The sequence below is a fragment of the Populus nigra genome, chromosome 7, assembly GCF_951802175.1.
Source record: "Populus nigra chromosome 7, ddPopNigr1.1, whole genome shotgun sequence".
NCBI lineage: Eukaryota > Viridiplantae > Streptophyta > Magnoliopsida > Malpighiales > Salicaceae > Populus > Populus nigra.
In genome coordinates, this window is record NC_084858.1 from 18,401,163 (window position 1) to 18,543,289 (window position 142,127).

Sequence of the window (142,127 nt, forward strand, 5' to 3'; positions counted from 1 at the left end):
AATATAAGGCATTGTTCTTTAGTTAGACTCTAATGACAAACTGCTTCAGGGCACCTATAACCAAGTGAATTCCCTAAAGTGAGAGATTCTTCAGTCGAAGACCATATAATATGGTCTTAGGATTGAGCTTTTTGCTATCATGAAAGAAGCCCAAAGTTCTTAGGCTTAATTTGAGGTTTTGAGGGACTCCTCTAAGGATTTTCAGGAATTTTTTGAGGGATCTGCAGTTTTGAGGGAGACAATTAGAGATAACATAATCCTTGCAATGTCTAATTTGTATTTCTTCAATTAATCAAAAGGAATACATGTGGATTTTAGTATCGCCTTTCATCCAGTCCTAGTGCCTAACTTTGTGGATGTGTTCCTAGTTAGGGCTATTGTTGCCCAACGTGGGGGGGAATAACTAGCCGAGGAGCCCAAACTAGATATTTAAGCCTTCTTTCCCCCTTTCCCATTATTAATGTACACACCCATAGTTTTGAGGGGTTTATTTATGTGGCATTTTTATTTTATAACATTTTGATTCTTATTTATTTCTTTGTTTACTCTTGTGTATGGATCTCATGCCCATAGTAAACATCCCATGCACAGTTCAAGTCCTTTAGAATAGATTTGAATTTTTGTATGGATCCAACACATGCATATAGAAAATTTTTTATCAAGTTTGAACTTGTATGGATCCAATATCCACATTAAAAATCTCATATAGGGTCCATAAACCCTTAATAAATTGTTAAAAAGTTGTATAGGTCCAACACTCATACATAGAAAAACATTTATCAAACTTGAACTTGTATGGGTCCAACACCTATATTAAAAATTGCATACAAGGTCCATAAACCCTTAAGAAATTGTTAAAATTTTATATCGATCCAACACCTGTATATAAGAAAGTATTTATTAAATTTGAACTTTGAACTGTTTAACCTTAATCAAGATTTAGAATGGATTTTCTTGATGGTGATTGTGGACGTTGATAGACAAGTTCTTGAAGACTATTGATGGCCTTTTCTATCAGATTCCCATAAACAACGCCAATGATGTTGTCCCAAAAAATCAAGTAGCTTGAGGACAAGGTTTACGTATTGGATAATCAGTTAATTTCTTGATTATGACAATTTGATCCATTCTCCTATCCAAGGTGGTTGGTGTCTGATACCTATAAAAAGTTCTCTTTGGTGAATTTGAAAACTCTTCGATGCTTAAGTATCTATTGAAAAGAAAGCACAATATTATTTTAGAGAGAGACTAAAAATAAATATGTAGTAGAGAATAGAAATTGAGAATCCATTTTTTAAGGATAAAATCTTTATAGTCCATTATCTCCTTTTCTTTATCGCATTCCCCCCTCCCCTCTATCGAAGAGAAAACATATCTCTAACTTGATCAAAGGGAAAATATCTCTACATGCTTGGGCTCAGTGCTTAGCTGAGCCTAGAAGAGCTAAGTCTGGCAGATTGCCAGATCCATACATGATTGGGCTTAGAACTTAGCTGAATCTAGGAGATGTTGAGTCTGGTTGTCAGATCCATTCATGCCTAGGTTTGACATTTAGTTGAACCTAAAAGAGTTAGGTCTTGCAAATCACCATACTCATACATGATTAGGTTCAACGCTTAGCGTAGGTCAAGAGATGTTGGGTCTGGCATGGGCTTGGCGCTTATGGTAAAGCCTAAAAATTTAGGTTTGACAGATCACCAGACCCATTCATGTTTGGGCTTACGTATTTGTTTAAGTCAGAAGAGGTTGGTTTGGCAACCAAACTCATACATAATTGGGCTTAGCGTTTGGCTAAGCCTAAGAGATGTTGAGTTTGATAGATCACCATATCTGCTCAAGTTTAGGTTCAATGCTTGGTTGAGTTTAGAAAAGCTAGGTCTCGTGTATGACCAGATTTATACACAATTAGGCTCAGTACTTGGCTGAACCTAGAAGATATTGTGTTTAACATATCACAAAACCGATTCATGCTGGGTTAAGAATTTGGCTGAGCCCAGGATAACTCGGTTTGACAGCTTACCGTAGCCATATATAACTCGACTATGCTTGATTAAGCCCAAAAATATTAAATTATAACTTAATCTCTTGAACCCAAAATAAAAACAAAAAATACTGATCCATCATCCTAACTGACAAGACTATTAACTAAAGGCCAGTAATTAAGCAACAATTTATTATATTTTATTTTCAAGACAATCAATTTATTAAACCACAAAAAACAATGAATATAGTTAGAACATATGTTTTTTTTTCCTCCCTTCCCCTGATTCACCAGATGAGAACCACAACTGAGAGCAAACTCACATAAATGTCAAAGGAGACTAATTGTGGCTTATTCTTCATCTCCCTTTTGGACACCAAGGACTTTGACTGGGTAAATATATAGATTAAACCACTAATCCATTCTGGAAATCTCCCATCTCAATTTTGTGTGCAAAAAGGAAATGGCACCTATAAGAATAATGACCAACCTTGCTCAACTGAAAATCATGCATTGGCAAGGAAACGGGCCTTCCCAATACCAGGATATAAGACTTTCCTTTTGTCTATTGAGAGTTGAGCAGGACACATAATCCTTGAGAACGTAAATGAATCAGGCAGCTGTAGATCACACTCGATAACTTGAAGGGAGTTCCTTGGGTACTTTCGTGAACTTCTCAGGAGTAAACCCCAATTCTTGACTTCTATGGTTATATGACTTCTCAAAAATTCATCAGTGTCTGTACCTCAATTCAAAGCTCCGAAGTTGTAATAGTAAAATCAATTTCATGATTGAGAATGTAAATTAGTCTAGTGTATCTTGCAAGCTTCAATGGCAGCAATACGAGCAAAGTGCAACAAAATTGGATATATTTTTCAAAAATGCCCTTAGATAAATGACTCGTGTGAACAATGATGTAGAAATAAATTCAAACAGATAGCCCTTCTCATTTAATATGCAACTTCACATCTTTTGCGCAACTCGAAACCTTATAAATCAACTTCAGTCCCAACCCAACTGCAAGCAGTATCTTTTGATATCCCTCTCAACTTCATCATCTCCCTAAGCTCACTCACACTATCCCATCTCTCAGCAGCAGCCAAGGTATTCGATAAAGCAACATACGCACCAGGTCGACCTATAGCATTTATCTTAAAAAGTTTATTGGCAGCTATACGTGCCATTTCTACGTCGCCATGCATATTACAAGAACTAAGCAGAGCTGCCCAAACATCAGAATTTGGCTTCTCAGGCATTCCTTTAACAAGCTCCCATGCCTGCTGTAAATTTCCAGCACGGCCTAACAAATCAACCATGCAAGCATAATGCTCCATCCTTGGTTTCGTGGAATAATCTCTCTCCATACTATCAAAGATCTCACGGCCTTTAGTGACCAAGCCAGCGTGTCCACAGGCTGACAGAGCACCAAGGAAAGTAACGTAATTGGGCTCAATATTACACTGTTGCATCCTATGAAATAGCTCAAGCGCTTCCCAGGGTTCTCCATTCTTCCCATATCCATCAATCATTGAAGTCCAGGAAAACACATTTCTCACTGGCATGTAGTTGAAAACTCTTCTTGCATCCTCAATTCTACCACATTTTGAATACATGTCTATAAGAGCACTTCCCATTTTTACACCGTTGAAAAACCCACTCTTCATAAGCTGGCACTGAACTTGCTGACCAATCTCAAATCCTGCCAACACAGAGCAAGCCCCAGTGACACTTGCAAAAGTGGATCCATTAGGCCTAAAGCCAAACCGTTGCATATCAACATAAAACTCAAGAGCTTTCATAGCTGTTTCAACAGACTTGCTATAACCTTCAATCATTGCATTAAAAACTACGATGTCTTTTTCAATTGTCTTCCCAAAAATATCTTCAGCATCTTCCACAAAACCTTGATTCATGTACCCAGAAATCATCGATGTCGAACAAATCACATTCTTTTCCAACATCAGATCAAAAACTTTCCTTGCATAGCCAACCTTCCCACTCTTCACATACGAATCAACAAGCGCTGTATATAGAACATCATCGGCCTTAACATCTAGTTTCAATATCTGGGCATGCACTAAACCCCCTGTATTACGGGGCAACATAACATTAGCACCACTAGTAGAAGCCTTTAAAATCATCGAAAAGGTAAACCCATCAGGCCTTTCACCATCAAGATCCAACCTACGAACCATACTAATCGACTCTTCAAATAACCCTTGTCTCAAGTACCCACCAATCATATAATTGTAAGCTGAAAGAGTTCGTTGAGGCAATTCATCAAACAGCTGGTGCGCATACTTCAGACACCGACATTTTAAATGGAGGATCAGAAGTTTGATAGAGATATTAATATTGGGTCGAAACCCAGTTTTCAAAATATGGGTATGGATCTTTTGGCCATGAAAAGGGGTATCTGAGTTGATGTAGTGTTGAAGAGCTGAGGACAGAATGGTGGGAGTTTGGTGGGTAATGTAGTGTTCTTGATTTGGCGGGAATACATTTGATGGGCGATGAGGTGTGTAGTTACGGGTTGATGAGAAAATGTACGGTCTGATTGTGGCTAGTTTGACCTTTTTCATGTTGCCATTTGATTTGTTCAGTTGCCTGTGATGAAGAATCGTTTTTGACAGAGCTGATAGAAGCTTGGGAGAAATGTGGTCGTTTTGAGGAAAAAGCAATGGCATAGGCATTGGTTAGGAACAAGCACCCACCAATCATAGAACAAGAACTTCTTTGAATCATAGCATTATTCCAGAAAAAAAAAACTCATGTGGCAAGTAATGAATTTATTATTTTTGCTATCAAGATTCTTATGTATAACAATTCTGTTACTCCTCGACAAAAAAAGAAAAAGAAAGATATAAGGTTACATATTCCAAATAGTTGGGAAAAAATAATGTTTGCCTATAACCATATTGCAAAAATTAAATCAGGATCCATTTAGTATTTTTTTATTCATTTAATTTTTATATTTTAAAATGATTAAATGGTATTTTAAAATTTAGAATGGATATATCTAGATTTTTATAATATTTTTAAGATGTTTATAAGAGAAAACTAATTGAAAAATAAATGTTTGAGATTCAAAAACTTAAACTCTAATTTTTTATTACCATAAAATAGTCCAACAAAGCAACAAGTTGTTTGTTATAAGAGGCAACCTATCACCTATTTAGAACAAAATTGGATTACATTCATGCAAAAAAAGATAAATATAAAAAAATAGCCAATCACTCAAACTTAGGCTTCCAAGCCGAGGCTCATGGAGACTCTAAACCCAATAAACGTATGGTTTTTTTTAATTGATTCTTTCTTTTTAAATATTGCTTAATTTCCTTTCTTTTGTTTTTTTTTGAAATTTTCTTAAAATGATGGTTGATCTTTTGAAATATTTTTTTAATTTCATAATATTTTGAAAAGATTACTATAATTTTTTGTACTTTTTTTCTCTGATATTTTATTTGAATGAGTTATATTTTCATGAAGAATTTTTAAAAATAAAAACAATTTATTATTAGCAACGGAAATTAACTTTTAACATAAAACAAATGAGAATGTGTAAAATAAAATGGATAGATTATGTCAAATATTTATATTCCTATCTATCTTTTATGCAAATAAGTTTTATTTTAATTTTATTCTAAAACTTCTTGGAATTTTTATTAGAAGATTTCATCCATTTTAAGGCTTTTCATTGATATTTTCAACTAAATGTATCATTGTTTTATATAAAAAACGACAGAGATACCTTAACATTTTTCATTAAGTGAGAAATAAAAATAATTTAAAGTTAAAATTAATGGGATAAATAGTTTGGATATAAAATTGATACTAGGTTAGCCCTTAATTTTTTATTACCAATCATAATTGTTCTAATTTTTTAAAGCGATGATTTTCAAAACAAAAACTTCCCACACACTTTATTAGTTGTCTAGTAGTTTACATGCATGTGATACACCACTAGTAAGATAAAAAAAAAATTAAATATAAAAAAATTAAATGAAATTATTATTTAGTTTAGCTTAGTATGTTAACCTTAAAATCTTTTAATACTCTTTATCTAATTTAGATTTAAAATTAAATTATATAGAAATTGACATGACATGACCCAGTCTACTTGGCTAATTCAAAGACAACTCGATCGACTAATAAAAACATTATGAGGATGAAATTAAAAAAAAAATTAAAAAAAAACCAAATAACATTTTGACTCACCTTCTTGCTAAGCTTGAGTTTAAAATTATACATTGAGAGTTGATTTAACCTACTTGGCTAGTCCAACAATAACTTGATCAATTAAAAAAAAAAATCTAAGAATAAAATTAAAAAAAAAATGATATAAAAAAATATCTTGATGCAACTTCTTATCTAATTTGAATTTAAAACTAAATCATGTGAGAGTTTTTTAATGTAATCCAGTTGATTTGATTGTTCATAAGCTATTCAGAATATCTTTTTCAAAAACCAGCCTTTTGATTCTATAATAGGTGAGAGAGCCAAAAGTAAGAAAAAAAAGTCAAAGGAAGTAATGAAGAGATGCAAACCAACTATATTGGGTGGTTGAGTTAGTAAATAAAGTTATTGTTTGTTTTTATAATTTAAAAATAATTTTTAAAAAATTTAAATATTTTTATTTATTTACTTCAATTTAATATGTTTATGGTATTTTTATATTATTTTAATATATTTATAAATAAAATACATTTTAAAAATCAATTATAATTATATTTAAATATTTTAAATAGTATGAAGAATGACAAGAGGTACATGCATTTTTTATATAATATCCAGTTGGATTCCTTTTATTTATTAATATTATCGGTCACGATTCACAAGGTGTAGATTTTGTTTTACTAGTCTTGTTTGGAGTTTAACAACCTAGTTAGGTGCGTCTAAGCCCATCTATATAATAAAAGAAGGCAAAACGAAAGTTCAGAATTTTGTTTCTTGATTGCTTGTTCAACTAGTGTTTTTGAGGCATAACCAAACATCACTTTGAAGAAACAGTGCATCCTGCATCTACAGATTTGTTAAAGATCGATGAGACCAAAGATTTATCTTTTTGGCGACTCTATCACTGAAGTTTCCTTTGGTGATGGTGGCTGGGCTGCCTCTCTCAGCCACCATTTCTCTCGCACGGTAGCTAGTAACTCACTTCTTTCTTCCATACTTTGCTAAATTTTCTTATTAACAAGCTGCTAATTAAGGAGTTCCGAATACATTTCTTGTCTTTGTGTTTCTTAATTGTGTATTTGGTTCTTGAGTTTAATTTTCAGGTTGATGTGGTGCTGAAAGGGCATAGCGGGTACAATACCAGGTGGGCTCTTAAGGTGGCAGAGAGGATATTTCCGCCGGTGGGAAGTGGTGGTGCACCGACTTTGGCTGTTACGGTGTTCTTTGGTGCTAACGATGCTTGCCTTCCCGATGGATACGCTGCCTTTCAACACGTGCCTCTCCATGAATACAAGCAGAACCTTCACTCTCTCATCTCATTTTTCAAGGTATATACATTAATCTCCATTTTTTTTTTTTTATGTTATCTGTATGTAAATTATTATAGTAATTGATCGTTTTTATTGGGTCATGGTCTAGATACTGCTAGTTGAAAGGTTAATTTAATAAAATTCAAAAATTATATATTTTTTCTAGATTAGTTTTAAAAACGCAATGCTCATCCTTTCATTTTCCATGTGGACATGTGTAGTCCAGTCATGCCCTTGTAATGCAGAAATTAAATTAATGCTTTATTTCTCCAAACTTACTATCACCCACTATTATTATTATTGTAACGTTCGATATTCTAATATTGTAATAATAGTTGTTTCTCAGACTATTATTTATTTAAAAATATATTAAAATAATTTTTTTATATTTTTAAAATTAATACATACAATCTAAAACTATATAAAAAAAATTTAAATTTTTTCAAAATATATTTATATAGAACAAAAACTAACAGTAATGTGTGGCCAAGAAGTCTTCTCCCGAGACTTTCTAAGTTTGAATTTTAAGGATTTTTTTTAGTGCCTCGGACAGTATACATTTTTACTATCCTTTATATAAGAGGTTTAAGTCGTGTTTGGAACGTGATTCTCTTAATTTTTTTTTATATTTTTAAATTAATTTGATATACTAATCTTAAAAATAATTTTTTAAAAATAAAAAATATTATTTTAATATATTTCTAATAAAAATAAGTATTTTAAACCGCAAATTCCACTAAAAAATGTGATTAAAAATAATCTCTCTCTCTCTCTCTCTCTCTCTCTCTCTCTCTCTCACACACACACACACACACACACACACACACACACACACACACACAATGACTTTCTCTGTTTTTTCTAGATTAAAAATCTGTACGTAGCCACAGATCAGCCATGAAAATTAGATGGTGTTCGGGAGGTTTTGCATATAATTCTCTTAAATATTAATTAGGAAATATCGAACCTATCTCAAGGTAGGTTGATAGGCTCACGCACAAAAAACAATGACTTTCTCTGTTAGGTAGCTTGATGTCATATCAAGGACCGTACATGAAGTTGATGAAACTTATTAATTCAACGATTAAATATTAGGTTTGAAGTTGGGCAATAGAGTATTTATTATATGTTATTTAGCTATTTGGAAGGGTAATAAAAATGATTTTGTATTTAAAATTATATTAAAATAATATTTCTCTTAAATAAAAAAATTAATAGAAAGATGATGCTAAAACTTGCTGTGGTGGGTGAGCCCAGGTGTCGCTGTTATTGTTGGCCATTGTGCTATTATGACTTCCTATAATATATATTATGCGAAAAATAATAATGGCTCAGCGTAACATGCAAAAGTGTGCTTGGAGTGGGTACGCGTGTAGCCAATGCCTGTCTTTCTTATTTCTTTTATTTATTTTTTATTTTTTATTTAACATCTAGTTGATAAGCTGTTGGTTTATTTTATTTTATTTTTTGCTCGTCATGATTCTTAATGAGTAATGGTCATTGATTGGATTCTAGTGGATTTCGTCATCACAAGTTTTATTGGGCTTTTTGTTGTCTTTTTCTCTTGTTTGTATAGTATAGTAGTTGTTAAAATTATTTTTATTTAAGAATATATTAAAACTATGCTTTTAATTTTTTTAATTTAAATATTAATATATTAAAATTATACAAAAACATTATAAAAATATTAATTTAATATTTTCTTAAAATAAATAATATTTTTTAAAATAAATATAATTTTGTCAATCTTGGAACTTTTGACTTGGGCTTCATTTGAGATTTTGAAAGGCGAAATAAATCTTGCATATTATCATTTTCATAAACTTGTTGAATTAATATTATACGTTTTTGTGTGTTTTTATGGCAATATCTTTTTTGTTTTTTTAAATCCATGCTATGAGAAGAAATCATATATTTGAACAAGTATTTTCTACTCTTTCACTTGGCACATTGTTTTAAGCTAAAAAACTTTTTGGGCGCTAGAATATGTAATTTTTATTTTGGTATAGCATTTTATAAAAATATTCTAAATTATTTAAGATTATAATAAAAATTATTTTTCAAAGTGGTTTTTTGCTTGGAAGTATATTAAAATAATAATTTGTTTATTATTTTTTAAGATTTATTTTTGATATTAACACATCAAAACAATCAAAATTATAAAAAAAAATTAATTCAAGACAAAAAGAATTTAAAACTTTTTAAAAACATTTTTTAAATGTATAAGGAATCACGTAAACAAGTTTTTCACCAAATAGCAAATAACATGTATTTTTGGCTTCTATTCTTGGAAGATTTCTTTTTACCTTGAAAGTATCTATCTAGACCACTTGTATATATGGAGACTGGTGAAGGCATTTTACAAAGGCTAAAATGATTAAGATGCTCCATTTTAACAGAGATGATCCTCTCGAATTAGAGGTTAATGGACACAAAATCACTTGTGATTTGGACCACCCCAACCCTTTTTCTCGTTCGGAAGTGTTGTTAGATCCCAATTTGCATATAGATTATAAACAAAAGATCATGCTAATGATAGATCCCAATCAATATATATTAGTAAGCTACTGCATCACACTCGGTAAGCAAAATTTAGCAAAAAGATTTAGTACCTCTATAGCGTTGTCCACTGTCAGCCGTAATTTTTTGAAAGAACCTGCTATATGATCGACGAATGCTTAATTTTTTATAGAATAAATGTTTTTATATCGAGTAGTTTGGATTCGTACCCATCAAACCTCTACCAATTAATTTAATTTAAATGATTTGAAGTTAAAGCTAACATCTTTATGTTTATGTTTAATATCAGAAGCGTTGGGCAGAGACTGTCATTCTCCTCGTCACTCCTCCTCCAATTGACGAAGATGCACGCCTCCGGTAGGAATACGGATGCCCTTAATTAACAGCTTTATGCATGTCTTATGTATAATTATTATGCTTATGCCATTGGTATTAGCTAGAATAGATGCCAAAGCATATTCTTGCAGCCTTACAGGGTTTATGCTCTTGACAGCATTAAAATTTTGCAGACATCCATACATGGAGAACCCATCAGGTCTACCTGAGAGGACAAATGAAGCTGCTGGTGCTTATGCTCAGACATGCATTTCTGTTGCCAAAGAATGTGGATGCCCAGTGGTAGATCTCTGGACCAAAATACAAGAGTTTCCTGACTGGAAGGAAGCTTGTCTATGGTATTTTAGATTTTATCTTTCTTGTCTATATACAATACATAGTATGCTGCAGGGGGTGAACATGATGGATTTTCTAAATAACTGATAACTGATCCTCTATTGCTAATAAATTCATTTAACGAATTCTTTGAATTTCTTCCAAAATAACACAGTACAAATTAAAAGTAGCACAGCTTAGAGAATTTACGACTCTTTTAAATTCTAAAACTGGCTGACATATTTTACTGTAGAAAACGGAGAAGAGAGTAGAGATAAAAGAGGAAGGAAAATAAGAAAAGAAGCTATGAGACATATCAAAACTTCAATGATAACATTATCATTACTGTTGAAAAGATATTAACGGTACAAATCCATCAATATGAAAAAAAGTCACAAATTGTGACCGGAGTAGACCATACGAGCCGTCCAAATATCGAGGCTTATTTGCTTTCGGACGGCTCGTGTGGCATCCTCCGTTCACCATTGATGACTTTTTTTAATGTTGTTAGATTTATTTTGATGAGATTTTTTCAACAGTACCGGTAATGTCGTCACCAGAGTCTTAGTGTACTTCCAAGATTTTATGATTTTTTTACTTTTTTTTTCCCTCTCTCTTCACAAACTACAAGGAGAAAAGAGGAAAGTGAAAAAAAATAACCCCGGAGGCATACTATGTACCTCTTTCAATGAAGAATACTCTGTACGTCTTGAAACACTGAAATATGCGCTTGTTTGCTGGTCATGTTTTTTTCTATATCAATGTTACCCTAAAGTGTTCAGAGACATGTATAATTATTTGTAAATCCTATCATCTATTATTGCAAAGATGTTAATGAACTATTTGGGAATCTGAGTAATCGCTTTCTTGGTTCAAATATGTAAAATATCTGGTTGGCATCCATTTCTGCGATTTTCCACTACCGTGGATTGAATAAATTAAACTAAATTTTGCTCTATCAATGTCTGACCTGTGAAGATCATTTTCCTGAAAAAAGCAAGATTTTTTGGCTGTCCTAAAATGCAGGTTAGGCAACTCTAAACAATACTTGTTTGAATTGCAGTGATGGCTTGCATCTTACTCAGACTGGCAACAGGATTGTGTTCGAGGAAGTGGTCAAGATACTGGAAGGGCAGGGCTTAAGTCCAAAAATATTGCCAGCTGAGGCCCCGCTTTTCGCCGACATTGACCCTAAGGATCCACTCAAAGCATTTGAGGGTTATTAATGTATTGTTTATAAGTTGCACTATTCAAAGGTTGATATCATTTTGAGAAAAGCACAATTTCTAACATTCAGAATGGTGACTCACTCTCTGAATTCCAGTGAATGTAGCTCGTTATGTCATAATATTCATGTTTGTTGTTATGTTCTTCTAGATCATGAAAGCCAAGGATCATATCGCATCTCTATCTCACTCTATTATTGAATAATTTATAGTGCTCCTTATTTTGTTAAACTTTCAAATATCTTTGGAAAATTCTCTTTGATGTAGAGAATGATTCTTGAGATTGTAGCCATTACACCCCAAATATTTTTCTTTCTGAGGAGTAACACTCTTACGATTATAGGTTGAATAATACTAAGAGTCAGTTTACAGTCGAGGGAGTAAAGTGAGGTTCTCTTTAGTGTTTTTGATTTTCTTTCCTCTAACATGGCTCCCTTTTTCTTTTTCTTTCATCTTTTCTGTCATATTTGTTTTTGGTCATTTGGCCATATGTCTACAATTTGAGCTTCTGTAGACAGCTTTGATTAGATCATTAGTTGAATGAGGCTTGGCTGAAGTGGTCCAACTAAGAACTTTAGAAAGCAGTGCAGGATTTGAAACATTAGGAGCACTATTTGATCATGTCATTTGTCCTGTATTCTGATCTTCAGACACTTGAGCACTTGGATAGTTTGAAGAGGATTAACAATGATATGTACGCAAGGTGTATTACTTTTTACAGAAATTCTCCTTCAGTTCACAGCACAAATCTAGTTTGCGAAATAGAATGGTTGATGCTTTGAGTAGGCATACAGATTTTCTAGTTACCTGGAGTATATTGAAATTGTAGGGTTCAATGTCCTGAAAGAATTATATGCTCTTGATGAAGATTTTCAGGAGACTTGGGACAAGTTCTGATTAAAGCAGCGAACAGGGGACTGCCACATTCATGATGGTTACTCAAGAAAAAGTAACCTACGCTATGTTCCACGATCATCCCTTGGAGAGAAATTGATTCGTGACCTATATGGTGGGAGACTGGCTGGGAGTATAAGCAGAGGTAAGAATATTTTAACTGTTGCAGACATATCTATTGGCTACAGCTAAAGCAGGACGCTATAAAATTTGCACAGTTCTATTCTGTCAAGACAGTTAAGGAAAAGTCCCAGAAGACTGCTCTATAAAGGCCGTCGTCCACTCCTGTCCCAATAAACTGGTCTATACATGCCGTTTTCTATTCCTGAGCACATTTATAAGGATTTGTCTATGTTTTTGTGTTCGACATTTCTCCAGCTCAACGAGTAATGAGTTTAATTTGTTTGTGTTGTGGTTTACAAGAGTTGAGTATAATTAGAAAGCTTGACTTATTGGTTAATCAATTTTGTGTATGTGTATGTGTGTGTGTGTAGGGCAACATACAATAGTAATGATGGAGATTACAATATAAGAGTATGCCTATAATATTTCCTATATAGGTATATTCTAAAATATGCCCTCTCAAGCTGAGGGTGGAATGTCAACCCGAAGCTTGAAACGAAAAGTAGTAAACGGAACAGTAGGAAGTGGCTTAATAAAGACATTTGCAAATTGATCATGAGAGGAAATAAAACGAATATGAATCTCATTCGAACAAAATGATAATGAACCTCAACATGTTTTGTGCGAGCATGAAAAACAGGATTCACATACAAATAAGTGGCACCAAGGTTATCATACCAAATGATAGGAGAAACAAATGGAATCTGAAGATCTGTTAAAAAATACTAAAGCCAGATAACCTCAATAGTGCCATCGGCTAATGCTTTGTACTCAGCTTCAGTAGAAGAGCAAGCAACTATATGTTGCTTACTTGATTTCCATGAAATCAGTGTCTGACCAAAGAACACAAGATTTTCTATCATCAACACTACCTACCCAATCTGCATCGTGTAAAGCCATGTAAGGAAAAGGAAGAACTACGAGTAATATGGAGGCCATGTGTTGCCGTACCTTTAAGATAACACTAGATGCGTTTAACGACAGCTCAATGAGAATATGTAGGAGCATGCATAAACTGACAGCCTCTGTTGACAGCAAAACAAATATTTGGTCTCATAAAAGTGAGATATTGAAGAGCACCCATAATTTGACGAAAGCATGTAGCATCAGAAAATAAAGGATCTGGCAGTATGGTAGCTTTAAATGTCGAGATAGGAGTATCAATAGGTTTGCAAGATAACATACCAGCCCGAGTGAGGATGTCAAGTGTATATTTAAGCTATCGGAGCATAAGACCCATACTAGTAGGCATAACCTCAATACCCAAAAAATAATGAACAGTACCCAAGTCGCGAAGCTTAAATTCTGAGCTCAGTAGCTGTATGAGGTGTTGAAGCAGATGAGAGTTATTACCCGTAAGCAGAATATCATCAAAATAGACTAGAAGATAACAAATATCAGCACCAACAGAGAAAATAAATAATGAGGTATCCACCGTAGAGGCACAAAAATCAATAGATAGCAGAAAGTGATTCAGATGAGTGTACCAAGTCCGCGAAGCCTGTTTTAAACCATATAGAGACTTATGCAATTAACACACATAAGAGGGGAGAGCAGAGTCAACAAAACTTGGATTTTGTTTCATGTAGACCTCTTCATCAAGAATACTATTAAGAAAGGCGTTATGAATATCAAGTTAATGAATTTTCCAATTACACGAAACGACAATGGTGAAGACTAATCTGATGGTCGCCTGTTTGATAACAGGACTAAAGGTTTCAGAGTAATCAATACCTTCCTGCTGAATGAAACCTTTAGCAACTAGACGCGTCGTATACCTCTCAATGCTGCCATTAAATCGGCGTTTAATCATGTACACCCACTGACTACCAATAACATTCATCGAAGGGTAAAATGACACTAAGGTCGAAGTTCTGTTGGCGCGTAAGGCCTAAATTTTCTCACACATAGCACTATGCCACACCTCATACCTATTAGCATCATTAAAAAGAAGTGGCTCATGAGTAGAAAGGGAAACTACCCGACTGAAGGAGGTAGCAGAGGCGGTGGGAATTGCCGTTGACAATGTTGTCTTGGGTTGTCTAGGATGGAGAACTATGGGATGTTGGTGAGCACTTGGGCATGGAAAAGAAGAAACTGTACCAAGCAGACACCTAAAAGCACGCATAAAATAAAAATCAAGAGTACGACGAAACAAACATTCAAACAAAGATTTATTTTAGAGAACAAGAGCAAGCATGCGATTAATAAGATATATCGATAATTCAAAAATCATAGTTCCAAAATCACAATGGTGCACTATATTGGCCTAAAATGGTTAGGCCAGTTTCGACAATATGTCGATGACGATGCTCAACGGTGTCATTTTATTCATGAGTATGAGGACAGATAAACCGATGATAAATACCAATGGCCTGAAAGAATTTATTTAACTTACAATATCCACCTCCCCAATAAGTTTGAACATATTTAATTTTAAGTGACAACCGATGCTCAACAAGTGTTTGAAAACGTTGAAAAATAGAAAACTCATCAGATTTGACAACAAGCGAATAACACCATATATGTTTGGTATGCGCATCGACAAATATAACAAAGTAACGGAAGCCATTAGAAGAAAACATAGGGGTAGGACCCTAAACATCACTAAATATTAAATCAAGTGGGGCAGTAATTTTGTGACTCGTAGGTCGCAACGACAGACGTGACAACTTGCCTAAATGACCAGCTTGACATTGAGCAAGAGAACGTCTAGAAGTACATACGATTTTATTGCCGGAAACTAACAAATTTAAAATGTGAGGGGTTGGATGACCCAAACAATGATGCCACATGTCGACAGTCGTGGAGATGCAAAGAGACCAAAAAGCTTGAGGAATTGACGTGGTAGAAGACTTGGAGAGGACATAAAGACCATCATTACTCTGACCGGAAAGGAGAACTTCCTTGGTGATGAGATCCTTGACATAAAACATAGAAGCTTGAAATTCAAAATAAACATGATTATCACGACATAATTTCTGAACAGATAACAACCGTTTGGTAATATGAGGCACATGAAGAATATTAGATAATGTAAAAATACATTTTGGGGAATGTAACGTAGTATGTCCAATGTGTGATATGTCAAGGCCCTTATCGTCACCAATATGCAAATGATCATTACCAAGACAGGGTGCAGAATCGGTTAGAGTTACAAGATCAGGTGTGACGTGTTGATTCGCACCGGTGTTTGGGAACCAAGTCGCAAAACTTGTACGTTATGGAATTTTATTTGGATGTTTTAAGAGTTTTCGTCTAATGCATTAATGTATTTTAAAATGCCTGAAAAAACATCGTAGAAGGTACCAAATTTAAAGAAATGGGTGGTTTTATCCATCTTGTGCTGGGCTATTTGTGCTTCTTCCTCTAAGGCATTTCTGACATTGGTTGGGACAGGTGATGTTTAGGATCTGACCCTCTAGGTGAAAGTCTTGAAGGTCATCGGTCACATTCCTTTTTGACATATCATAGCCTAATTTCTGTAAGAGAGAGCTGCTAGCAATCCTTTTATGTAAGACCCAGACTTTTGGCCCAAACCTAAGCCCAAGTTAGCCCAAACCCAACCTAAGTTAACCTAGGTATTTAAGGAAGAGTTGCAAGAGAATTTCTTTCCTCTCTTCTAATTCTTGTAGCCGCCTTGACCCTCCCCTCCTCAAACCAAAGAGTTTAGTTTTTGATCTTGAGTTTTTGGTTCAAGAAAGGTGGAAGTAGCAAGTAAGTGATTCTCTTTCATATTACTTTCGATTATAGTTTGTTTATGGAATGATTAAAGAAGAGATTAGGGTTTATAAGGATTGGAGGTTTATATTATTAAGATTGATTTATGATTATTAAGGGTTTAATATTAGGTGATTAATTAGTATGTTGTTGAAAATAAGGATTTATGAGTTGAATTGTTTAAATTAATTTTTATGGGTTAAGAAATTCAATTTTACCTTGCTGTAAAATCTGGACAGAATGGTCTTGAGGTTGAAGATGACCAAATTTTATTTTGGTCTTTGATTTATGAAAATTACAGTTTAGTCCCTAAACTTTGAGAAAATAATAATTTGACCCCTAAATGTATTTTGAGATTCTGTATAGTGTTATTATGAGATTAAGGATGATGAATCTCAGTTTGATAATTGATTTGGAATATTTTCAGTTTGGTCCCTCAATTTTGGGAATTTACATTTTAGTCCCTAAACTTTATGAAAATTGCAATTCGGTCCCTGGTTCATTCTAGACAGAATTGAGGATGTTTTATGGGTGAAATTTCAGTATGGTTATGTATTTATAGTTTGGTCCAGTTTTGGTAAAATTACGTTTTGGTCCCTGTTTTGGATAATTGTTGTATTAGTCCCTAAACCTAGGAGACTAAACCTGGTTTTCTTTTATGCATTGGAATATTTTATTTGTGTTTTTTTGAGTTGCTTTTGAGTATATTTCATATATTTATTGTAGGTTCCCCTAACGATCCTTAATAGTTTTTCGGGTCTTTCATCTGATATTCCTTTTAATCTATATTCTTCCGAGTGAGTGGAATAATCTTTAATATGCATATATTATAAATAAATATGTATGTTGATTATACAATGAGTACTAGTTAATTTCTTGAATACTTATATATGTTGCTTATTTTCCGAGTACTCATTTATTCTTGAATTTGCACTCGCAATCTGTCAAACTAAATTCTATTTGATATGATATACGTTTCTTTGATGATTCTGTGAATATCTATTATGTCTTGATATGGGACTTGTTAGTAACTCCATGCTAATGAAGAGTAGTTAGCCTATGTGCACATAGTATTCTGTATACCTAGCTGGTGAGAGAGGCACCAGCCTGTGGCGACTGATCATCCCACAGTGGTCACCTTCGGGTGTCATCTGGTCACTTTTGAGTGTCATCTGGTCACCCTCGGGTGTCATCTAGTCACCTTCGGGTGTCATCTGATCTCTGACATGTATTCCACTACGTTATGATAATATGTTTAGTACATATATGTATATATATATTAAGATAAATCATCTTGCAAACTATTAATATCTAAAATGTATATTAAATATTATTCCCTCACTGAGTTGGTTGAACTCACCCCTCATTCTTAATATTATTTCAGGTTCTTAGTTTCTGATAGCAGTTGGACTTTGTTGAGTGTTCTTGCTTCTTCAGTTTTGGTCGGTATGCCTTGCTTGTTTTGCGAGGCTTTCCTTTTAGTTTTGATTCGATATCTTAGACGCTCTACTATTACCTTGTTTTAATTAAGTTTGGATTTTGACAATGTAATGAGTATTATGGATTATTGTTTTTGTTTTAATTACTGATGAGGAGTTTTAAACTATCTTTTGGTTTCATCAGTTTTGAATAATATAATATTTCTGAAGATTATGAAATGCTGCGTATTTTTGAATAAATTGTTCTTTTGATATGTCCGTTTTGAGGCTTAGCGTAGGTGGGGTGTCCTTTCGACACCTTTCCTGCGTTGCCGGTCACGGACCTGGAATTCGGTTCGTGACATTTTAGGCATAGAATCGAGCCCACGATAACTTGTTGCTTCCAAATTAATCATATTTGCAGATAAAATGACCAGGATCAGCATTGAAACTCGCAAGACAGTTGAATTAGCCATGTATTATTCCCTAAGAAAATGTTTGAGAGTGACCACTGAAGCATTCAAACTTAAAGAGTGATTGTTTGCTTAAGGTACTAGGATTAGTGAAGTAGTGTAGAAATCAATAGGAGCATGCATGGATTTATAATGCAAATGCGTAAGAAATACCCAATGTAGATTAAACAATAACAAATATGACTTATATCCCCTGTGTATTGCTGCCTTTTTTCTTCAATGGAGGTCTGCACATGTAACCCGCCGTCACCTTAAATTACTCGAATCCTTTGTCTATACTCCCCATTAAAAATCACCCATGAATAATAATCAGGTGCTGCTAATATCTTAGATTGGCCAACTAGAACTTGTTGGCCTACTCATCATCTGTTCTTTTATATCTGAAAATTTGGACAGTTCTTGAAGAAACTATCAAGAAATGCGAGGAGTACGGAAGCCTTTGAACAATAAAACAAAGAAGTGCACATTTTTTTAAATTTATTCAATAACATTTCAATCGCCACATACAAAAGCGTTCCAACTTTTGATGTTGGCTAATGTCTTTCCACCTGGTCATTGCAAATATAAAATTGCCTCCTTTGATGCCTCATTTGGTTAGCAGTTAATGCTGTTTGCTTTAACTAATGATTTTGGCTCTTGCACAGTCCTATTAGAAATCTTTTCTAAAGCAATACAGGACACGACAAGAAAAGACAACCTGAGAGAGGGAGAATGTTTTTCTGTTTTGTTTTTTTGAATAAAGATCGCAAACTTTTGAAGCTGAAGATAGTCAAGGATTGAATATTTTCAACTTGGCATTGCCCATGATTGAAAAAAACGAATGATTATGTCATTATCCATTCAAAAAGTTATAGCTAGTAGATATACAGATCCCACTTAAATCATATATTGATCATGAACATGGGTCGCTCATGATATGCACTCAAATGCAACTTTTGCCACAGAGGCAGAGAAGGTTTTCCACCTACTGATAGTCTCTTGGTGTGTGAATTAGAAACTCGGGAAAGCAGAGCACATCAAGTAAATGCACGGAGGTGCTAAAAAAATAGTAGACTCTCAGGACTTGGAAAATGTTATTTGATCAGCAAGAAGGATTGCAATTTTAGGTTTCTCATTGAAACTCATGACTTGACTAATTCCTTGACTACGTAGATGACAAAGAAATTTGGCACTAAAATTAACATATTTATCCAATATTTTTGTTGCTGCTGCTGCTTCTAATTAGTTAGCTAGGGATCAGCTATAATTGAGCTACATGGATAACTTTGAAGAGATGTTTTGTGTAGGGTAATTTGCCTATAACTTTTGTTTCGACACTTGGAGTATGCTCAAACTTTTCTAGAAAATTCTAAAAGTTCAGTTATATAGAAACAAAATTTGACTGATTGAGGTTCAAAATGTTAAAATAATTCAGGTCAAATAAAAAAAAAAAGAGGCTAGAATTCTCAATAATCAGTTTATTATGAGTGCTTGGAGTTAACTTAAATACAAAGAAATTATATATATAGGTTAAACTAAAAATTATTCTACCCTTGATAAATAAGACTAAATAAATATTATTTAATATCCCCACTCAAACTCATGATGTAGCAGCTACAAGTATTGAGAGTTTGCCAACTAGAAAACAAAAACGAGAAATTGAATGCGCCTTCGTAAAGAAATCTGCAATCTGCAAGGAAGAAGAAACAAAAGGCAAAATAATGGTGTCATGCTTGAGATGATGACGAGTAAGATGACAATCGATCTCAATGTGCTTAGTTCGCTCATGAAAAACCGAGTTGTGAGCAATCTGAATAGAACTTTGGTTGTCACAATACATAGGAGTAGGATAAGAAAAGAAAACTTTCATACCAGCAAGTAACCAATATAACCAAACAATCTCTTTGGTAGTAGATGTCATGGCACGATATTCTATTTCGGTGGATGATTGAGAAACAATAGATTGTTTCTTGCTTTTCCAAGAAATAAGAGAATCATCTAAAAAGATATAGAACCCAATAACAGACTTGCGATCTGTGGGATCATTAAACTCTAGGCGAGTAAGCTACCTCAATACCCAGAAAATATCGAAGAGAGCCCAAATCCTTCATTTCAACTGTCTAGCCAGCTCTGTCTTCAAAACTGAGATACCATCAATGTCATCAACATATAAAGACAGAATAATACATTTGGCATCAGTGCACTTAATAAAAAGAGTAGAATCATGACTACTAGAAACAAATCCAATAGATGAGATCACAACAGAAAATTTCTCAAACCAAGCACAAGGTGCTAGTTTGAGACCATATAATGCTTTCTTAAGCTTACAAACATACCCAGAGTCATGTGAAACACCAGGAGGAGGCATCATATAAACTTCTTTTTGAAGATCTCCATTCAAGAAGGTATTTGTAACATCAAGTTATGAGATATGTCATTGACGAACCGAAGATACAACAATAAGAGTACCAATAGTAGTCATTTTTGCAACAGGAGCAAATGTCTCCTCATAATCCATACCATACTGTTAAGAGTATCCTTTTGCAATCAACCTAGCTTTGTATCACATAATAGACCCATCAGAATTAGTCTTGATCTTATACACCCAACGACAATCAACAACATTCTTACCAGGAGGTAGAGGAACCAAGTCCCAAGTATCTGTCTTATACAAAGCAGAAAGTTCCTCATCCATAGCTTGTTGCCGAAGAGGATTAAGAATTGCCTCTTCATAGGAAGAGGGCTCAGAGAGACAATGAATAGAAGCTAAAAAGGAAGTAAATGATGAAGAATAACAAAAGTAAGCAAAATCTGGTAGTTTTATGGACTTACAAATGTTCATGGATTGACGTAGAGGTGGATCCACAATCTTAGATGAAGCTTGGGGGTTGTAGATGAGAATGGAGCTTCAGGTGTGCCAGAGAGCAGTGGATGTAATAGAAAAGAAAGGTACAAATTGGTCGAACATGGAAAAGGTATCTGAGGTACTAACCTGTGATGATATATTATTAGAATCCTTAAAAAAGGGATCTATATGAATAATATCATGTCTAGTCAAGTTATAAGTAGTGAATGAAATAGAAAAGAAAAGTATATGCTCGAGAAAGATAACATGACGAGACACATAAAGTTTTTGAGTTATGGATCAAAACAACGATACCCCTCTTTACTTTCACCATAACCCAGAAAGACACAAATAGTAGAACGAGAGGACAACTTACTACATTCTGCATAAGAACAAAGAACGAAACAAGTATAACCAAAAACTCTAAAGGAGAAATAATCAGGGACATGCCCATATAACTTTTCAAAAGGAGACAAACCTGAACTATGAGAAAATGGGATTGTATTAATCAATCTTAAAACAGTAAGGACAACTTCTCCCCAAAACTCACTAGGAATAAAAGCAGACAACAAGAGAGAACGAGCAGTTTCGACAATATGCCTATGTTTTCTTTAAGCAACACCATTTTGCTTAGGAGTATCTGTACATGAAGTTTGGTGAATGGTTCCATCTAAAGCAAACAACTGATAAAATTTATTAAAAGTATATTCTGCACCCAAATCACACCTAAAGTATTTGATTACAGCAGAATGTTGAGTTTTCACAACAGCTCGAAAGGCTGTATATATCTCATAGAATTCATAACGATGTTTCATTAAATAAAGCCTACAATAACAAGTATGATCATCAATAAATAAAATATAATATCGAGACCCTTCTTTTATGGCAATAGAAGAAGGTTCCCATGCATCAGAATGAATCAAATCAAATGGTGAAGAAGAAATAGAAATACTTCGATTAAAAGATAAAGCAAAAAATTTTGCTAGTTTACATCCACTATAATAAGAAATATCATAAGTTTTCAAATTTCCTAAAGCTCCTGTGGATGCCAAAAATCTTAAATGAGAAGACGAAACATGACCTAGATGAGAATGCCATAAATAAAAACTAGAAGATGAAGGACTCAAACGAAAGGAAGACAAATCAACAGTAGTAATAGCAGTAGCGACGACAACTGACACTTTTAACTCATCCAAAATATACATTCCATTCTCCTTATAGCCTGTCCCAATCAGCTTCTGAGACTGCAGATCCTGTACATAACAAAAAGAACCAGAAAACATAATTAAATAATCACCAGAATCACATATTTGACCAATAGAAGCAAGATTCAATTTAAGTTTCGGAATAAGATAAACATTAGGTAGAGACAAGTGAGATGTGACAACAGAACCAACACTTGTTAAGGGCATATGAATGTCATCAACAGTCATAATAGGAATGGAGGATGAAGGGGACATAGAGGTAAAAGATGAAGAATCTGGAGACATGTGATGGGAAGCACCAGAATCCAAGACCCATTTAGAATGTGGCATACCTGAGGAACTATGTGGTAACTGGCCTATGGAAGAAGAAGTAGACATTGATTTTGGCTGTAAGGAGAGAAACTTCTGAAATTGCTCAGCCATAATACTAGGATCGGTGATAGAGCTTGAGGAAGCTACTACTGCAGTATTGTAGTGTGGTGGTTTATAACCCTAAGGTGGTCTATGAGCATTAGATTGTGACTGACTGTCATGCTTTCAAGCTTGATTATGTTATCTCAACTTGGGACACTAACCCTTCCAATGACCTTTCTGCTTACAGAAACTGCACTCATCAAAGCCAACCCTTGTGTAAGGCTTATTCTGATGATTAGAGAATGACTTAGAGGGTACTGCTAATACAGAAGGATTTGAAGCAGAAAGAATTTCCTTTTCAGAATAAGACTGAAGATTATTTCTTCAGCCAATAACTCACTAACAACAGAGTCAACAGAAGGTAGTGGAGAACGATGCAGAATTGAACCTTTAAGTCCTTTGAAATCACTATGAAGTGCTGTTAAAAACTGTATCAATCATTGCTGCTCTTTATGCTCAATATAGGCACCACGTGCCTTTAATTCTGTCGATTCTGTAAGAGCCAATTGATCCCAAAGATTTGTCATAGCAGAATAAAACTCTTGAATACTCATATTCTTCCGATGAAGAGCTCGTATGTCATTCTCTAATTGATATTGTTTTGCAAAATTTGATTGCGTGAATAACCTTTGCAGATGATCCCAAACCTCCTTTGTTGTCTCATACTTCGTCAACTGCGTACCTATCGAATGCTCAACAGAATTGTTGATCCAAGTAATGATCTTTGCATTGTTTGCTTCCCATGTATCTATCAAAATAGCATCTCCCTCCTCAGTAATCTTAGGTATCATATAAGTTCCACTTACCCCTATATCTTTTTACCCTTAAAAAAATTTCTCATTACATAACTCCAATACAAATAATTCTATCCATCCACCTCACACTCATAGACTGAAGTGAATCATCTCTTTTGGTAGCCATAATTAACAAACAAGAACCAGAATGTAAAAGCAACAAAAGACAAAGTACCAGATTGTAGAAACTGAACAGATATCATAGATACTCAACAAATATCTTCTCAAAATTATACGATTACTCCAAAACAACACAAATTACAGAAATTGAATAAAAACACCAAATTGTAGAAGATAAAATACCAAAACAATTGCAAAGATAGAACAGAAATACCAAATTGCAGAAGCTGAAGGAAAGATGAAATACCAGATTTTGCAAAAGCGGAAGATAAAACATTACTCCAAATAGTTGGATCCGCGAAAGCTGTGTTTAAGTTAAGCCTTGTTCCATAAAACCAGCTTTGATACCATGTTAAAATAATTCAGATCAAACAAAAAAAAGGAGGCTAGAATTCTCAATAATCAGTTTATTTGAGTGCTTGGAGTTAACCTAAATACAAAGAAATTATATATAGGTTAAACTGAAAATATTATTTTACCCTTAATAAATAAGACTAAATAAATATTATTTAACACAAAAGATCTTTGAATTAGGCATAAAAAGTATTGTTCATGTTAATTTTGTTATTTTTCATTTTTATTTTTAGATTTTATAGTTTGTTTAGGATTTTAATTACTTTTTTCTTTATTTTCAGTTTTTTAATTTGTTTAGGTTGGTTTTTAGGTTCATATAATTAGTTGTTAATCTCTTAAAGAGGCAACCCACTTGAAGATAAAATATTCAGTAATAAAATTTTGAATTATAGTTTTTGTATAGTAATCTTATTTGGCAAAATTATATATTACTTGTTCTTATTGTTTTTCTAGTGTTATTTCCATTTTTGTGTTAATATTCCTGTTTACGAAATTACCCATGCAGGCAATAAAATGCATCGATTATAGCAAACTTGACAAAAGAAAAACAAACATTATATTATGAGATTCTCGTATAAGCAATGTTAGTAAAAATGAACAAGTTAGATCATGTGTACTTTTTACTAGGAGGTAAGATAAATTAACAGTACATGATGCAGATATGTAATTAATGACAAATCAAATGGATTAATCACATAAAGTAAAGAAAACTAATTAACCGAATCGTAGAACTGCATCCAAAAGTCCAATTTAAATGGTTAAGCTTCAAAGAAATGCCCATGGACACGGATAATTTATTACAAGGATGATGAAGATCACAATTTTAGTTACACTAAAAATGATGTATTGCATTTCTTAATTAGGTATGAAATTGGAATCCATGTTATTGTCTAGTCTAATTCAGCAGCTTGTGAGGCAAGAAGTTGCTTTAATTGCAAGTAGGGATTTCATTTGGTTGTTGCCATTCTCCAGTCCTTGAGATTTCACAAACTCTGATTTAACTTGAGATTACATTACAAATAAAAAAGTAGAAATCAAGTATGTAAATATCCAAGATCAAGTCCCAGGTATAGGTATTTTCACTAGACAACATGATGTATTTGTCAATCTGTAAAATATGTTAGAAGTTATTATAAATCAAGTTTAAGAGGAGATATTAAAAATAAACTAGAATTCTAGTTTTTCTAAAAATATAAGTAATCGGTCTATTAATTAAGAATCATTTGATTGGTTGGAATAGAAAAATCATTCTACCAGTTGAGAACTGGTTGACCAATTAATTTGACAGAATTACTTTTTCTAATTAGATTAGATTCTTTTTTATGTAGTTTAATTATTTATTTGTCTAGAAATGCAGGCCTAAATAGATAAGCTTATAATTAGATGGTGTGTATAAAAAAGAAAACTCAGATAAAAATACTTAAAAAGTATATCTTCCTCTTAAGTTTTCTCTTGTTTTTTAGCTCTCTGCAATTAAGCATTACTATCCATAATAAGGCACTACACTAATTTTCTTCCAATAAATCCCCGTTATCCAAAGAGAAAACGAACAAGAACCAAGATCCACACATTGATAAATAAGAGTAACATGATGATATAATCATTCTCATAAAAACAAATACTACAACGATTGAGATTACATGAATATATAACTCTCATGAATGCAGTATCCTTTCTTGGTTGATTTTAAACAAGTTAATGATGATGTGGATCAGGTCCCCCAGGGCATAACCTATCAGGCCGCTTGTACCTGGTTTGGTTTGCTGCACTGGCAAGTTTATGCAATGCCTCGAACATTTGGCTTACATTCCTCCTCTTTACCCTTAAATTGAAAGCGCGACTATTGACCCTTGAAGACAAAAGCAACAGTACCAAGACTAGGCACAATAAACATCTTAAGTTAGCCATTGGACTTATGGTGCATAAAACAGCCTTGTGCAGTGCTATAATTTAGGAGATAATCTCTGTGCCGGCTATATATCGACTTTAACCCTAGCTTTTCACTTTACCTGAGAATTAGTGGACAGGGTGTAAGTCCACCAATAAAACCATAATTCGTCAGGTAGGTTGGAGTCGGTTTTCGATTAGTTCTGATAAGCCAACTTTCTTATTAAAACATCCTTGGACCTATCACACAATGGCCTATAAAAGTTGAACTTGTGATGCATCCTACTATGCTTTACCAATCACATAATATATATGGCTGGCAGCACCATCCTTTTGATTCATCTTATTAAATTTTTTTCTGTCTTAATCCATATCTGATCCTGCATGGCAGATAATTCATGAATGATAAATCAGATTCTGTCGTTGGCGAGATATATGAGGCATATAAAATATAAACCTACCAAAGACAGCTGATAACACAAACCAGAAGCTTTATGCAAGCCTGAGTAATGCTGAGGTTAGTAGAAACACCATTGACGAAGCACCCTGTTTTATACTGGCCAGTTGGTCAACTATCAGTTCTATATATGGTTCTCATTAAATTAGAAAATGACCTCACGGAGATAAGCCATGAACCTGAATGGAGAAGCCCTTTTTATTTGGATAAATTTTAGAGCTTTAACCGCCTTTTTCCACGCCGAATAGTGCTGTCAGATAAGCATAACGTCGCTGCCATGCTTTACAAATATTGCTATTGACGGTGGATCATTCGAACACAACCTTATTGTAGTATATCAAATTGTTCAATTTAATCTCAGACCTTATCCATTAAAATTTTGCCAAACTCTGCCCTCGGAAAGCAGCAACCTAGATGACTGCACAGAGGAAGAAAGAAACAATAGGGAGACAGATCATTATGAAGGAAAAAAAAAATAATAGTTTCAGTAACAGATGTCATGTCGATCAAGTTAATCTAGACAAGTTGTAATATGGGACTACTATACTTGTGAATGATACTTCAAATATATAGGAGGAAAAACGCGCAAAATATTTAAGCATACGTGTCTTCCATGTGCGCACGCAAAAAATTCAAGCATATACGTCTTCAGTGAGAGCATGTATTCAATCACCAAAATCAAGCAATTTGGACATACATGCTACTCCGATCTAGAGCTGGCAGGCTAATAGAAAATCGGTTATTTATTTTACATGATTTGAAAATGTGCTTGTTTGATCTTTTTAGTGATCCATGACTAGTGCTTTACGTAATCTTTGACTGTATGCAATTAAAACTTCAATAACTCTTAATTTGTATAGTTTGAAGGCATAATTCCATGATCTTAAAGTAAAGGTGACGCAAAATGGTAGTTTTCGTCGAAATTTTGGTCTATAACCAGTCCAATCAAACATAATGTGGGGTAGGTGTATGATAAAGTTGAGTTTAACCAACAATAGTTTAAAGATTAGTTTGATACAATGTGATCTAACTTAAACATTAAATTACCTAGATGCGTTTTAGCATAAACAGAAAATTACTATATTTTTGTATAATTTATAAGAAAAAACATGACAACTTTAAGAACGAAGCATACAAAAAACAAAACACAAACAATATATTTCAGAATTGAAGTGAATACGGAATCTTAAATAGAATGTTTAGTATAGTTGTGGATTAACTTAGGATGAATAACATAGATTTAAAACTAGTCATTGTCCATAAGTATATCCTTTATCCTAATAGTTTTATTGTTTGTCACTTGGTGTAAGCGAATTGTAAACAATAAACCTTGAAAAATTCCAACATCATCACCTTGATTGGTTAAATTACTGATCAAGGTCTATAAATTTAGAAAAGCTAACTCAAAATCTCTTTACAAAATATAAGAACCTAAGCTCTATAATAATAGAAGAAACTAAACAAAGTTGAGAATAATTAGGAGACTTAACTTATTAGTTAACCAACCTTTTCTATTTATATGTGTAGGGCAATATACAATAGTAAAAGTAGAGATTACAACACTAGAGTAAGCCTATAATATTTTCTATGTAGGTACATTCTATAATATGCCCCCTCAAGCCAAGGGTGGAAAATCGATCTAAAGCTTGAATCGAAAAGCAGTAAAAAAAGCAGTAAGAAATTGCCTAGTAAAAACATTTGCAAATTGATCCTAAGAGGAGATAAAAACAACTTTGAATCTCTTTCTTCACAACCCTATCTCGTACAAAATGATAGTCAACATCAATATGTTTAGTACAAGCATGAATGATAGGATTTGTAGATAAATAAGTAGCACCAAGATTATTACACCAAATGGTAGGAGCAGAGGCAAAAAGAATCTACAGATCTCTTAATAAATATTGAAGCTAGATAAACTCAGCAATGCCATCTGCTAACGCTTATACTCAGTCTCGGTGGAGGAGTGAGCAACTATGCGTTGCTTGCTTGATTTTCATGAAATCAGCGTTTGACCAAAGAAAACAAGGTAACCTCCTGTAGACTTGTGATCATCAATACTACTTGCCCAATCTGCATTTGTAAAGCCATGTAGAGCAAATGAGGAACTACGAGTGATATGTAAGCCATAGGATGTCGTACCCTATAGATAACGCAAAATGCGTTTAATGGCACCCCAATGAGAATCTGTAGGAGCATGTATAAACTAACAGACTCTATTAACAGCAAAACAGATATCTAGTCTCATAAAAGTGAGATATTAAAGAGCACCCACGACTTGATGAAACCGTGTAGGATCAGAAAATAAGGGATTTGGTAGTATTGTGACTTTGGAGGTAGAGATAAGAGTATTAATAGGTTTGCAAAAAGTCATACCAACTTGAGTGAGGAACTGACCCACATGAGAGGGAAGAGCAGAGTCAACAAAACCTGAAGGTTGTTTCATATAGACCTTTTTTATAAGGATGTCATTGAGGAAGGCATTATGAATATCAAGTTGATGGATCTTCCAATTATGCGAGACCACAATTGAGAAGATTAATTTGATGGTCTCTTGCTTAATAACAGGACTGGAAGTTTCAGAGTAATCAATGCCTTCTTGTTGAGTAAGACCTTTAACAACCAGGCGTGCCTTATATCGCTCAACATTGTCATCCACACGACGCTTTATCTTGTACACTCAATGACTACCAACAACATTCATCAAAGGATGAAAAGGAACTGAGGACCAAGTGTCGTTAGAGCGTAAGGCCTGAATTTCATCACGCATAGCACCATGCCAAGCCTTATACATGTCAGCACCGAAGAATGCAATGGGTTCATAGTTAGGAGAAGACATTACCTAACAGATAAGAGCAGCAGAGGTGGCTGTAGACGGTGTTAGAAGGGTAGTTTTTGGCAGCCAAGGACAAAGAACCATATGATGTTGACAAGCGATAAAATGATGGGGAGAAGAATATGAATCGGGCAGCTGCTAGAAAGGATAAGAGGAGAGATAAACAAAGAGTTACAAACCGGCTAGAGAACTTGTCGAGGGGCTTGAGTTCACAGCAGCAGAGATAGGAGAACCTATCGCAGAACTAGTGTTGTCTACAGTGATAGACCTGGAAACATGCAACTTTAAAGGAGGAGAACCTATTCCTACATAATGATCATTAGAGAAAAAGCAGATGGTGACATAGGGGTAGAGCTGGGTTGCATTGGGATGGTGGCAGACATGATTGGGGAATGAGGGCTCTGGTTGTGTTAGGCAGGAGATGGGGCAGAGCTGCTGGTGTTAGTGATTAGTGGGGTAGTAGGGTGAAAATTTGGGGAGGTAGACAAGGTGGGCAAGTGTGTAGGCTAGAAGAAAGTGGCTGATTGGTGTGCTATCTGTTCAGATTTTGCAAAATGAAACACATCTTCATGAAAACAAACATAACAAGAGACATAAATACATTGAGATGCTAAATCAAGACAGCGATAACCAAGATGAGAGGAACTATATGCTAAGAAAAAACATGGAGATGAATGGAAATCCAACTTATGAGCATGGTATGGATGCAAGAAAAGAAAAACAAAGACAATCGAAAGTACGTAGAAAATCATAATCAGGAGTACGATTAAACAAACACTCAAATGAAGATTCATTTTGAAGGACAAGAGTAGGCATGCAATTAATGAGATATACTAATGATTCAAATGCCTAATTCCAAAATCATAACGGAGCGCTATATTGGCCTAGAAGGGTAAGGCCAGTTTCGACAATATGTCGATGGTGACACTCAACGGTGCTATTTTGCTCATGTGTATGAGGACAAATTAACCTGTGATGAATACTAGTAGTTTGGAAGAAATTGTGTAACTTACGATATTCACCACCCCAATCAGTTTGAATAGATTTAATTTTGCGTGAAAACTAACGCTCAACAAGTACTTAAAAATGATGGAATGTAGAAAACACATCTCATTTTACAACAAAAGGATAATACCATATATGTTTTGTATGTGCATCGATAAAGATAACAAAGTAACGAAAACCATAAGAGAAAAACATAGGAGCAGGGCCCTAAACATCACTAAATATTAAATCAAATGGGGTAGTAGGTTTGTGACCCATAGGTCTCAACGACAGACACAACGACTTGCCTAGCGAAAAAGTTTGAGATTGAACAAGAAAGCATCTAGAAGTACAAGCTATTTTATTTTTAGAAACTAACAAATTAAAAATACAGGAAGTAGGATGACTCAATCAACGATGCCACAGATTAACAGTCGCAGAGATGCAAGGAGACCAATAAGCTTGAGGGATAGACGTGGAAGAAGACTCAAATAAAACATAGAGACCATCATATATGTAAGATTAGCAAGGAGATGGCATGGGCAGTAGAGGTGGATTTCCATCCACAGATTAAATGGAGGTCTTATGCAGAAACTCATGGGTAAGAAAATGGTTATGAAGGCCAGCATATGAAAGTGATTCTACCTTGGTTACGAGACTAGTTACTAAGTCTTTAAACTCACCATGAAGACCAAGAAATACATAGAGGTTGAAGTCTTCAAGAAATATAGGCCGACCAACAGTAACCAATTCATCAAATAATGACTTTGCTTGCTGCATTTACATAGCAACTGAAGCATCTCCTTGTTAAAGATCTTGAAAGACCCATGAAGTTGCATAATGTGAGAATTTGACAGAGAGGCGAGTGCTTTCTCAAAAGTACGCCAAACACAATAAGAGGTCTGACAATCTACCATAAGATACAGTACATCCATGGAAAGAGAGGAGAGTAACGCGTTTAAAATAAGTTGATCTTATTGCTTCCAATGAAGAAAAGAGGGGTTGATTGTCGAAGAAGAACCATCAGGACTATCAGAAATATAAGAGGGAGGACACGACACTAAGCCATCAACAAAGTGGAAGACACCCTGACCAATAAGATATGGCTTCATCTACATTCGCCAATAGAGATAATTGGTGTTTATAAGCTTTAATGAAACAACTTGGTTGAGTGTTAGACAAAGCAACTATAGTTGGAGTTGATGTCCCCATGATGTAAAGAAGGACGATAGAAACATGGGACGAAGAATTATAGATTGAACACATCACGAAGGATAATTGGGATCAGTTTTAATAATTTGTGGTATTAGATGGATTTATAAGGCGCTCATGATTCGGTTCTCGAAAAAAAAAACTTATGGTTTAGTAAGCAAGCACATTAAGACAGTGCTTCCCTTTGTTAACCATGTAAAGTGCCCGTAAGAGCTTGTTGTTATATATTTATTTATTTTTCAATTTTTAATTTTACCTTTATTTATGAGACTTTTTTACATGCTATTTATTTTGCAAGAAAAACAACTTTGACACAAACCAACTCCATTGGAGTTATATGAAATAACTTATATGAGAAAGGGGATAGAGAGAAAGGGGTGAAAAACTTTGTTGACTGAAAAACGGAAGCCTCGTTGCAAGTCTTTTTGTAATTATTTTAATTAAAATTCATATTTTTTCTCAATTTTAATATAAATTTGGGATTTTGACTTTTTTTTCTTGTAAGAGACATATAACTTTAGTGTGGTTGCTAAACATGACTAAGATGCTTCCACTCATTCTCCTTGTGATCTTCAATTGTGGTTGAATGCTAGAGCAATTGATGGACTTGATAGGAATTTAGTTTATGGTATTGACTTGAGATATAAGGGCATATCATTATATTTCAGTGATAGGCACACAACATTCTGGCCTAAGCCTAACATCATTGGTCATTGATGAGATGGTCCGAGATAGGGTTCGGTAATAAATGACTGAAATGAAAGCACAACTAAAAGAAGAAATAAGAGAGAAGTCAAACAAGAAAGTAATAGAAAATAGAAGAAAATACATGCATATTTGGCTTTATATTTTTCTCCCACTCCTGAGGCTTTTAGATATTTTAATTTGTTTGGATATTTTTGTATTGAATTCATTTTAATATAATTTTTGTTTATTGAATATAATTTTTGTTCATAGAATTCATTTTAATATAATTATTGTCACACAAGATTTTTATTATTATTGTTATTGTTATGAGTTTCTAGAATTATAATCTCAAATGCATCATGGGATTATAACAACCAAACAACACAAAAAAAAAAAAGGTGTGACACTCCAATGAAAATATCGAAATGTTAGGTCTCCACATAATTAACTATTTCATCGGCAACGTTAGGTCACATTATGTCGAAATGTTACATAAGGTTTTGAAATTTCTGACAGAAGATTCCATTAGAAATGGTCGCTCACATTCTGATAGAATATTTTTGACGGAGTAGGAAATGAAATATTTTATCAGCAATTAATGTGCATTTCTGACAGATTATATGATGGAATATTTTTTCAATTAATAAGGTTGCCGATAGAGTTATCGATGGAAAATAAGAGGCAAAATCTAATTTTTGGGGGTGAATAATTCATCAGTGACTCCGTCAAAAAATAAAGTTGTGGACAAAATCAATAATGCAAATCCCCGACAAGCATATTATAGACGACATGCTTCCATTAGCAATTCCTTCCATTAGCAATTCCATCAATATAGTAATTGCCAAAATAAGTTTTTCCTTAACATCGATGGAATATTCCATCGACATTTTATAATTTTCAGGTGGTGTATTAACCCAAAATATGAATATACCTCATATTTATTTTGGACTCAAATATACTCATTAACCATAATTTTTTAAATTCAAATTCTAACGCATAATTCTTGAAATAATTTTAGTAGAAGTAAACAACAATCTATGTTTGAACTTTTTCTACTTTTCCTGCTTGTCATATTATAGTTGTGGCTATAGTAACATTTTTGTGAACTTTTGTTTTCTTCTGGTATGATGCATTAACAAGACGACTGGACGAATCTATGATCAAGTATGAGGAGTCCATTACGCCTATTAATTATAGCACCAAGTTAAGAATCGGAGAGATCATTTCCAATTCCTCGTATAATCCACTCTGGAGTTGAACTTTTTAGCCATAGATGCGTCTGAAGTGTGATCATCTAGTCAGGTCGAACACCTGTGTTAAAGGGCTATGAGCAGATATCGCAATTTGGCAGTTAAAAAGCTCACTCCTTAAAAGGCATTCCTCCTTTTTGCATAGGGCATGAAAGCGACTTGCGCATTTAAGCTTCCTTGGCAAATCTCCCTAGCCACTTGCCCTAGTCCCAAGCTGATGCTCAAAACAAAATTTTAGATTCGTAAGCTTAGATTTGTCATAATAGCTTCCAAACAAATTCGATCTTTTTTGTTTGTCTTGCGTTCTAATTGATATGAATCCATGCAATCTCCATTGACTAGACTTGCAGGCATGAATCATGAATGTTCAGATGCTTTAGCCAAACCAATGACAATTCTCAAACCATGTCAGAATTCACTTGTTAACTCCCCGTGCTCATGCAGCGTTAATGACAATTTTCACCATGTCAGAATTCACTTGTTAACTTCCCATGCTCTTGCAGCGTCACTTTTTCTCCATAGCGAATATGATATATTGAGAACTGCTATGATCCTTATTTGTGGAATTCTGTGTTGACTCCACGTAGTGATAACAATTCATTTCATACTTTTGAGGGCTGGGGCTAGTGATTAAAATTTTCTCTAGCTTTTCTTGATTTTTTTTTTAAAGAAGCTGATAGAATTAAATAAGGCATAATTGTGTTATGCAACCACATTACACAGAATAGAAATTTGCTGAACTAACTAGCTAAATATAAAAACATAATCTTTCCACTATTTGTTCCCTGCATAGTAACCAAAACGTTGCCCCAAAATATCATAAGCTGTAGAGGCTAAACATAGTAACGACAGATTATGTAGGGGGTCATAGCCAAGCAACAAAATCAGATATTCTGTGCACTCCTTGTTTAGCGAGGTGATTTGTCATGTGATTACTTTTCCGGTAAAAATGAGTGTAGCTGATTGAATCAAAACATGAAGCTAGCCTCTGAGTTGAAGAGAAGAGTTTATGATGAATCCAAGGCCTATTATGAGGATTATTCATCCAGCTAATGACACTGGCAGAATCAGATTCAATAATAATATGTTTATGATGTAGGAAGCAATTAGAGGCTGATAATTCGATAGCTTTGACTACCGCTCTCAGCTCAGCTACATTGGAGTCCAAGATCCCAACCGACAAAGAAAAAATATCTAAAAGTATTCCATCGTGATTCTGCAAAACACCACCTATTCCGGAGGGGCCAGGTTTTCTGATAAAGGATCCGTCAACATTCCATTTGAATCTATGGGAGACCACATAACACCAGTCCTCAAAGTTTGAGAATTAGTCTATCGAATCAGCCCTTCGGCGGATCTTAGCAAATCTGAAAAGGAGTAGGGAAAATCTGGTTCTATAGCCTTTAACCATAAACAAAGCCGAGTATCAATAAGGAAGAATAGAGTATCATAGTTTGGGATCTTCTGCTTAAATATCACATCATTGCGGAGAAGCCACATAGATCATGCCATAGAGAAGAACAACATCACCCATTCTTTTTTCTGAAATTTGCCATAAACCAAAGAGTCCTACTGAGAGAAGAGATTTCACAAGTTCCTTGGACAACACCAAGCTAAGCCCCACTAGTTGATGATTTTGGACCAAATGAGCCAATGCTTGTAGCAATGGATAAAAAGGTGGTCGACCATTTCTTCCTCAACTAGGCAGATAGGACAGTTTGCAGCTGAGGTATCCAAGATGCCTCTTTTAACTAACATGCTACGGGTGTTGATTTTGTTGATGATAGCCATCCAGCAAAAAACCTCTACTTTCTAGGGGACGAGACCTCTCCAAATCCCCCTAAAGGAGAAGACAGTGTTCAATGGAGGACTGGGATTTAAAAGCCCACAGAGAGATTTAACCGAGAATCTCCCTGTGTTATTGGCTTTCCAGACAAGCCTATCCTCTGTTTCTTTGTCCAATTGCACCCTTGATAGAATAGCGTACATTTTAGCAAGAAGTCTAGTATTCCTGCCTCTCAAAACTTTGTTATAGGAGAAAACCCAGCACCATGCATGACCGTCCCACTTTCCCATCTTGTTTAGGCTGGCTTCTTTATCGTTGGATAACTGAAATAGTGTAGGAAACTACTCTGCCAAGTTGCCATTGTATGTCCAATTATCAAGCCAAAACTTAATCCTTTTCCCATTGCCAACCAGCATCACAGTGTGATTATTCACAATATTCCGCAATCTAGGATCTTTGCCACAATGATTAACAAGCCAAGACCATGTGCTTCCAGCACCTGAGATATGATCCTACGGTATAAGGCTAGAGTATTTAGTATTGTAAATGCTTTTAATCACATCCTTCCACATGCTCGACTCCTCAGAGCCATACCTCCATAGCCATTTGAACAATAGAGCTTTATTTTTATTTCGTAGAGATCCAATTCCAAGTCCACCAGCACTCTTTGGCAACGAAACAGTTGACCAGCCAACATTGCATAGAGACCTGCCTTCCTCTTTTCCGAACAATAAAAAGCATCTGAACTTCTTTTCAATTTATGTTGCTACCGCCACAGGCATAGGGAACAAAGAGAGAAAGTAGATGGGCAAGTTGCTGAGAACAGATTTAATTAAGCATAACCTCCCCCCTATCGATAAGAGCTTACCTTTCCATGCAGCCAGTCTAGAGCTGATATTGTGGATGATAGGAGTCCTCATCAAAGACCTGCAAGAATTTGCACCAATAGGGAGGCCAAGATATTTGGAAGGGAGGTGCCCTTGTTTACACAGTAGGGTCTGTGCAATGTAATCACACACGTGATCTTCTATACCCACACCAAAGATACTGCTTTTGGAGAAGTTAACTTTCAAACCCGACATGAGCTCAAAGCACAAGAGTATGCGCTTAACATTCTGCATGCTTTCTAAAGAGGCTGAACTGAAGATGAGTGTGTCGTCTACAAACTGTAGATGAGATAATGCAAGACCAGCCTGGTCGATGCTCACTTCCTTAATCAGCCCCAGGTTGCACCCTCGTTGTAGCATGCAACTCAACCCCTGCACCACAATGTTGAAGAGAAAAGGAGAAAGAGGGTCTCCTTGACGTAGCCCTTTTTCTAACTTGAATTCCTTTGTGGGGGAACCGTTTACCAGCATAGACATCTTGGCTGTTGATATACATTGCATGATCCAGCCTCGCCATCGACTCCCAAAACCCATACTAGCCATGACTTCATTAACATAGTCTCATAACACTGAGTCAAATGCTTTATGGAAGTCTAGTTTGAATAGATATCCTTTGCCCTTTTTCTTTTTCATGAAGTTAATTGCCTCGTTGGCAATCAACACACTATCAAGTATTTGCCTTCCTTTGATGAAAGCATTTTGGTGATCACTGATGACTTCTGACATAACTTGTTTCACTCTGGATGCTAGCAGTTTTGAAATAATCTTGTAGAGGCTGCCAACCAAACTGATAGGCCTAAAATTTTCTTGATGAAATTAAGTTAATTTAAAAAATAAGCGAGTTGAGATAAAGAATTGAGGCTAATATACAAGGCCCACTTCTAATTTTCATGAAGTGTAGAGGTTCTTGATGTGGGAGGCTTTGGAGGATATGGACAGTAAAAAACAAATCAATTATATTAAACCATGTAAAAAGCCTAGTAAATATATTTATAGATAAAATGGACAGTTCCAAACGTAAAAAAAGATATGGTCATGCAAACGACATGTCTACAAAAATATAAATAATTTTTTATCTAATCATTGAATTGTGTTTAAATTTTATCAAAACAATTTATCAAAAGGTTCTATAGACCATCCAAAGTTGAGAAGACTTTTAAATTAAGCCTAGAAAATGCTTTTTTTCAATTTTAGTCTTTTTCCTTTTTAATTTTGCTTGTATGATTAGGATTTCATCTTCCTTTTTATTTAAGGTTGGTTATAAAACTATTTAAATTATTGTAAGCCTTTTTTAAGACAGAGATTGGCATAATAATTTTTTTAACAAATAACAATGCAGTTAATGTTTCTATTTTGGTCTTTTTTGTAAATTATCTTTTAGTCTAGTTAGTTCAAGTTGTGTTAGTTAATATAAGAGCTCAACATTCTTGGTGATGATCATATTGTAGAGGAACATTTCCAACTAAAGAGGTTAACAAACTAGTGATTGGGGATTTGTGAAAACATGTTATAGTTTTATGGTTGAGCCATATAAGAGAAAGAGTTTGTTGTTTATGTCTTGGTTTTTGGAGGAGTTAAAGAATAAAAGGGTGGTTTTTGCTTTAATATTATAGAGTAGTTTGTTTAATATGGCTGGTGATAGTGTCACAAAGGTTCAAGGGGTATTGATTGAATTTGTAGACCTAATTCTAAAAGAGTTGCTCTAGGGCTACCTCCCATATAAGACATTTGTCAACTAGATTGATCTCATTCTGAGATCTAACCTATTGAAAATACAACACATGAAACCATCCATAATTTTAATTTCTTGATTGCATCTATTATATAGTTCATTAAAGAATGTACTTTCTAATAGATAGAAAAAACAGAAGCCAACTTTTGGTTAGGTGAATTATGATGCCTTGGATTTGGAGATTAGAGGTGTCCTTAGCTAAGAAGGTTGTCTCGTGGTGTTTTCAATAAGAAACATATGAGTTCCAAGAAGAACTACTTCATATATGACTGAAGTTCTATGCCTTGTTCAATTATTGATGCATTAGCGACACTACCTAGTATATAAGTTCATACTCATTACTAATCATAAGGATTTAAAGTATATCAATGTCCAATGAAAGTTGAGTCACTAATATGCCAAATAGGTGTCTTATCTTCAAGATTTTACCTTTTTCTTAAGACAACAATCTAGTTCTCCAAACAAGGTATTCGATGCACTAAGTAGGTGGGTCATTTTTATCGACACCAAACGCATTAAAGGTATGAGGTTTGATAATTTTTAGGAGTTATACCAAGGAAATCTATCCTTTAGACAGCTATTTTGAGTTAATTGTTGGTGGTAAGTTAGGTGATTATGTGCTTGTTAATGGTTACATGTTTTATAGTGTGAAACTGCATGTTCTTAATTATTCCCTCAGGAGTATATTATTTATGAGTTACGACAATGTGATGGTCACTTCAAGCATGACAAGCTATTGACCTTGGTATCATCTTATTATTATTGGTCTAACTTATCAAATCAAGTGTTAGGATTTGTGAAGAGGTGGATGTCAATGTTTTACTATGATATCTATCCTGATGATGGTGGGTAGGTATAACATGTTTTTTTGTTTATAAAAAGACTATGGATGCTTCTTAAATTACCTATATTTACTTTAAGAAGGTGGTTCATTTACATGGATTTCCTTAGTCTATGATCTCTGATCAAGATACTAGATTTATGAGCAACTTTTAAAAGAGTGTGTGTGATAAGTTGAGAAATAAATTAAATTTTAATAGTGTTTACCATCCTTAAATGAATGGTAGATAAAAATGATGAATCAAAGTTTAGAGAATCTTTTACGAAGTGGAAAACAAACCAAAATATTAGGACCTTGCTTGTCACAATAAAGCCCTTTTGAGATTGTGTAAGGAAAAAATACATATGGTGTACTTGAGTTGGTGCCTTTTCCTCATTTTGATTCTTTAAGTGTCCAAGCTAAAGACATGGTAGATTATCTTTATAGGTGCATGATCAAGTCAAGTAAAGGATTTCTAAAAGTAATTCTAGATACAAGACCCAAGCTAAGAATCATCATAAAAATATCACTTCTATGGTTAGTGACTTAGTAAGGGTAGTACTTACTTGTTATCGATTCTTGTTGGGAGTATAACAAGCTTCAAAAGTGGAAGATTGATCATATTAGATATCTTAGAAGATCAATAACAATGCATATAGCCTTCTACTAGTCTTTTGAAGATCTCTAATGTTTTCAATGTGAAGCATTTGTCCAAATGTTTAATGGATGTTTGAAACTCGAGGACGAGTTCTTTTCAACCCAAGGAGACTGATGTAGTAGGTTCAAAAGGACCTATAAAGTCAAAAATGGATATGTTACAATTGGACCACATGCAAAGCCTACCAGACACATTTATGTACTATATAGACAGGTCCAAGCTTAAAAAGTCATTTGATCAGGTCGAACAACCTATTTGACGAAGACATACATATCTTTTAATACAACAATTAGATCCTACTCAAGTTTTACCATGAGTTTCTATAGAATGTTGGCTAGTTGTAACCAGTTAAGATCGAGAAGGCCTTCAAATTAGTTCTACGAAGATGCTTTTTTTAAGTTTTAGTATTTTTCTCATTAATTTTGGATTTCGGCTATTAATTTTCCAATCTAATTATAATTTATTTTTATTTTTTTGATTAAGGTTGGTGATAAACATATTTAAATTATTGTTAGCCTTTTTCTAAGGCAGATATTGAAAGAATAATTTTATTAAAAAAGAACATTGTGGCTAGGATTTTTGTTTTGGGCTTTTTCATTAATTTTATCTTTTTAATTCCTTTGACTTTACCTAGTTAATTGGGGATGCATTAGTTCTAGATAGGGACTTCTGCTGGTTGTATATCTTATATATGCAGAATCCATAAAAGAGAGCAAAACAATCCAAGAGAATAAGACAAGAAAATCCATATACATAATCCTCAATGCTTTGGAAGCGTTACACACCACAAGGTCCCGAAGACGGAGTGCTCTGGTATTGTTTATTCTGCTCACTTTTTTTTAAAAAAAAAAGTGCAACAGAGAATTTGACTGCATTTTAGTATAAAGAAAATCATTCTGAAAAGTGACTTTAGCAACATTGGCAGTGTGCTCTACGGCTTCAAGAATATGTGTTGACGGTGCTTGAAGCATAAGCATTATGAATTGTTTTTGTGTTGTCAGTGGATGAAAGTTTGGCAAACTTGTTGCCTGTGGGGTAAAGAATAGAATGCAGTGAATTACATCCATCTTCATTTACAATGGACACAGGTGTTTGGTTTCTTTTAACCTTTTCTTCTTTTTTGATCTGTTCTCTTCTTCAGTAAAAATAAATCCTCCCTTGATGAAGTCTATCCAATAAACCGAAATATAGATTCTAAGCACACAAATGGCAGCCACATTTCAGAAAATGGAAAGAAAAACAGCAAAAGATGCTTCTGGGGCTGAGCAGATGCAAGAGTCCTTGCTTTCACGTAATCCTATACTCGCAAATTCATGCGTAAAAGGCACAATAAAGGTTGCAAACTTTTATACTTGTGCGATGTGTTATGGAGTAGAAGTGATCCAGCTTGTCGTTGTTGGAACATGAAATGTTATCCAGCTTATCTAAGAGATAGTTTCTAACACGGTGAGTGCCTTGTAGAGACTACAGAGTGATCACAATATTTTCTTCCGCCGGAATGAATGAACTGTTATGCATTGCAACAAAATATATATGGATTTAAGCCAAGTGGAACAGACCCACTTAAAGCGATGTTTGGGACATGGTATATTTTATTTAAAAGTGATTTTCAAAATGTATTTGAATTGTAAAGGCATAAATTTGATTTTTTTTATATTTTCGAATGATTTTTTTACGTTGTTGCTGATAAGATGATAATAATAATAATACATAAAAAAAAAAAACTCTGAAAAAGGATTGATCTGAATACATTTTCTCAAAAGCATGTGCACCATATCAGAAGAAAAGCAGGGTAACTTTATTTCTATAATATACTTAATCTTATCCATAGTAGCTTCAGTGACAAGCATTGACTCTTCTATAGCCAATTCCCCTAACTTTCATAGAAAATCTCGACTGCTGGCTTTTTAGTGGTGTTTAGCATCAGGTCCGCCAGGACTCACTCGTTTATTTGCATATTGATCACCGACAGCTTCACTCTCGCCCAGGGCTCGAATTGTCCTGATCAGGTTCCTTCGTACAACAGATGGATCAAGGGGGCGGGCCTCGGATTGTGCAAATGACAGCACTATTAGCAGTACGCACAGATAACATCTCAAGCTAGCCATTTTACTTATTCTCTAAGAAAATTTATTGAGCTTGGTTTGCAGAGAAACAAATGAGGAGGGTGTAATATATAGAGATCAGCAGCGATCCCTTTACATATAATAATCAAAGTGGGTGATAGTCATCACATTCTATTGTGTTTTTAGTGGTTATATATATATGGCTGTGATCCCTTTAAATTTTTCTGATTGCTAAAAGAATTACCGACCAGTTCGGTTCTAATAATGTGCCGGTGCCAGTCAGAATTTTTTTGTCGCGAGAGAAAACATTCTTGAACTACCAATCTCTTTGTTTCAACTCCTCAGCATCAACAAGTGATCTCTATTGCACCTACCAACTTGTGCATCATGTGGTATGAAAGAAAATGAAGGAGGTCATGACTTGGTAATTTTTTAGTATGTCTATTCTGTTCAATATACTCTATCAAGAATTAAGAATGAACCCACTCATGGCCGGCCGCCACCGCCACCATGCCTATCTTATGAATGCCTAATTTCCTTTCTGCCCACAGAAATTAAAGCTGATCAACTGCTTTACATTTGGACTCTGATGAAATTGATTGTCACCAAATGTTTCCTTGTAACATAAAGCAAATTAACTAGTACCCTGCTATGACACTAGCTTTAGTTTGATGTATATGAATCTCTGCAGCTATTAACGTGCTTACTTACCAGTGAATTCTGCGCAAAGCTTGTTAACTATTTAGATCATTCCCAGGTAAGCTGAGCTATGATTCCAACCTAGAGTATGAATAGCTTATGCTTTTGTTCCGAGTTCGCTGACACGCTCATGCATTTTCTTATATGAACCAGGCAAAAAACATTCAACAGGAAAAAAGAAATGGCTCAATTCATGTCTTCACATATGTTCATAACCAGTATATGATTTCACGTAAAAGTCAGAAGCAGCCAGATAAATTGATTGGAGTTGGTCGTTTGCATAATTAAAAAAACCCGATTTAGAGGTTAACCCATCGCAAGACTCATCAAGAACTACCGGGTTAATCTAGTCAATCATAACTTTTTTTATTAAGAAAACCCTCTTAAAATTATATCATTTCAAAGTTTTTTAAGAAAATCTAAAATCCAGCCCAAACTAAACCCCAATTTCACATGTCGATGGATCTACCTGCCAGACAGATTTCACAACTATGGTCATTTGTTATAATTTTAATCTCCCTTTTATCGGCATCCAGTTCTATGATTGTGGCAGCCGAAGCTGGCAAGAACCTCTATTCCAAAGACAATTAGAGTAAAAGGGGAAGAGAAAACAAGAATTCTCAGGTCATCTTGGGTATTGACACATAAATGAGAAAGACATGAGAACTTTCTTTTTTGGAATTAACGGGATTGTTTAGATATTAGATTTCCTATAGTAAAGAAGATTTGAAGGTGAATCCTGTTTGGCATTGAAATCCAAATCCTCCTCTTATTGTATTCTCAATACCAAGCGAATCAAACACGGCTCCAAAATAACGAAAGGTTTGATAAATCCAATGCAACAAATTGGGGAGCTTCCATTGATTGACATCAAATTTGTATATATATTTTTGCTTTTGGAATTGGGGTTCACCCATCTAATTCTTTACCACAAAAAGAAGAAACGAAAGCAAGATTCAGTGGACCATCAATCAAGCAGAATGACTGTCTAGACAGTGGGATTAATAGAGCTATCTAAAATTTTTGCTCGGATGCAGCAACTGGGTCTTCTTGCAGGACGGGTCAGCACCATCTTCAGCTCTCCTCTTTCCACATTTCAGTCTGGAAGCTGAAGGAAGTGACTGTAAAATACGGATCCTATCATCAAGAATTGACCTCAGAAGGATTTCTTGATTCAAGAGGTTGGTAATGTCCTCAAGCGGTCTCCTGACTCTTCTTTGATTGCTTGTAGGGAGTGGAGATTTAGATTTAGCAACTAATAAAGCATCTTGCTTTGGAAAGAAAGGGGGGACGTTCTCCTTGTTGTCATACTGGCTATGAAAGAGGACAGCCATTGCAAGAGATAGCGTGAGAGAGAGGGGGGGAGGAAGAGGTGGTGATGAGATGGGAGGGGCAAGAAGAGGTATATATAATGGTGGCACTTTGGAGGGGAAATGGGAGGTGAAATTTTGAAGTGGGAAAATGATAGCAGTGTTTTGATTTTGGCAAACTGTTTTCATATATATTATTTTGGTTTTCTGCTTTCATGGATGGAGGGAGAGCGGGGGCGGGAGGGGGAGGGGACTCCCTGTGAAAATTTTGAAGTAGTTTTTTATATTTAGGTTTTCCATAAATGGAGGGAGGGGGCCTTTTGGGGTGGTTTGAATTCTGAGCGTAGGCAGTGAATGAAGAGGCGCGCGGTTTTTTAATGTGTAAACTGGGAGGAGAGGGAGGGTTTCAGGGTGGCAACGCCAAAAATTTGGATTCCTCCAAAGTCAAGAGTTCGTTTTCCCTCACTAATTCAGTCAAGCTTTACTCTTTCCTTTCCCACCTACTGACTAACTGCCTTTCTCCTGTTTTTTCTTTTCTTTTCTTTTCTTTTCTTTTCTTTTTAGCTAAGGACTGCGATAATGATTATACGATAAATAAATAAAAATAGAGAGACAACTTTCGACACAACCACACCTTCATTCATCCCCGATCTTGAAGGCAAAATGTCATTCAAATTGAGTATCTATTTTAGTTTTTACTGGATAAATACCTGCATTAAAATTTAAGATTGAAGAGTATTGGGTATGATAGGAAATATGGATCTTTAAGAGTTGGGTATGACTGCAACCTTAAATTGAATAATAAAATTCATAATCTTAATAATAATATTTAACTTTTTTGTTTAATTTTTATATTTTTTTAATATTTAAAAAAAATATGGTTTTCTTCAATAATAATAATAGTTTTTAAAATTTATTAATGATGATGATGATGATGATGATTAATTTTACTCTTCAAATCAAATCTATGGTTGTTTTTCAATATTGATAATAATTTATTTTAAATTTATTAATTATTTTATTAATAATATTAATTATAATAAAAATGATAATATTTTTAATATTAATACTATTAATTATAATAAAAATAATAGTATTTATAACACAAATAATACTATCTTTAATATTAATACTTTCAATTATAATAAAAATAATAATATTTAGAATACAAATAATACTATTTTTAATATGAATACTTTTAATTATAATAAGCATAATAATATTTACAACACAAATAATAATATATTTGATATTAATACTTTTAATTATAATAAAAATAATTATATTTAGAAACCTAAGACTCAAGAACATTGGATTCTGATGAAGAACTCAAGAGAATTGAGATGTCACGTGGGATGCATTAGCCTTGGATCCTGATGCAGGACCCAAGAGCATTGGGTCCTGCATCAGGACCCATTAGCCTTAGCGCCTGATATAGGACCCCAAAGAAATATAATAAAAATAATAATATTTATAATACAAATAATATTATTTTTAATATTAATACTATTAATTATAATAAAAATAATTATATTTATAACACAAATAATTATATTAATAAACCCAAGAACCTTGGGTCCTAACAAAGAACCCAAGAGACCTTGGTCCCGACACAGGACCCAAGCGAAATGGCTCCTGACGCAGGACTCTAGAGCAGTGGGTCCTGAAGCCGAACCTAACCGAATTAGGTCATGACGTAAGACCTAAGGCTAAGGCGTCCTGAGTGGGTCTTTAGACCCGCTCGCCTGAGTCTGTAGCCATGCGCGTGAGTCTAACCCTAGTGTCCAGGATTGCCTCAATGCAATGTGTTTGTAGCCTGAGTTTGCAGCCCCACCAAAATTAGAGTTGACCATTTTCTCCCCAACTATCCCTTCAATGCCATATGCATACTAGTGAAAAGACAACCCCACCCTTCCCCCGCAGTCTTTCCAACTTTATGTGGCAAGGGCAATTTTGTTATTACACTGCTTAAAATCATAGTGTTTTGTGTCTAGGTAAACAGTAATAAGAACACTGATCCCTTTTAGTATATTATATAATATCATTAAGTAAGAAAAAGTTTTAAAAAAATTATTAAACCCAATAAAATTTACTATTCGAATTATGTGTTTAGCAGGTTATTTTGCGAAACCCAAAATGATCCAACACATTGTCATCTCAATCTTAAAATAAAAAAAAAAAATATCTTAAATTTTTTAAAAAAGCCAATCCATACATTTTAATGATTATTTAGATTGTTTTTTAGACCTATCAATTCAATTAAATCAAAATAATTTTTATGCAAATGAATTTTAAATCCATTCTAAATAAAAAGTGGGATTAAGATATTCTAAAATTGACTTTACTGTTAAGTCAGATTTAATAAAATATCAAATAATTTCTTACTAACAGAACATATTTTTTTCATGTTAAAATAAAATAAAATAAAAAGTATGCGTGCAGCCTAGTGTGGGCAGTAAACTAGTTGCTTGTAAATAAATAAAAAGAAAACAGTGTAGTCAATAGAAGTGAATGGAAAAAACTTGTTGCTCCTTAAAACGCGGGATGGATTGTTTTATCTGTCACCACCATGGTGGACAATGGTTGCTCAAAGGGTTGGCTGCTCTTAAATTACATGACCATTCGAGAAATACTGGGCTATAGCCCGAATGATTTTTAATTTAGGGCCGGCATATATTTTTCATGGATATATAGGCTGATTGGAACCAAAAAAAGAAGTAAAAAACAAATAAATTCCACCCCTTGAGAAATTAAAATTAATTACAAATGGGGATATAATTAATTTCAAGATTAAGCCACAAGGATACATGATTGTTTTCATAAACCTAGTAGTCTCAGTATCAATGGCATATATTTAATTGGATCTAGAATAAAATGCAGTCCAAATAAATCAGCCTTATATATATATATATATATATATATATATATATATATATATATATATATATATTAAAAAAAAACATGATTTGCAAATAAAATGTTATTGCTAAATTTTAATATAAACAATCATGTTTCACATGAGAGAAGATAAGTATCATGAATAAATAGATACTGATTAATTTTTTATTTAAAAAAAGATATATTCTTCAATTAATTTTCACGTCAATTAAAATTAAAACTAAAACTAAAAGAAAACTATAAACTTGAAAAGATTGATCACAGCATCGTTGTGTTTATGTAAATTAGCCACCTACCATCATTATTGACTTTTGATTTCTTAAATACAAATTCATATAAGTAGCTGTGGCCATGGCACGCTACACGTCGCCCCCTCCTACACAGCAGCATTATTCAACCCACCACTCTTGTTGATATGCATGTCCTCCTCAAAATCCAAAAGGCCATTAGCGAACAACTACTGATCCATGAATCAAAGCACCAAATAACCCACCTAAGATCTCGACAACAGCAACAACGTTAAATAGTAGCATCCGCCTAGAAACAAAACTACACTATCGACAACAATGGAAGAAATTCACATCAAAGAAACCATTCCAATTCGCCCTTCTACGCCCCCTTTCTCTCAAGACCATACACTCCCTCTCTCCCACCTTGACACCGACCGCAACCTTAACGTCACATTTCGCTACCTTCGTGTCTACGTTAACACCACCACCAGCAATGGTGGCCATCCTTTCAACGTCATCGCGGCTGCGCTTTCCACTGCACTTGTTCACTACTACCCTCTTGCAGCCACTCTCCGCCGAGGCCAGGTGGATGACCGTCTGGAGCTGTTTTGCTCTCGGGACCATTTAGGTGTGCCTCTTATCAATGCAACTGTAAACTGCACGTTGGAAAAACTAAACTACCTCGATGACTCGGACCCGGATTTTCTGGACGGGTTAGTTCCTGACCCGGATCAAGATTATGGGCTGGCTAACCCGTGTGTTCTCCAAGTCACGGTGTTTGAGTGTGGTGGATGGACATTAGGTGCTGCCATACACCATGGTTTGTGTGATGGGCTTGGGGCAACCCAGTTTTTTAATGTTATGGCAGAGTTGGCACGTGGTGTGGGTCGGATTTCAGCTAATCCAGTTTGGGACCGGGCGAGCTTGTTGGGTCCGAGAGACCCGCCCCGAGCTGAGGGAGTGGTGAGGGAGTTTTTGGGGTTGGAGAAAGGGTCTGAGCCTTACGGTCAGGTGGTTGGTAAGGTTGTGAGGGAGTGCTTTCCTGTGAAGGATGAGTGGTTGGAGAAGTTCAAGAAGGTGTTGTTTGAGAAGAGTGGCTCTAGCTTTACCACGTTTGAAGCCTTGGGTGCATTCATATGGCGGGCAAAGTAAGTCAATTAGGTAGTTTGTGCATCACCTAACATCGCCATTACTTGATGGGTGCATTTCATATTTTTGCCTCATTTGCAAAAATTAAAAACAAAAAACAAAGTAGAGGTCAATTAGCAGGTGGTATATAAGCCAATCTTGCATGTTCTTGGCTCTTACTTGGGAGAAAAAAAAAAATCATAAGGATACTCAAACTCAAGTCAAGATAAATTATTTTATTGAAACTATAGAAATTGCCAGCAATATTCAATGTGTTATGGCTTGGATCATGTTGTCCCTCTTAATTCTAATTCATTATTGACTTAACAGGGTTAAAGCCTCAGGGGTTCCAGGTGATGAGAATGTGAAGTTCGCCTATTCAATCAATATACGAAAACTAGTAAAGCCACCATTACCTGCTGGCTATTGGGGCAATGGTTGTGTTCCGATGTATGCTCAACTCTGTGCCAGAGAGCTGATGGAGCAACCAGTTTGGAAAACAGCTGAGCTGATTAAAAAGAGCAAAATCAATGCAACCGATGAGTACGTCCGCTCATTCATTGATTTTCAAGAACTACATTATGGAGATGGCATTACAGCAGGAAACAGAGTGAGTGGGTTCACAGATTGGAGGCACCTGGGACATTCAACTGTTGATTTTGGGTGGGGAGGTCCAGTCACTGTCTTGCCACTTTCAAGAAAACTACTCGGAAGTGTTGTGCCGTGCTTTTTCTTGCCTTATTCTTCTGCAAACGCAGGCAAGAAGGATGGGTTCAAGGTGCTGGTAACCTTGCAAGAAACACACATGCCTGCCTTCAAGAAAGAGATGGGGAAATTTAGCAGCCAAGATTTTGACTTGTCTTGATTTACATGCTAAATCCCTTCAGCCATTTCTATATCTGTAAGCATGCCACCCTAGAGCTAAATCTGCACTCCACAGGGATTGCTAAAATTGTGATGACTCTTGGTCAGAATAAGAGAATTGGATAATGAACAGCTGGTCGTCTAATATTGTATTGGTTCTTCAAAATTTATATGTGAGACCATATAAAATCTATGGTTTATAGTATAGTATTTTTGTTCAAAGAAAAATAAATAAATAAAGAGAAGGTAAAATGGGGAAATTGGACTATAAAAGAAGATAGTTTTAGAAGAGAAAAAAACCATATAATTATCCAATTCTATAATATCATGTTAAAAAATCAATTCAACCCAATAACTTAAACTATTAGGTGAGATCACAAAATATAATTTATATTATTTTCTAATATTTTTTAGTACAAAATAATGTGAGGGTTGATTAATATTACTAATCAATTTGGAGAGTCTAAATGTAATTCAACCAATTAGTAAAAACATAGTTATGATTAAAAAAATAATTAAGACAATATTTTATTTTAATATTAAGATGATAACATATTGTAATGTTCTAGATCAACCCGAGTTAACTTGTCATATTCACGACATGAGTCATGAGATCGAGATAACTCTATGGAGAGCAAGTCTAAACAAATTATAAAATTTAATTCTCAATTAATTAAATGTTGAATGATGAAATTGAAAAAAAGTCAATTAAAAAAAATAAAAAATTATCTGAGTCAACTCGAGTTAATTTATCAAATTTACGACCTGGAATATAAGATCAAGATAACCTCGTAGAAAGTAAATTAAAATAAATTATAAAATTTAATTCTCAATTAACTTAATATTAAAAAAAAACATGATCAACCCAAATTAATTGATAAAATTTATGATTTGAATTATAAAATCAGGATAATCTTATAAAAAATAAATCAAAATAAATTATGATATTTAATATCAAATAAATTGATGAATTATTAAAAAAAAAACAAATCAAGTGCTTTATGAAGATCTTAACCATAGATGTTCATTCTCTTTTAATGTTTGTTAATGTTAATCCTACAAATCAACAACTTTATTATTATTTATTTATAAAAAAAATATTAAATGGACTTTAATTTGATACAAGAATCTTTTTTCTTTCTATATCAATGAAAAAAACATAATATATAAGAGATCATGATGGGATGCCCTTTCCTTCTCAAATCCTCCCATCCCATCCCATCAAAGAAGAAATTGTATAATACCATATTTGTTCAATGTATTTTTTTTTCTAAACAATAAAAAGAACAAGATAAAAATGTATGTGAAAAGATTAATTATTAGTAATTAGTTGTAGTTTACTCTAACACCAATTGAGAAATCTTGAATTTCAAATTTTCGATCTAATTCATTGGATCAATCCAATGGCTAGAAATAAAATATTTACTTGAATTTATAATATAACTAGATGAAAAAAAATTAATTCAAAATTATTAATTATTATAAGTTCTAATTTTCAATTAGAAAATTTGATACTACAAGAATATCATAGATAAATGGGTATAAATGAGGAATGAAGAAATAGAAGAAGCAAATCCAAGTATATTAAAATTCTGAGGATGAAAATATTTTTTACAAATTTAGATTATTCTGATTACCTTTTATTTTTCACTTTTTTTTATACATTAGCAAATTTCAATTTTCAATTCCTTTTCTTTTATTTAACTATTTTTATTATCAGAATATATTTTTTTTTAAAAAAAAAACTAGTGACAAAGCAGAGGCCTCTAAAGAGCAAAGTAGATGCGCATGAAATCTATCATCTTATCCTAAACCTAACAGACCAGTAGAAAACCAAATGCCAAGACGCTGCAAATAAAACACAAACAATCATAGTAACACAAACCTCTTCTTCAAATTCAGTTGCAGATGGCAACCATACTTGGAACTTCTTCCTCTGCAATCTTGGCGTCTAAACCTTTCTCCATTCCTTCTCTCTCTTTAACCTCCTCAGGTACATTAAACAAGCTAAACTCCACTCCATTTTTCCTCTTCAAAATTCATACTTTTCCTTGTTTTTCAAGATTTATGTGCATTTGAGATTGACCCTCCTCTTTTTTATGCTTTATTTGTGATTAGATTCTACATTTTGTGGATTTTCTTATTTTTTAGTTAAGGTAGCTGGTGGGTTTTTGCAGGGCTAAGTTTTGGGAGGAAGTATTATGGAGGGATTGGTCTTGTGGGTAAGAAAGGGAGGCCTCAGTTTCATGTTGCAGTTGCCAGTGTTGCTACTGACATTGGCTCTGTTCAGGAGGTAAGGTTTCCTTCCCTTCTCTCTTTGCTTTCAATTTAATTGTTGTTGGCATATGCTATTTGGAGATCAAAATTTGATTTCTTTAGTACAGTGTTGCTCATTTTTAAGAGTTATGTGGTGTTTGAATAAGATTTGAGAACTTGGTTTAGTTGAGATGTTTATTTTGAAAGCCTAAATTTCGTCAATTAATTAATGTCTATGGCCACTAAACAATGCATCATTTCTAAGACTTTGTGGAAGGGAGAGAATTATACCTCTAGAAAGCATTATGTTAAAGAGAATGTGCTTTGCAAGGTTATATGAATTGCTGTATTTTCGACTTGTATAGGCCCAGAAGGCTGCTGCTAAGGAAAGCCAGAGACCAGTATATCCATTTGCTGCTATAGTAGGGCAAGATGAGATGAAGCTGTGCCTTCTGCTAAATGTGATTGATCCCAAGATTGGAGGTGTCATGATCATGGGTGATAGAGGGACCGGAAAGTCCACCACTGTTAGGTCCATGGTTGATTTACTTCCTGAAATTAAGGTGGTTGCTGGTGACCCCTATAACTCAGATCCGGAAGATCCAGAGTCGATGGGTATTGAAGTCAGGGAGAGTGTTGTGAAAGGGGAGGATCTCACTGTTGTCCTGACTAAAATTAATATGGTTGACTTGCCATTGGGAGCTACAGAGGATAGGGTGTGTGGTACAATTGACATTGAAAAGGCTCTCACCGAGGGTGTAAAGGCATTTGAGCCGGGTCTTCTTGCTAAAGCTAATAGAGGCATTCTTTATGTTGATGAGGTTAATCTTTTGGATGACCACTTGGTGGATGTTCTTTTAGATTCTGCTGCATCAGGGTGGAACACAGTGGAGAGAGAGGGTATTTCAATTTCACATCCTGCTCGATTTATTTTGATTGGTTCTGGCAATCCTGAAGAAGGAGAGCTAAGGCCACAGCTTCTTGATAGATTTGGAATGCACGCACAAGTGGGGACTGTTAGGGATGCTGAGCTCAGAGTTAAAATTGTGGAAGAGAGAGCTCAATTTGACAAAAATCCAAAGGAATTTCGCGAGGCTTACAAGTCTGAGCAAGAGAAACTCCAGCAACAAATTTCTTCAGCTAGGAGTTTTCTTTCATCTGTAAAAATAGATCATGATCTTAAGGTTAAAATCTCCAAGGTTTGTGCAGAGCTGAATGTTGATGGATTGAGAGGAGACATTGTGACGAACAGAGCTGCAAAAGCTCTTGCTGCCCTGAAGGGTAGGGATCAAGTAACTGCAGAAGATATTGCTACTGTCATCCCCAATTGTTTAAGACACCGTCTTCGGAAGGATCCCCTGGAGTCAATCGACTCAGGTTTACTTGTCAGTGAGAAATTTTATGAGGTTTTTAGCTGATGCCAGTATTTTTAGATGTCCACTTCTGTAATTTTTTGTAACAGTCCCTCGAATTACATTTTTTCTGTTTCTATCATGTTTTTATTTTTCACGCAATCTTTGTTAAAATTTCTACAAATAGAATCATGGATTGTACCTGTTATTGAGGATTTTGTATTAAACTGAAGAGAAGATGCCATGCCTGCAATATCTGCTATTACTTATTTTATCCTCTCCTTTGTCACCTGGGGCTACATGCTTTTGTACAAGAGTTGCCAAATAACACTCCAGGTTTATTTTACAGATTCTGTTATTTGAATACTTCTTGATATCAATTACAGGAAGGTCAAGCCATGTATTCCATATGTTGAGTATATTATGGTCAAACATTTCCCTTTATTTATTTTAATAGTGAGCAGAAAATTTAGGAACAGCTAATCAAATGGAGAGGAAAAAGGGCTTCAGATTATATGCTGTTTTGAAACATTTTCCATGTATCTTCAAAGAACATGGTTAAATGAATGGGTTGGCACAAATAAAAAAGCCAAGGATCTATAGCTTGGCGAGATCTTTATCAGGAATTCCATTCCACAATGTCGGCCTTCGCTCAAGAAATGCAGGCGGTCTTTGGTAGACAATTGTAGCAACTCTAATCAATATTGCAGCAGTGAAAGCCCATATAATAAAACCTTTTTCCCCTGACTGATAGTCAAAGAAATGACATAGAAACTTGTCTCCCATCCACTCATTCTCGACTTCTCTCCTGTTCTCGTTCTGCATTCACCATCAAAAGAGAGGAAGCCATAAATCTTTTTTAGGCTAATTACTATGTAAATGATAAACAGAACTAGAGTAAGACCTTAAGAAACATTTCTAGGGGAACATCGAATACTGATTCCACTTCACTAGCATCTGGAGTTGGATTGAATGCTTTCTTGTCAAACAGTATACCAATCACAGGAATAACAGTCACATGAAACTGCACACAGAATCAAGAACTAGTTTAAAAACTTTATGTGTGTTTAGTAATGTGGTGCAAGTGTTTTTGCAAGAGTGTCAAATTTTATTTTGATGCCTTTTCATGTGCTTTTTGATGTTTTTCAAGTGCTATTTGATGTTTTTGACATCGACATATCAAAATTATTCAAAAGTATATGAAAAGACACCAATTTGATGCTCTTTTCAGCTCAAACGCACTATGTAAAAGGCTTTCAAACAAAATGCGAATGCGTTACCAAACACGTTCTAATTTACAAACAAAGAGAACAAGCAAAAAATCTACTTGCAGATTCATCTAATGATCTGAAGATACTCATCGAGGATATCAGAGAGGCCTGGAAAACTTCCATTCCAGGTAAGGATGGGTAATGATACAGAATTACTAGATGAGTTATAGATGGCTTGCAAGTTGTTATAGATTATTAACTTCTTCCTGTCTTCCACCGTGCAGCAGACAATCTCCAGATTTAAGGCTACAATCTCCAGATATAAGGCTTAAGACAGCAAAAAAGTGAAGGAACCTAAATCCAAACCTCAGTTTGATGAGTGAAGACTCAAAACCCACGATGTTATTTTGTCACACTTCATTCTAAACAATGGCTTAGTTTTTCAGATTTCTATCTTCTTCTCCCTCTCCAGATTAATCAAGCAATCGACCAATTATCTTGAACCACCTCTGATTTCTGATTTGACCAGGGTCATTAAGTATGATAAACAAAATTAGATTTCAAAGCATCCATCTTAAGCTACTTTGGCAAGTGTTACTGAATTGTATGGATCAAATAAATCATCTCTTTCCCACAAAATAGCAAAATAGAAACTGAATTTGAGAAATTCAACACAAACCCTGGTCATATATGGCTCAATAACAGTAACAACATCAACAAGAGAAGGGTCCAAACCAATCTCCTCCTCAGCCTCTCTCAATGCAGTTGCTATATCATCAGCATCACCTTCCTCCCTTTTTCCACCAGGCAAGGCCACTTCACCTGCGTCGAACTCAAATAGAACATAACATAACATCATTATATTACAATGAAAAGCATGACTTGAAAGCAAACACATGACAGAAAGGTGATTATTTTCATACCTGAGTGAGAAGAGAGTTGTGAAGAGCGTTGTGTGAGGATTACACGAAGTTCTCCATCATTTCCTTCAAAGATGCAGATGAGAACTGCAGCTCTTTTGGGGTTTGCAGATTTTGGGATCCCATGTTGTCTTCTGGCCGGGTTGTTTAGATGGGGAGGAGGTTCGTAGAGGCTGAGCCGTCGAGATAATGATATGAGCTTCCGGGATTTCTCTCCCCTATTTTCAGAAGCCATTTTTTGGATTTTGACCACTACTTTCTGTCCGAAGATGTTGTTTAGTTTGTTTCAGGATCTACGGTGAAATCATGTTCTTGAAAGTCAAGACCGGAAATTATATTATAATGATAACGATAAAACAAACTAAAAAAACTTGGGTTTTGAAAGTTTGAAACTGTGAAGATCACTGTTTCCTCATTTACAAATCCTGTTTATTGTACCGTACATTTCTACGTTGATTTGGGTTGCCGTATAATACGTGTTTCATGATTTTTTTAAAAACAAAATTATTTAAAATTATTTTTTTATATTTTAAAATTATTTTAATTTGTTGATATTAAAAAAATAATTTTTTTTAAAAAATATATTATTTTAATATATTTTTAAAAAACAAACTTAAAAAAAATAAAACACTAGACTTTCAAATACTATCATCAGGTTTTGGACTACGAAAATAATTGTTTCTCCGTGTTCAGATCCTCTGTTGCAGAAGAAATTAAAAGAACTGGGGTTTTGGAAATATGAAAATTACCGTTTTCCCATACTCACTGTTCATTGTACCATTTATTTCTACTAAAGATATGTTTAGGATGCATATAGGGATTATAATTTAAAATATTTTTTTATTTAAAAATATATTAAAATGATATTTTTTAAAATTTTTAAAAATTATTTTTGATATCAACGCGTCAAAACGATTTAAAAACAATAAAAAATTATTAATTTAAAATAAAAAAATTTAAAATTTTTTAAAATACAAATTAAATCACGTTCCTAAACCTAACCTAGTAACTGAGTTTTGGAATTGGGAAAATCATTGTTCCCCGTACTCATATCCTCCTATGTTCATTTCATTTTTATAATGTTTTTTTTATTTTGATTATTTTATTTTATTTCATCATCTCAGATTATATTAATATGATGAACTCTTTTTGAAATGTAAAAAAAAATTCAATTTTAAATTGAAAATCAATGTTATAAAATAAAATTTTAAGTAAACATAAAAAATTAAAATTAAAAAATGAGGATCAAATTTTGTAAAAAAAATTCTTTTTCATTTTTAATTGTTAAAAAAGCACATTAACCTTGAATTTGGTCCCTAAAGTTTTGGTTATGTATTTTGTCCTTTTTGTTTTAACTTTTTATATTTTGATCCCACTTTATTTTTTTTTACATTTTAGTCCTTGAATATTGAGAGATGAGAGATAGTATTTGCCCAACAACATTGCGACCTATAAAACTAATCTTGGTATTAATAAATTTATTTTAAAGAAAAAGTACAATGACAATGATTTTTCTCTTAAAATATGACAAAAAATATTGATTAAAACCTTTATATTTTGGTCTGATTTATGATTTCTTAACAGATTGAATGGTGTTTTAAGCTTGAAAATGATTTTAGAGAGGTTTCCAAAGGGCCATGAAATCTTAAAACTCAAACCTTGACTTTCCTGCTACTAAAAGTCATTAGAAGGTGAAAAAAAGATTAAGTGTTGTTTGCCCAAGCAGGGACGGATAATGCGTCGTTTATTCTATTAAGAAAATACCGGCAAATAACTTTTTATTTACCACTTTTTTTTAGTAAAAGAAAGTCAAGCACACAACATTTTTCTTTAGACCCACGCATCTCTGTGCCTCTTTTTTAAGCTAGACGCGCTTGCTGTTCTGTCAGGCCCAGGCAAGCCTGACTTATTTGTTAAACAACCCCTAATCTTTTATTTTATTTTATTTCTAAGTTTTGGAATTAAATTATCTTTAAATAAGTTTGTTAAAATAATATTTAAAAAATTATCGAATTATATCATAGTTTTCAAGAAGATTGGAACTTTTTATAGTACTATCAGTCATTATTTTATAAATAATTATATATTAACCTAATATGCAAAATTTCTCAAAATCTTACTCATTAATATTCAATAAAATAAAATACTCATTTTTTATATAATTTTCTTAGATTTATTATTCTTAAATTTATTCATATAGATATGTGAAAAATATTAATTCATGGTTTTTTTTATTATTAAAACTTGCTTTCACAATCATAGTAATTTTTTATTTAAAAAACAATGCTTCAAAAAAAAAACATGTTTTCATAAAAAACAAAAAAAAATCATACATAAATAAGGAGATGATTTTTTTTTTATTCTATGCATTTGTTCTTCTTTAATTGGAATCATTTAATTTTAATGAATTTTTTTTTAATTGTCATTAGTTTTTATTCAATAAACTATGCTTTCAATAAAAAAAAAAATACATATTACTATCAAAAGAAAATACATGAATGACTGGAAATAATTTTGAATAAAAAATATTTTTGTTTTTCAAAATTTTAATCATTATCTTTCTTATAAATATCTATTTTGATTATAATACTAAAAAAGAGTTAAAAATCCCAAAAGATCCTTGGGATGCAAAAAAGAAGAATATGATATTAACAACCAACAATCTCTTTCGCCTAAAGATACCAACAAGGATTTCTTTCTTATTTACTTTATATAATTCCTGTCTTGTAGGAAATTCAGCTTCTTCATTTTTTGCTGTTTGTTACCCTGTGGGCTGCAGGGAATTCTGCCTCTTCTATGTTATTACCTTGTCTTCCATCACAATCTTTTTTGTTTTTTCCTTGAAAAGAAATCAATGCGACTGTATATTTAGTACCTCGACAACCTTACAAAGTGTAATCACAAGTTCTAGCTATCACTACAAGAGAGCAAGTCAAGTAAGCAAATGGTTACAAGCTGCAAACAACACAAAACTTCATAGGAAGCTCAAGGTCATAGTCTCTACTCAGTACTCTCCATGACAGATCATCAATGCCAACGAACAGTTGATGATGATTTGCATTTGTGATCAGGTGTTGGCTACTGTGAAAATTCAAATGCCTCTGAAGTGCTTGAGATTGATCATTCACGTCTCTTGAATTCTGCGTAATCTTCAAATAACATGATCAGAAGTAGAGAGGTTCTAAATTTATTGTATAAAGATAGTGCTCAATACCACCAATTCAAGATCGTCAGGTATCTATAGCTTTATAGGATTTCCATTCCAGAATGTTGGCTTTCGCTCTAGAAATGCAGGAGGTCTTTGGTAGACAACCGATGCAGCCCTAATCAATATTGAAGCAGTGATAGCCCATACTGTATACATTTTACTCCCTGACTGATAATCAAAGAAGTGAAGTAGATACTTGTCTCCCATCCATTCTTTCTCCTGCTCCCTCCGGTTCTCATCCTGTATTCACCACCAGAAAAGAGAAGCCTGTGAGAACTGAGAAATGCTTCTGAAATTTAATTTCAAAGTGTAATTGATAAAAATCAAACTAGAGTAAAACCTTAAGAAACATTTCTAAGGGAACATCAAATACTGTTTCCACTTCATTCACATTTGGAGCTGGATTGAATGCCTTCTTATCGAACAGGATGCCGACCACAGGAACCACAGTCATAGCATACTGCATTTGGAACCGAGATTTAGTCTAAAAATAAACTCATACACAAACAAAGAGAACAAATAAGCACTCTGCCTGTAACTTCAATCAATAATCTGAAGAAAAATGACAGGACAACAAAGAGGCTCGAAAATTTATCATTCCAGATTCAAGAAATAGAATCATGAGATTAGTTTAAACATTTCCATAAGTTGTTAAAGATCGAACTTTATTATGTCTTCCTCTCATAGTTGACAACTTAAAACAGCAAATGCCCTAAATATCAGTATCATGAGCAAAGACTCAAACCCATGATATTCTACTCAAACTTTCCTATTATGCCAATATATTACCCATTTTGGTTTTTTTTATGTCTTCTCTTTCCACATAATTAAAATCAACTGTATATCTTGCAACTATTTATTCTGTTCCAAGAGTGTTAAAATGATATGAAAGTATCTATAATTAACAAATAAATAATATAACTAATCTATATCAAACAAATCTTTGACCCTCAAGAATGGTTAAGAATAATGACTAGAAATGAATTTGCTTATTTAAACACAATCTAACCTTTGTCATGAATGGTTCAAGAACAGTAACAACATTAACAAGAGAAGGGTCCAAGCCAATCTCCTCTGTAGCCTCCCTCAAGGCAGTCTCTACATCATCAGCATCTCCTTCCTCCCTTTCCCCCCCAGGCAAGGAAACTTCACCTGCAATAGAACACAACCCATTTCTTCTTTCTTTAAAACATCACATAGCCATCAATACAAGTGTACAACCCAGTAAAAACGATGACTTGATAGTTAAATTAACATAAGGAAAAACTCTCTTCTGTACCAGAATGAGAAGAAAGTCTTGAAGAGCGTTCTGTTAGGATCACACGCAGATCTCCATCATTTCCTTCAAATATACATATAAGAACTGCAGCTGTTTTTGTTTTTGCACATCGTGGGATCTCATTTTGTCTTCTTGTCGGGTTGTTTAAAGAATCAGGAGGTTTATAGAGACGAAGCTGTTGAGCTAAAGATAACAGTTTCTGGGATTTTTCACTCATGTTATTGTTTGGTTGGTCTCTGTTGTCTTAGTTATGACTTATGACTTCTTGTCAATTTCCTTTTTCTTAAAACTTAAAAAAGTTAATAAATTTCTTTCTTTTGTAGCAATCAATTTTGAGAACTAATTTTCCGACTCTCAAATTGAAAAATTAGCATCGCTCGTGCTCCATCATTTAAGATGGTTGGTGGGGGAGCACATGAAAGAGCTGGTTGAGGTGAGAACTACCTAGGAATTGTTAGGCTCGGGCCACGGTCCACGGTCCACGGTCCATCAACATTTTGTAGATTTTGATAAATTCACCTCCGCTGTATAAGTTTCTGGACCAGAGAAAACAAAGGTAGATAGAGAAGAAAACAAGAGCAAACATGCTATATTCTTTTCCTTTCATCTTTCATCTAATTCTTTCTACAGCTTGTCTGAAGTCTAAACTAAATGAGAAGTAAATGTTTGTTCTCTAAACAACAAATCATGTTTCCAAAATGTGGGAAACAATACTTGTACAATTTGCGGAGAAGCATAACTCTAAGACAAAAGAACATTTTTACCTAAAGTAGCATCTATGAAAATCAAAGCTTTTATTTGTAGAGGCAAGCAGTTTAAGATTCCACAAGCGGCTTCAACTCTACTGTTATAGAGCCAAGTCAACAAAAGCAGGCATTCGGTACACTTCATTAGACTGAAGAAGTGCAATGCTGTTTATTAACAGCTGTGTAAGCTTTAGCGGTAGCATCAGTTCAATCAAGAACTTCGCTGCAGAAAAACTCTAAGTCATTCAATAGAATTAGCTGCAGTTGGAAGAAGACAAATGCAATTCACTCCCCAGGAAGAATTTGTTGAAATTTGATCCAGTTAACTCCTTGCCTCTTAAGTAATCAGTCTCCTCAATTTACAATTTCCTAAAGGATAATATTGCATTCTGCCTATCTACTGACAATGCTATTTAGTGCATACATTTGAATAACTTAACTGGTTCAACACGCGTGGGCTGTGAGGGTTTTTATTGAGGAAGGATGATTATTCCGAGAATCTGAGTACAATCCAACAATAGTTTTCCTGAATTATTCAGCGCGTCACTGTATCATTGCTTGCACCTTTAGGTAACTTGAACCTTGGATTCTGCTCCACAAAAGCTGGTGGCCGTTGGTAGACCACTGAAGCAGCTTTGATCAAAATCCCAGCAGTTAAACCCCATATCAAGAACTTTTTATTCCCCGTTTCATAGTCAAAGAAATGAATCAGATACTTTTCTCCCATCCACTCTCTCTCCTCTACTCGTCGATTTTCATCCTGAACAAAATATTTCATGAATAGTTATTTATAAGCAAACCTAATGGTTAAGTCAATTAATAAAAGCGAAAGACTTTAACCTTAATGAACATTTCCAAGGGAGCATCAAATACTGCTTCCACTTCAGCGGGATTTGGGGTGGGCTTGAAAGCCTTCTTATTGGTTAGAATGCCTATAACAGGAATCACTCTCAGAAGATGCTGCAAAGAAAAGCAATCATTGCTAAAACTAAAAAAAATTGACAATAACAGCTTAATTTTTTGTGATATCTAACAGACACTTTTCAGACAATTCAAATGCTAATTAGTTAAATACAGTGTCTGTCCAGATCCAAGCAATGCACATATAGAGCACACATCATAGTTATTGACAGCGGTATTATATTGATATTGATTATTAAAACAAAAGATGACTGTGTCAAAATCAGAATACCAGTCAGGAAATCCATGACTGAAGTTCTGTGGGTAACAGATTTTGGATCCTGGCCTAGAACTCATCATGGCATATGATGTTTCAGCTAAAAGAAAGCAGAAATGAGAGTGGAGTAGAGAATGCACATGTGATAAAAATGAGTGTTCTTTTCCTACATAATTTCTCATATAATGAATTGTCCTATATATTTAATGCCGATTATCATGGTTTCGTTGCAGAAAATAGCTAGACAGCTAACAGAAGCATCCTTTTGCACCGTTCTGAAATCTCATGGTTAGGAGGTTGTTCACCTTAAATGCCCTGACTTTAGAATAAAATTTGTTCATGTCAAAAGAGAAAGCAAAATGTGCGATAGAAAGGAGCCACTAAACTTTCAAACAACCTCATGATACATAAATGATGGATGGCAGTACAGATTGTGAACAGTTTACAATTATGAGATGCAACACATCTGTGTTTGCCAGTCTCGTTTAGGAAGCATTCTAGCATTGTCTTCATAACTTCCAGATATGATAAACTTATTAATGGAAGCATTCCTCGACTACCTATTCTTTGAAAGGTATAAAACAATTCATTTCAAATATACTAGACCAACCACCATGACATACTTATATGGCGAGAAGTAGTATCAAGATCACTTATATGAAGAATAATGGTGAGTGAAACTTTCTAGTAACTGTCAAAATGCTATGTGGTAGGTCCAACACCATGTCAATCCCACTTACAGGCTAAATGGAAACATCAAAATTGAATAAATGGGAAAGTAAAAGAGGAAATAAATCCTGCCTAGAAAATCTCTATGAACCCATCAAATTTTATCCCCCCCCCCCCCCCCCCCTCACAAGGTTCATTAAGGTTTGACAATAATTCTCACCTTACTTTATGGTAATCTTATGTTGAGACAATACCTAGGTTTCATTCCACAAGGGTCACTATGGGTCTAAACCTCAAGCTGTCAACCAATATTACAAGAACAACTCCCCTGTCCCAGAGTCAATCATACAGGGTAGTCGGTCAAATGAAATAATGTGCAAATCAGCAGAAACCATCATCCATAAAAGACAGAAAGTCCATAAATTCCAAGAGCATAGAAGAAGCATCCTTTTCATACCTTAGACAAAAATGGTTCAAGAACAGTAACAACATTCACAAGTGAGGGATCTAAACCAATTTCCTCCTTCGCTTCCCTTGTTGCCGTCTCAAAATCATCCTTATCACTCTCATCTGCTTTTCCCCCAGGTAAGGAAACTTCACCTGCAACCAAAAACACCCAGTTAGTGGAGTGAACAATCAACAACCGCTCCCTATACCTTAGTCATTGGTGTTGCCATTACATTTTCACTGCTTGGCCACAAAAAGAGAAAAGAACAGCAAATTTCAACCTCAAGTCTTCATTAACAAATGATAACCAAAAGCTTTGTATTATACAAGACTCAAATTGTCCAACTAATTGAACCTCAGACAACTACCTTAACCACTCAAGCGAATTGTCAAGTTTTTGAAAATTATTTCCTTTCTCCAATTCTTTCAAATTCTCTTAAGTTCAACAACCTTTTCTCTATCTGATCACTTCAACAATGCATGACAAAAAGACAAAATGATTCCAATTTTAAACCTTGCTTGAACATTTGTTTAAGCATATAACAATTCAGTTGAGCTGCGTTCAAAAAATTTGACCTTAGGGGTAAAACTCAAAAGAGAGCAATAAGATTCAATTCTTTTTATCTTCTACAGCCTTACTCGTATCTTTATCCAGTCTCATCACTCAAGTTGAGACTTATAATTTAAGAGCAATTACTATTAACTACATTATGCAAAAAACTCTATTTTTCATCATGAATTACAACAGAAATGAAAATTTTGGCACATGCATCACCAACCAAACAAAGAGCATCCAAAAGTCAGCCAGCCGCAATAACCATTCATTCAACTGAATTAACAACAGATTCCCAGAGTTAAGGAAAGAATATCTGCAAACAATCAGCATTCAAAATCTCCAATTCTTCTCATAAGAAGAGAGAGAGAGAGAGAGAGAGAGAGAGAGAGAGAGAAGGAAAAAAACCACTAACCTGAATGAGTAGACAATTTGGAGGATCTCTTAGTCAAAATGACACGAAAATCACCAGCATCACCTTCAAAGATGCAGACCAAAACCGCAGCTCTATTGGGTCTAAACCTTTCAGGGTCTTTAACAATTGAGGTTGCAGATTCTTGAAACCCCACTTGGGGAACAACTTTACCTGCACTTTCCTCTATGTTTTGCTCTTCAATTTCATCTGGTGATAGAGAGGGTGGCTTGTAGAAGCGAAGCTGCTGGGCCAAAGCCACAAGTCTTTGTGATCCATAAGAGTCCATGACTGTAAAGATTGGTGCTTTATGCAGTGATGAAGACAGTAATAGCTTTGTTCTCAACAATGAAATCATGGGCTGATGATTTTTGGCATAATAGGACGATTTATAAGAGAATCAATAGCTTTGCTTGATCGGTGATTTTTGCTAAGTATGCATTAAAGGAGGGAGTTTTTTTTTTTTTTTTTTCCCTTCAATGGGTTTTAACAAATGTAGGAGGCCATTCAATTCAATCCCTGTATCTTATTGAAAGTGGAAACTAACTTTTTAACCCCTGTGGTAAAGGATGCACTCCTTTCTACAATGAAAAAGAGGATTATTAATTTGATATAATCAAATAAATAAATTATTATGTATGCTGATTTATAGAAGTTTCAAACTGAAAAACAAAACAACCCAGTCTTATGAGATTATTGTTGTTTTCAATTGAAGCATCATTAATTATGTTCTTTTAGAAGCAATATTATTATTAACAATAATTAAGTTGCTCATACGATTACTTTTAAACAATGAGATTACATCTCTTCCTAATCATTTCTTATATCATTTAGATTTTTTTTTCGTATCTTATTTTTGAATTCAAACCATAAACGATTGTGTGGGAGATCATTTTCAATTAACATTCAGTGTATGATGTATCCAAATAACCCCTTCCAAAATGAACCTAAAAAATTCTTTAAAAATAAACTCAAAAAACCATCTTGACTAGCTTGGTAGTCCAAACCCAATATAGCAAGGGGTCCAAGAAAAGTGGGCTCGGACGTGAAAACTCAAGCCCAACTTCCTAGAAGGTATGGGCTCAAGTAAGAAACATGAGCTCATACAAGGCGTACACCTAATTAGGTGAAAGCTCAGCACCCCTATGGGCTCGAGAGTGCACCTTGAGCCTAGCATGATTGGATCCATTTCTCACATCTAATGGGTCAGAGCCTAACACTTGTTAAGAATTTTTTCAGGATCCCACGCAAGTCACTTAGTATTTTATATTGATCTAATACATATTATTTTGAGTAAAATACAATTCAAAACATCACAACGGTGAAATTACACTTCAACCCCTTTTCTCCATAAAAAAATAAGATTTATAGGCTATAAATATACAATGAATCCTTCAAGTCAAATATTTACAATATTTTAATTCTCAATATTTTTAGTATATATATTTTAAAAGTATATATTTCTAAAATATCATTGCACTTTCTTTCTCTATAAAGTTACTGACTTTACCATCAGAGAGTCTCCACGTCCATGAAAGAAGACGTTTAGCAGGTACCAGCTAGCAGCTACCAGTTACTGGTCATTTGGGTTACCAAGCACCACTTGTTATTATCACAGTTATCGGCCACTTAACTTACAAAACATCACCTACTATTCACCAACCTTCTAAATTTTCCATATCAAGCTATTAGATATCTTGATTATGAAAAATAAATCAAATTGTTTGAATTAGGAGATTAATCAATTATTTAATACATTAGCTTTATTTCCAAGTATCTTTAATTTTAGAGCTCATTAGTATAGAATTAGAATTTTATGTTTTTATGTCCAACGTATGCAAAAGCAATACTACTATAGAATTATCTTTGAAAAAATAAAACTATAGGATTGTGAAAATGGAATGTTTTTCTCACTCACTCTTCCCCAAAATAGAAACATAACAACTATGGCAGTAATTTTGTGTTATCCTGTGATCAACAGTATCACAATTAGCTTAGTTTTATCCCATTCATATATATATATATATAAACATGAATATTCACAATTAATGACCTCCTCGTGGCTCGCTTCACGCTCTAGGCAAGGTCTATCAAAATAAGGAATCAAGGATTAACATCACTAAGAACAAATAATGGTTCATAATGATCTGGTTGGCCTGTAAGCCATGGAAGCTTTAAGGACGCATGCACGTGCCAAAAAAGACAGATTGCCTTTTGCTGAGCTGCCTGTTAACAGAGGAGTAATTGCATGGTTCAATAAGTGGCTTGCTTTAATTGGTGAAAGCTAGAAAGCAAGAAACTGTGGTGGGTAAGGAAGTTGGCCTAAATCTTTTATTAACCAGAAATGGTGGCAAAAAGATGCAATCATAAATTTCATGAACCACCAAACCGAGTGAATTTCCTTTCTCATGAACCCGAGTATATCTCATAATCGAAGATTTTATTGCTCGACGTCAGCGTTCATTTGTTTTATCCACGACTTCATACTAGCTGGACTTGTTTACTTTATTAAAAAATCATTTTCATTTAAAAATTTAAAATTTTAAATAAGATATCAAGATATAATTTATATTATTCTCTAACATATCTTTTTAAATAAAAGCTTTTTGAACTTGAAACTTGCACAAAATCATATTACCTTGTACTTAATTTTTATTAAATAAATGAGGATGATGAGATTCAAACTTGTAATCGCTTGATTATCAAGACTCTGATACTATGTCAAAAAATCATCTCAACCCAATAACTTAAACTTTTAGGTAAGATTTCAAGATATGATTTATATTATTTTCTAATATACTTGTAATAACTCATTTTTATGATCTTTCAAATTACATTTTCTTTTTTAAAAAAAAAAACACTGAAACAGTGCCGTTTTGAACGACACTGTTCTCCTTCTTCCCTATGCATGCAGAGGTAGGGAAGAAGAAGATTTTAAATCTCCTTTTCCCGCTCAACTTCTCCTTCTCTACCACCCCACTTGCCCAAGAAACCCGACACTACCCATACCCACCATACCCTGCCACCACGATGAAGGGAAAGGAAGGCCATGCCCTGCAACGGCTGCACAGGAGCCATCCCACGCCACCATGCATTGCATTTGGACAGGGTATGGTGAACCTCTCCCCTGGTTGCCTATAAATACAGGGGAAAAGAAGAAGAGGGGAGAGGATTTTTTTTGGAGAAAAGAGGGAAGCAAGCTACAGAAAAAAAAAAGACAGCGAAAATAGTCGTGGGGAGGGAAAAACAGAGACTACGGTCTCTGTACAGAGAAGAAGAAGAACCGTCCTCACCCCTTGGGCACCACTGTTGTTTCTTCCTCTCCACCGCCACCAGCAGAACCGGAAGCAACCACCAGCAGAACCAGGGAAAGAGAGAGTGGAATATTGGTGCTGGCGAGAGAAGAAAGGGAAAAAGAACATAATACAAGGGATGAAAAAAACAGATAACAGAGAGAAGAACAATTACCTCTCTCTCCAGCCTCTCTCTCTTCGCTGTCTGGAACCACCGCCCACCGTGCCATTCTTCTTCTTGGTCGTCACCAGCTGCACCGCCCGAGACCACTGCAGAGAGGGAAGAATATTGTTGACAGAACGAACGAAAAACAGAGGAAGAAGAAGCAGCAGAGGAGAGAAGAAGAAGTACCACCGTCTGCCATCACAACTGTCCACCGCGACAACAACGCCACCGTGACCAGCACCACGAGCCAGCAGCGCTGCCCGATCAGTTTCCTTCTCTTGCTTCTTCTCCGGTCTCTCTCCACTGTTCTGCATGAATAGTGGAGAGTGCTCCATTGTTCATAAATCCAGCCCAGTCCAAAAAAAATTCAAAAATATTTTAAGAAAATTTGTGATTTCTGTGCATATTTTTTTACTAAATTTTGCTTAATATTGGTTTATATTTTTATATTGTAAAAATACAAATCTGGTATTAAAATACTTGGTTTTCCTGAAAACTTTGAAAAAAAAATGTTTTTTGTTTTCATGCATACGATCAAGTCTCTCAAAGAAAAACAAATTACATCATATTTTCATACAACAAAGAAAACTTCAAAAAAAAAATGTTTTAGCATGCATTTTGGCTTTCATAATTAGTTTATTAAAGTCACGAGAACTTGGCCAATATTTCAAAAAAAATCCAAAAAAATTATTTTGTTTTCTTTTAATATCTGAGATTACGAATTTATACGTAAAACGTACTCATGATATTAAAAAAGGTAGTGTCAACGCCACGTTAGCTAGTCTTCACCATATCAATAGTCTTCATCATGTTAGCAGCAGTAACTTTCAATATCTTTCCACCAAGCAATCTAGTTAGTAAATCACTTTACTTTTTGATACGTTGAATTTTATTGTTCTGGTATTACACTTGGTATTCAACATATCATTAATAGTATTTTTTGTGCTAAAAAAAGATCTCATATTGCATTATACTCCTATATTTTTGTTCACTTTATATCTTTGCCGTTCAAATTTAGTCATTAGTACTTTGTATTAACTATGGAGCTTATCGAAAATGGTGGAACATTATGACTTTATTTGATTAATTGTTTATACTTAAAGGTCCAACATTGTGTTCTTAAATTTTCTAGGTGTTTTATGTTCTTGATTAATATCCACACTAAAAAAATTAAATTAGTTTTATTTTTATGGTGTGATTTCACTTGTAAGAATCAAATGTGATCTCAATTAAATTTTTAAGTTAGTGTTGCATGCATTTGTCTCATGATCATCTAGTGTTCAAACTTCAGTCCACATTTACCATGGACCCAACCTATAATAATACTTTTAGGGCCATTTGAGGGGAGCTGCAAACCCAGATGACCATCATATTTAAAAGAATTGAACCCTATGCGAGTTTTTGAATAAGGCACCCAAAGACCAATAAATATTATAAGAATAACCATTATAGACAAATTCACCCTGAGCGCCATTAACATATAGATTACTATAAACACAATAACCTTAATAAGCAAGTCATGAGCCCTAACAAAATAGAAACCCTCAATTTTGACGGATGTTATGATCCTTGGATATTTGATATATGGACTTGTGATATGGATCAATTCTTTGAATAGAACGACTTATCTAGTAATAAGAGAGTTAGATTTGTTAAGATGATAATCATTAATGAAGCCCGATTTTATTAGGGAGATATTGAAGATTGTTTAGAAAAAAAGAGGTAAACCTCTCATAACTAATTGAACCAAAATGAAAGAAAATCTACAAGAGAAGTATCGACCCCAGTCTTATAGGATTAAACTCTTATATCAATGGAATAATCCAAGACAAGGGAAAAGTTTGTCAATGAGTATATACTCATAATTTAATGATTACATGATGAGATGTGTCATAAGGGAAAATGAAGTCATGACTTTGTGTAGATTTTGTAAAGTTTGAATGATGATTTTAGAAAAGAGAGAAAAGAGGTGAGGCTTATAAGTGCTTTCACTATTGATTAAGCTTATATTATAAAGCAAGATTATGAGTTGTTTATAAAGAGTCAATAGATAAACTGTCAAGACCCTTATAATACCCTTTTTAGATATCAATTTAGGAATGATGGTTTTTTGTTAGGTGCTCTATCATATAGATTTAATTCTAGTAGTACCCAAATTTATAAAGAAGATAAGGAAAAAAAAGTCATTAATAAAAGGTGTAGGATAAGTTCAAAGGTTTAGTATGCTAACTATCAAGGTTTCGATCATATTGTTTTTAACTACACCTTTAAATCCTTAATCATCCAAGAACATAAGGATATAGGTGAAAATGAAAACTATCATGTGCAAATATATGAACTCAATCCTAAGGATTTTAGTGACCTAGATGAAGAGGATGTGCAAGAAGAAAGAATTAACATTATAAATCCAAATGAGTCTAAAAATAAGATTAATAATAATAATAATAATAATAATAATAATAATAATGTTTGCTTTAGTGGTAGAGGAAGAAATTTTAGAAAACTCTTTAGTAAAATCATCTAAAGAGATAAATATGGTCTTAAAAGAGTCTCATAATATTAGTCATTTTAAACCACTTGATTCTCCACCCATCATGATTGACATCCAACACGTTATAGGTTTAAAGCAACATGTTGAGTGTCACACCCGACATCATGGTAACCTTTAATTTTTTTTGAAAAAGAACAAATTTCTAACATCTTGTTCTTATAAGAAAAATGTCTTGTTTGAGAAATCACCACCTAGTATTATGATCATTAGAAACTATAACTGATCAATAGAGATTCTATGGTACAAGATTAGTTACTTTAAAAGAAAGATATTATCACCTCTAGAGTGTTTTATATGAGGTAGGCTGCATTACTGATTATATTCCTAACTTTAGTATCAATGAAAATTCGATGAAAAATACTTTCAACTCAAGTGTTGATAAGAACCACATAAAAAAAGGTTTGATATTCTTTACTTTAATGTCATTGAATATTGAGGTTCAAATTTATTTCTAATTTTGGTATAAATAGTCATAACTCCAGCATTAGTGAATATTAAATGTTGGTAAATATTGAAGGTATACTCAATTCTAACATTGATGAATCTGAATATTCCTAACTCTAACATCAATGAATATTATAAATGATATTCATAATTTTAACATTGATGGATATCAATCGAAGTTGGTATTCCCTACGAGTCTATTTTTCTCAAAAATAAATAACAAACATTTTTTTATTTTAAAAGATAAGGTTTTTGATTTTGTTATTTTAAAAATTTAGATATGACAGCCTAATAGACCTTTTAATTTTAACCAAAATCAATAGGTTTTGTAAACTTGTTATAAAATCCAAATATACATGCAAAATATTTTTGTATATACATTTTTTTTATCTATAAAATGCTAAAGCATGCAAAATATTTCGGATTTTTTTTGGAAATGCTAAAGAAAACAAGCAAGATCAAAGTATGCCCAAATGAAAAAAAAAAATTAACACCAAAGTGACGATGGCTATATGATGACTAAGGGAGAGGAAAGGAAGTTGATTTCGGTAGGGTTAACACTGGTAAGAGGTTATGCCTGGGAAATGAAAATATGAATTTTTTTAGAAGAGTGGAAAATTTTTATTTTTTATTTATACCCCCCCTTTTTTTTTAATTTTTTTTTTGTCTCCATGAATGTGTATTTATTAAATTATAACACAAGCATCCAACAATCCCAAACAAACACAAACACTATTTTCTTTATAAATTTAAATTTGATTTAAATTTTAAAAATCAAAATTGAAAATGAATTTATTTGATAGTTTGTTCAAACAAAAACACACTATAGTCCTTAATGTTTTCATAGGTTTGGAAAATCACACCCTTAATAAATGTTGGTCCCTAATCTTTTAATTTCTAAATTTAACCCCTTTGAAAAAATTAAATTAAAACAAACAAATTTAGGTTATGAAAATGAAAAAGATGAAGATAATCATAATTTACTAGGTTGTGTCCAAACTATATTAACTAAAGCTTCAAATAGTTTTTGTTCTACTTAAAACCACGAATCATATAGTGTTAGTAGTTACGAACCTAGAAAGTTTGTAAATCTTCTTCCTATGTCTATTCACTCTAAAATGTCTGATTCAACTTAGTCCTTTGTATGTAGAGTTTATAATTTGCATGTTGAGATCATAAAACAAATTCAAGAAAGTAATGAATAATACAGATTTTAAGTTGATTTATATACGTATCATGATGTTTTTAATGTTAAAGATTATTGATACAGATTAGCTCTGAACAGTGTCCTTTGAGAATCAATCATAAATTTCAAGTGGGTAATATTAGACCATTCAAAGTGTTGCAAATGATTGAATCAAATAGTTATGTCATTAAACTGACATCAAACTTTAATATTAGCTCTACTTTAGACATGAAAGACTTTGTTCTATATAAAATACAACTTATCTCTAATGCTCATTTTGAAAACCCTGTCCTACTATTATTATCTTTGGCACAAAAAGAACATATTAATGCTATTTTGGATGCACAAGTTGTTTTTACTACAGATGATGAACTTTAATGAATTCTAGTATATGAGTTAGACGATCAAATTCATACTCTACTTGAATTATCAGAGAAACTTCACAGTAACTTGATCATGATCTTTTTAGGAGCAGTATTGAAGCTGCTTTGAACTACATTCGACGAGATCAAGTTTCTCCAACACTGGGAGAGTTGGTTGGGACACTGAACCCGAGACACTATTTACGTACTCGTATGATCATAGATGATAAATGGTAACCCTAATAGTTGTGAGATTGAGATTTAACTTATGTTTTGGTTTAATTTATTTGAATTTTTAGTTGAAATTTATTCATTAGACTTTATTTGTTAAGTTTGATTTAATTATTATTGAATATTTTATCTAATGAGCTATAATCTCAATTATTTGTGTTAATTAGAATTTTAGTATTTATATCCTATTCTTTCAAATATTAAACAATTTTTTATGAATTAAATAAAATTTACAAGTTACATACTTTTTCAACCTCATTCTTTCTCTTCTTCAGCCTTTTCTTCTTTTTATTTGGCGTTTTCTTCTTTTTCTTTCTTCTTTAACTTGAAATATCTTTCGTCATGCATCAGTAACACTAATTAATAGCAAGGATTGATAAGACTTTAAATACATCACAAATCCACCACCAAAAAAATGATGTCTATTTACACCATAAATACATATGAACTTGAAAAAAAAAAGGGTAAAAATATATCAAGGAGAAAACGCAAAAAGAGTGACAATTGTCATTCATAAAACCAGGCCTGATCTATGGTTTCTGTACTATATGCAAAAGCATACCACTATCACACCACTCCACTTACACAAAATCAGTAATGAGCATAAAAACATATCCTTTCTTATCTGAAACAAAAATGACTGAAAGTAGGATCAAGTCTTTGCGATTTATAATTTTGCTTCGTACTAAGATACCGAGTGTTCACGTTTAGTGTTTGCTGCATCAGATTTAATGCTTCTCTCAAGTGTTGCCCGTTTTTCAGCTGGAGGGTAAGATAATCTCCGTGCTATTGGATTTACTCTCCCATTAGACAATGATGGCTTGGATGAAACTGGTGTTTTTTTGGTTTGCAACTTTGTGTTTTCATCAACCTTTTTAGGCTGCTTGTTCTTCACTTTCTTTGGACTAGCAGACTTCACAGGGACCCGGCTTTCCCATGGACGAGCAGCAATCCAGCGTTCCTTCCAACTCCAGCCCCAATTTGCTTTCCCAAGTTCAAAATTAACAAGCCCGAGGCTATGACCAGAGCTGGCCCTCCACTGTAATTCATGGGATTTTTGTGGTCATTTCCAATTTGTTTTTGCCCCTTCCAGGAAACTACAATGAAAAAAACATTTTTGGGATTTCAAATACCTGATGAGAAAAGGCATATGCCATCGCCCGTTCCCGCTTAACTGCTGCTTCTTCCCTCAGATGTATTCTTGCAAGAGTTTCCTCCATTGTATCAGAGCCACCACACCATTCAACCTGTCATTCATTTCAATCAGTACTCTTAAAGAGAGACGGATCATATAATAATTGGAGTGAAGAATAATTTGTGGACATCAACAGACTACAGCTAAAAAATTAAATTCCGAACATTCGATTCCTAATGAAAGAGAAATAAATGACCTTCATCATTATTTTGTATTATCTGCGGGTAGATATATGAACAATCTTAAAACCGCAGAGAGTGACAAGTCTTTGGGAACCAAATTCCATGGATGTGACAGCATATAGTATTTCTACATCAACCTCCCCTTACAGCAAAAACTTACAAGATCCATTAAATCTATATCAATACAAAAGAAAATCATTGTTTTAGTTTGATTGAATGTATAAGCATTGAAATTATATCCTAACCTCCAGATCATGAAGCTTTGCCTCAAGTTTTAGTTGACTCTCTAACTTCTTCTGTCTTAACCGGCTTTCTGTAACCATACAGAGTCTACGGGCTCTAATCTGGGCCTGTATTTGGCTCCAAGAATGAAGGTAGTTCAAAGTAGTTGCAGCTTGCTTTTTGACAGAATAATTTTTAGTGATGATCTGTAACCTCACAGTACCTTTCAAACGGCGAAGAGTTTTCCTAGCCTGCACCATTAGGAAATGATTTAATGAACCATTGTCCATTCAAATATGCATGTCTTTCCATTTGTATGAATATGCATCCATGTGTTGTACAGGTAGTACAGACAATGGACATACCATATAGGCCCTGAATGCGGTTTGAATCTGAGTGGCAGCCACATCCTCGACCGGCATGTCAATAAATCTGGGATTGGCCCTACTGGAACCATTTGCAAAAATAGCAGATTCTTTTCGCAGCTTGTTCTTCCATTTGAAGCCATTTGATTTTGCAGAAGCTGTAGAGCCCTGTTCAGATTGCAGAAACAGATGTGGTCGCATATAATAGGTTAAAAAAGAACTTTCTTCACCACTATCCTAATAACAACAATTCCAACAATAAACGTAACAACCTTGCAATAGTCTTGCATCAGCAGTAGTTTATAATAAAAGAATTGAATGGCCAGATTACAATAAATCTTATCAAGGTAAAGGATATGGATATGGATTCATTATGAAAATACAAAGAAGAACAAAATGCATTGACAGCAAATTTGCTTTGGATGATTCAATACCTTTGGTTGTTTTGAGCTGTCATCCTTTACTTTCTTCATGCTAATCATTGTCTTAAACCAGTCTCCAGAACCCATTGCTGATGCCAGATGTTTGTTTCCAACTTTACATGAACCTGGCAGTAAAATACAGCAGCACCAGCATTATGTACATTTTGCAAAGTTTTTGTTTTTCTTTTCTACAAGCAACATATTGATAATGTTACAAAGCATTCAAAAACATCCTTTTCTTCCATTATGTGGTTAACCAAACAGACAGTCGTGTGAAATTGAACTGGGAGACATACATAACCGTAGGCAATCCAGGGGAAAAAAATCATAAGCAGTGGAAAAAAACAAAAAACAAAAAACAAAATTGTACCAAATACTGCAGTATTGAAAATGTTAGTACTGAGTGTTATACCTCTCAAAGGAATTTTGATTTCATATGGTTACACAATCATTTGATCATGAAACTAACAGCAGAGTTCCAAAATATTCTATCATAGTGTATCTCATTACCTTGCAACTAACATTCATTCCTCTTGTCTCCCAACCAACAAGGTAGAATCCCACAAACAATCTCTCTATCCATCAATAAAAACACATTAACTTTCAAAAGAAACTGAACTGCAGCACCCACAACAGGGGAATTTTTTATCCTTTTACCATTCAAGAAACCATTTTTTAATACTTGATCACATTAAGCAACAACCAGATTCAAAACAAATCTGATTGAGACAAATTAATTCAACAGCAACAATAACATCCAGATCTCACCCCATCTTTCTTAGTCAACAAATGGGTGTCCTCCAGTCAAACTGGCCAATCTAAAGGTGAAAGCAAAACAAAACTTAAAGCCCAAAAAGTTTTCTTTCACAAAGAAAAAAACAGAAAAACAAAATCTTGGCAAGTAGACATACCAGAGAGGTGAGACCTGTAAGGAAATGGGCAGTCAAGTTTTTTGGAGGAGAACAAAGAAGCTGGTCACAATAGTACTTTCAGTGAAGAAGAAGCAAGGCCTGAAAAAGAACAATAAAGAGCAAGAACAGAAGTGGGTGTGGAAATGTGGATTACTATGGCCCATGGCCAGCATTTTATTTTATTTTTCGCTCCAAAAACATTCACCAACAGATATTTGACAATTTTTGCGAATATAAACAATACCATAAAAATCCGATTGCCCTTCAATCAAGGACTCAACAAATGACAAGGTTGATTGTCATATGTGGGTGTTGGCTGGTGTGTTTTTTTGGGTTTGAATAATGCAGCAGCACAAGGCTAATAATGACAGCAGAACAAACCATGACAAGGTTTGATTAAGATGGCTGATTGGTTGTTTGCCTCTTCAATTTTATTTTTTTTACATGTTGTTGTTTTTAGTCCCTAGATTTGTTCAATTTAATTTATTCCATGTAATTTCTTGAGCAAAATACATACATGTTCATCAAGTAAGGTTCAAAAGTCTAATCACAAAGGAAAGAATTCACAGCCAGTGAATTGCAACTCAGCTACGTCAATGTCCACCTACAAAATACGAACCCGTGAAGTAACAAAGGACTGCAAATCTAACCACCAGGCTAACCTTTTAGGATTGCTACACAGAGAAAAAAGAGAGCTACTGTTGGTTGTGGAAGAATATAATCAGGAGATAAAGGAATTATTTATGTGATTAATATTTGTTTTGAAGCGTGATGAAGTTGACCGTTTAAGTTTTAATTGGGGGAGGGTCCTGGTGGTTTGTGGGTGTTGATTAGGTAGATTATTATGATTGTGGGCCGTTGATTAGTTAGAAAAAAGAAATGATTAGAAAAGAAAACTCTTGTTGAAACTCAGTTCAGGAATTAAAATAATATATACATAGTGAGCGCCCATCGACACTCGTGCATGATTGGTAGTGTACTAATATATATATATATATATATTTTAAGTTTTTTTATTTATAAATATATTAAAATAATATATATTTTTTATTTTTAAAAAATTATTTTTGATATTAGCACATTAAGAAAATTTAAAATATTAAAAAAATATTAATTTAAAATAAAAAATAAAATAAAAATTTAATTTTTTTAAAAGCATTTTTAAAATAAAACAATAAACAAGTACTTAATATAACATGTATTTGTATGTTTTAACCGGTACTTAGAGACCATATATAATTGGAATTTGACAAATATATGAATTAAATGTTCATTTTTAACATCATTTAATTTACAGAAAATTATGTAATTGATGTTTACTCGGGAAAGTTCCTTGCAGTTTAAATACATATTTAATACTCTAATTGCGGAGTTTTTTTTTTAATATTTCTTAATTAAAAATACATTAGGAACATAAATTAATATTTTTTCAAATAAAAAATACTTTAAAAAATATATTACAAAAACAAACACTCACTAAATCTAGCTAAACAATAATAAGAACTCATCCACTGGTTCATATTTAGTACACCAATCCTCCCTTCTGTTCGTTGAAAGCATTTCTTCTGTAATTCTAAAAATTCAAAAAATACTGGATATTTGCAAGATAAAACTCCAAAATAATATTTTTCCTTGAGCCAATATCTTTTTCCTTATCGCTCAAGAAAGACAAGAAAATCTCGGGTAGCGTACATTCTCTGTAATTCTTTTTAGATCCAAACTCATAGCGGATGATAGAATTAAAGTTTTGTTTTTTTTGTAGATTAAAAAAAACTCAGGAAATGATGATAGATTACGTAAAGAGGAGAAAAGCATGCAACTTGGCCTCAGAAATTTCAAGGTCAACTCAACCAGATGATCATGGCCAGCTCGATCGATAGTTAATTATGTTAACATTGATTTTTTTAAGAGAACAATAACAATTTGAAATCGGTTAACTTTTTATATTATTCATGATCATACATATAATATAATATGAGTATGATTTCTTCTTATCTAAAACAATTATTTTCCCTCGGAAGTCCATTTATATGGAGTTATGATTTCTTCTAACAATAAATGTTTAATTGTTCAAAATATCAACAATCATAAGCCACTGGATTTTGATTTAAAGATAAATTATGTTGGTTCTACTAGTGAACACGTTTTCTACAAGCAATGGGATCAGTTCTCCCAAGCACTCTTCACCCTATTGCTATGTGAAAATGACCCTTCTTATCAATTCTTGCTTTATATGCCAGAAAAATATTTTATGATCGGTAATAAAAAGGCAACTGAGTGGGAGAATGGGAGTTTTTTTTGGGATTTAGGTTTGCGTGTTACAAAATAATATAAATCGTGTTAGAAAACAATATAAATCATATCTTGGGGCCTCATCTAATAGTTTAAGCTGTTGGGTTAAGATGGTTCTTTGACATGGTATCAGAGCCCTGATGACCAAGCAATCACGAGTTCGAATCTTACCATCCTTATTTATTTGATAAAAATTAAGTATAAGGTAATATGAATCTGTACAAGTTTCAAGTCCAAAGAGCTTTCACATAAAAGGGTGTATTAGAAAATAAAATAAATCATATCTTGAAGCCTCATCTAATAGTTTAAACTATTGAGTTAAAATGGTTTTTTAACAGTACGATTAGTTCTTGACCAGTTGATTAAGTTGGCTAGTATCTCATATATCTTTTCCCTCTTTTGATTTAGTTAGGCTATTGTCAGATAAATTGCTTCTCCTTTTCTGATTTTATTAGCTTGCAAATTTCTCTTTTTGTTTGTCATTTCCAACTTACTCATGTCAGCCCTTTCTGATTTTGATTAGAATGTTTGTGGTGAGAAGGTCTTGCTTGCCGTTGTTTATTTTTTATCCTTTCTCTTGGAATTGGTTTATCTTGGGTTTCTAAGAGGGCTTATAAGCTTTTCTTTGTGAGATGGTTTCTGTTACTAAATAGTTGGCTTGCATATTTTCCTCATTGCTTTCTTTGTTCTTCGTTGTGCAAGCTTTTATAGGATGCCTGCTTTTTCTAGGTATGTAACTCTAAGCTCTTTAACTTATTTTCAAAGGGTTGAGGTTAGATGAGGGTATGAGATTTGCACACGGGGTCATTTGATTTTTGGATCCATGTTTTGTTTCTAGGTTTTTTATTTTTGCCAGTAACTATTGTTTTTTTCTCTCTGCATTTGATTTTTTTTTTCAAGTTTCATAATAGTCTATATTGATCTGTTTTGATGACAATGTAACATCTTCATTGAATGGTAGCTGAAGATTAGGATGATAGGGAGGATGTTCTTGATCATGAAGACAAGAAACTGGAGGTAACATAGTACTATATCTCTAAGATCTTTAACTTGTTTTCAACTTTTCGACCCATTTCTCAATGTCCAGGTTCTCTTAATGCATGTCTATATTGGTAACTTGCATGTTAGTGAGGTTTCATGTTTGAATTTTTTAAATTCTTCGAGTGTCTATTTGAGTATATTAGAAGTCTGTTGCTTTGAATGGTTTGTGATAGGTGGTGACAAGGAATTTTGGAGGTGGTGTTGGTAATAACCATAGATGTGATGCTTATGATGTTTATGGTACAATGAATAAACTTGAGCTATTCATAGATGTTTAGAGTTTAGCAACTAATAGTACTTTTTGTACATTTCATGTGCTTCTTTAACAAGATCAACATAAATGCAAATGTTGAACCTTAAAAGTTAAAACGAATGGGATTTCATATGAGAATTAATGTAATGGATCAACATGAAGATATCTTTTTTCCCACTCTACAACTACAACTATGTCCATGAAATGACCTGTGAAGATATCAAGGAAAAAGGAGTAAATGTTGTTCCTCGAAGAACTTGTGCCTTAATTAGTCTTACCTTTAAAATTTAGTATGTCTATGTTTCCAAGACTCGATATCTTTTTATGCTAAAAATCTTGATTTCAGATGCACGGTAAGAAGATTTATGGGGAGTTTATTTAAAGAGGCAAAGTGGATATAAACCAATTATGCAAGGGCATCTTCATAATGCTTAGTTATCCATATCTGGACCTGTAATCTAGATGGTTTCTTCTCTCTTACAATTCCATTAACCGAGGAAGCTTCGAAATGCTTTGTTCAATCTTCGGATGTAATTCATCACCCGTCAATGATTTTACAACTTGCAAACGATCTAGGGACATAATTAGTACACAAGCTTTTTTCTTTTATTTGGCCTTTTTTTTTTCCTGTCTTTGATGCCAACTGACAAAATATTTCTTACACCAGTTTGTTATGACTTCAGGATGAGACAGCTAGAGGTGATTTTCTAAAATCAATTCATTGTTACAAGCACGAAACTGGCGCAAGGGAAGAAGAAGCTAGACATCATGAAATAAGAACTTTGACAGACAAGACATGAAAAAAAACTGAATAAATTCCTATTCTCAAACTTTCGTCAAAATTGTTGCGAACCTGGCCAGGGCAACGCAATGCTTTTATCAGGTTGGGGATGGTTAATGATCGCTTCATGTCTTTATTTGTTCAGCCTACTTCTCTCAAGAACAACAAGGCATTTTCACACGGTATTGGCTTTTTCATTGTTAAGACTCTAATAATTTGCTAGAAAGAGTTCTGCATGTGCTTTTTATTATTTTACAGTCTACTGAAGTTTGCAGATATGGCAATACATTTCTTGGATCATTTGGGATTTTTCTGCTGTAAACGTTTTTTCTGTTAATATCCAGTTGCTGTTGTAATATTGTAGATGACCACTGTTAATTATCCAGCCAGAGAAATCGGAAAATGGGAAAGCCACCACCATTCTGCAATGACTGAATAGCCATGGTGGTGGTGCACGAATCCTTCTTTACCGATGGGTTTGCAACTGAAGCTTGAGTTCTAATTCTTTCTTTCTTTACCTTTATGTCTATCCAGGCACCATCGTCTTCCTTAGTTTTCTTTCTTTCTTTTTTCTCCACACTGCTAGAGGAATTAACCGCCAAAACAAAGACCGAAATCAAACTTTACTAATTCTTTGTTTTCGAGGTTTTGAGGTTTTATTGTATTTAGAATTATGATTGTTTTTATGGTTATAATTAAAAAAAAAATTATAAAAAATATTTTTGGTTAAGTTTGGTTTGATATTTATATATATTTGATTAAAATTGTGATTGAAATAAAATTTGAATAAAAATTAATTTAATATATTTGTTTAATTTTTTTTTAAATTGAGGTTATAAAATAAATTTAAATTGATATTAATTATTTAATAAGAATGACATTGCTTTTATATTCAAATTACAACAAATGCTAAGAGGTGTGTTTTTGTCCGCCTCCTGGAGGAATAAAAAAGAAATAGGTCAGGATATGCTGGGCCACCCCTAACCCATGCGTCTAATTCTTTTTTATTAATTTAAATTAATTAAAACATATCAATTAAATATATGTGAGGTTGCTTGACCTTAATTAAACAAAATTGTGATTTTTTTCATAAAACTTTATTTTATTTTTAAATAAGATTATAATATTTTTTTCTAATACTTGTAGGTGATGTTTTTTCATGCAACCCTATATTGTATTTTTCTATTGATTTTAGTTAATCATTTTTCTATTATATTTTTATTCAATATTTGATTAAATAAAAATTAATTTTATAAATATTAGACACAACTCATTTTATTATCCATATTGTGAGATCATGTATTTTTATTTGTATTTATCACTTAGCTTTGTAATTTAGTTTTTAGTTAGTGTTAGCAACTTTTTTTATATTTATTGGCACATGTAATTTTTAATTTATTTAATTAAATATATGTATTAGTTTTTTTAATTTACAATTACTATTTTTATATTAAATTAACATGTTAAAAATATCTTTCACATTTATTTCATGGCATAGAAAAAAATTAGACTGATCCGCGAGAAACTAGTAAATAAAAAGATTAATACTACCAAATTATTAACAAATGAAGAAAAAGATTTGGACTCATTTATTAAGTTCCCTCTCACAGTCAATGTTTCCTTTTAAGTCTCCAAAATTCTTCTTCTTTCACACTTCAATCCCTACCTATATTTCTTTTCAATTTCACCCTCACAAGTTATGTTAACATGGTTCTTTATGTTGAAGTGTATTTCGATTCACATGCTTTCACGTATCCAATTTATTGTTTGATATTCCAGCATTAAGTTAAAAATCAACTTTCAAAATTGAATTTTATTTTAAAAAAAAATTAAAATCAAGGATCAAAATCAACATAAAACAACCTCTTTCCGCTGGCACTATTCAAATGACATAGAAATGTTCAATTTAGTCCCATAAATGTCATGTTTTGCATATTTGGTCCCTATTTTTAGAAATTTTACATTTAAGTAATCAATTTTTGTTGCATTTCAATCCCTAATTATTGTTAGAAGAGAGATAAACTCGCTATAAAATAAAGTAGAGAAAGAAAACTCTCAGACTCTCGGTTGGCCACCAATAATTATGATTATGATGTCTACATATTCATCTTAAAAAAAAAAACTTAATGAATAATATTTTTACCATGATGAATAAAAAGGTAGATTAGAGTTCAATAAATTATTTTGATTGATTTGATTTTAAGTTTTAATACAATTAAAATGTGTTCTATAGTTATAATGAGGCTTCAAAAGTTCATTTAATTTGATTTTTTTTATTAAATTTTTTAGATTTTAAAAACTTGAACCTTGATTTTCAGTCATAAAAACTACCTTTGATCACCATAAAATATTAGAGGTGAACAACGCATCACCTGCTTGCCGCCCATCTAATTTTTTTTTTTAAAAATAAGAGTAAACAACTTGCCTTGGGTTTGCCCATCTTTTTAGCCCCCGGTACACCAAGTGTTTTTTTAATGCCTCTTAATTTTTTTATTAGATTTATTTTTACATTTTATATTAAAATTCTCTTTAAATAACTTTATTAAAATAGTATTTAAGCAATTCTCCAATTATGCATAATTATATATGAATCTAATATGCATAATTTTCTAAAATATTTATTCATGAATATTCAATGAGAATAAATATCTATTTTGTAATTTTTTACTTTTAAATATCTTATATATTTTTTCTCAATTTGTTTTTTTAATATATTCACATTAAAATTATCAATTCATAATTTTTAATATACTTTCTTACCATACCAGCAGCTTATTAAAAAAAAATGTTTTATCGTTAGAGTATATCTAAGAAAATATATTAGTTTTATTTTTTACAATACCTTGCCCGATGTTGATATATAGCTATATACCATTTCTGTTCAAGGCTATTGCATTGGCATGTGACTGGCCTTTGAAAATGTAATTTTATTCCATTGCTATTTTAGTGTCGTTTTCCCTCTTAATAAAATGAATAATCCTTTTAAAGTTTTATAAAATTACAAGATCACCTGAGAGTTTAAAGAGCTGAAACAAACCTCTTTTAAATCCAAAAATACCATTAATCACTGCTTTAAAAAATAGCTATGAAGAAAAATAACTGTGTTTATATATATATATATATATATATATATATATATATATATTCTCAATTACGGTAGTTTAAAAAATTATTATTTTAATCACGGTTATTAAAGTACTGCTATACATAATAATGGTTTTTCAATAATTGCAATTTAGAATAGTAGTTTCATAAAAAAATTTGTAATTTTAAATCACGGTTATATATATATATATATATATATATAGAAACTATACAGTTTTCTCGTAACTTTTCAAAAGTTTGTCATTTTTGTAATTTGTTTTTGAATGTGAAACTGTGTTAGTTTTTTTTTTAATTAATTAATTCTAGTAGTGGGTATTTGTCAGAATCTTTCCTGGCATTCATTTTAATTTTTTAATTACTTTTGCTGAAGTGACAATCTTTTTTGAAATGGGAGAATTGGCTGGAAGTCAAATCTGAATTTTTTAACTGCTCAGGCGCATTATTGTGATTGATACTGTAACGTAGAATATATTTTTTTTTAAAAAATAATTTTTTTTATTCTTAACAATCGATATAAGTATGTCAAGAAATATTAAAATCAATTAATTTAATGTTTTTTAAATCAAATATATTTTTTAAAATAGAATTCCAAATATAATATAACTAGTCTTATTTTATTATAATAATATTATTTTTAAAAATATTTTACATTAAAATAAGATTTTTTTATTTTTAAAATTTATTTTTAATACATATCAAAACAATTTAAAAATATTTAAAAAAAACTTAAATTATTTTTAAAAATACTTTATCACCACCACGAAAACAAACAAGGATTAGACTTCAACATGAAACATTTTTTTAGCTTTAGCTTGAAGAAAAAAAAATTGATATTAGCTTCTTCTTGTTTTTTTGTGGCTCGAACCATCTTTTTCTCGAACTGATTTATGCAGTTTATTTCTGCGCTACGCCATTTCCTTATTCGATATAATGTCCTTAGTTGACGATCTTAACCCATGATTAGGCCTTTCTACAGCTAAATCAGTTCGAAGGCTTTGAGAGCTCTAGAAAATATGAATTGTTTTCATAATTAATTTTAAAAATAAAAAATTATTATTTTAATATAAAAATATTTTTTTAAAAAATCATTATTACATTTATAAATAGATCATTTACTATGACGTTGGGATACTCTCTCATTTTAAAATGTGAAATGTGTTAGTTATATATTAAAATACTATTTTTTTTATTTTTTTTAAAATTATTTTTAACATGAAAATAAAAAAATTAAAATAATAATTTTAAATAAAAAATTAAAATTTTTTAAAAATATAATTTTAACCATATTCTCAAAATACTTTAAAATAATTAATGAGATAAGACTGTCGTCCCATCATAGCCCCATGTGAATGCATCCTTCCACCTACCAAAGCACCACCAGAAATATATAAGATCGAATTTATTAAAATATCTTAAAGCAGATTTTCATATCCATTTGGCTTTTTAATTCTTAGATCGTCTACCTTTATGAGCTGTATTTACAAGAGCTTTCCTTCTTTATATTTTCACATTTTATGTGTTTTATTTCGCATTCTCTAATGCATTACTAGTATGTTCATGATATTTCTATTAAAAACAATCTTAAATATAATTAATTATTCCTAATTAATTCCTTGAAAGAGGAATATAGTATTGCTGCAACAATAACAACAACAATAATAATATATGTAGCAATAAGTCTGAATGAGAATTAAATCTTTCAATTATTAATTTGATATGAGAATTCTTCGAACATGATATTAATTGGAGTTCATGGATAGGTACATGCATGATGTGTTTTGAGGAGCATTTTGAAATTGATATTTAAAAATGCAGTAATAGTTATTTTTTAAAATATTTTTATTTAAAAATATACTAAATAATATTTTATTTGTAAAATTCAGTTTTAAAATCAGCCAATTAAAATAATTTTAAAATATATTTTTTTAAAAAAAAAATGAACCATAAAAGCTGCACTGTCGTTGTTGGGGGCTAAGGAACCTCTTTTCTCTGTTGGATTGAATGAATCATGTATCTTTGAAAAACAAATACAATAATGGAACCAAAGACTTTCAGTACGTATGGCTTCAAGGCTTTGCCTTCAAGCAATGCTCTAATCAAACATTTATGGCCTCCCTTGCAAACATTTGTTTTCGGGACCACTTTATCAATTATAGTAAATTTAATTATCAACTATATATTATAGTCGTGAATTACATTTTAGGAAAATCTATCAATGTCCTGAGTCAATGTATGGAAAAGATTTGCCGATATTTTCGGATACCTAACACATGGAAGTTCATATTATAGAAACTGCAATTTAGTTTCAAACCTATATATCAATTCTCAAATATATTCCGAATCTATAAAATTTATTAATTAGGTTCCAAACATTTTCTATATTTCTCGACTATGTCCTTTAATTCGTCTAATGTTTTAATAGTTGAAGTATAATAGACATATTTTGTATATTAAAAAAGCATCAATATGAAAAAATTTAATGAACATGACCAACATTTTTGGTATAATACAAGTCGGATATTGTTTTTATGACAAAAAAACAAATAAATATGCAAACTTTTTAAATGTATTTTTTTAAATCTAATTATAAATAAAAAAAGCTTATGCATGCATTTAATTAAATATATCAAGAACCATATGTGTCAATAAATACAAAAAACAAAGTGTCAACGTGTCTATTTAACTCGCCTCGCTGTAGGTAGAATAATTTTTTTCTAACGCATAAAAATTAATGTGTATGTGTTATTAACGTGTTTTTTTGACATCGAGTAACAAATATAACCATTAATAAAAAAGTTGATGCATAAAAATAATAAATTATAGTAAAGATCCTATGTGTTGATAAAAACATGTAAGATCTCAATTTAATATTTATATATAGCAGAAAAATAGAATAATGTTGTAATTGCTACACCATTTCCTTAGTTTTTGTATAATATTTTTTTTAAAAAAATTATAAAGAAAAAAATTATAAAAAAATAAAGATAAGAACAAAAAATGGTAAAAATAGATCAAGTGTAGAGTGATAAATATTCAAAGTGTAAAAAATAAAAAATAATATATTTTTTTTCAAAAAAAGTGTAAAGAAAAAAAGAAGAAAAACTAAAAAAATATTAAAACAAAAACAAAGATAAGAAGAAGATAGTGATAAATAGGCCAAGTATAAAATGATAAAAATAACAAGTATAAAAAGCAAAAAAACATATAAGGAAAATTTGTTTCCTAAAAAAAAACCTGAAAATTATAATTTTACCACCGCTATATTAAAAAATTAACAAAATCTACAATCTTACCATTTTGACTAAAAAAATAAAAATAAAAATTTTGCCACGCTTTAATATCGCTACAGTAAATTTTTCGGAAAAATCTATAATTTTGCCATTTCTACATGAAAACACCCTTTTGTTTTAGTACATGTATAATGTAAATTCATGTGCTTATTAGAATTCTTAAATTTTTTGGAATCAAACTGATAATATTTTCAAGACTGCGATTCAATTGACAATAAGTATATAGATTCCGAAATAAATAAATAAAGGTCTTAGATTTTGTTTTTAAAAAAGAAGAAGATTCGTTTTGAGCAAGAAAATCGACAAAGGAGAAGATTCTGATAAATGCTGGGTTTTTCTTACTTTGAAAAATCCTTTTCGGGAATATATATATATATATATATATATATATATATATATATATATATATATATTTTGTTTGTCAGACAAACAAAATTTTCTGAGAAAATCACGTTAACTCATGTATATCTTTCTCTTTTCCTGTGTACTTTTTGTAGTACTTGTGTGTTATGGTAATAATTATTTTTTAAAGTATTTTTTATTATTAAAATAATTTTTTTTTATTTTTAAAATTTATTTTTCATCCCAATATATTAAAAAATCGAAAATATTTTTCTAGAGAAAAACAAACTCACTCTCATAGTATAAGATTTGGATCTCTCTTTCTCACCGTAGTGAAAGATCTTTTTGGAGCTTAAAACATGGCTGGAGTTTCCTTGGCTTCACTGCTCCATTAACGACTAGATAGCCGCTTTTAATTCCACATCCTTTTGGGACGATTTTCTTACCATATATCTCGGTTTTTGAATTGATTTCTTTTTACTGGTTTTAGATTTGTGGGTCTTAAAATGTGGGGATTCTTGTTAAACTTTCGCTGGATTCTCTCTAATGGCTTTGCGTAATTAAACCTTTTCCTTCTATATTTCGATTTGTGGTCTTATAATGGGTTGTCACAAAGGAAAGCCAAACGCAAAAAATAAACAATAACCCCAAGCATAGACATGTGTAGCTATACTAGCATTAGTAGTGATGGTGATGGTCATCATGGCAGCAATAGTGGTGGCAATGGTGTTGATAATACATGTTCAAAGAAGGTAAAGAAACAAAAAACCCCAAAGAGAGGGCCAGGAGTGGCAGAGCTAGAGAAGATCTTGAGGGATCAAGAGAAGAATGATACGAGTTTTGACGAAACCAGGAATATTGAAGGGTTCTCTGTAGTTTCACAACTTTCAAGTTCTTATCAAAGACAATCTCCTGCTCTAACCCACAAATCTCATCCTAAAAATCTCCCATTTGCTCCTGATCCTAATCTTTTTAGTCCGCAGTCAACAACGTTTTTTGGTAATTGCAGTAAGAACACATCATTACAAGTTTGCAGAGGCACTGGCAATGGTGGATCAGACATTGTTTTGCATGAACATGGATTTTTACCCACGATGTGGAATTCTTGCCAACCTAGAGCTGATATTGGAGGTCCTAGATTGGCTTCAGGGAATCCATTTTCTATGCGTTCAACAAATGGACCTGACCAAATATTTCCTTCCTCTTCTATGGCACAAGGAAGCCAATATTCACCCACTCCAATGGTAAGGGAGTTTTTTTCCCCCCTTCCAATTATATACCGTTTTTATTTGTGTTTTAACGTGTGTAACTTGCTGCAGATAAATTTTTTTCCAGAGTCTGTGGCATCATCTTCTTCAACAACTCCATCATCCGTAGTAATGTATCAAGGTATAGAGCCCCCTTCAAACCAAACGTCGCACCACCATAACAATTCTCTATGGCCAGATGAAAACAAGGCAAGTTTAAAATTTGTTCGTATCATAAATCATTTCAGCCCCTTGTTTGATCCTCCCTCGATTTTTATTTCTTTCTTCTTTTATTGTTTGCAATTCATCGCAAGATTAATTTTTGTAGGGTTCATGATCCGTTGAAGAAGAGTATTATGTATTAGTCCGGATCTTTTGTATTTGAGTATCCGAAATAAAAAAAAATAAAAAATAACTATCGCAATCATTTAAGCCTAAATACTTCACTGATTGGCTGTCTTTGGCATCCTCTTATAACAATAAAAGAATTGAAAAATAATAATCTTTTTTTCTCTAATAATTATGATTAGTTCGATGCATTTAGTTTGATTTATTTTTATGTGTTCTTTTCTATTGTTTTTAAACCACCAAATCTCTCATTATTATCAAATTAATGAAATTTAAGACACTATATTTCTGTGTAAGTTCATTTTTCATAAATTCCGTCTATCTTTCTTGCACTTAATCTCCCTTTTAACTGATTTGATTGTCAAATTTATTGATGCATAGATGGTTGGCTCAAAGCGATCTTTCCCGTTTTCCATGGAGGCCCCTCCAATTCCTCACCACTACCGAGTTCCTGCATTTTCACTTCAATTCAGCAGACAGGACCTGTCACTCACACGTGCTAGCCACGGCATCACTAATCCTGAGCAAATCGAGGCGGTTTCCAGGTTAATTAATTAGCCAAGCTATTGTAAATTACATGCTATATTAGGAGGGAACGTGGGTTAAAAACATGTTATTTTAAAATTTAATATTTAAAAAAATAATTTTTTAAATATTTTCAGATTGTTTTAATATTAAAAATAATTTTTAAAAAACAAAAAAAAATATTATTTCAATATATTTCTAAATAAATAAACGTTTCGAATAGCAACTGGTATCCATCCCCTAGCCATGCATTTTGCTAACATTTCCTTGTGCTTTTTTCCTTTCCAGGGACGAGAATATAGGTCGCAAGCGCCATACAGATTATGGAGTAGCTAAAGGTAATCTCCTCTTATTTGGCTCTCCGGCGATTCCTTCTCCATCAACTCATATTTCTCAACAAGAACAGTCCAGGTCCAAACATCCTCTACCTTTCCGAGTAAGAAATAAGTTTCAGAAACATCAATAGATTTTCTTATCATCTCAAGGGCAATAAAAACATGAAATTGCTAATGCCTAATGTCAATTTACTCTTGTTATGATCTGAAGGAAAGCACTGAGGACTCACAACACAGGCCTTCACAAGGTAGCGGATCAATTTGTAATAAACGTCCTTCGTTTAGCTTTCTACCTCCAGTGGAGCAAGAGAGCAAGGTGGAAACAAACTTTAGCTTAAACAATGATGATAGAATTGAAAGAAGAGGAGATGGTATTGATCTTGACTTGAGGCTCTGAGCAGGAATTAATCCATCAGAGATTGCAGTTCTTGAAAGGGCGTTTCAGTTATCGTTTGAGGATTGTTTGGCATTATATAAAACATAATTTTTAATTTAAAGTTTGATCTTCTTTAATCTGGGATACTATATATGAAGAATTGAGGGACAAAATACATCCAATTTCCCTTCATTTATCCAAGCTACAAGATTATCTCTTATTCATTCTATATCAGCTGAACCAAAGCACAGCACATCCCCACGCACGCATGAAGAGCGAAGCTATGCTCTTGAAATTTAGCATGTAGATCAAATGAAGTATATCAAGATTATGCATTGGGATTTCTTCTACTTTGTCATTCAACTAAACTCGAGCAAAACGCGAGTATGGAGATGGTTCGTAAGCTCCCCCCCTCCTATAACGAAGATCGACTATCCTTAAACGAAAAGAATCTTTAGTAATCGTAATTACCAAATAAAAGGAGAGAATATTGAGAAAGATTTTACTCAGTATGAGATCCTCTCATATTCTTTAAAACATGATCTATTATGTTTACTAAATTCTAGTCTTAAAATATAAATCAATGACTAAGATTCAATCGCACAACTTTAATAAAACAAAATTTGAATTAAAATGGAAACAAAGATTTGGTAGCATACTCCCAGTTCTATTCATAAATAAACTAAATATAAAAACATAATTTTCGTGTCAAACATTTGATTCCATTAAAATACCCTTTAAATTTTATTAACTTTATGACTAATTTTTTTTAATTCTTTTTCATTAACATGGAGTAATTGAGAAAGATAATTTATTCTTCAACTCCTCACATAAAGCACTGATAACTTAAACAATGCTTCTTTTTCTTTTTCTTTTTTCTTTCTTTTTGTTTTTTTAATTTTTTTTTCAATTTCATCTAAATCATCAAAAATAAAAAAAAAGTCAATTTTTGATGGAATTACTAAGGGAGTAAAAAATAAGAACATCAATAAAAACTTATATAGCTAATTCCATAGGAAAGTTGACATATCATTATTTACCAACAAAATTGCTGACAAAATTCTTAGATGAAAAAATATTAATAATTTATAACCGGCAGTTCCTCCTATTCTTTTTCTTCTTCTTCCCCCTCCTCTTACTAAGAAAATACCAACAACTCATCTATTTTCTCATAAACTTAGCCACCCTAACCCGTCAATATCAATCTACATCTATAATTAATAGTGCCAACATCCATCATTGAAAATTTTGTGAAGCTTTGATACACAAAGTAAGCAAACTCACCTATTTGTTTTTAACACATTTATGTTTTAGATTAATTTATTGAATTTTTTTATGATATTTGTAGTTTGCTTGTATATTTAAGTGTTTTATATCTTTTGTCTAAAGAAATTTGTTGTATTAATGTATGATTTATATGTTAGGATTTGTTAGAGATTTGAAAGAAATTGAATTTTGTTGTCATTTAATGAAATTGAGCTTGATTTTGTAATTTAGTTGTGTTATGATTGAAGAAATAATGAGTTATTTAAATGGAAACTAATCATATTTTGTTAATTTTTATTGTTAAGTTGAAAATTTAAGGAAAATTAATTTCTTATAGAATTAATAAAATCAAAATTATTCTATATAGGTTTTATAAGCAATTGATGATAGTTCTTGGATATATCAAGATTCATTTGAAGGGTTGTATAAGCAAGATTATCTTAAGAGGTTGAGGGTTTTATTAATTTCATACTTTTTAATCAAAGAATATTAATGCAAGCAAAATTAAATGTCCAAATATTAAGTGTAAGAATAAAAAGTTCCACTATAAAGATGTTGTGATATGCATCTATTTTAAAAAAAGGTTCATCAAGAAATATTTATGTTGGTTTGCACACCGAGAACCCTATATTCCTCACGAAACCATGTTAGAAAAAATAATTAGTTCAACTTCTATTTTTGGCAATATATATAAGTTTGTGGATGATTATAGTAATCCTTATAGGAGTATAGTAATGGATACAAAAAAAAATGAAACAGGGTTATTCAAGCAAAAATTCACGTAACATCCCTTTAGATGAAGAACCAAATGTAGATGTAACTAGGTTTTTTGAATTTTTAAAAGATTACGATGAACTATTATGGGATTGGTGCACAATTCAAAGAAAATTGTCGGTCATCTTACGAGTGTTTAGCTTGTCTATACTGTATGAAAAATAATAAGACTTTTACCTTAATATTGAATCATGGTAGGACTTCTTGTTTTTATTACTATAAGAGATTTTTATCAGGTTATTATCGATATAGAAATAAAAAAAAAACTTCTTGAAAGGTAAAACTGAAAAGGATGTTGCACCATCAATATTATTCTTTACCTGTAGTTTCACAATATAAGGGCATTGTATTTGATCTATAATTTAGTAAACAAAAGTTTCTTTGTTTTAGTTTAACCCACAATTAGGTAAAATCAAATCAAAATTAATTTTTATATAATCTTTAGGTTATTGTCTTTGATTCTTTTAGACAAAAAGTTTTTCATGCTTTTTTATTATTACTTTACAATCGCTATTAAAAAAAAGTCTAATATCTATTTAATTTTGTCTTAATTTTTTTCAAGAGATTTCAACTAGAGGATGGATCACAGTTTTTATTTTACATATTTTCTCCACCATTAATTGATTGTAATCCAACAACAAGGATATTGTATAGATACTTCCCATTGCTGGTTCACTCTTTCTTAATTATGTTTCCTTAATACTCTCTTAATAATGACATCAAATCTCTCATTTATTCAGGAAGCTTTTTCGAGCAAAATTGAAGAAGATAATGAATAAGAACCACACGACGTGTCGTCTGGTTTTTTTTTTATTATTAAAAAACGACATCATTTTGCCTTGAATTAGAGAGTTTTGGCCAAAGTTCAATTTGGTCTTTTGACTTTTGATTTCCTTCAATTTTACTCCAAATTAACTTCAAAACTTTTGATTTAATGCAATTTTGCCATTACTGAACTTCAATTTTAACCCTGAATTTCAGTGTCTTTTTCACATTGGTTCTTGGTCTCGGATTTATGCAAGTTTATCCCTAATTGACCATCAAACTTTCAAACCTCTTCAATTTCACCCCTAATTTCAGTCAATTGAGCCCTTATAGTTCGATATTTTTTGCAAAATGGTGCTTGGTTGCGAAAGTTTTTAATTTAACCTTTAATTGACCCCAAAACGTTAATTTTCTTGCGATCTTGTTTCTAATTTCAATCAATTAACTTGGTAAAAATTAAATTATTTTTTCAAAAAATCATGAAATATGGTTTGCATCCCAACTCAAAACAGCCCTAAAACAGCATGCCATAATGCTTCAAAGTCAAAATGTTCTGTTTCAATTGAAAAAATAAAACACCTGTCCTAACGGAATTGATACCCTTACCTCAAACAGCTCCAAAAACCCAGATGCATGGATGAGAAAAAGAAAATTAAATGTGTGCCTCCGATAAAACCACAAAGGTAAATGAAATAATTTTATATGGACAAGACACATTAGCACAATAAATTTCGATCTATCAAGTCTGTGAAACACTCACTCATAGGAGTGATTGAGTTTCCATCCAGTTTATTGTCCCCTTGCAATCACGCCTTATGAAAAGTATCAGCATAAACAATTGGTGTGAACAGGTTTTAACCCCATCCGAGAGAAATGGTGAGAACGTAAAGAAAGCCCAGAGATATCGGATAAAGAGCATAAGCTACAAGACATGTCCAGAATGGGAATTTGGAGGAGAAGCTGGAGGATAGACCGATTCCACTGCAAATTACTAGAACAACCAGAATTTCAGCTGTGATATCCCATTCCACATCTCGTATATAAACAATAGTCAAGAATGACGTCAAACCCAGAACGTTGTTCATGAATACCCCACAATAGATCTGCACAAAAACTTTCCCCTGTCAATTTAGAAAATAAGCATTCATGCATGCAAGACATCTATAGCATAACACTTGGTTTCTTGGACTCCAAGATCTGCATTAATGACTCTTTGATCAAAAGATATGTTTGGACGTTTAGAGGAGGTCGCAAGAAAATAATTTTTTCGGTTCACTGAATCTAGCCTTAGGACACCACATTGTTATCACCAAAATAATCTAAAGAAACTTGAGTTTGTGAGAAATGAACCTGAGAGAGTGTCAAAGACACGGACTTCTCTTTCTTATCACTGACAGAAATAATTGATTTATATCCTTGTCTGAAGTTCAAAGCGAAGGGTACCAAAAAATACGACACCAAGAAAGAGGGGACCTTTATAGCTGTCGCAAGTTCTTGGAGTGTTTTGGTTAAGGGTTTTGCCAGAAGAACTGCAATAGCAGTTCCCAGAAGGATGAAGTAAGTGGCCTTACTGTAATTCAATTCATCGGAATTCTTAGAATCCTGTTGTTCAGCCTCCCATATCTGCTGTTCTTCTCTACTTCCCTAGCAATATTGCAATTGGTTATTACTGTTCCTGAAACTCTTAGCTTTTGGGAAAGGACCTGAGAGTGGATGAGCATATACCGGTAAATTACTATTGAACAATTCTGTCTGGTTTCCGTTGTTTTCAACGCCATTAGCCTCATCAAGCCATTTCGATATCCCTCGAATAAATTCTTCCTTGCTTATACCATGATCTCCAGAGAAGTCAAACTCTGCCATCACTTTTGATACACAATGGTCTCCAATCAAGCCAACCACTCCTGCTTCTATTCCCACTAAAAATGCTCTCACTTCATCTTCTGATATTTGACCATTTTTATTCAGATCAATCTTGTGAAACAACCTGAAAATATATCGAGGAAAGGTTAATCAATGGTAAGTAGTGAACTCTCAAGTGGAAATAATAGCCTATAAAAAAGTGATCAATATATGAGTTAGAAAATTTACTGTCTTATCTTGAATTCAATGGGCCTCCCATAAGGATTGCATAGAGATTGTAGTAGGTTCTTCTTCACATATGACAGAATCAAATACTCGAGTGTTCTATCCTGAATCCATGGCTGGAATACCTGCACGAACATATTTTCTTAACCAGTAAAGCTCTTAACAATCTGTATAGCAGGTGCCATTGCTATATCAGAAGGATGGCAATCAATGATTAAAGACCAATATTTCAATTTCTATTAGCTACTTTATAAAGCATACGCTTCTAGTGATTTATCTTCTTTGCTCTTTTGATATATTCCGAAATGTATTTCATAAGAGTGCGCATCATATGTTTCGAAGTTATGATCATTCTGTTGAATTAAATCTGTTACCTGGAAGGTGCAGTAAGTCACCAGTAAAATAACTGTAACAATAAGAGCAATCAGGACTCCTGCTCGTGTTGCTGAAGAAGAATTGAAAACTTTCGACAGTTCAAGTATTAAATATGGGATCATTGACAGAAGTATGATTCTTGCAGTATACTTGGTAACAATGTCAGTTTTAACACCATAACCTGTATACCAGAACACACTTGAATTTCATTTTACTTAATTAGAAAAGATCTTTGCATATTGGCTCAAGAAGACTGAAAAAAAAAAAAAAACCATTGGAAAGGCACGGCGTTTTGTTTTCCAAGTTTGAGGAATTAGTCTGTTGAAGATCATAGCTTCCGAAAGCAATAACAGAACCCCAGATTATTGTTAGGCTCATCATCGTTGAGCCTGCAAGAAACCCCATTGACATCGATACTGCTGATCCGACAACATTTTCACTGGCTGAGAGCAAGGTCACTGAAAAAGAACATTCATTTTTATCAAGCAGTTCCTGACCAAACTACAAACAGAACCACAACATTGGTACTATAAAACCTTACTGACTTTTGTTCTTTTCCTACCATAAAATATTCTATGAATAGTCCTATTTCCAAAGATTAACCTCAGATCTTTTTCGACAAGGAATAGCAAACAGGGAAAGGTTTACACCATGTGCTGAGATAAAAAGGAAGTGTTAGAAAAGAGCTTACCAAGAACCAATACAATTTGTGGGAATTTACCAACCACATAGAACACACTACCACCAAATACACCAGTTCCGAACATTTGAAAGAAAAGATTGGATCCACTAGAAATGTATTTATCTGCGAGGGACAGCAAGTACTCGTAAACCACCAAGAGGAAGAGGTTGCCCCAAACCTTTGTGGTGCAAGGCATGAAGCCATAAATCGGCTCGCAAGTCACAGTTGTCCCCAGATTGTTTAGTTGTAAGAAGTTGTTTTGACCTTTTTGATCCAAGCCATCAGATATTAGATCGGAGAATTCATTTCTAATGGAGCGGCTGCTCGCAAACTGGATGGTTAGAAGGACTGGCAGAAGTATGAGTGCTGCTATGTTCATTTTTATTCAACTGATCAGCTCCTTTACTCCAGAATGGTTGGAAATCTGAGAGAGAGAAATGAGAAGTCAAAAGTAATTATATGGCTTAATGATTGGCAACTATTGAAACAGTAAAATTATGTAGAGGATCTTGGCGGGAATAGTGTTAGTCCTCAACTAACTTCTAACTGACTCAGCTAATGACTGCTAACCACATGAAACATGTAGTAGCTATAAATAACCATTCATTTATCGGCACTAATCCTCTGCGTAGAAGACTACAATGCTAACGATGCAATCCTCTCTTGATTAAAATTGGTTCATTACAACACCCCTGGAGTCAGCAATTCCTTGACCTCAAGGATTATAATTGGGAAAATTTGATTGCAGAAGCTTGTAGTCCTCCCATGTTTGCATCTCCAAAGGGAAAACTCAACTGCTGTAACAATAGTTGAACAACTGGCTTGTTATGCATTGGTTCCATTCCCCAGTCCAAATTCAACTAGTATACATCTGCCCTTTTGTTGCTGCTGATATTGGCTGCCTCGTGATAAAGGGAACACAAGATGGATTTTGGATCCTGCAGGTGGCTGAAGCTCGTACGCCATTTCTCCTATCCTTTCTATTACAAGGATTTTGCACCATAACAGCTTTGTGACATACTCAGGAGGAGCATTGGTCTTTTCAGGATCAGGCATCAACGGGACCATCTTCTCACGCCTAGGGATATGGGGTATAGAGCATATGCAATAATGCTTGCTAAAAATGGGAATTGGGAGAAGAAGCTATCAGAGACAATTGCCAAGCAAATAATCCGAACAACCATTTGTCAAAACAAACCTGAGTTCGAGAGAGATGAACCTGAGAGAGTGTCAAACAGACACCCTTTTTCTGTCTTCTTTTTTACTGAATTATAATTGCTCTATATCCCTGTCTGAAGTTCGAGGCCTGGGAACCAGAAATATATTACACTAAGAACAAGGGGATATTTATAGCTATTGCAATATCATGGAGAGTTTGTACTAGGATAATGGAGGTCAACCAAGTCCGTTTAGGAGCCATCAAACTCTGCTGCTCTTCCGTAAATCCCAGTGAAATTGTGCTTGAATTTTTAGCATACGCTTTGGAACAACCATATTCCTTTGGGATGATTCCATCTGCTGACAGGAAACTCTGTTATCTGCTTTTCCCTGAGTTTGGTTGCCCGGAAACTCTGCTCTGCGCGAACGTCTCGTCCGATAGTTTTCAGAACAATATTCCTAAATCGATTTTGATATTCTTCAGAATGGGATGATTCCATCTGCTGAAAGGAAATTGGCGAATCAGGCCCATACCAAAATTTCCGGGCAACCAAACTCAGGGAAGCCTCCCCTGGATCGTGGACCGCGTCCCTCTTTTATATAGTCAACAGAAAGTCAAAACTGCAAAACTTATATTTTTTTTGTTTAGAATCAATAATTAGCCCGTGTTCTTATATGAAATAGAGATATAAATAATAAATGATGAAGTTGCGGAAAACTTCATACTGAGTAGATTTAGAATGGGTGAAATGCGTGCGAAAAGATTGTATATGGAATAGGAGTAACAGAGTCAGGTCAGCTTGAGTATGCTTTTTATTACTGGTGACTTGTGGTATTTATTGAGATATCATGAGAAATATTTGTTTGAATATTTTTTTTTCTTTTTATTTTTTACCCTGCTATCATCAGTAGCAGCATCAATGATTAGTAGCATGAGCGATCCTAACCTATATCAATAAAAGACATGGAACCTAAAACATTCTAAAACCAAACCCAAGCATTGAAACTCGAAAACTCAGCAAGAAATTAACTTGACACGAGCTCAAACTAGTAGTTTTCATGTAAAGCCAAATTAAACCAGCCAGCATCTTGCAAATATTAGCCGGTAAAACCTGCGAACAGGGCACTAAATAATTAGGATTCAGATCTCATTCACGCGAGCAAGACGATGGAGACAAATTGAAGGCACCTCAGCTTATTGACAGAATCTCACACGGTTAAGCAACAAGTTCACCAGAACAGTCAACACATGCACTAGGACAAACTTTTTTTTAAGAAAATCAAAGCATTAAACAGAACAAATTTCTTTAATGAAATAAGAAAAATGATATATAATCTATATCGTAGATAACTGTTCAAGAGATTAAATAATCACGACAAAATTGAGTTGTATCCTCTTTCCATCCATTAGAGAAACAATTGCGAAGGTGGTTAGTGAACAATGGGATCCGGTCTTCGTTGATGCTGGAAAAAATGCGGAGCAGCCTCTGTTAGCCAAGAAGGATCAACAGTCATGACATTCCTCATGTATTGCCGGTCTGTTGAGACAAGAGAGTGGTATACAACCCATTTTGGATTAACTCTGCAACAAGATAAAAGTTTTCAGATGATCAGACTTTGCACGTGTACAAAACACAATATGAGAACTCAACAGCAAAACTTGACCATATTTGTCAAGCCCCAGACACTGAGACGCCATATTATCTAGATTCTACCATAAGATGATACAAAGCCATCTTCTAAATCCATTCAAGGATCATTCTAAGCACCAATATTCATAAATACTATCAGTTGATGAAATTCAGTGAACATCTAGCACAACGAATACTAGTTCTTAGAGAAACATTCAATAAAATCATTGATCCTAAATTCAAAATAAGTGGCCTCAAATCATAAATTGAATCCTGAACTTAAATTCTAAACAAGTGAAATACCACTAAGCTGATCAATGGTCAAAGTCCCCAAATTCTTTCTCTCTTTGATGGCTGTTCCTATGTGTTCAAATTTTGAGTCTAGAGATTGAAGAATTTTTTCCAATCACCCGTACATACTCCAAGTTCTCCCCTACCTTCTCAATTGATTCACCATAGTCAGGACTTGTAAAAAATAATTTGAAATCAATTCAGAATCTTTTATATGGAGAGATTCAAACTCTCCTCTCAAAGTTTGGAGACAAACTCTTTTCCCCTTATCATCTCCCTACAAGCTAATTAGGAGAATATCCCATGCCTGTTTTGCACCTGCTACAGAAGCGATCTTCTCAAACATGCCCAATCATACATGTACCAAAGTGAGGGCTTTTGGTCCTTCTGGCAAGCTTTTTGCAAAGCTTCCTTCTGCACTTGATTCAAGGTTGTTTCATCTTCAGGCTCTTCGTAACCTCTCTACAACCTCCCATGTATCTTGAGAACCAAGAAGAGCCTTTATAGCATACACCAATTGTCATAATTTTCCTTTGACAATTTTGAAAATTGAAAAGCAAACATTCCACTACTCATCATCTTTTCTCAAAAGCTATGATACCATTCCTTAGAAATATGGTGGTGAAGCAAGAAACTAACACAAGAGAAAGAAGTATTTTGAAACTGAAACTCTGATTAACTTACTTCCACATGCACAACTCAAAAACTTACATTACTGTTTATAAGACTCCTGGTACTTTCACAACCCTTACACTTCCACAAAATAACTCCTTGAACATCAACCATATTAATGTAAACACTAGAATACAATGTAAACGTGTGACCAATGCATGAACTAATTAAATGCATTCATGAATGAGTACTAGATTCCAGAACAAGTTTATCTTGAAAACATCTCCTATTGGTTATTCAACATCTATAAACTGGAAAGTCACAATCATGCCTACCCTTCCACAAATGTGGCAAGGAAGAGAGTAGTAAGCCTAACACTACTTAGTTACTATACCCTTCCACAAATATGTGATTCTTGTTTTGATGTTTATGCCATATTTGCAGCACTGGATGAAATTCACTAAATATGTAAATATCAAACTCCAGCCTACCAGATGTAGCAAAAGTTATAACCATCAACACATTTGCAATTGAGAATGTCACTTGAATATGGATTGCTAGCAAAATATTCACGAACCAGTTCACGATTGAGCATCAATTGCATCACAAAACAAAGCATGTGATTCTTGTTTTGATGTTTATGCCATATTTGCAGCACTGGGTGAAATTCACTAAATATGAAAATATCAAACTCCAGCCTACCAGATGTAGCAAAAGTTATAACCATCAACACATTTGCAATTGAGAATGTCACTTGAATATGGATTGCTAGCATAATATTCACGAACCAGTTCACAATTGAGCATCAATTGCATCACAAAACAAAGCATGTGATTCTTGTTTTGATGTTTATACCATATTTGCAGCACTGGATGAAATTCACTAAATATTTAAATATCAAACTCCAGCCTACTAACCTGAACAACACAGACGAAGGATGAATATAAACTTCTTGAGAACCTCTAACAGTCTTGTACATCCCGTTATGACTGAATGCCTTTCAATAAAATATAATCACAACTTTTATCAGGACATTAGGCTAAAAAAGAATACGATTCACTGTTTTAAAGTATTTAACTTCCTACTGGAATGGAGGAAGATGATATCATGTCCATATTCCATACTTCTAGTCTGGCAGGAAACATGGAAAATTAAGTCACTCACTTCTAAACGACTTGCATTTGCAAAAAATCCAGCAGTAACTGCTTTCCGTACGGCCTACAAGATCATTTAGAGAAAGAAGGTGAGCAGTGGAGGACAGTGAAAATCAGATCTATATGTCTGTACACATACAAACAAATAATGTTTTCAAAAGTCATAGCATGTTTAATAGAAGAGGAAAAGCCAAAGATACGAAGAGTCAACCTCCCTGAGTGTCTGACACATCAAATTATTAAGGTTCATGAAATAGGAGAGACAGTGCACAATTGCATGCCACTCAAAAAGCCACTTATGAAAGTTTATTTGGGTCATGAAGGAGAAACTAAGGCCAAAGTATTTACTGTTTCACATTTTAATTTTATTATGAAATTCCCACCTTTTATTTTAGCACATCCTTAGCAATGGAACAAAAGGTAAGAAAACATATGAACCAGAAAGTTAACTCAGACCACTTGAAGAAATCTGTCAAGAACATGTATTTAAGCAAAGTAAGCAATAACATAAGGTTTCCTGAGCTTAATATAGATTCATATAGGATAAATCCACTTTCACATTCAGCTATAAATAAGTTCTCAATGTGCAGAAAAGAGCAGGGCACTAGTAGGAACAAGCAACAAACAGAAAGCATACAAGACCTACTTCAATGAGGGTAGCAATCTTATAAAAGTTCTTTTTTTTTTTTTATAAACGGATTTATTTGTTCTCTCCCAAGAACAAAATCAGTAAATTATTGCAAAACCTACCAGCATGTCCCCTTCACAAGATTTTAAGACTATGCCTAATCTCAGTGCTGTTCTTCTGAGCTGTTCCCTAATTTCAATTACCTTCTTCTGCAGAACAAATTGAATTAGTATCAAAACATAATCTATATGAATGGCACCATTTAAAATATATGGGATGGAAAAACTGAACGACAGCAGATTTCATTGAGAAAAGCCAACAAAAAGCAGAAAGAAAATTTAACCATATCTAAAGTTTACAGACAGTAGTAAGAACAGATGCATACCATAGCTTGGTAATTCATATAATTCTTATGACACCATTGTGATGATTTACCAGATTGAAGAAAACCTTTATAAACATTTAGGAATGTAACATGGTCACCCTGCAATGCATAAAAAAAACATTTATGACATTAAAATTTTTGAGATGAGAAAAACAAGATATGTTGGTTAACAAATGAAATGAAGAGCAAAAGTAATCAAATGATGCAGTTAATGAGACCGGTGTAGAATAAAATTAGATAAAGCCGCAGCACAAATGCAAATGTACTAGAAATGAGGTTGTAAAATTAAAGACCAGGTACCAACATGTAAGTTTCATTTTACATAAACTTACTTCAAATCATTGAGCATCAACACAAATATTAAAAGTAGGAGAATATATCACAACTACTAGTTAAATGCAGCTATGAACAATAAAATAAAATGGAAAAAGAATTATAGCTCCATGCAAGATGAAGCAAGATATTGTTGGATCAGTAAACTAGTTACAAGAAGATGGCTAGGAAGGATATTTTTTTCAAAATATTGCAGACAAGGCTTGGTATAAGATTCTTCCAGATACAGTTGCTCAATTGGCAGGACTACAAGAGGTACAAACAAGGGTCAAGGATATCTTACTTCTAATTCATACAATCAAGAAATTAACTTCTATGCATAGAACTGTTCACTGCCCAAGATAATAGCAAGAATGATAGACAAAATCAAATACCTCAGCAGCTGCAAATCTCAACTTGGCTTCATCTAATTCCTTTTGCACCCCCCTACCAGAAACCCAAATAGACTGCAACAAGACACGAAAAGCATTAACTAACCTACAAGGTAACATTTCCTTCATGCACTCATTATTTGTATAATTCCTGTAAATGGATTCTTCCTCGTAACTTTATTATTATCGCTAACTATTTTATAGGGTACTTTCTTATGGTTTTCTTAGAATTTTCCGATTCCAACTACTAAGCTGAGGAAACAAAAGAAAAAAGAAAAAAAACCTTGAATAAATAACCAAAAATCTTTACCTGGATGGAGAGAATAGCTGCAATTGTGATGATCTCATCAGAACATCCTAGCTGGTTTGAAGATAGTATCATTTTTGATATCATTGGATCCTGCAAAATTTACATAGATTTGAGTTCATGTCTTATAAATTCTAACCAAGAAACCTATGCTTGCCATGAATACAACAGAAAACATTTCATGATAACCAGTAATACTCATTTAGAACAACATATTTAAATTAAAGATGCAAAATAACTGAAAAACAAATCAAACAAAAGCATCAGGCTGGGCTGATGAACAATAAGATCTCTTTGAAGTAACATCGCTACTCTTACTACATTTCCTCATTTTGTCATCCAGTGGATATATAAGGTAAAAGATATGTTTAGAACATGTATTTCACTCCAAAAAGAAATTCATAATTATTCACCGCAGATGAGAGAATGATGTGCATAAATAAACGATCCAGCAATAAAAGCCAAAATCTCTACAATAGTCCGGAGGCAACATACTAATGGAATCTCTGCTGCTTGAAACCCAACAGGTGAAGTAAGCTTAGCATCATCATCAAGGACACCTAGTGAATAAAGAACTTCAAGTGCTCGAATCATTGCTTCAGGTGGTGGAGATGCTGGCCAATCAAAGCCTAGTATATTGTCTATTCCCAAGGCTTTTAACTGAGATATCAGAACACAATAACAATTAGAGTCTAAAATACAAACCTTCCAATGCAAAACTTCATGTTTACCTAGAAAAATCAATTCTTGGAATTTGAAGATTATTTGGCCAATAGTATGAAAGTAACAGCAGCAGCAACAACAATAACTTTGTAGAAAGGAAGCATGTGTACACCACGGAAACCAAAAAAAAAGGGTACCTGAATCACACAGGAAACAAGTTTTGACCTTTGCATCTCCGGGATCCCAACAGAAGACATTTCATTGACAAAGTACTCTTCCGTGTATAACCTGGTTGCAGACACCAGCATATGTAATTATATGCTGTTATATTTGAAAAAGACAAAGAAAACCACCAGATGATAATCTTAAATTAACTAGTAAAGCCATAAAATCTATAATTTACATACAAAAGAACATGGGGATTGAGGAAAATGTATCACAAATAAAGTTTATAAAAATAAGGCAGGAGGATTTCTTATCAGGAGTTCAAAGAATTTTACTAAACAAATTCATGACCTAAGATGTTAGATGGATAAAATAAGAACTAGACATCTGTAGCGTATTTGAACAGTTAAAAGAAAGTCATATTGGGCCTTAATATGTCCTTAAAGTTTTAAGTCACCAGAGAGCATATTTGTATCACTGCAGAAAGTCCTAAGAAACAAATTCTTGGTTCCTACTATCAACAGTCCTCATATGTTTCATCCTGCAATAGCTAATTGCTAATTTAAAAATAATGTTAGCAAAGGTATTCCCACACCCTTGGTCAAGGGTAGTAGAAGTTTTATTCAATAATTAGAAGCCTTGGTGAACAAAATATAAACTCAATGTCACGCCCTCAACTCTCTAAGTAATAAAATACAGTAGAGAATGGAAAACATAGTTTAATTCTGTTAACTGAAATGACTATTATAAAACATGCTTAAGATCAAATTATAAGATCATGAATAGTAAAAATTGACAAGTTCACCCATCTGTATATGAAAAAGAAAAACAGTAATGTATATTAATCATCTGTAGTAAGTTACCTGTAACACTTCCCAGGTCGAACTCTTCCAGCTCTACCAGCTCTTTGTCTAGCAGACGCCTTTGATATGGGGGCCACCACTAGATTTTCAATATCTGAGATCTGCGGCATAGAAAATAAAAGCAACTAACTAAGAGAAACAGATATGCATATAAAGGTAAAATAATGAGGTTATCTCCTTGAAACAATATAATCATTAATCGTGGAGATACAACATTCTCATAGGTCATGACACAAAGAGAATCTATCCGGCTCCAAAAGTCCTTGACCCCTTACCCATATACTTACTTATTTCTGTACCTAAGCAGGTTTTCATAGCTAATTAGTCAAAAAAAAAAAAAGGCGAAAAACCAAAACAATAATGACAACAGGCAAGAGAAAAAGGAAGAAACTCTCAATAATAATTTACATTTACATTTCTAAATAATTTAATCAATTATTTTCTCAACATTAGTTCATATGGAACAAGAATGAAGCATCCATAAATTAATCAACAACTCCAATAAACTAATACCAATGTACATTCAATTAGGAAAGTTGCACTTTCATAGTTGGGTAAATATTAAAAGCACATTTTAACTCCTGAATACCAATAAGAAATGTCACACACACTTATGAGACAGAATTTTGTGTTCAGAAAAATCATACTTCCCTGCAGCACACCACATCTACCCATTCTTGATTTTTTTTTTTTTTAAAAAAAAAAAACCTTGATGAGAATTACCGGATTGTAGAACTGCTGTTTTGAGAATCCACTGTCAACAACATAGACAACGCCCTAAGGGAATCAAAGGAACAAGGGTAGATGGTGATTCTCTGCCTGGTACCACAAAATAATCACATCTTGTATTTTAGAATAAGAACATGTTACCTCCAGTGTCAATGATGTCTCTGCTATATTGGTTGATATCACCACTTTCCTCTTCCCTCTAGGAGTTGGGGAAAACACCAGATCCTATTAAAGGGAACAAAAAAGCATGTTCCATAATTCCAAAACAAGATAACTAGCCACAAGAATATAAAAAACAATTTAATACTTCTGGGTAACACACAAAATATCACAAACCTGGTCTGCACGTGGGAGACTGGAGTACAAAGGCAAAACAATCAATCCTGAAAAATATGATTATTTTAATCATATAAAAATGTCTATAAAACCCATTCCTACAAAAGAAACACTGTAAAACAAAAATATTATTCTACCATTCATTTCATTGAACTCAGTGCTTAGCTCTGGGAACATAAAGTCACACTGCAGTAATTCAATGAGCAGTCCTCATCCAAATACAAAATAGTTGTGCTCCTTAATTTAATCTAAATATAGTATTTTATGCCACGTAAAAAGAAGTCCTTATCTGAATACAGAAGCACTAACAGAGATATAGTACCACACAGACTTTCACATTTATCAATAATTCTCTATTCACAACCACTCATAGATGACTATATGCAAATAGTTACAAGTCAAAAACTTATGCTGTATTTTGTACCTGAAGAGATCTTTCTGCTGGCATGAGCTTCTTCAGTAAGCAGCCGAATAGCAGCATCAATATCATCTTGACCAGTGAGAAATACAAGAATGTCACCTGCAGGTTCCTAGAAAACAAATATACATCAAAATTATTAGTGCAGCACAATAGTTTCATTATTCATCTAGGCATATCAAATTTTTCTGAAAGCTTGAACTTCAAAAAAAAATAATATAAACGACATGGAGAAGGCTCTTTACATCAACATCATCAATAAATTGAGTTGTCTTGACCATAGCAAAAGGTAGTGACACTGCATAAGTGCTGATGCATGGAAGGATGGAAGATTCAAATATTGATGCAATTTATCACTAATGAGCTTCTGTCATAAAACTAAATGCTATGAAAATATTTGAAGCAGTGTGTAGTGTTCAATGATACGTTTATGCCCATGATAGGGAAGCTATAAACAGTGACAGGAAACCTTCCACCACTCAAATTCTATTATTTTACCAAGAGTTGTAAAGCTTGTTCACAAGATATTTCTAGTTGCTTTCAAGTACAATGACAATTTATACCTGCTATGTACTTTATTAAAAGATTTTTTCTGGTTAATTTTGGTTTGAATGACAGGCTTTTCCAAGCTATAACAAGTTTAGATCCATCATACATCAACCATCATGCAATAGCGACAATCCCTCAAGCCTCAGTTACATCCACTCTTCAAGCTAATTGATCAAGAGTCCTCGTAAGCAAGACTTGAGACTCAGTTAATTTACAGATACATAATCAGTTCTGAGATTCTTTAATTAAAAACTTCTAACACGTGCCACCAGAGTTGATATATGATTGAGGTCTGTTAACCAAAGGGTGCAAATGCCTCAAGATACAACAAAGAAGTTTTATATCCTAAAGAGGGGAAAATCAACTGAGAAACTCCATTATATTACAAGCCTCAAATCACCTGCTCGTGAATTGACAACACAGTTGAAACAGAAGCCTGAACATAGTCTGAGACAGGCTCCACAACATAATGTATGTGTACATTAAACCCTCTGCCCTGAACGGTTATAGAAAAAATGAGACCATAAGATTATCATATCTAGTCAAACAAAAAATCACCATAAATAGCTTCAAACATGAAAGCGAAGATGGCCTTCAGGGTAAAACAAATTGATGCGCACTCCAAACCATACCTCAACAGATAAAATTGCAGGAACCTTCCTTGGAACAAACTCATGGTCTTCCTGTCCTCGATGCTTTTTGCTACTTTAAAGGAAATAAAAGCAAGTGAGTTGACAGTCAACCTCACTTACCTTTTTCTTTGAATAGAAATGCTTATAGCTTTTAAAAATTGCTGCAAGCATGGTTAAGTTGAAACGAATGCCCCCCTCCCCCCCCCCCAAAAAAAAAAAAAAATCTACTTACTAAGGCTATGAATGAAGAACCAGAGGGGTCTCACTTTTGCAGCCTAACAAATAAACAAGCTAGATTATCAAATAAAATTTGTATGTGGAAAATTGCAAGGTCAACATTTTTAAACCCAAGGTGTGATGCATTATTGCCAGGTTAACAATGCAAATGAAGGTTTTCCAAGTCCCTTCAATTAATCTTCCAAAAGAATGATATCCTGAAACACTAGCATGGCAACAACAGAGAATAGAATCCCACTTTACTCAAGCACTTACAAGCATACCTAGTCTGGAAGAAATCTGACATAGATTTTGCCTCGATTGTAGCAGATGAGATAATCAGGCGTAGTTCAGGTCGACGTCGCTGGATCTGGAATCCCAAGAGTTGTCAAAATTAAATGAAAATAAATCCACCAAAGCTGGAAATTTAGTTTCTCAAACAAGTGACACCAAACTTTACCTTTTTCAGGAGACCTAGTAGAATATCAGTTGAAATAGACCTTTCATGAGCCTCATCTACCATGATGACACTGAGATATAACATTTTCGAAAAGGTAAGGAAAAATGGCACCAATCAGGAAAATAAACAAAAGAAGATTGTGGCATAAAAAAAGGGCTAGAATCTACATATCATAAAATAACTCTAAATCTATTACAAAATAACTTACAAAATAATAAATAAATAAAAAACACAGACAAGACATTTCATTAGGACCGCTGCTCAGTGCTAAGACTATCAAGCTTCACACCATAAGTGCACATGTTCAAGCAAATCAGCACAACGCCAGGAAAAATGCAGCAGAGTACCATTTCCAGTTTCTTCCAGATGATTTCCCAAATTCTTCCTTCCGAAAGAATCCACATGAGTAGTTAATGACTATTTACAAATAAGAATCCTTGATAATGGACCACTAGGTACATCTGGAAATTCAGATCAATGGATCTTTTAGCAGTTCTTTAATTAAAAAGTTGGCATTGTGTTGGCAACAATTATCAATAGCCATGAACTACATTGGCTGCTTGATTTCAAAAATGCATAACAAAAGGAAAAGAAATATGGTACACTAAAAAAATGGGAAACATAACAAACATTTCTAGAATCATAGGCCATAGCTAATACCTATACTTGGTCAAAAGCGGATCGTTCATAATTTCTCTCAATAATACCCCATCTGTTAGAAACTTTATCATAGTTGCAGCCTGTAATGCCAAAAGAATAAAAATTTGAGCACCAACGATACAACTACAACCAAAATAACAAAACTGCATACAAAGTCTAATCTTTATGCACAGGATACCAACAAACAACCAAATACCACTCTATGCAGGACCCATGAACCTCATGATAAAAAGTAAAAGATAACAAAACAAGATAAAGGAAGTAAGCTGCCTCACAGGATTGGTAACATCCTCAAATCGAATTGTGTAACCAACTTCCTCTCCAAGCTTGACATCCATCTCTTCAGCCACCCTTGAAGCAACCGTCTGGTCATTACACCACCATTAAAATGTTTCAACAACCATACAAACTATTCTAAATTTGAAACTAAATCATTTTTCTCAGTGCTTAACATTGAAAGAAGTGATCCAAGCTTAGAATTCGCACCTGGACTGCGAGTCGTCTCGGCTGGGTGCAAGCTATAACACGTCCACCATCAGCCCAACCAGCCTCTTTAAGATACTGAAATTCAATCAATCAATCGATCACTTCAAAATCCAAATACATTTCCAAAATTTAACACAAAATTGTCAATAAACCTGAGGGATTTGCGTGGTTTTTCCGCTACCGGTCTCGCCGACGACAATAGTAGTGGCGTGAGTCTCTACGAGGTACAGAATTGCTGTTCTGTACTTGTAAACAGGCAATCTCTGTCTTTGACTCCCAATACTTGCATATCCAAACCTGGAGGAAGAGGAGGCAGCGGAAGAGAGAGGGGGGCCGAAGAAAACGACACCGCCTTCTTCGTCTTCGAGAATGCGGGGTTTCTCGCTGCCTGGTTTCCAGAATTGTTGTGACATTTTTTTTTTTAATTTTGTTTTTGCTTACCAGTTCCTTGCTATGAAGCATGAACTACTTCCCCGAGTCGGGGGTTTTGGGCTTTCAAGTTTGTTATTTTAGGGTCGGGTTACTTATATGGATAGCCCGGATGCAGGTTTAAGACATGGTTGATACCTCTATTTTTGACATTTTCCTAAACAGTCCCTCATCTTTGTTTTGATGTAGCTCTCTTCATTCTATGCCTCTCTTCTTTAATTTATCAACAATCAAACCAAATCCAGGAATCATTAAGAACCACAAAATCTAATATGACTAACAAGGGAGATGTCTTATTTTTCAATTTTTTTTTTTGAAGAAAAAATGTTAATACTTTTTTTTCCTCGCAGTCTAAGGATCTGTTTAAAAATATGGTTGCGGTTGCTTTTCAAAGTGTTTTTCATGTTGAAATACATCAAAGTGATATTTTTTTTATTTTTAAAAAATTATTTTTGAGATCAGCGCTTTAAAACGATCCAAAATGCAAAAAAAAAATTAATTTTTAATAAAAAAATTAAATTTTTGAAGAACATGATTTGCATCGCGTTCCCAAACAAAATCTTAACCTAAATTTGATATTCATAATCAACATATGCAAATCAATGGTCACGAACCCTCCATCTTGCATGCTCATATTCATCATTCCAAACTATTTTTTTATTATTAATAATAGATAATAAATCCATCATTAATATAATATATTAATAACATGATGTTATTAACCCCGAGTGATTGCCTTGATGGTTAACAATATTTTTTTTGTTTATTAAATTTTTGGGTTTTATTTATGCCAAAAATAATTCAATCATGTACTATTTAATAAAAGAATAAAAGTTGTTCACCATTAGTTTTTTTCTTGCAAGATAGTACAAAAGACAATAATAGACCATCGATCAAAAGATCAAGATTCACATATTTGCAGTCAACGATCAAGTTCTACGTAGAACATTAGTATTTAGATTAACTAATGGATGTTATAGAATGACATAGACATATACAACGGTCAGGAAGGATAGTCAAGAACAAGTAGTACAAATTATATTATGATTAAGACTATATATGTTGATTAAGACTATGTAATCTTTATTTATGTTGTATAGTTTGTATAATATTAGGATTTTATGTTTATATGAAATTCTATCTTTATAATATTATTATAAATAGATCATTTAGAAATGATGATCAACTATGTATATACAATTTATTCAGAAGCTTTATGCAATTTACAAGATTTTTTTTTTATTTCTTTACAATTTATTTTTCTCTACAGTTTTTTTTATTTACTTTGTGTTTATACATAGTTCGTATTTTTTTACTTTTTTTTTCTCTCTATCTTTTAACACATTTTATTTTATTTATGAGGCTCCATATTCTAGATTAAATTTATAATTATAATTTTTGTTCATTGAAAGGAGAAAATGAATAGTAAATAGCATATTAATTGAGAAATCAATATTCAATCGCCATATTAATTAATTATCTAAGAATTCCATAGATTGGTAGACTTTAAAGGGAAAAATTATTATTTTAACAAATTATTTCAGCGAATAGATAGGTCTAATATATATGTTCAAAACAATAATATATTAGTTATGATGCTTTAAAAATCAAACTAGAAGAAAGTGGTTTGTAATGATTGATGATGAGTTAATTCACTTAATTGACAAATTAAGGCCATCCTCATGGCCAAGAGGAGTTAAAAAATAATTAATTATAAACATAAAGGCCAATGGAAAAGCCTCAATTAGGCGTATATATCACAAGATAGCTCTTCATAAATATAACCAACGACCGACTTAGCACAATAATATTATAGTAGTCAACATGACCATACAATAATAAAGATATTTTTTTTTGCACTTGAGGGCCTAGCTGCTGTGGTCAATTGTGTGACTTGTTCCGCCCCCGTCCCGGGTTCGACCCTCTATGTGCACGTCTGTCACCCCCGCGGTGCCTAACCTGCCCCTGGGCTTGCAGGATGTCCAGTGGGCCGTGGGGAATAGTCGTGGTGCGTGCAAGCTGGCCCGGACACCCCATGTAAATCAAAAAAAATAATAATAATAATAATAAAGATATTTTACGATTTTTCGAAGTTTTTAAACTCATCTTAGATACCAATTGCTAGTTTTAATAAGGTGCCAATATATATATATATATATATATATATATAGCATGTGTTATTTAATAATGCAATGAGGTTGATCAAGAAGATAAGTCCCAACACGGCCTATATATTTCCTTTTAAAATAACAACGTTGGATTTTGTAAGAGGAGTTTGAGACGTCATAGAAGTATAGAAGTATGGATATAATAGATTTTATAATATAGTTTGAGATATTATAGAAGTGCTGCAAATAAATTTAATAGTTTAATTTTCAGAAAGTATATTTATTAAAAGGGATAATCACGGACCTCAAACATGACTAATCTTATCATTTAAAAGAATATAAATATACCCGGTAAAAAAAAAAAGTTGAATCCACTTTTTTCAGAGTATAACTTCTTTCTTTCTTCTCTTTTTTTCTTTTTTTTATATGTGTAAAACAAAGACAAGTTATTGGATCTACTAAAAAAAATCTTCAAAATTCACAAAACTTAGTCTTTTCTATGGCAGTCGTTATTGGCAGGAGCAGCCTCTTCGTTTTTTTCCTTTTTATTCATCATTTTTATATTTTAATATATATTTTATGTCTATAGATCTAGAACTAGCTAGGATCTTAATTTATGTGATCACATGTCGACTATTTACTCCCCTCGATCGCTTGTCAAGGTTTTTCTCTGTTTGAATAAAGATTTGGTCGTTATTTCTAGTTGAATGGAGAAAATTGATACTGAACAATGATTTTGGATCTTCCATCATTGACGCCTAGTAGTTGTTCTTGGAAGATTTATACACACTGCTACTAGTATTGTCAATTATTTTTTGAAACCATAAATTATCTTTTTTTACGTAGTATGAAATGGTGATGTATTTATAATTTATTTAAACAATGAAATTGCTATTGAAAATATTTACAATGAAGCTAAGAAATTGTGATATATACACATATTTATTTAAAATATTTCACATATTTTTTTTTAAGTGATATCAATGTTTTAATTAATTTTTTTTAACTACATACGTGGATCAAGTATACGTGTTAATTTTTTAATAAACAATCGAGTAAACTGTTTTGCCTATTCGACTGAGATTATAAATATACTAAAACAAAAATATGGAATTATTTACCGTCGTGCCTAAAGCTTAGATAAGTATATCTACATGATTTCATTTTGATAGTGAACAAATTGATGAGCAAGATGGTGGGATTTATCCATTAAAAAAAATTAAAAGATTCATGTGAATATATATATATGCTTTGAGTGAAAATTGTCTCTGTCAGATTTTTCAATTTTTTTTAAAAAAATGATCAATACAATGAAAAATAAAAATAAACGCTTGATACTATAGATTTTTTATGTGTGATTCATCAATTTTTAATATATAATTTACCGAAACTATGAATCTACAAATACCGTTTTCCTAATATTTGACCTGCATATTATTCTTTGTGCGGGTATTAAAGTCAAAGTTGAATCCCCTCGGATGCTATCATTGATCTTGATTGCCTCGGTTCGTAGGGCAACTAGTTTGATTGAGTCCAGGCAGAACAGGTCAGCTAGAGATTCTTCAACTCTACCAATTTTTCTTAGCAACTTCAGGCTCACCCTAGTCTTTTCCCCTTCTACAGATAATTAATCTTGCCGAATATCTATATATAGATACAAGAATGTCCATATATTATAACGAATGTGAGCCTTTCATCATATATAACAATTTATCGACTTTGCACTACGGAATGAAAAGGACTAATATGTTCACCAGAAAAAATTCCCAGGCAACTTCCGGTCTTATTACCGTTAATAAGGTTCAAAAACCTTGCTTTCTTTTACCTGCCCTCATCTCTATCCTTCTCATCTTCTCAAATGGAGTTGAAGCTGAGATCAGTACCAACAAGCTGGTTACTAATATCGGTGCTATCATTGATGTTAATTCCCGTATTGGGAAAGAAGAGAAAACAGCTTTGGAGATGGCAGTCCAAGACTTCAACGATATCTCAACAAACCACGAACTCTCTCTTCACTTCAGGCATCCTGGAGAAGACCCTCTTCAAGTCGCTTATGCAGGTAATTAGCAATCGATCTCTAAATGATTTGTGTTTCTAGTTTAACATCAACAAAATTTGAAGCAATAGTTAATGGTTAATCTTTCTTGCAGCTGAAGAGCTCATCAAAGAGAAGAAAGTTAAAGTGATTATTGGCATGGACAATTGGGAGGAAGCAGCCCTGGTTGCTAATATTGGAAACCAGTATCAAATTCCAATTCTTTCATTCGCAACACCGGCCATAACCCCGCCATTAACTACACTTCGTTGGCCTTTTCTAATAAGAATGGCTAGTGATGGCTCAGAACAAATGAGATGCATTGCAGCCCTTGTCCGTTGTCATAATTGGAGAAAGGTAGTAGTGATTTATGAAGATAATGTTTACGGAGGTGAATCTGGCAATTTAGCTCTTTTATCTGAGGCTCTGCAAGAGGTTGGTTCGGAGATTGAGTACCGCTTGGTTCTTCCACCATTTTCATTGTCAACGGATCCAGAAGACGTTGTCCAACACGAGCTTATAAAGCTACAAAAAGATACCGAATCACGGGTTTTTATTGTTCTTCAGTCATCTTTGCCTATGCTCACTTGTCTGTTTAGAGAAGCTAAGAATATGGGACTTGTAGGCAGAGATACAGCCTGGATAGTTTCTAACAGCGTTACTAGTTTCTTGGATTCTATGAACAATTCTGTTATTTCCTCTATGGGAGGCACTTTAGGAATCCAGACCTACTATTCTTCCAGCAGTTCTTACCAAAGATTCGAATCACAGTTCCGGAAGATTTTTCGAGCAAAGTATCTAGATGAAGATAATTTTCTGCCTGGAATTCAAGCATTAAGAGCCTATGATAGCATTGGTATGGTTACACAGGCCATAGAAAAATTAGGTAGCGATTCTAGTAGTCCAAAAATGTTGCTAAACAGCGTATTGGGAAGTGATTTCACTGGTTTGACTGGAGAAATACATTTCAAGGATGGGATGCTGTCACAAGCTCCTATATTAAGAATTGTAAATGTGGTTGGAAAGAAATACAAGGAATTGGATTTTTGGTTGCCGAATTTCGGTTTCTCGAAGACCCTCCATCGGGAAGAAGGCAAAGAAAGGTGCAACAATAGTAACGTTTGTAATAACACAGGATGTTTGGCAGGTCCAGTTATATGGCCTGGGGACCTCAACGGTCGAAACCCGAAAGGATGGGCAATGCCTACTAATGCAAAGCCATTGAGAATAGTAGTCCCCAAAAGAACCTCATTTGACAAGTTTGTGACATTTCGAACTGGCGAGGCACTGCCTGAAGGCTTTTGCATCGACGTCTTTAATGAAGTTGTAGAACGATTGAATTACCCGCTGCCCCATGAATTTTTCGAGCATGACGGGTTGTATGATGATATGATTGAAGGTGTCTACAACAAGGTAACGACTCTTAACTTACATTTTGTTTCAAACTTTAAATTGTGATCTTGATGCTTTCTGTCAAAAGGAAAAAAAAAAGGCTCTTTATTCTGACAATACCTATTTAAAACTCGTTCCGTTAATGACCTAATCAATGTGCCAGCATGTAAATGTGGAAAAAATCGAGTGCACAATTTTGTGCAAAAAAACCCCCACTGTTCATCAACCAAAACAAGCTCTTCTCCAAGTCTTAGTATGAATGCATGTGGAAGGTACCCTTTCGGTGTTATCTCATCTATCAACTGAACAAAGTCAAAACTTGCTGCAACTCAAAAACAAGAATAAATCCATATAGCATTGTATCTGATAAGAAACTGAAATTTCTCCACCATACATTTCTATGAAATAGTTGCAGACATTTCTCATGGTTAACTAGTCCAAATTTGACTAGTCCATTGAAGCACGTCTTAGAAGTCGTAGGATTTTGCCTTTCTTTTGCTCCTGCCCCCTTGTATCAGTGGTTTTCTCAGCAGTTTTTTTTTTTTACTGATAAGTGGTTGTTTTTCTTTTGTGCCACTTGTTAATGCAAGACTTATGATGCTGCCATTGGTGATATAACCATATTAGCCGAAAGAACAAAATACGTAGAGTTTACTCAACCTTATGCAGAGTCAGGATTGTCAATGATAGTTCCACTCCAGAACGAAGATTCAACATGGATTTTCACGAAGCCTTTCAACTTGGAGATGTGGATAGTGAGTGGTGCTATATTCATCTACACAATGCTTATAGTTTGGTTCCTGGAGCACCAAAGTAATCCAGAATTTAGAGGCCCGTGGAAGGTTCAGATTGAGAACGCGCTTTGGTTCTTAAGTTCTTCTCTTTTCTTTATTCACGGTAAGTATTGAGTTTCACAAGTTATATTGGGACCATCCAAGATCATTTTTATGGCACATTCTTTACTGGTACCTTAAACTGAAGCTCATTGTTACATTTTGCAGCGGAGAAACTTTATAGCAACTTTACTCGAATAGTGGTGGTAGCGTGGCTCTGTGTTGTATTTATCTTAACCGCAAGCTACACTGCTAATTTGACTTCAATGCTCACCGTCCAAAGAATGGAACCAAAATTTTCGGAGTATAAGAATTATCAAATTAACCATTTAACTGTAGGTTGTGATAACGATTCTTTCGTCCATAATTACCTTGAGAAAGTACTTGGATTTCAAACAGAAAATATCAAGATCATTGACCACGAAAATGATTATCCTACCGAATTTGAAAGAAACAACATTGCTGCTGCCTTTCTCGAACTCCCATACGAGAAAGTTTTCCTCAATAAGTACTGTGAAAGATACACTAGCACAGAAGGCACATTCAGATTTGGAGGGTTCGGCTTTGTAAGTACTCCATTTGCACTGCACTTCTATTTCTTTACGTTCTGATGCCAGGAGTTTTTTAAAGACTTGTAACATGGCGAGGACATTTCTTTGAACATAGTTTAGTACTGAGTATTATGGCTTTTTCTGTCGTGCAGGCATTCCAAAAAGGCTCTCCTATTGCTTCTGATTTTTCTAGAGTCATTCTGCACCTCTCAGAGAAAGGAACACTAACAACATTGGAAGAACGGTGGTTTGCCCCCTCACCTGAGTGTTCAACTACTGTGACTCATAATAACGTCGAAAGCTTGAATCTTCGCAGCTTCAAGGGTATCTACATTGTATCTGCTACGATATCTACTATCTGTTTTCTACTAGTTCTCATTCCCATGGTAAGGAATTCACGAAATCATCAAGAAGCAAATATTGAAGGCAATGTCACTCCAAGTGGTAAGAGTGGTTCAAGCAAGGGAGGTGGAATTTCAAAATACTTTTACAATGGAGACAAATCTCGTATTCCTAGAAGAGCTTCAACTTTTGCTCAAGCACTAGATACGGATGAATGGGTCTCATCGAGGTGGGAACGTGTGAGTAATTCTGACAATTTGGAGAATCATCAGGATTCCTCACAAGCTGAGATTGAAATGCCATAAACCCCACGGAAAAAGGATCAAAGATAAAAAGAAAATGAAGAACTTAGCCTGAGATCAAGGTTCCTATGAATATTAATTATTTCGTTAACTCCGATTCCAGCAGTGGTTGAAGTTATTGATCAAGCACTATAATTTGTCCATAGCATTAGAATTTAGATGTATTAACAATCGAAGCCTATAGTTTTACCTCTTTTTTTAAAAAAAAACTCATGAATATTGTTTATGTACATATCCTGATTAATTAAATAAATCCACGAATTGAAAAGAAAAGAAAAAAAAAGACAATGCAAAACTCTTGCATCTTTCATTAAAGGCAAATAAATTTTGTAGAAAATATATAATGCTTGTGCCTTTTGGTTTGAGCTAAATGGAGTACTGTAAATTGTCGGAGTAAATGTAGTGGCTTGAGAAGGGACCACATTTTTTGCAAATTCCAACTGGCTGATGTATGACGTTTATTCATCCAAAAAGTGTGGACATAAGTTAGTTTCTAATAGTGAACATCAACAATCTTCAAAAGAGACAAGGAGGCAATTCTTGTTTTCAATCTTTCTTCTGGCAACCTTTTCAAGGTTGAGTTTCCTTCAAGTTTCTCAGCAACTGTCCAAATTCCACCTCCAGTTTCATTGGATATAGACCCTCCAATGATCTAATACTCGTTTATTATACGATGCGACGTCTTATTTGAGAGCTGAGGGAATTTTTATTTAATACCTTAACTTTTAATATTTCAGCTTTAATCTTTTACTAGTGGACCCTTATTTGTTCAATATCGATGATCTAATTTTTGACACTGATCCGAGAGAGATTGACTTCAATTAATTTCTTTATTTGTAAGAACTCGGTGTCCAACGTCCACCAATACATGATGACATCAATCAGTGGTACATGTATAATTCGTATTAAGTAACATATATTGTATGTTAGGATATTGTCATGCAAACCCGATAAAACAAAAGATAAGGGATAAGATAAAATGAGAAATAACACACAAGAATTTACGTGATTCATCCAAATTAGGCTACGTTCACGGGCAAGTATAGAAGGATTTTACTAAGTAATGTGAGAATTACAACCTCTCTCTACTAATAGAAGAACAATTAAAATCTTTCTATTAATAGGAGAAAACACTTCACTTCCTCTCTCACAAATACCTCACAATTTTGTATGATTACTTTCGCTCTCTCACTCTCCTCTTCTTTTCTTGTGGTGTGCAGAATAAGTTTAGATGTATTATTTATTTATAGAAAAGCATCCATACAAAATATAAAGAGGTATCAATTGGTGTTGCAAGTGATAGTGCCTACATTTATTGACTAAGATGAAAAGGATGGCTTCACCTTTTCCTATCATTATTGACTTAGGTGACTAAGCTTCACATTGTAGTTGTTATATTCTAAAATAGATTGTCAAATACTCCATAAGCATGGTGATGTAAGGTAAGATTCTGAGGAGTGATCCTGGAAGTTAAGCCACTTTAACTACGCTGTACTAGGAATCAAAATGCGACAGAAGTACCATGAAGTTAACAACACTAGCCTGACAAGGAGGAGCAATCGATGCTGTTGGTAGGAAAAAGTAAGACCAACAAACTTAAAACGTTTGTTGGGCTGGCTATGTTATTTTGCTTTTCCATGCAACTATGTAATTTCAAAACAAGCTAGGTTTTACTTTTCCATGAAACTATGTCAGACCAGAATGTTGGATCATAGATGTACCTGTCGATAGAATCCTTCTGTCCAGTTTCTAACAATTTGAAGTATACTTTTTCGGTTCACCTACATACGGAGAGGCTTAGCCTTAATTGCTTGACATCCACGAATTTACGACCTACATTAATTCAATCTATTCCACAAGTTAGACTGAATTAGCTAAAAATCCTTGATAAATTTGGGAAACCAAGGTGCTTCAACGTCACTCATCTAACACGGTTTAGAAACAATTAATTTGTTGTCTATTTTATTGTTTTTTATTTGAATAATGATTGATTGTTTTGTTGAATTTTAATTGTTATTGTTAAATTTGTAGTATAAATATTAATTGAATATATATAATTAAATTTTATTGTTTTATCTCAATTTTATTGTATATATTGCTTTAATGTTTGATTTTTTGTTGAATTTTAATTGTTATTGTTAAATTTATATAGATGTTAGTTAAATATATAGGAATAAATTTCTTTTTCCCCCTCTATTTTATTGTTAAATTTGTATAGCTGTTAACTTACATATAGGATTTTATTTCTTTTTTATTTTATGATTAGAAACATTATATTATCGCGTTGAAAATGAGATGAAATTGAATAATCTGAAATTTCTGGTAGAAATAAAATAAAATCAATTGGTTTGAGACATATATCTTGTCAATATTTCCAAGTTTGAACATTTTTGGTAGTCTCTAGTATAGGGAAAGTATTGCCGATTTTTTTAAAAAAAAATTAAATTTGATTATATAATTATTTATTAAATTTGTGTAGATGCGTTGAATAAAATTAACGGCTCGTCGTGGGCACATGATTGCAGCTAGTTCATTGAGCATCGATGATGATGTGTCATTAGGTGCCGATCAAGAAGAGGCACGTGCGACAACTCACGACGTTGCTTCTTCCAGCGTGGTTCCACAATGTAGAGGCGGTGTCCTGTCACAGCAGGGTCAATTCTCCAGCAAGTATAAGGCACATTCGAAGGACAACCTTTCAATATAAGTTTGTCTTAATCATGATTTGTGTTTAACAATTTGTGAATAACTAATTAATATTTCATTAATTTTATCGATTTTCAAGTTCACAAACATTGAGGTCACCTGGGTAATAGCATCAGCATTTAAATCGTCGATGAAGATTCTATTGTTTCAATGGAGTCAGGTTTTCAGACATCCTGACTGGAAACCTTATATCGATACATGATTTAAAAGATTTGAGGTTAGTATTATATTGAAATTATTTATTTATTTATTATGTTATATTAAAATTAATATTGATTTATTTTTTATAAATTTTTTATACATAGAACAAATTCGAGTGGGATAACGCAAATGACAATGTTGCAAAGAAAGTCTAGGAGAATCACGCTGCAACTAGTCACCATAGAAAACAATAAGATATTTTTTTAAAAAAAAATTATATAGTAAAATCTAATTTGTCATTAACTCATATAAAATACATTTGTATCATGGAAGTTGTGTGACTTTTGGTATGAAGCACAAAACAAGCTAAAAAATATGCTAGAGATAACGTTCTACCTGGCTGGAATGATGTGACAGTTTAGAGGGATTTCAAGCCGCCATCCATCCCGGAGGATATATGGGCACAATATATTTAGCACGTGATGTCAGAATGGTTCATATGACATTCATAGTCTGGTGACGAGAACCAGAACCGATAAATTTACGATTCAATTACCACGCACACCAACGACTCCGTTCCATTCATTGCACATGCGAAGCATATGGTAAGATTAATTTTAATGACATCTATCTTTAAATGTTTTTTTTATAAATATATTTAACTTGCGACATTTTTTTTCTTATAGGCTATGACTCTTGAACTTGAGCCGAGCCCAATAGAGCTTTTTGTGGAGACGCACGTGCAGAGTGAAGACCGCCAAAAGGGGGTGCAACAGTTCGTCGACAACCGCACTTAACACTTCATGGTATGTTCGTTCAACCATTTTCTTTCGTAAGTTATTATTTTCTTAAATTGAATTTGATAATTTCTTTTCTAATTTTCAGGAGACATATAATAGCCGATTGAGGGAGATATACAGGGACGATCCTTCGACCCATCCGGATTTCGATCCGGATTGGTGGATGGAGGCAAGATCGTCCGGTAGACCCGATAGAAATTGGGTGTACGAATTCTCCAACATTACGACCGAGAACTTGCGGGTGGCCCGTAGTGTCTCAATTATTGGGAGCTCACAAACGGTATTGAGCACCCAATCTCAGGAGTTCGTGGCCTTGCAACAACACACGACTCATCTCACCGAAAAATATAAGTAACTCTCGGCAAATTATGAACAACTCCGCCAAATGGTAATGAACATGAGATCACAGATGGGTGGTATGTGTACGCCTCCTTTTTAGCCATATGATCCCGAGAACGACCAACCTCCTCCTCCTTCTCCTCCTCCTCCAGCGCCGTCATTGTTCTAGTTTAATTTTTATTTATACAGATAAAATTGTAATGAATATTTAGATTTTATATTATTCAATTTTATTTTTACATATTTCAATTTTATACAATTTTATTTGTTTATTTATTATATATATATATATATTATTCTATACAATTTTATATTAATTATTTTATACAATTTTATTTCTAAAAATATTTTTTAATCATCACGGCAAACTTATAGACATAATTATTATGTTGGTATTTTCCAGAGAGTTAGAAAACATTTACTGCATATGCCACAATCACCGACATAATACTTTCATCGGTGATTTACCGATGGGAATATAGACGGAATCAATCCATCGATTTATTTCAAAGAGTTAGAAAAAATTACTACATGTCCCACTATCACCGATGGAAATATACCAATGGAATAATTCCGTCAACATATTTTCCACGGGAAATATTTTTTTGGCGCCCATTTTCCTCATGTAAAACCATCGGTTTTTAATTATTATTTTTTACAGACAGAATTAGCAAAAGATGATGGAATTACCAACGAATGTTATATCGATGGATGCATTCCGTCGGTGAATTAGTTGGTAAAACCGACAAAATGGTAATCTCTCACTAATGAAAAAATTTTATCGGTAAAATTATTAAATGTTGCACTGCCTATACATACATACATACATACATACATACATACATACATACATACATACATACATACATACATAGATACATACATACATACATATATATATATATATAAAGTTTTTAAAAAAAAACTTTGAAGGATTAGGTGTCTTGTGTTGTGATGAGACTGCGTTACTGGACCATGTCAGTGTATCATGATTTTGGATGATATATAGGAATACTGGACCTGACTCCTTCCATATTTCACATAAAGATCAGAGATGAAAAGAAGATGAAGAACTTATCCTCAGATCAAGGATCCTATGAATATTAATTATTTCCGCCTACTCCAATTCCAGCAGTGGTCGTTGATGTTATTGATCAAGCTCTATAATTTTTCAATAGGGTTAGAATTTAGATGTATAAACTATCTCTCAGGATATGATTTGGTGTCCCTCCTTTCTCTCTTAACTCATGAACATTGTTTATGTACATATCCTGATTAATTAAATAAATCCACGAATTGAAAAGAAAGAAAAAAGATATTGCATCTTTAATAAGTAAGGGCAAATAAATTTTATAGAAAATATATAATGCTTGTGCCTTTTGTTTTTAGCTAAATATTGGAGTACTGGATTATATTTATGTCCATTGTCGGGGTAAATGTAGTGAATTCAGAAAGGGACCACATTTTTTGCAAATTCCAACTGGCTGATGTATGACGTTTATTCATCCAAAAAGTGTGGACATAAGTTAGTTTCTAATAGTGAACATCAACAATCTTCAAAAGAGACAAGGAGGCAATTCTTGTTTTCAATCTTTCTTCTGGCAACCTTTTCAAGGCTGAGTTTCCTTAAGTTTTAGAAATTCCACCTCCAGCATCTCCAAATTCCACCTCCAGTTTCATTGGATATAAACCCTCCAATTATATAATACTCATTTATTATATGATGCGACGTATTATTTGAGAGCTGAGGGAATTTTTATTTAAGTATCTTAACTTCTAATATTTCAGCTTTAATCCTTTACTAGTAGACCCTTATTTGTTCAATATCGATGATCTAATTTTTGACAGTGATATATCCGAGAGAGATTGTCAGATTCAATAGATAATCAATTGGTGGGGCTTATCGTGGTGTTGCCCACAGAACTTGGCAGCCCTTTTCTCTCAATGGAATTCTTTGATTTATGGAAAATTTCAGAAAAAAGCTTGGTTGATACTGTTCTTTTCAGTGACATGGTCTCTTTGGCTTCACCGTAATGATGTGATATTCAAGCAGACAATCTCAAATTATGATACTCTGTTTTTCCTTATTATTACTCGTCTCTGCTTATGGCTAAAGGCTATAGAACCTGATTTCTCTTATTCAGCTACAGATTTAATAAGGTCAGCAGAAGAGCTGTTACGATGGACTAATTATAAAAACAAAGGGCAATTATTGTGTGGTCTCCCCCTATCACTAATAGCTTAAAATGGAATGTGGATGGCTCCTCTCTTGGGAAGCCGGGCCCCTCAGGTATAGGCGGAGTTTTGCGTAATCATAATGGGATTCTTCTTGGTATTTTCTCCATGTCAGCTGGGATTTTAGACTCCAATGTAGCCGAGCTGAAAGCAGTTGTCAAAGCTATTGAATTATCGGCCATTAATTGCCATCTGCACCATAAACACATTATTATTGAATCTGACTTTGCCAATGTCATTAGATGGATGAATAATCCTTATAATAGGCCTTGGCTACATCATAATCTTTTCTTCTCTATTCAGAGATTAGCTTCATGCTTTGGTTCAATCACATTCACTCATTCTTTTCATGAGAGTAATCACATGGCAGATCACATGGCTAAACAGGGAGTGTTTAGAAACACTGAATTTGTCGCTTGGCTCTAAATTTTGCTGGATATGCGGGTTTCGTTTTCTTTCAAATCTGGATCAAGGTGAAATTCTCTTAGCAATGCTTCCTGGTGTGGCATCAATTCCACATATTTTAGCTGTTTTTGTGTTGTTTTTGCTTCAATTCTGCTTCTTTTAGCTACTATTTGTATTTTTGTTTCTTGGTTTGTTGACAATTTTTTCCATAGTTCTGCTAAACTTGAGCTGTAAGCAGATTTCGTATGTTTTCTATGTCCTCCCCGCCAGATCTTGGCGTTTTCTAATACAATATTATACTTCTCAAAAAAAAAAATTAAGCCTCTGAGGAGTGATCCTGGAAGTTAAGCCAGTTTAACTACGCTGTACAAGGAATCGAAATGCGACAGAAGTACCATGAAGTTAACAACACTAGCTGACAAGGAGGACCAATCGATGCTATTGGTAGGAAAAAGTAAGACCAAAGAATTTAAAACGTTTGTTGGGCTGGCTATGTTAAAAAACATCAAGCGGTTCATTGCTGTTTTAAGCTCGGCAACTCATTCCAGCTCCTGCTGTGTAATTTCAAAACAAGCTAGGTTTTACTTTTCCACGCAACTATGTAATTTCAAAACAAGCTAGGTTTTACTTTTCCATGCAACTATGTCATACAAGAATGTTGGATCATAGATGTACCTGTCGATAGAATAATCCTTCTGTGCAATTTCTAACAATTTGAAGTAGACTTTTTTCGGTTCACCTACATACGGAGAGGCTTAGCCTTAATTGCTTAACATCCACGCATTTACCACCTGCTTGGACTCAATCTATTCCACAAGTTAGACTGAATTAGCTAAACATCCTTGATAAATATGGGAAACCAAGGTGCTTCAACGTCACTCATCTAACATGGTTTAGAAACAAGCAGCTGAAAACCACAACAAAATCTGCTACGCTTTCAGTAAGATTCTATATAACATGACAAGTTATATTTGTTGAATTCAAGTCCTTGAATTTAGATGAGCAATTTCATTCTTATTAGAGCACCATGCGCGTTAGGGAAGACAACTTTGAGAAGAGTACAAGAACAGCAAACAGCTGTCAAAATGGCAGCAGAAGGAAATTGCATGGATACAAGGTTCTGCTCAAGAAAACCAGAACTCCACAATAATTAAAAACATACAACAGTAAAGATCCTATATAATAAATTAACAAAATTGATGTAGTAACCTATTCAGTAGAATTTTGTATTGTTCGTTATAGTTGTTCTATCTTGTGTTGTTTCCATTTGAGCCAATCTGGCTTCTTGTAATAGACAAAACTAATAATATCTACACTTTTTCCCCCCAAAAACTCCAATCTCAATAATATCTAAGAAAAAAGATTCCAAAGCTAAGATCAAATCCAAAGGCTGACCTCGTACAAAAGAAAATCTGCAAAACATCAAAACTAAGTAGGGAGTGGATGACTGATAACCATTAACCCACATACATGTCCCAAACTCCTCTCATTTTTCTCTTTTATGGTTATATAGATAGTACATACCGTTATCAGAACTGTAGGACAGCCTCTTCTTTTTTATCATGAAATACAGCTGGGTACTTAATTTCCTCTCAATAGAGCTTTGACTTGCTCCAAGCAAACCAAGTCTTTGTTCCTCTCAAAATAACGCGTAAATTCCTCGAAACTGCGTGTCTTTCTTCCTCCCAATCACGGACCACGTATACCATCACCATATTTCAAATGCTATAAACCAAAAGCATGTAGCAAAAGTTACTACTTCAACAACAAAACTACCAAGACTAGTATGATGTGCTTCAAAGAAACTGCTCTAATGACTTTCCCTATCTTTACTTTTAACAAACTCCCAAAATTTTGGCTTCTGCTCCTTGTAGCTACCTCCTTTTTAGTCACTACTCTCCCCCATGGAGCTAAAGACATCAATGATAGTAAAGTTACAAACATTGGCGCCATCATTGATGTCCATTCAAGAACCGGGAAAGAAGAGAAAACAGCAATGGAAATAGCAGTTCAAAAGTTCAACAAGAGGTCACCAAACCACAATCTGTCTCTTTACTTTCAGGATTCCCGGAGCAGCCCACTTCAAGCTGCTCGTGCTGGTAATATTTATTTGTGTCGCTTTATTATATATATATTTCTATGTACTTTCAACATTTAGTCATGACATGCGTGACTATACTAATGTTGCTTCATGAAATTTCCTCACAGCTGAAAAGTTGATTGAAGATAATAAAGTGCAAGTGATTATTGGTATGGAAAGATGGGATGAGGCAGCTTTAGTTGCTGATATTGGAAGCCAAGCTAAAGTTCCAGTTCTTTCATTTTCTGCACCTGCCATAACACCGCCATTAGCATCATCTCGATGGCCTTTCTTGATAAGAATGGCTCACAGTGATTCTAACCAAATAAGATGCATTGCAGCAGTTATTCAGTCTTATAACTGGAGGAGGGTTGTCACTGTTTACGAAGATTATGCATATGGTGGCGATGCTGGCATGCTGGCTCTTCTATCTAAGTCTCTTCAAGATGTTGGTTCAGAGATTGAATATAACTTAGTTCTTCCACCATTTTCCTTCGTATCTGATCCAAAAGATGTTGTTCGAGAAGAACTGACAAAACTACTAAGTGAAAAAATACAATCTCGGGTTTTTATTGTGCTCCAGTCATCGTTGCCCATGATGATTCATCTGTTTAGAGAAGCTAAGAAGATGGGATTTGTAGGAAATGACATGGTTTGGATACTTACAGATACTGTTACAAATTTCTTGGACATAGTTAACACTTCTGTTATCCACTCCATGGAAGGTGCTCTGGGAATTAAGAACTACTATTATGATAATACGAGTTCCTACCAAACTTTTCTTACCCAATTCCGGCAGAAATTCATATCTGAGTATCCAGAGGAAGGTTACTATGAGCCAGGATTCTATGCTCTACGAGCACATGACAGCATTGCTATCATCACTCAGGCCATGGACAGACTGTCTAGGAACACTAGCAGTCCAAAAGTGTTTCTGGATAGCATATTAACAACCAAATTTGTTGGTTTAAGCGGCGAGATAAATGTCAAAGCAGGTGAGTTGTTGCATAGCCCTATGCTGAGGATTGTGAATGTGGTTGGAAGGAGATACAAGGAGCTAGATTTCTGGATACCTGAGTTTGGATTCTCAAACCAACCTGTGGTGGCAAAAGGTGGAGCTGGAAATAGTACAGAAGCTATAAGGTTGAAAGGGCCGGTGATTTGGCCGGGCGACCTACAACGTAATCCAAAAGGCTGGTTGATGCCTAATGATACAAAGCGGATGATTATTGGTGTTCCTGGTAGGACCTCATTTGAGAAGTTTGTGAAAGTATCAACAAACGCTGCTGGTAAAGAGGAATATGATGGTTTCTGCATTGAACTTTTTTATAAGGTGCTTAAAGTTCTGACTTATGATCTGCCTTACAAATTTGTACCCTACAACGGCAGCTATAATGATCTGGTGGATCACGTGTACAACAAGGTAAGAACTTAATCCTCTTCTAAATTTTCGAAGTACTCGATGATGATCATATGACGCAGTACAGGTGATAGTTTTGGGCTCTGAGCTTATGAACCTTTGAAATTGCTAAATTTACTGTCTCGAAGCTAAACTAAATACTGAATCCAAAAATGATTGGGTTTTATGAACCTTTAGATTTATTATTTTTCAGCTTAGCGCACTGAGTTCAAATATATGTAAATTTAGAAAGCTTTTAGATTGTCAAGCGTCGAATTCAAACATACATGAGTTTGGAGAGCCGTTAAACTCACTATCTTCAAGCTTAGACTTGTGTGAGTCCAGCAAACCCGTATACTTATAGTTAGATATATTTTATTCTAATGAGTTAAAAATATTTTGTTATGATAAGTTAAAGATATTTTATCTTAACAAAAAATAGATATTTAACTATATCTAAATTTTTATTTTTTCCATAAAAAAAACCTCAAAAGCTATAAAATAAAAAACCGTTTCCCATGAGAGTAGATTTAATTTTTCTCTACTATGAATAACATATATTTATTTCTAGGGCTTTTTTATATAACAAAGTTTGCTTATCTTTTGTGCTAATGTTTTTTTTTTTTTTTAAGACGTACGATGCCATTGTCGGCGATGTAACCATACTAGCCAGCAGAGCAGAAAAAGTTGAGTTTACTCAACCATATGCAGAATCAGGATTGTCAATGATAGTTCCAGCAAAGTCTCAAGAGTCAGCATGGATGTTTATGAAGCCGTTTACAAAGGAAATGTGGTTGGTCACTGGTGCCGTATTGATCTACACAATGTTCATAGTTTGGTTCTTGGAGCATCACACCAATCCTGAATTCAACGGCCCATGGAAGAATCAGATTGGCACAGCTCTCTGGTTTACTTTCTCCTCTCTTTATTTTGCACACAGTAAGTTGCATTCGAGAAACAGTAAAACTAGAATAGTTTATTGTGCTATCCACACAAGTGTCTTAAGTGTGCACCAGAGAAAACGCATCTCATCCAGCTTTGGCAGCTGCATTTCTTACTGCATGAGATAACATTATAATCAATCGTTGACATTCATATAGCTATGGTAGAGAAAATTCATAAGATTTCAATTTTGATGCAGGGGAGAAGATATACAGTAACCTCACCAGAGTGGTTCTTGTCGTGTGGCTTTTCGTAGTATTGATCTTAAATTCGAGCTACACTGCCAGTCTCACTTCAATGCTGACTGTCCGACGTCTGCAGCCAAATGTTACTGATATTGAGTGGCTGAAAAGGAACAGCTTAAAAGTTGGCTGTGATGGAGATTCATTTGTACGGAATTATCTGCAAACTGTGCTTGGATTCAAACAAGAGAACATCAAGAATGTTAGCTCTGAATACAGCTATGAAGGAGAATTTGAAAGTGCCATCATATCTGCTGCCTTTCTTGAACTCCCATATGAGAAAGTTTTCATCGGTCATCACTGCAAACGATATAGTGCAACCACACCTACCTACAGATTTGGTGGACTAGGCTTTGTGAGTTCATGACAGATTTCCATAAAAAAATTCAGTTAAATAGTCAAGCAATTACTAGCACTCTTTCAAAGATGCATTTCGCCGCATAAGTGACTGATTGAATACTGCTCTGATTCTGTTTCCAGGTATTTCAGAAAGGCTCTCCTATCGCCGCAGATGTTTCCAAAGCGATCCTGAAGCTATCAGAAGATGGAGAACTAAAAAATTTGGAAGAAAAGTGGTTTGCTCAGTCGCGACAGTGCTTAAGCAATGCAACTGACAATGATAAAACTGAAAGCTTGAGCCTGCAAAGCTTCTGGGGTATCTACATTATAACCGGTGCCACTTCGACCATTTGTTTTCTCCTATTTCTGTTTCACTTGCTGAAAAACTACCATAAACAAGAAGTGGAGGACAGAGGCAATGCAACTCCAAGTGATAAGAGTGTTTGGGAAAAAACAGTTACTCTAGCAAGGTATATCTATCATGGAGAGACTGTTACTCCAGGAGAATCTCCAATTCCTAATCCTTCCCCTGATATCCATGAATGGAACTCTTCCAATTTGGAACTCTCTAATCCTGAAGACACTCACGAAAATCTTCTCTCCTCATCACCAGCTGAAATTGAAGTTGTAAAAATTCCAGATTCTGACACCCAAAAAAGCAGCAATGTGGTCTGACGCTCTCTTTTCGCATATATATGTACTGCTAGGTGTAATTGAGCTGATTTCAATAGGCTGGTTAGATTTGGATATTTTGGCTACTTCAGGTCTGATTCAAAACACATCTCCAAACTATAGTAAATATGTGAAAGATGCAAACCTAGAGACACAAGTAATTATCTTTGACGACTGATTTGTGGCCAAATATATGTAACAAAAATCCTTTGATATTTGTATTTTCCATTGGGGTAGTCGTATAGGCTTGTATAAATATCCTCAATACTTTTTGTGAGATACATGAAATATACAATTTTCATTTTGTTTTTACATGATATCAAGGGTATTTCTTCGAGTTCTATTATTTATTTATTTTTTCTTGGTTTCCAACAAGTTTTTCCCTGTGGGTTTGGGTTGTTCCCATCATACAGAAGCACCCATTTGCCATATCGTGATCATGGTCTCTTCTACTATTTATTTTTTCTTGGTCTCTTCTACTTGTCAAAAGTTTTTTTTTTTTTTTTAACACTTCTATCAATCATAAATTATTTTGTAAGAATTTATTGGGTGATGAATAATGTGTTTAAATCATTTCGGTGACTGTCTGTTAATTGGGCTAATACACGATCGCTATGGTGATTTCACGAAGTTTAGAGAGCTGACTTCTGCTATTAGTCTCTGATTTTGGGAGTCTGTTAACGTAATTGACGTGAGGCGTGAGGGTATCTATTTATAATTATTGGAACGGGTCAAAGGAAGGAATCATTCTAAGTTCATCGAAGATACCAGAGGGAGCAAGAAATATTTAGAAACACGCATTTGGGACTGAAAGTCAAGTTCTAGAAAAACACTTCCCATGCATCCACCAACTTTCCAAAGTTTGATTAAATACTCAATTTTGAAAATCAGATAAGTTCGAGCGCCTATGTATATAATTACATCTTAAGATTGAACATAAGTTTTTACATGTAAAATTTAGGATAAATTGAAAATTTTAATGACTATGATATTTTACATATTAATGATGAAGTCATTCAAAATTGAGATTGGATTTTAGTTTTTCTCGATTGCATTTTAGGTTGAAGTGTCTAGTTTGGGTCATTCCATGTTTTCTAGCAAGAACAGGTATATCTTATAAGAATAAAAAACCCTTATACATTTAAGTTAGTAAATTGTAAGAGGAAAGAAAAATATAGCAAAAAAGTGAAGGGTAAGGAGGAAGAAAAATGTGTGGCTGTGTTGTTTGCTCTGTATAAACTTGTGATTGAAATTGAATGAGCTTGTGTGACTGGAGTGGCCTTGGCCTTGAGCAGCCTTAAATGACCTTGATTGGCCTTGAGTGGCCTTATGTTATATGATATCTTGCCTTGAATTGTTTTCATGTGGAGTTATATCTTATCTTAAATGAATTTATTTATTTGGTGATTTAAAATATTTACATATCTCTATTATTTTAGCTTATCTCATGGAAAATGAATTGATGACCAAGAATAATTATTCTTCTTTGTAGGTAACTTGACAAAAACAAGTTGTTATTTGTTGTGCCTTGTTGTTGGGTCATTAATGAAAAAGATGTGAAAGGTTCGTAACTTTTAAAGACACAAGTTGATAGTAGAAAGTCATTTGAGAGAAAATAAGCACCATACCCTAAGGATATAGTCATTGGTGAAAAAAGAAAGCACATGTACTCATAATTTTACAATTTATTTTCTTATGGTGTGTGATAGTCATTGTACCTACTGAGAATTTATGCTAGGTGGACGGGCATACCTAGGTTGTTACTTGGGATTAGACCAAATGGGAGGCCATTCCTGCTATTTAGGCATTTGAGTTGGATAGATAGATTGTCTTCTAGGTTGTCGTTAGAACATAGCCCAAATGGTAGGCCAAGGAATTCCTTTCCTTTTGGGCATGGCCCAAATAGCAAGCCAAAGATTTCTTTGTTGTTTGGGTATGGTTAAAATGACAATAGGATAATCTCCTTAATTTTTTTATATCATCATTTGCTCTTTTGTATTTTAAATATTTATGTCTAAAAGACTTAGCTAATAGAAGTACAAGGGAAAGAAAACACTTATTGTTTTATACATGTCATATTACCTTCCTATAACTTTTATAAACATGTCGTGTAAAAGATGAGAGTTCAGTTCACTTATTTGTTCCTTTTAAAGTGTAAGGAACTTCCATTTAAGTAGGAAAATGATTTGTGATTGTGATAAATCATTGTGTATAAAGACGTTTCACAAAGACATGGAGATTTCGTTAGAGATATGGAGATTTTGTTGGAGACATTAAGATTTGTGAAGATTTTGTTTAGAGATATGGAGATCTCATTTAGAGACATGTATAAACAATATATTTTTTTATTAAAAATTTCAAAAGATTTTCTCAACTAAGAGGAAATACAATTTCTGAAGCTTATCTTATCTCAGAAATACATCGTGGGATATGTTGATTTTTTTTAAAATTTATATAGCATTTCCTTCTTTATAAAGCATTGAAGGTGACCCTTTTCAATCAATCGTTATATCTTATTTTTTAGGGCATAATAGTTTTTGATGTCATGGTGAAAAAAAATAAGATTTGTTAGGGTTTTTTATGTTCATAGCACTCTTCATAGAAGGTAGGTATTGTATGAATTCTTTTCCTTAATGGTATTCAATATATCAGTACACATGGTGGTCAAAGTTGTCAAAGGCTTAAGAAAAGACAAGCAATTGTGAATGGAACCCTTGGTGTTCATCTTGGATTCTCTAAGGCAATTAGCAAATTGATGATACTTTGGAGATTATACTCTTTATTATGAAAAATAAGGGTGTTCTTGTTTGACCATGCTCATTTCTTCTATTCAAATATGATTTTCCAATTTTTATTTCACTTTGAGGAGAGATTGGTCAAAGAGATTAAGCAAATTTTCCCATAAAAAATAATTTTAGACTCTATTAATTAGGGCTTTAATGACAATGAGTTTGAGTATACTTTTCACATTAAGCATTTTCTCATAAAACCTTTGGAGATATGCTTTAGTGGCAAAGAGCTTTAATATGCTATTTTTAGCTAGTATGCTTGTGGAGAAATAGAAAATAATTTTGGCATATAGATCAACAAAATCAAGGATAGAGCCAAGCTCAAGGCTATGATACCACACATAAACAGATCCGTGGAATGTTATTGAAAATAAATTTGAACATGGCATTGTTGTCTTAGATTACAAGTTTATATTTTGTATATGCTCTTTTATATCAATAAGACTATTGTAGTTACCTTTAGTCACACCTCTTTAAACCTATTTAAGAAAAAATAAATACTAAATACTCAATTATAAAAATCAAATAAGTGCAAAGTCCTATATAATTATAAGATTGAGCATCGATGTCTATATGTAAGCTTTTAGATAAATCAAGATTTGAATTACTATAATGTTTTATATATCGATCCAACATTTGTTCATATATGCTGTAACAAATCAGCCTAACCTATTGTATATTGTCCGTTTTGGGCCCTAGCGCCCTCACGGTTTCGTTCCTGGTGACGCGAGCCCGCTTTTAAGCCTAACGCTCCAAAACACATACAACATGTCAGCGACCAGCACTACTTATAAAGCTTTAGTTCTAGACGCTCGCTTTTGATGTGAGATATCACAATCCCTCCACCTTAAGACGAGTCGTCCTTAACTTTGATACCAAATGTAACAGCCCAGCCTAACCTGATGTATATTGTCTGCTTTGAGCTCTACCGCCTTCACGGTTTTATTTCTAGTGATGCGAGCTAACTTCTGAGCCTGATGCTCCAAAATGCGTACAACAGGTCAGCGACCAGCACAACTCATAGAGCCTTAGCTCTGGATGCTTGTTTCCGATGTGAGATATCACATATGCAATAGTAAAACTAAGTCAATAATGCTTCCCCATACATTAAAAATTGTAAAAATAAAAGTCATCAGCCCTTCACTATAGCATGTGAGAGGAATCATTGTGGATTTGCACAATGTTCAATTTTTTTTTCCTTAGATTTATTTTACTTCAATTATCGAACTTTTTTTTTCTTATTTCCAACCCTTCACATTGCATCGATTGGTGATTGAGCCTGATAACTTGTTTTGTGCTCCTTTCTTTTGGGTTTCCACAGTCTTGACATTAATTTGTTCTTGATTTTTCAAGAAAAGATTTGGTTTATTATTTGTGAATAATTAAAAAAGAGGGAACCAAAATTAAAAGTGAGTTGAAATGACAACCCTTTATTTAATATGAAAATATTTTTCTATTTTGGTTCTTTATTTCTTCTTCTTTATTTCAGTCATAGAGTTTTCTTTTTCAATTTCATCCTTCTATATTATGTTGAACGGTGATTCTGCTTAATGATTTGATTAGTGATATTTTTTTTTAGGTTATCATAGTCTTAAAAAATATCTCGCCATTAGTTTGGTTCTCAATTTTGCAAAAAAAAATCAGTTTATTTGTTTGGAAAAAAATAAAAATTAGACGACCAAAATAAAAATCTCAAAGAAAAGGGAGCTTTTTTAAATACAAATTTAGTGTTAATGCCCTTTAGGTATAAGATCTTGTCCAAATTTATTTTTTGCCCTTTTTGTTTGAAAAATATATGGTTTAGTCCAATATTTTATTTTATTCACATTTTAATCACTAGGTTTAAATAAGAGATGGAGTCATCAAATTAAAAAGAATGAAAGAGAAAGATATTAATTGGTCACATTTCAACAACAAAAAGGCAATCCTAGTGTCAATGAGTTTCATTTAATGAAGAGAGTCACTTTAAAGTCTTTTTAAATCTTCATTTTGCCTGAAAATATTAGATCAGGGTTAAGAGAGAATTTTATTTCTCCACTTTAATTTGTATTGTTGAACCATTTTTTGGGGTTTTTAGGTTAATTTATTGGTTTTGGGTTGTTCTAAGGGTGTTTATTAAGTTTTTTTAGGTGAAATTGATTAAAATTAGAATTTTTAAGAAAAATAGCACTGCTTTGATTTTCCGATTACTTTTGTGATGTTTCGAAAGTGTATAATTGTTTCCACATAGAATAGTTATATAATCAAGGCTTTAGTAACAATGAGTTTAAATAGACTTTTCATGTTGAATTTCCTTTTCAAACCTTTGAAGATATGCTCTAGTGCCCTCATATTTTTATTATGTAATTGCAAATATCTCAATTGTGTTCTTTTTAGTTGGTATGATTGTACTAAAATGAAAGAAGAGTTTGGGGTAGAGATCACCAAAGTCAATGATGGGTTTAAGCTTAAGGTTGTGATAGTATAACCGAGTTAATTTGTGGGATGTTGTTGTAAAGAGTACTTTTCACATAACATAGTTGTCTTGGGTTATAAGCTCTATGATGATTTGCATCTTTTATATATGCTCTATTAGATATGTAAGAGCATCTTAGTTGTCTTGATTACACCTAGTTAAACTTATTTAAGAAAAAATAAAAATTAAGTACTCATTTGTGAAAATTAGATTAGTTAATATGCTTATATAATTATAAAACTGGACATCAACGTCTACCTGTAAACTTTTGAATAAATGAAGAATTTAATGACTATAATGTTAAATATATCAATCCAATATTTATCCATGTAAGTAAAATATCAGCATTTCACTATCGCTTATGAAAGGAATCATTATGGATTAACAAATTATTCCTTTTTTTCCCTCAAATCTTTTAACTTTAGTTATCGAACATTATTTTTTAATTTCACCTTTTATTTTTTATTTTGAAATACCATTAGGATTTTAGTTTATTTTTAAGTAAGATTATAGTTTTTTTATCAAGGTTTTTTTTTTTTTTTGCAAAGTCTATCACATTTGTTTTGTTTTTCGGAAAAATAAATGTTCTACAACTTTTCTACTATCACCTATCCTTATTATCATGTAATATCTTTGAATAGCTCGTGAATTGTTAAAAGTTCATTTTATTTTACCTTTTTAATAACTATCATTTTTCACTCAAGTGTCTTCTCCATCACTTACTTGTTTTAACATTTTATCTATTTATCTTCTTCTTTTTTACACACGAGGGTAAAATAAAATTAATCAACTCAGGTAATTGATAGAAAATAAATTTTTTTTAAATGATAAACTCGTATAATTTATACAAGGGGTAAAATGAAATTAACTCAATTTTAATTCTTGTGAGCCACCAAGCATGACTAGCTGATTTGAGAGCTAGCGATGACCACACATAAACAGTGTGATCTACTGATCTTAGGCAGCGATGACCACACAAAAACTTGTCCTTGCTAAACACTTCCAGCGCAAGCCAAGTCTAAGACGTGTGAAAATAACGCGTACATCATTCCTTGGAAAATTCGCGTTCTCCTCTCAAACATCACGGTCCCCATATACATTCTTTTTTTCATATGTTGAGGTTACTTATTCAATAACGGTATGGCCAAAACTATTCTGATATGCTTTGAAGACAAAGCTCTAATGTCTTTCCCTATCATTAATTTTAACCAACTCTCAAGATTTTGGCTTCTGTTTCTTGTAGTCACCTCCTTTCTAGTCACTACTCTCCCCCATGGAGCTAAAGACATCAATGATAGTAAAGTCACAAACATTGGCGCCATCATTGATGTCAATTCAAGAACCGGGAAAGAAGAGAAAACAGCAATGGAAATAGCAGTTCAAAAGTTCAACAATGGGTCACCAAATCACAAGCTGTCTCTTTACTTTCAGGATTCCCGGAGTAGCCCACTTCAAGCTGCTCGTGCTGGTAATATTCTTCTTCTTTTTTGGTCTCACTTTATGATGTATAGTTCCATGTACTTTTAACGTTTAGCCATGACAAGAGTGACTACACTAATGTTGCTCCATGAATTATTCTTGCAGCTGAAAAGTTGATTGAAGAGAATGAAGTGGAAGTGATTATTGGTATGGAAAGATGGGAGGAGGCAGCTTTAGTTGCTGATATTGGAAGCCAATTTAAAGTTCCAGTTATTTCATTTTCTGCACCTGCCATAACACCACCATTAGCATCATCTCGTTGGCCTTTCTTGATAAGAATGGCTCACGGTGATTCTAACCAAATAAGATGCATTGCATCTGTTATTCAGTCTTATAACTGGAGGAGGGTTGTCACTGTTTACGAAGATTATACATATGGTGGTGATGCTGGCATGCTGGCTCTTCTAACTAAGTCTCTTCAAGATGTGGGTTCAGAGATTGAATATAACTTAGTTCTTCCACCATTTTCCTTCGTATCTGATCCAAAAGATGTTGTTCGAGAAGAACTGACAAAACTACTAAGTGAAAAAATACAATCTCGGGTTTTTATTGTGCTCCAGTCATCGTTGCCCATGATGATTCATCTGTTTAGAGAAGCTAAGAAGATGGGATTTGTAGGAAATGACATGGTATGGATACTTACAGATACTGTTACAAATTTCTTGGACATGGTTAACACTTCTGTTATCCACTCCATGGAAGGTGCTCTGGGAATTAAGAACTACTATTATGATAATACGAGTTCCTACCAAACTTTTCTTACCCAATTCCGGCAGAAATTCATATCTGAATATCCAGAGGAAGGTTACTATGAGCCAGGATTCTATGCTCTACGAGCACATGACAGCATTGCTATCATCACTCAGGCCATGGACAGACTGTCTAGTAACACTCGCAGTCCAAAAGTGTTTCTGGATAACATATTAACAACCAAATTTGTTGGTTTAAGCGGCGAGATAAATGTCAAAGCAGGTGAGTTGTTGCATAGCCCTATGCTGAGGATTGTGAATGTGGTTGGAAGGAGATACAAGGAGCTAGATTTCTGGATACCTGAGTTTGGATTCTCAAACCAACCTGTGGTGGCAAAAGGTGGAGCTGGAAATAGTACAGAAGCTATAAGGTTGAAAGGGCCGGTGATTTGGCCGGGCGACCTACAACGTCGTAATCCAAAAGGCTGGTTGATGCCTACTGATACAAAGCGGATGATTATTGGTGTTCCTGGTAGGACCTCATTTGAGAAGTTTGTGAAAGTATCAACAAACGCTGCTGGTAAGAAGGAATATGATGGTTTCTGCATTGAGCTTTTCCATAAGGTGCGAGAAGTTCTGGAATATGATCTGCCTTATCAATTTAAACCCTTCAATGGCACCTATGATGATCTGGTGGATCACGTGTACAACAAGGTAAGAACTAAATCCTCTTATGTCTAAACATTCAAATTTCTCGATGGTGATCATATGATGAATAGCACTACAAGATGATTTTGTTGTTTCAGTCTGCCATAAATATTTCTTTTGTTATCTTGTGTATAACCCCTTTATTCATAAAAGAACCTTTTGAAATTTGCTTTTGATTCCCTTTTTTTCATAAAAGAATCTTTTTTAGCACTACAAGGTCGCTATTCAGAGAGTTGACCAGAAGTTATTGTTTGATAATACTATAACTTGCGGCTGCAAATCAAAGCTTAGCCTAAATGATTAATTAATAAGTTGGATAATTTGAACCAGACAAAGCCTCAAAGTCAAAATTGTCCAGCACAACAAAATCAGGAATAATAGAAAATGGAGGGGAAAGATTATTGTAGAGAACATGCAAAACCCCTTTCTATTTTATGCTTTATTAATACTTATTCTCCAACACTTTTCCAATCATTGTTTGAACTTTGAAGTTTGACTTGGTCCTCTAAAGGTGTAGTGAGGTGCGTGGGAAATAGAGTAAAGATACAAGGCCTGCGAAATTATTTTATCTAGATTAGATTCTGTGTTTTTGTTCGGTTTTGACATATTTCTAACAGATTGTTGCTTATCATTTGTGCTAAAAAAATTTGAAGACATTCGATGCCATTGTCGGTGATGTAACCATACTAGCCAACAGATCAGATAAAGTTCAATTCACACAACCATATGCAGAATCAGGATTGTCAATGATAGTTTCAGCAAAGTCTGAAGAGTCAGCATGGATGTTTATGAAGCCTTTCACAAAGGAAATGTGGTTGGTCACTGGTGCTATATTGATCTACACAATGTTCATACTTTGGTTCTTGGAGCATCACACCAATCCTGAGTTTAAAGGCCCGTGGAAGAATCAGATGGGCACAGCTCTGTGGTTTACTTTCTCTTCTCTTTATTTTGCACACAGTAAGTAGAAACTGTAAAACTAGAACAATTTCTTGTGCCATCCACTTAAGATTCTTGAGCATGCACAAGAGAAAATATGTTTCATCTAGCATTGGCAGCTCCAATGCATTAAAAACAATGGTTCACATTCATAGCTGTGGATGGAGATATTACTCGATTCTTTATTCAGAGTTAAAATCACTCATAAGACTACTGCTTTTCTATGCAGGGGAGAAAGTATACAGTAACCTCACCAGAGTGGTTCTTGTCGTGTGGCTTTTCGTAGTATTGATCTTAAACTCGAGCTACACTGCCAGTCTCACTTCAATGCTGACTGTCCGACGTCTGCAGCCAAATGTTACTGATATTGAGTGGCTGAAAAGGAACAGCTTAAAAGTTGGCTGTGATGGAGATTCATTTGTACGGAATTATCTGCGGAATGTTCTTGGATTCAAACCAGAGAACATCAAGAATGTTGGCAATGAATACAACTATGAAAGGGAATTTGAAAGTGCCTCCATATCTGCTGCCTTTCTTGAACTCCCATATGGGAAAGTTTTCATCGGTCATTACTGCAAGGGATATAGTGCAGCCACACCAACCTATAGATTTGGAGGACTAGGTTTTGTGAGTTCTTGACTGATTTCGATCAAAATTTTCTATTTCGCCATCTTAAATAGTCGAGCAATTACTAGCACTCTTTCAAAGATGCATTTCCCCGCATAAGTGACTGATTGAATACTGCTTTGATTCTCTGTCAGGTATTTCAGAAAGGCTCTCCTATCGCCGCAGACGTTTCCAAAGCGATCCTGAAGCTATCAGAAAACGGAGAGCTGAAAACTTTGGAAGAAAAGTGGTTTGCTCCCTCACGAGAGTGCTCAAGCAGTGCAACTGACAATGATATAACTGAAAGCTTGAGCCTGCAAAACTTCTGGGGTATCTACATTATAACTGGTACCACTTCGACCATTTGTTTGCTCCTATTTCTATTTCGATTGCTGAAGAATTACCATCATCAACAAGACGAGGATAGAGGCAATGCAACTCCAAGTGATAAGAGTGTTTGGGGGAAAACAGTTACTCTAGCAAGGTATATCTATCATGGAGAGACTGTTATCCCAGGAGGATCTCCAATTTCTGCTCCTTCCCCTGATGTCTATGAATGGAACTCTTCGAGGAGGGAATTCACTAGTCCTGAAGACACTCCAGAGAATCTTCAGCCCTCACCACCAGCTGAAATTGAAGTTGTAAATATTCCAGATTTTGACACCAAAGAAAACAGCAATTAGGTCTGACACTATCACTTCTCCCATGTTAAGTGTAATTATTTGTGACTCTAGTTTTACATCTCACAGATTTACTGTGGTTTGGAGATGTGCATTGAATCGGACCTGCAATGCCTTCTTAGGCCAGCGAGAATATATAATATGAATAGCAAGCTACAAAAGTGATCCTGAAGGCCCACGGGTAATGAAAGATGTCTTTCGGATCGGTGAATATAACTTGTAGAGAATTGATTGGTTGTAAGTAATGATTTTATTTATGTAAAATATATTTATTATTAATTAAAAAAATTATTATTTTTAATATTTATATATATTTAATTAATGAATATAATGTTTAATTACTAATCTACAGTAAAGATAGAGTTTATGAGACAAATGATTTGCAAAGAAAATTAAAATTGTTATAATTATGAAATTCTTATTGTATCAAAATATTATTTCTAAATGTTCTCGGCTAATGTTTTATTAAAAGTGAACATTAATTAGAGCTATTGAGACTAGTGTATATTATATTTTTTCTTTTATGAAAAAAAAAACAGTTCCTCTCATAAACTAATGCATAAAGAATACCTGGAACTAATATGTAAGTTCTTGTCAAATAACATGTACATTGAATTAATCAGCAAAAAAATTTCATATGGATAGATCACTTATGTCTATAAAATGACTCACGTAATAGTTATGTAAATGATCCTTATACTCTTGATCACTAAGTTATCTTATATAAAGAATGTTATGCTTTGATCGTGACCACACGTTGTCTTAATCAAGGCTAACAAACAAGTAAATATAGATTATAACATAAACTATATGAAGATATTTAAGTAATCAAAAGAGGATTCATTATCCTATGTGTATTAGAAAAAAATAATATTCATCTATTATCAAATAGTATTGATTGTGAGATCCTTGGCTAAGATGGAATGAGTTTTGAAAAAAAAATTAAAATCTTATTAAAATAATCAATAACTATATTGTTGATAACTAACATATTTGACAAAGCTAACATATTACATATTATAATATCTAAATTGAAATATTCTTGATGAATGAATAATAATTATACTAAGAAACTGAGTATTGAAAAGTTAAGTTAAACTACTTATAACTTTTTTAATATTTGAGAGATGATGACAGATTGCTAGATATTGTACTTGATCTTCAATTATAAGTCAATCAATTGTTGAATTGATAATAAATTAAGTTATTTAATTTATTTAATCTTGTTTTTTTTTTAGTATTATGATTTATATTTGGGTCAACTTATTAGGGAACCTAATGAATCACGCACATAAGAACCATTGATCAGAAATTAAAATGGAATGATTTATCAAGTGTGACTTTATTGTAAATAAATTTTAGAAATTAAGGATTAAAATATAATTAATACAAGGTATTACAATTCTAGACCTAGAAAAAATAATCAAGTAGGGACTTAATTGAATAAATTTATAAAATTATCCTAAAATAATATTTATGATATTATTTAAGGGGTAAATTGATAATTTGTCATTTATAGGTTTTTTAGATTTTCCTATAAATCAAATGTTATGCCTTTTATTTTCTAAAAAATAATAAGGTAAGGAAAGCACAATATAAAAACATCTAAAACATTTAAAAAAAAAAAAAAAAGCTTGCACTCTAAAATATAGCAATCTTTCACTCCTAAAAGGGTTTAAGAGATTTTTCAATGGTAATTCGTGTGGATTGTCATTAGAGGTTGGACACTTAGACGGTTTGTGATTTGTGACAATTCAACCTTGAAGAAAATATTCAAAGCCGAAAAGAACATCTAATCTTCAAATAATCTTCGCATAAACCCTAAACAACTCTAAATCTGTCTAACAGGATCCTTGGAGCTCCTAAGAATTTTTAAATTTATCATTTTTGTTGCGTGTATACGTTTTGAAAAACCCAACATTTTAACCCTCCCCATGGTGTTTAATCCTAAGGGATGCACGCAGTACAAATTTCATGATGCAGAATTCACTTGATTCATCTTATTAGTTCGGCTCGCCTGACAAAAATTTCTTTAAAATTAGAGAATTCGATGAACTATAAATAATCTCTTAACAATCCCATCAAATAAGTAGTAGATTCATTAAGTTGTGAAACTTTGCCCTTCCATAATGTTATATGCTTCCAATGCCAATAAAAAAAGTAAAACATGTAATGGTATTTAACATTTAGAAAACCACCAAATAAAATGTGTCCCAAGCTGAAATATAATAAGTATTGCCTCATCCTAGACCATCACAAGGAAAACTATAACAAAATCCTTTTTATTTGACATTAACTTAGAACCATGATCATCTAAAGCACATTATACTAAGATCAATGTTATTGTATGTAAACCTAGAGCAATAACATGATAGATTGGCTAAACTAAGGGGGCGAAATTAGCATTGAAATTTATTTTTATTGACCAATTCAAATTAGCTCCTTCCTGAACACGGCATACAACTCTCCGAGTGTGCTTGTTCCCCTTTTCTTCCTTGCTATGACAAGTCTTTTTGAAATAACTCCAACCTATAATTGACAAATTCATAGGTTCAATTTCTATTGGTTGCATACCAATGAGACCTTCCAATAAATCTATTGGAATTAGCTCTATATTAATGGAATCTCATCATCCATACATAACAAATTGGTGTGGTATTTTCATATCATAACATATGAACAATAAGAACTAGCATTCTTGTTGAGACTAGAACTCTTTATCTGTGAGATTCAACAACTCTATATATAACACCCCGTTTTTATTTTCTTTTTTTTTTCAAGTCCTATTTCAAAAGTCCATAAGGAGCGATGAATCCCTAATTATATTGTCTTTTTTATTCATAAATTGTCAAGGTGGAGTACGATAAGGGTAGAAGAAATTTCATATGGAGCGGTGAAATGCGTAGAGATTGAAAAGAACACCAACAGTGAAAGCACTCTACTACGCTAACATTAAAAGACCAAAACTAGGGGAGCGAATGGGATTAGATACCCTAGTAGTCATAACCATTAACGATAGTTACTGAGTGTTGTGCGTATCAACCCGTGTAGTGTTGTAGCTAACATGTTTTGCCTAGGGAGTATGTTCGCAAGAATGAAACTTATAGGAATTGACGAGGGGCGCACAAGTGGTGGAGCATGTGGTTCAATTCGATGCAAAGTAAAGAACCTTATTAGGGCTTAACATTCAATGAATCCTTTTGAAATAAAAGGGTGCCTTCGGGAACGTGGATACTAGTGGTGCATAGACGTCGTTGGCTCGTGCTATAAGGTGTTGGGTTAAGTCCCACAATGAATGCAACCCTCTTGTTTAGTTGCCATCATTGAGTTTGGAACCATGAGTAGATTGTTGGTTATAAGTCGAAGGAATGTGAGGATGACATCAAGTCATCATGCTCTTTATGCCTTGGGCGTACATGTGCTACAATGGTTAAGACAAAGAGTCGTGATCCCACAAAGTTGAGCTAACTCTAAAATCTTGTTCTTAGTTCAAATTGCAGGCTGCAACTCGCTTCTATAAAGCTAGAATCTCTAGTAATTTTCGATCAGTCATACGGTAGTGAACTCATTCCTGGGCCACACATTGGTCGTCACACTAAGAAAAGTTGGCTTACATATACCTAGTTTGATCCCACTCTTCTAATGAAACCATTCTCTTGAATTTTATTTTTTTGTAAACCCTTGTCTTTATTTTATTTAATTTGTAATTTAGCATTATCCCACATGGATACAATCAATCTAATTGCACGAAGTTTTTAATCTTAATCATTGCATAGAAATATAAGTCTGTGGTTGATCTAAGTTATGTAATTTATTCTTTATTAATATATTTTTTTTGTTAATCTTTGAATTGAATAAAATGGGAATCATTCTATAAAACCTTTTTTTTTTCTTATAAGTCTTTAGTTGATCTAAGTTATGTAATTTATTCTTTATTAATATTTTATTTTAGTTAATCTTTGAATTGAATAAAATGGGAATCATTCTATAAAACCTTTTTTTTTCTTTTTACAACTCCAAATTTTTTTTACTATTCTTTTAGATCTGGTCCAAGATGAACTATTGTAGGGCATTTATTGAAACTATTAAATTCAAAATATGGTAAAGTAGCATTGGGGTGGGGAACTACTCCTTTGATGAGTGTCATAATGGCTCTATTTACGGTATTCATATCTATTATTTTAAAGATTTATAATTCTTCTGTTTT

At 33.5% G+C, this 142,127-nt stretch overlaps 14 protein-coding genes and 1 long non-coding RNA gene across 24 annotated transcripts; 8 read left to right on the forward strand and 7 right to left on the reverse strand.

The window, feature by feature from the left end:
* Positions 1–2,746: 2,746 nt before the first annotated feature.
* Positions 2,747–4,770, reverse strand: LOC133698969 (pentatricopeptide repeat-containing protein At1g28690, mitochondrial). Its single transcript, XM_062122080.1, has one exon. It carries the CDS (start codon positions 4,672–4,674, stop codon positions 2,971–2,973), a length of 1,704 nt encoding a protein of 567 aa, XP_061978064.1. The 5' UTR covers positions 4,675–4,770; the 3' UTR covers positions 2,747–2,970.
* Positions 4,771–6,840: 2,070 nt separating this feature from the next.
* On the forward strand, positions 6,841–12,014 carry LOC133699028 (GDSL esterase/lipase At5g45920-like). 2 transcript variants are annotated; one of them, XM_062122151.1, is made up of 5 exons: positions 6,841–7,123; positions 7,261–7,485; positions 10,277–10,344; positions 10,497–10,661; positions 11,665–11,730. In XM_062122151.1, the coding sequence occupies exons 1-5, from the start codon at positions 7,025–7,027 to the stop codon at positions 11,702–11,704; spliced, it is 597 nt and encodes a 198-aa protein (XP_061978135.1). In that variant the 5' UTR covers positions 6,841–7,024; the 3' UTR covers positions 11,705–11,730. The 2 variants fall into 2 exon arrangements, with proteins under 2 accessions (XP_061978135.1, XP_061978133.1); XM_062122149.1 differs by having other exon boundaries at positions 6,843–7,123; positions 11,702–12,014.
* A 34,709-nt stretch (positions 12,015–46,723) lies between these two features.
* Positions 46,724–48,796, forward strand: LOC133698475 (spermidine sinapoyl-CoA acyltransferase). Its single transcript, XM_062121411.1, has 2 exons — positions 46,724–47,747; positions 48,058–48,796. Exons 1-2 carry the CDS (start codon positions 46,936–46,938, stop codon positions 48,590–48,592), a joined length of 1,347 nt encoding a protein of 448 aa, XP_061977395.1. The 5' UTR covers positions 46,724–46,935; the 3' UTR covers positions 48,593–48,796.
* A 1,564-nt stretch (positions 48,797–50,360) lies between these two features.
* On the forward strand, positions 50,361–52,473 carry LOC133699443 (magnesium-chelatase subunit ChlI, chloroplastic). The gene is made up of 3 exons (XM_062122681.1): positions 50,361–50,584; positions 50,769–50,884; positions 51,213–52,473. The coding sequence occupies exons 1-3, from the start codon at positions 50,500–50,502 to the stop codon at positions 52,263–52,265; spliced, it is 1,254 nt and encodes a 417-aa protein (XP_061978665.1). The 5' UTR covers positions 50,361–50,499; the 3' UTR covers positions 52,266–52,473.
* Positions 52,474–52,687: 214 nt separating this feature from the next.
* On the reverse strand, positions 52,688–54,731 carry LOC133699444 (nudix hydrolase 22, chloroplastic-like). Of its 2 annotated transcripts, XM_062122682.1 has the most exons (4): positions 54,334–54,728; positions 54,090–54,232; positions 53,104–53,223; positions 52,688–53,018 (listed from the first exon to the last, which is right to left on the reverse strand). In XM_062122682.1, the coding sequence occupies exons 1-4, from the start codon at positions 54,563–54,565 to the stop codon at positions 52,797–52,799; spliced, it is 717 nt and encodes a 238-aa protein (XP_061978666.1). In that variant the 5' UTR covers positions 54,566–54,728; the 3' UTR covers positions 52,688–52,796. The 2 variants fall into 2 exon arrangements, with proteins under 2 accessions (XP_061978666.1, XP_061978667.1); XM_062122683.1 differs by lacking the exon at positions 53,104–53,223 and having other exon boundaries at positions 54,334–54,731.
* A 2,446-nt stretch (positions 54,732–57,177) lies between these two features.
* On the reverse strand, positions 57,178–59,162 carry LOC133699827 (nudix hydrolase 15, mitochondrial-like). The gene is made up of 4 exons (XM_062123307.1): positions 58,818–59,162; positions 58,548–58,690; positions 57,879–57,998; positions 57,178–57,778 (listed from the first exon to the last, which is right to left on the reverse strand). Exons 1-4 carry the CDS (start codon positions 59,032–59,034, stop codon positions 57,569–57,571), a joined length of 690 nt encoding a protein of 229 aa, XP_061979291.1. The 5' UTR covers positions 59,035–59,162; the 3' UTR covers positions 57,178–57,568.
* A 703-nt stretch (positions 59,163–59,865) lies between these two features.
* LOC133699826 (nudix hydrolase 15, mitochondrial-like) lies at positions 59,866–63,333 on the reverse strand. The gene is made up of 4 exons (XM_062123306.1): positions 62,825–63,333; positions 61,867–62,009; positions 60,404–60,523; positions 59,866–60,323 (listed from the first exon to the last, which is right to left on the reverse strand). Exons 1-4 carry the CDS (start codon positions 63,177–63,179, stop codon positions 60,099–60,101), a joined length of 843 nt encoding a protein of 280 aa, XP_061979290.1. The 5' UTR covers positions 63,180–63,333; the 3' UTR covers positions 59,866–60,098.
* An 8,205-nt stretch (positions 63,334–71,538) lies between these two features.
* Positions 71,539–74,636, reverse strand: LOC133699962 (protein IQ-DOMAIN 9). 2 transcript variants are annotated; one of them, XM_062123505.1, is made up of 7 exons: positions 74,352–74,636; positions 73,951–74,258; positions 73,453–73,565; positions 73,019–73,186; positions 72,677–72,904; positions 72,188–72,301; positions 71,539–72,093 (listed from the first exon to the last, which is right to left on the reverse strand). In XM_062123505.1, the coding sequence occupies exons 3-7, from the start codon at positions 73,525–73,527 to the stop codon at positions 71,740–71,742; spliced, it is 939 nt and encodes a 312-aa protein (XP_061979489.1). In that variant the 5' UTR covers positions 73,528–73,565; positions 73,951–74,258; positions 74,352–74,636; the 3' UTR covers positions 71,539–71,739. The 2 variants fall into 2 exon arrangements, with proteins under 2 accessions (XP_061979489.1, XP_061979488.1); XM_062123504.1 differs by lacking the exon at positions 73,951–74,258 and having other exon boundaries at positions 74,352–74,632.
* Positions 74,637–76,992: 2,356 nt separating this feature from the next.
* On the forward strand, positions 76,993–78,546 carry LOC133700028 (uncharacterized). Its single transcript, XR_009843355.1, has 2 exons — positions 76,993–77,372; positions 77,605–78,546. It is a non-coding gene; the product is annotated as an uncharacterized LOC133700028 (long non-coding RNA).
* Positions 78,547–85,866: 7,320 nt separating this feature from the next.
* Positions 85,867–88,487, forward strand: LOC133700239 (uncharacterized). 3 transcript variants are annotated; one of them, XM_062123790.1, is made up of 5 exons: positions 85,867–86,699; positions 86,775–86,844; positions 87,432–87,595; positions 87,864–88,011; positions 88,122–88,487. In XM_062123790.1, the coding sequence occupies exons 3-5, from the start codon at positions 87,432–87,434 to the stop codon at positions 88,305–88,307; spliced, it is 498 nt and encodes a 165-aa protein (XP_061979774.1). In that variant the 5' UTR covers positions 85,867–86,699; positions 86,775–86,844; the 3' UTR covers positions 88,308–88,487. The 3 variants fall into 3 exon arrangements, with proteins under 3 accessions (XP_061979774.1, XP_061979773.1, XP_061979772.1); XM_062123789.1 differs by having other exon boundaries at positions 87,864–88,487; XM_062123788.1 differs by lacking the exons at positions 87,432–87,595; positions 87,864–88,011; positions 88,122–88,487 and having other exon boundaries at positions 86,775–87,415.
* A 3,274-nt stretch (positions 88,488–91,761) lies between these two features.
* Positions 91,762–95,949, reverse strand: LOC133700244 (sodium/calcium exchanger NCL2-like). Of its 2 annotated transcripts, none has more exons than XM_062123795.1 (8): positions 95,435–95,949; positions 94,246–94,660; positions 93,827–94,012; positions 93,554–93,735; positions 93,183–93,304; positions 92,817–93,078; positions 92,442–92,735; positions 91,762–92,194 (listed from the first exon to the last, which is right to left on the reverse strand). In XM_062123795.1, the coding sequence occupies exons 2-8, from the start codon at positions 94,613–94,615 to the stop codon at positions 91,946–91,948; spliced, it is 1,665 nt and encodes a 554-aa protein (XP_061979779.1). In that variant the 5' UTR covers positions 94,616–94,660; positions 95,435–95,949; the 3' UTR covers positions 91,762–91,945. The 2 variants fall into 2 exon arrangements, with proteins under 2 accessions (XP_061979779.1, XP_061979780.1); XM_062123796.1 differs by having other exon boundaries at positions 92,012–92,194; positions 92,663–92,735.
* Positions 95,950–96,649: 700 nt separating this feature from the next.
* On the reverse strand, positions 96,650–107,786 carry LOC133698158 (probable pre-mRNA-splicing factor ATP-dependent RNA helicase DEAH9). Of its 3 annotated transcripts, none has more exons than XM_062121000.1 (22): positions 107,436–107,785; positions 107,284–107,358; positions 107,073–107,162; positions 106,798–106,877; positions 106,138–106,207; positions 105,962–106,047; positions 105,462–105,531; positions 105,230–105,325; positions 104,287–104,392; positions 103,863–103,909; positions 103,668–103,751; positions 103,521–103,574; positions 102,798–102,898; positions 101,967–102,057; positions 101,602–101,766; positions 101,110–101,199; positions 100,803–100,874; positions 100,096–100,194; positions 99,833–99,919; positions 99,093–99,146; positions 98,846–98,925; positions 96,650–96,976 (listed from the first exon to the last, which is right to left on the reverse strand). In XM_062121000.1, exons 1-22 carry the CDS (start codon positions 107,694–107,696, stop codon positions 96,826–96,828), a joined length of 2,109 nt encoding a protein of 702 aa, XP_061976984.1. In that variant the 5' UTR covers positions 107,697–107,785; the 3' UTR covers positions 96,650–96,825. The 3 variants fall into 3 exon arrangements, with proteins under 3 accessions (XP_061976984.1, XP_061976983.1, XP_061976985.1); XM_062120999.1 differs by having other exon boundaries at positions 105,462–105,534; XM_062121001.1 differs by lacking the exon at positions 103,521–103,574 and having other exon boundaries at positions 105,462–105,534; positions 107,436–107,786.
* Positions 107,787–111,439: 3,653 nt separating this feature from the next.
* LOC133699010 (glutamate receptor 2.9-like) lies at positions 111,440–115,507 on the forward strand. Its single transcript, XM_062122132.1, has 5 exons — positions 111,440–111,879; positions 111,971–113,268; positions 113,838–114,144; positions 114,249–114,646; positions 114,784–115,507. Exons 1-5 carry the CDS (start codon positions 111,483–111,485, stop codon positions 115,276–115,278), a joined length of 2,895 nt encoding a protein of 964 aa, XP_061978116.1. The 5' UTR covers positions 111,440–111,482; the 3' UTR covers positions 115,279–115,507.
* A 7,907-nt stretch (positions 115,508–123,414) lies between these two features.
* LOC133698704 (glutamate receptor 2.7-like) lies at positions 123,415–127,892 on the forward strand. Its single transcript, XM_062121732.1, has 5 exons — positions 123,415–124,000; positions 124,110–125,404; positions 126,013–126,319; positions 126,522–126,919; positions 127,045–127,892. The coding sequence occupies exons 1-5, from the start codon at positions 123,688–123,690 to the stop codon at positions 127,576–127,578; spliced, it is 2,847 nt and encodes a 948-aa protein (XP_061977716.1). The 5' UTR covers positions 123,415–123,687; the 3' UTR covers positions 127,579–127,892.
* A 5,991-nt stretch (positions 127,893–133,883) lies between these two features.
* Positions 133,884–138,221, forward strand: LOC133698569 (glutamate receptor 2.7-like). Of its 2 annotated transcripts, XM_062121544.1 has the most exons (6): positions 133,884–134,287; positions 134,404–135,701; positions 136,349–136,655; positions 136,864–137,261; positions 137,396–137,923; positions 137,990–138,221. In XM_062121544.1, the coding sequence occupies exons 1-5, from the start codon at positions 133,960–133,962 to the stop codon at positions 137,921–137,923; spliced, it is 2,859 nt and encodes a 952-aa protein (XP_061977528.1). In that variant the 5' UTR covers positions 133,884–133,959; the 3' UTR covers positions 137,990–138,221. The 2 variants fall into 2 exon arrangements, with proteins under 2 accessions (XP_061977528.1, XP_061977527.1); XM_062121543.1 differs by having other exon boundaries at positions 133,885–134,287; positions 137,396–138,221.
* The last annotated feature ends 3,906 nt before the right edge of the window (positions 138,222–142,127 follow it).

Bases quoted from the DNA above. Each gene is read 5' to 3' on its own strand.
- LOC133698969 (XM_062122080.1), bottom strand. From the start codon at position 4,674: ATGCCTATGCCATTGCTTTTTCCTCAAAACGACCACATTTCTCCCAAG.
- LOC133699028 (XM_062122149.1), top strand. From the start codon at position 7,025: ATGAGACCAAAGATTTATCTTTTTGGCGACTCTATCACTGAAGTTTCC. The intron at 7,124-7,260 runs GTAGCTAGTAAC...TTTAATTTTCAG, and splicing joins GCCACCATTTCTCTCGCACG to GTTGATGTGGTGCTGAAAGG. The intron at 10,662-11,701 runs GTATTTTAGATT...TTTGAATTGCAG, and splicing joins TGGAAGGAAGCTTGTCTATG to TGATGGCTTGCATCTTACTC.
- LOC133698475 (XM_062121411.1), top strand. From the start codon at position 46,936: ATGGAAGAAATTCACATCAAAGAAACCATTCCAATTCGCCCTTCTACG. The intron at 47,748-48,057 runs GTAAGTCAATTA...TTGACTTAACAG, and splicing joins GCATTCATATGGCGGGCAAA to GGTTAAAGCCTCAGGGGTTC.
- LOC133699443 (XM_062122681.1), top strand. From the start codon at position 50,500: ATGGCAACCATACTTGGAACTTCTTCCTCTGCAATCTTGGCGTCTAAA. The intron at 50,585-50,768 runs GTACATTAAACA...GGGTTTTTGCAG, and splicing joins TCTCTCTTTAACCTCCTCAG to GGCTAAGTTTTGGGAGGAAG. The intron at 50,885-51,212 runs GTAAGGTTTCCT...CGACTTGTATAG, and splicing joins ACATTGGCTCTGTTCAGGAG to GCCCAGAAGGCTGCTGCTAA.
- LOC133699444 (XM_062122682.1), bottom strand. From the start codon at position 54,565: ATGGCTTCTGAAAATAGGGGAGAGAAATCCCGGAAGCTCATATCATTA. The intron at 54,233-54,333 runs GTATGAAAATAA...AGTTCGACGCAG, and splicing joins ACAACTCTCTTCTCACTCAG to GTGAAGTGGCCTTGCCTGGT. The intron at 53,224-54,089 runs GTTTGTGTTGAA...TTCTGTGTGCAG, and splicing joins TTGAGCCATATATGACCAGG to TTTCATGTGACTGTTATTCC.
- LOC133699827 (XM_062123307.1), bottom strand. From the start codon at position 59,034: ATGAGTGAAAAATCCCAGAAACTGTTATCTTTAGCTCAACAGCTTCGT. The intron at 58,691-58,817 runs GTACAGAAGAGA...GTTCTATTGCAG, and splicing joins AAGACTTTCTTCTCATTCTG to GTGAAGTTTCCTTGCCTGGG. The intron at 57,779-57,878 runs GTTTTACTCTAG...TGGTGAATACAG, and splicing joins CCTTAGAAATGTTTCTTAAG to GATGAGAACCGGAGGGAGCA.
- LOC133699826 (XM_062123306.1), bottom strand. From the start codon at position 63,179: ATGATTTCATTGTTGAGAACAAAGCTATTACTGTCTTCATCACTGCAT. The intron at 62,010-62,824 runs GTTAGTGGTTTT...TTTTGGTTGCAG, and splicing joins CAAATTGTCTACTCATTCAG to GTGAAGTTTCCTTACCTGGG. The intron at 60,524-61,866 runs GTATGAAAAGGA...TTTTCTTTGCAG, and splicing joins TTGAACCATTTTTGTCTAAG to CATCTTCTGAGAGTGATTCC.
- LOC133699962 (XM_062123505.1), bottom strand. From the start codon at position 73,527: ATGGGTTCTGGAGACTGGTTTAAGACAATGATTAGCATGAAGAAAGTA. The intron at 72,905-73,018 runs GTATGTCCATTG...CTAATGGTGCAG, and splicing joins CCGCATTCAGGGCCTATATG to GCTAGGAAAACTCTTCGCCG. The intron at 72,094-72,187 runs GTATTTGAAATC...CATGAATTACAG, and splicing joins CATATGCCTTTTCTCATCAG to TGGAGGGCCAGCTCTGGTCA.
- LOC133700239 (XM_062123788.1), top strand. From the start codon at position 86,115: ATGTGTAGCTATACTAGCATTAGTAGTGATGGTGATGGTCATCATGGC. The intron at 86,700-86,774 runs GTAAGGGAGTTT...AACTTGCTGCAG, and splicing joins AATATTCACCCACTCCAATG to ATAAATTTTTTTCCAGAGTC.
- LOC133700244 (XM_062123795.1), bottom strand. From the start codon at position 94,615: ATGAACATAGCAGCACTCATACTTCTGCCAGTCCTTCTAACCATCCAG. The intron at 93,079-93,182 runs GTAAATTTTCTA...ATATATTTTCAG, and splicing joins ATTGAATTCAAGATAAGACA to GTTGTTTCACAAGATTGATC. The intron at 92,195-92,441 runs GTTCATTTCTCA...GTTTTTGTGCAG, and splicing joins TGTCTTTGACACTCTCTCAG to ATCTATTGTGGGGTATTCAT.
- LOC133698158 (XM_062120999.1), bottom strand. From the start codon at position 107,696: ATGTCACAACAATTCTGGAAACCAGGCAGCGAGAAACCCCGCATTCTC. The intron at 107,359-107,435 runs GTTTATTGACAA...ATTGAATTTCAG, and splicing joins AAACCACGCAAATCCCTCAG to TATCTTAAAGAGGCTGGTTG. The intron at 105,535-105,961 runs GTATGCTTGTAA...TTTCCTTTAAAG, and splicing joins TCAGATTTCTTCCAGACTAG to TAGCAAAAAGCATCGAGGAC.
- LOC133699010 (XM_062122132.1), top strand. From the start codon at position 111,483: ATGTCCATATATTATAACGAATGTGAGCCTTTCATCATATATAACAAT. The intron at 111,880-111,970 runs GTAATTAGCAAT...TCTTTCTTGCAG, and splicing joins TCTTCAAGTCGCTTATGCAG to CTGAAGAGCTCATCAAAGAG. The intron at 114,145-114,248 runs GTAAGTATTGAG...TACATTTTGCAG, and splicing joins TTCTCTTTTCTTTATTCACG to CGGAGAAACTTTATAGCAAC.
- LOC133698704 (XM_062121732.1), top strand. From the start codon at position 123,688: ATGATGTGCTTCAAAGAAACTGCTCTAATGACTTTCCCTATCTTTACT. The intron at 124,001-124,109 runs GTAATATTTATT...ATTTCCTCACAG, and splicing joins ACTTCAAGCTGCTCGTGCTG to CTGAAAAGTTGATTGAAGAT. The intron at 126,920-127,044 runs GTGAGTTCATGA...TTCTGTTTCCAG, and splicing joins GATTTGGTGGACTAGGCTTT to GTATTTCAGAAAGGCTCTCC.
- LOC133698569 (XM_062121544.1), top strand. From the start codon at position 133,960: ATGGCCAAAACTATTCTGATATGCTTTGAAGACAAAGCTCTAATGTCT. The intron at 135,702-136,348 runs GTAAGAACTAAA...AAAAATTTGAAG, and splicing joins TGGATCACGTGTACAACAAG to ACATTCGATGCCATTGTCGG. The intron at 136,656-136,863 runs GTAAGTAGAAAC...TTTTCTATGCAG, and splicing joins TTCTCTTTATTTTGCACACA to GGGAGAAAGTATACAGTAAC.